This window comes from Triturus cristatus, chromosome 4_1, assembly GCF_964204655.1.
Source record: "Triturus cristatus chromosome 4_1, aTriCri1.1, whole genome shotgun sequence".
Lineage (NCBI taxonomy): Eukaryota > Metazoa > Chordata > Amphibia > Caudata > Salamandridae > Triturus > Triturus cristatus.
Genome location: NC_140585.1, coordinates 232,200,998 through 232,345,176, shown reverse-complemented (window position 1 = coordinate 232,345,176; position 144,179 = coordinate 232,200,998).

The window sequence follows — 144,179 nt, the reverse complement described above, 5'->3', positions numbered from 1 at the left end:
GTTTAGGAACTTTCAATTTTTTATAATTAATACGAGGAGATTTATTGTTCCATAAAAACTTTGACAATAATTTATCAACATCTTTATAAAACTTTAATGGAAATTGAGTAGGAACCATGGTAAGGGTATAAAAGATTTTGGGGGCTATAATCATTTAATAAAATCCATTCTACCCCACCATGAAAGGTGTAATGATGACCATTTAGATGTTTTGTCTTTAACCCCTTGAGTGCCCCGCCCTTTCCACGCCCTGTGCCGGGCGTTTCATTAGCGGGCGGGGCTCATGACGAGATAGTCTCGTCATGGGCACAGCGCAACCGCGGCCCATGACGAGACCATCTCGTCATGGGCACTCAAGAGGTTAATATAATTTAGGCTGAAATCACAATTTAAATTTATTGTTGATTTTGTGGATGAGAAGAATAAAATTCCGAGATATTTTAACTTATTCTTTTGCCAAATAATGTCATGCATGGGAAGCATATCAGGAGTGCAAAACACATTTAAGGGAAAAAATTCAGTTTTATTGGTATTTAAAGTGTATCCAGAGACTGTAGAATACTTTGTAATAATATCCATTAATAAGGGGAAAGACGATAAAGGGTCACTAACGTATAAAAGCACATCATCCGCATAAGCAAGGGTTTTAACAGTAACATCCTTAATAATGATTCCTTTAATATTATCACATTTTCTTATTAAGGTAAGGAAAGGTTCAATGGCAATTAAAAATAAGAGAGGAGAAAGAGGACAACCTTGTCTTGTACCTCTAAAAAGCGAAAATTGAGATGAAACTTGACCATTAATAAATAAACGAGCAGTAGGGGCAAAATATAGAGCTGAGATCATGCGAATAAAACTGTCTCCAAAATTAAATGAGGATAACGTATGAAATAAAAATTGCCAATGGAGTTTATCAAATGCCTTTTCAGCATCTAAGGCTAAAATTCCAGATGGCATCGATAAAGTAGGACTTCGTTCAATAATGTGTAGCAAAGTTCTCGTATTGTTCGCAGAATATCTATTCTTCATAAAACCAGACTGGTCAGGGTGTATAATAGAATCTAATATGTGGCCCTATCTAGTAGCAAGTATTTTGGCATATAATTTACAGTCTTGATTAATTAAGGATATAGGACGATAATTTGACACAAAAAACCTAAAAAGTTGATGTAAAAAAGGTAAAAGGTGTGTTTGAAATTCTTTGTAAAACTCTGCTGGAATCCCATCAGGACCTGGAGATTTGTTCTTTTTAAGAGATTTTATAGCTGATAAGATTTCATCTTTAGAAATAGGAACATCAAGTCCAGTTTTATCTGATTGAGAAATCTTGGGCAACTCACAGGAATTTAAAAAGGAATCGATTAAGGAAACATCCTGAAAGTCGGGTTTATTATATAATGTGGAATAGAAATTCAAAAATTCATTAACAATTTCATTGTGAGAGAGAGCAATTTTACCATTTGGACCATTAATTGAGTTGATTTGAGTTTTATCTTTTTTTATGCGCAGATAATTAGCTAATAGTCTTCCGGATCTATTAGCATTAAAGCTAAATCTAGCTGTGGCATTAGAGATTTGAATACCTGCTCTTTTACTAAGGATTGAATTAAATTCATAACGCAATTTTTGTAGTTTAAATTTATATTGAGGATTGTTGGATGTAATAAAAAGTCGTTCAAATTTCGCAATCTGTTTTTGTATATTTTTAACATTAGCATGAAAGGTTTTATTTTCGTGAGCCATAATGGATATTGTTACACCCCTAATATACGCTTTGAAAGCATCCCATCTGTTAATCATAGAAGTAGAGCCTTCAGGATTAAGTGTAAAATATTCTTGAATGGCAGTTAAAAGTTTAGGCTTGTTATACTCATTTAAAATTATACCAGTGTTCATTCGCCATCTAGATTGTTTAGTATAAGTTGATTCCAAATTCAAAACCAAAGAAATCATAGCATGATCTGAAATGTCAATGTTACCAATATTAGGAGCAGTTATTGAATTAATTAGTTGCCTGGAGACCAATAAACAAACAATTCTAGAGTGGGAGTTATGAGGGTTGGAGAAGAATGTAAAACATTTTTCTGTAGGAAAATGTAACCTCCAAATATCGACTAACTTAGTGGCTTGAATAAAAGATTTGAAAGCAAAATAAACTTTAGAAGGGTGAAACTTAGTAAGAGATAATCTATCTAATAAAGGGTCAAAGATAACATTAAAATCACCTCCAACAATTAAAGGGGCATTACCGACCTTTAGAACCTCTGTTGTAAGATTAGTCCAAAAAACTGGGTCATCTGCTGTAGGACCATAAACATTTAATAAAAATAGAAATGAGTCATGAACTTTAATTTTAACGAGTACATATCTACCATCCATATCAGAAGTTTGACAATGAAGTTTTTTTGCCAAGAAAATAGCTACACCATTTTTTTTACCGTTGGCCGGAGAAGATACAATAGCATCTACCCATTTCTTTTTCATATAATCTAAAATTTTATCATCTATATGAGTTTCTTGTATAAAACAAACATCAACTTTGCAACTACCTAAATAATCTAGAATTTTTGTACGCTTAACTGGATGGCACAAACCTTTAACATTTAATGAAACTACTTTAATATTATGTATATTAGCCATAAGAGAAGAAAGGAGAAAAGAGTTCAAGTAGAGGAAGATGTAAGAAGATCAAGAGAATGAGAAAAAGGTAGCTCCAGATAAGAAAAAAGGAAAGGAAAAATGAAAAAACAGAATACAGAAATTTGAAAGGTGGAACGCACACACGCTGTACAAGCATGACCGGAACCGCTGGAGCCCATTATTGTGAAATTTCAGTACTGTGTCAGAAAAAGGTATAACTGTCAAAAATTAAGTAGCAGAGTCATTGGTATCCATAGAATGCTGTGACTGATGATCCAAAAAATGCTTCAAGTCTTCTGGCCGCTGAAAAGATTTTGAAAAATTATCCTTCCAAATGTGCATCGTCGATGGATCAAAGAGACCATATTTGTAGCCTAGACTGCGTAGTTGAGGACGAAGAGCAGTAAATTCTTTGCGAATTGAGACAGTTTCTTTGGCAAAGTCTTGGTGAATATATATTCTATTCCCATTGTCCATCAAAGAAGGTATTTCTCTAGCTGCTTTTCTGATTAGAACCAGATGGTGGTGTCGCAGAACTTTAAAAATCATTTGTCGCGGTTTTGTGTGTTGAGGGTTCCTATGTGAGGGAATTCTATGAGCTTTTTCAATTTCAAACTTTTCTGAAAATTTAATTTGTAAAAGACCAGGTAATAAGCTCTCCAAATATAGTCTACAGTTATCTCCCTCAACATTTTCAGGTAAATTAAATATGCGTAAATTATGTTGTCTGTCACGATTTTCCAAGTCCAATAATGTTGAGCACATAGGTGAAATTTTTGCCACAAGCGGAATAAATGAGTCAATTTTGACCTTATTATCCTGTATTTTAATGGAATTATCCGATATTTTCATTGATAAGCTGGCCATGTCTTTACGCACATTTTTTACTTCAGATGCAATAGTGTCTGTATTGACACAAAGTGCCTGAATCTCCTCTAATATTAAAGAAAGTGAGGGTTCAGAAGACTCCACTACTTTGGATTTAGCAGGAGGAGAAACTTGCTGCCTCCTTTTATTAATAGAACCTTTAATTTCCATTTTAAAGTGAAAATAAAAGTCAGAATATAATTTGCAGAAGCAAAATAGCAAATGAAGAAATGAAAACTGTGGAACTATCCAGGAAATAACTGGTGCAGCAGCTAAAATGGGCAGGGGGAGTGGCTAGGCCCAAGCCAGGCCCTTTCCTGAAAGCTCACTCCGCCCCCTTGACAGAAAGTCTAGCTGTACCTGAAAGCTGTGCAGGGGGCAGGAACCAGGCAGTGAAAAAAGACACTTCCTCTGTGAAGAAACGTCCAAAACTGCTCCACAATGCAGGTAAAGCCTTTATAAATACAGCGACCCCCTATAGGGCAAATTTCTGACTGAAATCGGCGTTTGTATATAAAAAACGGGCTTAAAAACGCTCGAAGACCCTCACGCGGCGGCCATCTTGGATCGTGCGCTTGCACGTCTCCCAGCACCATGTACATTTTAAACATAGCATCAAGCATTTACGGGTGGCATGAGGGCAGCATGCTCTCTCTTAGGGTCTTAACTAAACATCTGTGGGATATCGTTGCTGTGGCTGCAATTCCGATCATCACATATACATCTCGTTATCGTATCACTCTTTGGATCGTATCAAAGCATGACTGTATCATTTAGGCAGTCGAATAGCAGGGACGCAACCTCTGATTTCAGCACGTATATAATAATAGTATTACTGTTCGAGTTCCCCCAGTCCCTCTTATCCAACATTCTGGACTCCCACCTCATTCTCCCATTCCTCGGGTTGTTGTACATTCTACTCACTTGGGGGCATATCAACAAGGCGGCGATAAAAATATATGGCCACTTTTGCGGCCGTTTTCAGACGAGAAGCGGCATGATCAGGTTTCATGTGGGCGTTCCAGCGCAGGGTGGGCGTTCCCTCGCAGGTACGCCTCGTAAAAGTGACGCAGTGAAATCTACAAGATTTCACTGAGTCACTTTTACGGCCATGCTGCATCAAAACCCTGCGCCTGCTTGAAGCAGGCGTAAGGATTGACGCAGCATGTTAGGCATAGGGCATGCGACGCGACTCCAGAAATGCGCCGCATTTCTGCCGGGGAGTGCGACACGCATCTGCCCGTCCATGCACCACGGCGCGCCACATTGCAAATGCGGCGCATCAGTGGTGGCGCACAGATGGTTTTGCGGGTCGCAAGTGTTGTGGCATATCCCAGCTGATTTGCAGAGATGCGCCAGACCTTGTAAATCTGCCCCTTGGATTTTGCTGCAAAGCGGCAACAAGGCATTATATGCATATGCGTTTGTGTTGCAATAGATCATATCAGTATGCCATTCCGAAATTGTCAAAAGACACACAATTCATGGAAAGAATGCAGAACAAATCAAAACATTCACCCCCAGTCAAGAGATCTGGGTTAAATCCATCATTCATTTGCTCACCAAGCCACCCCAGTTTAGACCTTGCCATATGCAAATCAGTCTTGACCCTGTACCTCATGGGAACAGTCAAGCCCAAACTGCTAAACCAGGTCCTCCCTGGACCAGTAACGAGCAACCTAGGACCAGTTTCGGGGTTTCTCCCCTCTTTAGCCAGGATAGCTTGAATCCAGTGGCACAGTGAGCAAGGGACCCACGTCTGGGCATAATCAGCGCACTTAGGGCGAGGAAGCAAAAAACACAATTGATTGACGGAATCAAGAACAAACGAAAACATTCAATCCTAGTCAAGAGATCTGGGTTAAATCCATCATTTTGTTTGCACACATGCCACCCCAGTTGAGACCTGGTCATATGCAAATCAGTTTTGACCATGTGCCTCATGGGAACAGTCCAGCCTGAACTGCTAAGCCAGGTCCTCCCGGTACCAGAAACAAGCATCCTAGGACCGGTTTCGGGGTTTCACTCCTCTTCAGCCAAATTATCTTGAATCTAGTGGCACAGGGAGACCGGATCCACGTTTGGCCATATTCGGCGCACTTAGGGCGAGGAAGCAAATGACACACAAAAGATGGATGAAATGCAGAACAAATCAAAACACTCCCCCACAGTCAAGAGATCTGGGTTAAATCCATCATTCTTTTGCTCACCATGCCAACCCAGTTTAGACCTGGCCATATGCAAATCAGTCTTGACCCTGTGCCTCATGGGAACAGTTGTGCCCGAACTGCTAAGCCAGGTCCTCCCTGGACTGGAAACAAACATCCTAGGACCAGTTTCAGGGTTTCACTCCTCTTCAGCCAGGATAGCTTGAATCCAGTGGCACAGTGGGCCCGGGACCCACATCTGGGCATACCCGGTGCACTTAGGGAGAGGAACCAAAAAATTCACAATTGATAGAGGGAATGCAGAACATTCACCACCAGTCATGAGATCTGGGTTAAATCCATCATACCTTTGCTCACCATGCAACCCCAGGTTAAACTTGGCCATATGCAAATCAGTCTTGACCCTGTGCCTCATGGGAACAGTCCAGCCCAAACTGCTAAGCCAGGTCCTCTCTGGACCAAAACCAAGCATCCTAGGACCGGTTTGGGTATTTCACCCCTCTTCAGCCAGAATAGCTTGAATCTACTGGCACAATGAGCCCGAGACCCATGTCTGGGCATACCCGGCGCACTTATGGTGAGGAAGCAAAAAACACAAAAAATTATGGATGGAAAGCAGAACAAATCAAAACATTCACCCCCAGTCAAGAGATCTGGGTTAAATCCATCATTCTTTAGATCACCATGACACCACAGTTTAGACCTCTCCATATGCAAATCAGTCTTGACCCTGTGCCTCATGGAACAGTCCAGCCCGAACTGCTAATCGAGGTCCTCACTGGACCAGAAACAAGCATCCTAAGACCGGTGTCCAGGTTTCACCCCTCTTCAGGCAGGATAGCTTGAATCTAGAGGCACAGTGAGTCCGGGACCCACGTCTGGGTATACCTGGCGCATTTAGGGGCGAGGAAGCAAGAGACACACAATTGATGGATGGAATGCAGAACAAATCAAAACATTCCCCCCCAGTCAAGACATCTGGGTTAAATCCATCATTCTCTTGCTCACCATGCCACCCCAGTTTGGACAAGCCATATGCAAATCAGTCTTGACCCTGTGCCTCATGGGAACAGTCCAGACCAACCTGCTGAGCCAGGTCCTCCCTGGACTGGAAACAAGCATCCTAGGACCGGTTCCAGTGTTTCACCCCTCTTCAGCCAGGATAGCTTGAATCCAGTGGCACAGGGAGCCCGGGACCCATGTCTGGGCAATCCCAGCGCACTTAGGGCGAGGAAGCAAAAGACACACAGTTGATGGACAGAATGCAGAACAAATCAAAACATTCAATCCCAGTCAATACATCCTGGTTAATTCCAGCATGTTTTTTGCTCACCATGCCACCCCAGTTTAGACCTGGCCTTATGCAAATCAGTCTTGACCCTGTGCCTCATGGGAAGACTCCAGCCCGAACTGCTAAGCCAGGTCCTCCCTGGAATGGAAACAAGCATCCTAGGACCGGTTTCGAGGTTTCACCCCTCTTCAGCCAGGATTGCTTGAAGCTAGTAGCACAGTGAGTCCGGGATCCACGTCTGGGTATACCCGGCACACTTAGGGGCAAAGAAGCAAGAGACACACAATTGATGGATGGAATGCAGAACAAATCAAAACATTCACCCCAGTCAACAGATCTGGGTTAAATCCATCATTATTTTGCTCACCATGCCACCCCTATTTAGACCTGGCCTTATGCATATCAATCTTGACCCTGTGCCTCATGGGAACAGTCCAGCCCGAACTGCTAAGCCAGGTCCTCCTTGGACCGGAAACGTGCATCCTAGGACCAGTTTCGGAGTTTCACCACTCTGTAGCTTGAATAGCTTGAATCCAGTGGCACAGTGAGCAAGGGACCCACGTCTGGGCATACCCGGCGCACATAGGATGAGGAAGCAAAAGACACACAATTGATGGACAGAACGCAGAACATATGAAAACATTCAATCCCAGTCAAGAGATTTGGGTTAAATCCATCATGTTTATTGCTCACCATGCCACCCCAGTTTAGACCTGGCCTTATGCAAATCAGTCTTGACCCTGTTCCTCATGGGAACACTCCAGCCCAAACTTCTAAGCCAGGTCCTCCCTGGACCGAAAACAAGTATCATAGGACCGGTTTCGGGGTTTCACACCTTTTCAGCCCGAGTTGCTTGGATCCAGTGACACAGTGAGCTCGGGCCTATGTCTGGGCATACCCGGCGAACTTAGGGCGAGGTAGCAACAGAAACACAATTGATGGAAGGAATGCAGAACAAATCAAAACATTCACCCCCAGTCAAGAGATCTGGGTTAAATCCATCATTCTTTTGCTCACCAGGCAACCCCAGGTTAGACCTGGCCATATGCAAATCAGTCTTGACACTGTGCCTCATGAGAACAGTCCACCCGAAACTGCTAAGCCAGGTCCTCCCTGGACCAAAAACAAGCATCCTAGGACCGGTTTAAGTGTTTCACCCCTCTTCAGCCAGAATAGCTTGAATCTACTGGCACAGTGAGCCCGAGACCCACGTCTGGGCATACCCGGCACACTCAGGGTGACAAAGCAAAAAACACAAAAATGATGTATGGAAAGCAGAACAAATCAAAACATTCACCCCCAGTCAAGAGATCTGGGTTAAAACCATCTTTCTTTTGCTCACCATGACACCACAGTTTAGACCTCACCATATGCAAAACAGTGTTGACCATGTGCCTCATGGGAACAGTTCAGCCCGAACTGCTAAGCCAGGTCCTCCATTGACCGGAAACAAGCATCCTAGGACTGGTTTTGGGGTTTCACCCCTCTTCAGCCAGACCAGCTTGAATCTACTGGCACAGTGAGCCCGGGACCCACGTCTGGGCATACCTGGCGCACTTAGGGCGAGGAAGCAAGAGACACACAATTGATGGATGGAATGATGAACAAATGAAAACATTCAACCCCAGTCAAGAGATCTGGGTTAAATCCATCATTCTTTTGCTCACCATGCCACCCCAGTTTAGACCTGGCCATATGCAAATCAGTCTTGACCCTGTGCCTCATGGGAACAGTCCAGCCAAAACTGCTAAGCCAGGTCCTCCCTGGATGAAAAACAAGCATCCTAGGACCGGTTTCAGTGTTTCACCCCTCTTCAGCCAGGATAGTTTGAATCCAGTGGCTCAGTGTGCCCAGGACCCTCGTCTGGGCATACCTGGCGCACTTAGGGCGAGGAAGCAAAAGACACACAATTTATGGATGGAATGCAGAACAAATCAATAGATTCACCCCCAGTCAAGAGATCTGGGTTAAATCCATCATTTTCTTGCTCACCATGCCACCCCAGTTTAGACCTGGCCATATGCAAATCAGTCTTGACCCGGTGTCTCATGGGAACAGTTCAGTCTGAACTGCTAAGCCAGGTCCTCCCTGGACCTCAAACAAGCATCCTAGGACCAGTTTCGGGATTTTACCCCTCTTCAGCCAGAATAGCTTGAACCTAGTGGTACAGTGAACCCAGGGCCAATGTCTGGGCATACCCGGTGCACTTAGGGAGAAGAAACAAAAGACACACAAATGATGGATGGAACGCAGAACAAATCAAAACATTCACCGCCAGTCAAGAGATCTGGGTTAAATACATCATTCTTTTGCTCACCATGCCACCCCAGTTTAGACCTGGCCATATGCAAATTAATCTTGACCCTGTGCATTATGGGAACTGTCCAGCCCAAACAGCAAAGCCAGGATCTCCCTGGCCTAGAAACAAGCTTCCTAGGACAAGTGTCAGGATTTCACCCCTCTTCAGCCAAGATAGCTTGAATCCAGTGGCACAGTGAGTCCGGGAACCGTGTCTAGGCATACCCGGCGCACTTAGGGAGAGGAAGCAAAAGACACACAATTGATGGACAGAATGCAGAACAAATCAAAACATTCACCCCCAGTCAAGAGATCTGGGTTAAATCCATCATTCTATTGCTCACCATGCCACCCCAGTTTAGACCTGGCCATATGCAAATCAGTCTTGACCCTGTGCCTCATGGGAACAGTCAAGCCCAAACTGCTAAGCCAGGTCCTCCCAAGACCGGAAACAAGCATCCTAGGACCGGTTTCAGGGTTTCACCCCTCTTCAGCCAGGATAGCTTGAATCCAGTGGCACAGTGTGCCTGGGACCCACGTCTGGGCATACCCGGCACACTTAGATTGAGGAAGAAAGATACACACCATTGATGGACGGAATGCAGAACAAATGAAAACATTCAACTCCAGTCAAGAGATCTGGGTTAAATCCATCATTCTTTTGATCACCATGCCACCCCAGTTTAGACCTTGCCAGATGCAAATAAGTCTTGACCCTGTGCCTTATGGGGAACAGTCCAGCCCAAACTGCTAAACAAGGTCTACCCTGGACCGGAAACGAGCATCCTAGGACCGGTTTCGGGGTTTCACTCCTTTTCAGCCAGAATACCTTGAATCTACTGCCACAGTGAGCCCGAGACCCACGTCTGGGCATACCCGCTGCACATAGGGCAAGGAAGCAAAAAAAACAAAAATGATGGATGGAAAGCAGAACAAATCAAAACATTAACCCCCAGTCAAGAGATCTGGGTTTAAACCATCATTCTTTTGCTCACCATGACACCACAGGTTTAGACCTGGACATATGCAAATCAATCTTGACCCTGTGCCTCATGGGAACAGTCCAGCCCAAACTGCTAAGCCAGGTCCTCCCTGGACCAGATACAAGCATACTAGGACAGGTTCCAGTGTTTCACCCCTCTTCAGCCAGGATAGCTTGAATCCAGTAGCACAGTGATCTCTGAACCCACGTCTGGGCAATCCCGGCACACTTAGGATGAGGAAGCACAAGACACACAATTGATGGACGGAATGCAGAACAAATCAAAACATTCACCTCCCTCAAAAGATCTGGGTTAAATCCATCTTTCCTTTGCTCACCATGCCACCCCAGTTGAGACCTGGCCATATGCAAATTAGGCTTGACCCTGTGCCTCGTGGGAACAGTCCAGCCCGAACTGCTAAGCCAGGTCCTCCCTGGACCGGAAACAAGCATCCTAAGACCGGTTTCAGGGTTTCACTTATCTTCAGCCAGAATAGCTTAAATCCAGTGGCACAGTGAGCCCAGGACCCACGTCTGGGGATACCCGGCGCACTGAGGGCAAGGAAGTAAAAGACACACAAATGATGGATGGAATGCAGAACAAATCAAAACACTCATCCCCAGTCAAGAGATCTGGGTTAAATCCATCATTCTTTTGCTCACCATGCAACACCAGTTTAAACCTGGCCATATGCAAATAAGTCTTGACCCTGTGCCTCATGGGAATAGTCCAGCCCAAACTGCTAAGCCAGGTCATCTCTGGACCGGAAAAGAGCATCCTAGGACCGGTTTTGGGGTTTCACGCCTTTTCAGCCAGAATAGCTTGAATCCAGTGGCACAGTGAGGTCGGGTCCACATGTGGCCATACCGGGCGCACTTAGGGCAAGGAGGCAAAAGAAACACAATTGATGGAAAGAATGCAGAATAAATTAAAACATTCACCCACAGTCAAGAGATCTGGGTTAAATCCATCATTGTTTTCCTCACCATGCCACCCCAGTTTAGACTTGGCCATATGCAAATCAGTCTTGACCCTATGCCTCATGGAAACAGTCCAGCTCGAATTTGTAAGACAGGTCCTCCCTGGACCATAAACTAGCATCCTAGAACCGATTGCGGGGTTTCACTCCTCTTCAGCCAGGATAGCTTGAATCCAGTGGCACAGTGAGCCCGGGACCCACGTCTGGGCATACCCGGCGCACTTAGGGCGAGGAAGCAAAAGACACACAAAGTATGGCTGAAATGCAGAACAAATCAAAACATTCACCCCCAGTCAAGAGATCTGGGTTAAATACGTCATTCTTTTGCTCACCATGCCACCCCAGGTTAGACCTGGCCATATGCAAATCAGTCTTGACCCGGTGTCTCATTGGAACAGTTCAGTCTGAACTGCTAAGCCAGGTCCTCCCTGGACCTCAAACAAGCATCCTAGGACCAGTTTCGGGATTTTACCCCTCTTCAGCCAGAATAGCTTGAACCTAGTGGTACAGTGAACCCAGGGCCAATGTCTGGGCATACCCGGTGCACTTAGGGAGAAGAAACAAAAGACACACAAATGATGGATGGAACGCAGAACAAATCAAAACATTCACCGCCAGTCAAGAGATCTGGGTTAAATACATCATTCTTTTGCTCACCATGCCACCCCAGGTTAGACCTGGCCATATGCAAATCAGTCTTGACCCGGTGTCTCATGGGAACAGTTCAGTCTGAACTGCTAAGCCAGGTCCTCCCTGGACCTCAAACAAGCATCCTAGGACCAGTTTCGGGATTTTACCCCTCTTCAGCCAGAATAGCTTGAACCTAGTGGTACAGTGAACCCAGGGCCAATGTCTGGGCATACCCGGTGCACTTAGGGAGAAGAAACAAAACACACACAAATGATGGATGGAACGCAGAACAAATCAAAACATTCACCGCCAGTCAAGAGATCTGGGTTAAATACATCATTCTTTTGCTCACCATGCCACCCCAGTTTAGACCTGGCCATATGCAAATCAGTCTTGATCCTGTGCCTTATGGGAACAGTCCAGCCCAAACTGCTAAGCAAGGTCCTCCCTGGACCGGAAACAAGCATCCTAGGACCGGTTTCGAGGTTTCATGCCTCTTTAGCCAGGAATCTAGTGGCACAGTGAGCCGGGGACCCACGTCTGGGTATACCGGGCACACTTAGGGCGAGGAAGAAAGAGACACACAATTGATGGATAGAATGCAGAACAAATCAAAACATTCACCCCCAGTCAAGAGATCTAGGTTAAATCCATCATTCTTTTGCTCACCATGCCACCCCAGCCTTGACCCTGTGCCTCATGGGAACAGTCCAGCCCAAACTGCTAAGCCAGGTCCTCCCTGGACCGGAAAAAAGCATCCTGGGAACCGGTTTCACGGTTTCACCCCTCTTCAGCCAGGATAACTTGAATCTATTGGCACAGTTAGCCCGGGACCCACGTCTGGGTATACCCGGCGCACTTAGGGCGAGGAAGCAAGAGACACACACAATTGATAGATGGAATGCAGAACAAATCAAAACATTCACCCCCAGTGAAGAGATCTGGGTTAAATTCATCATTTTCTTGCTCACCATGCCACCCCAGTTTAGACCTGGCCATATGCAAATCAATCTTGACCCTGTGCTTCATGGGAGCAGTCCAGCCCGAACTGCAAAGCCAGGACCTCCCTGGACTGGAAACAAGCATCCTAGGACCCGTTTCAGTATTTCACCCCTCTTCAGTCAAAATAGCTTGAATTCAGTGGCACAGTGAGCCTGGGTACCACGTCTGGGAATACTCAGCGCACTTAGGGCGAGGAAGCAAAAAACACACAATTGATGGACGGAATGCAGGACAAATCTAAATATTCACCCCCAGTCAAGAGTGCTGGGTTAAATCCATCATTCCTTTGCGCACCATGCCACCCCAGTTTAGACCTGGCCATATGCAAATCAGTCTTGACCCTGTGCCTCATGGGAACAGTCCAGCCCGAACTGCTAAGCCAGGTTAGTCCTGGCCATATGCAAATCAGTCTTGACCCTGTGCCTCATGTGAACAGTCCAGCCCGAGCTGCTAAGCCAGGTCCTCCCTGGACAGTTAACAAGCATCCTAGGAACGGTTTCACGGTTTCACCCGTCTCCAGCCAGGATAGCTTGAATCCAGTGGCACATTGAGCCCGGGACTCACGTCTGGGCATACCCGGCGCACTTAGGGAGATATAGCAAAAGATACACAATTGATGGATGGAATGCAAAACAAATCAAAACATTCACCCCCAGTCAAGAGATCTGGGTTAAATCCATCATTGTTTTGCTCACCATGCCACCCCAGGTTAGACCTGACCATATGCAAATCAGTCTTGACCATGTGCCTCACGGGAACAGTCCAGCCCGAAATGCTAAGCCAGGTCATCCCTGGACCGGAAACAAGCATCCTAAGACCAGTTTCGGGGTTTCACCCCGCTTCAGCCAGGATAGCTTGAATCTACATATACAGTGAGCCCGGGACCCACGTCTGGGCATACCTGGTGCACTTATGGTGAGGAAGCAAAAGACACAAAAAAAATGGCAGAAATGCAGAACAAATCAAAATATTCACCCCCAGTCAAGAGATCTGGATGAAATCCATCATTCTTTTGCTCACCATGCCACCCCAGTTTTGTCCTGGCCATATGCAAATCAGTCTTGACCCTGTGCTTCATGGGAACAGTCAAGCCCAAACTGCTAAGCCAGGTCCTCCCCTCTTCAGCCAAGATAGCTTGAATCCAGTGGCACATTGAGCCCGGGAACCACTTCTTAGTGCGAGGAAGCAAAAAACACACAAGTGATGGACGGAATCCAGAACAAATCAAAACATTCACCCCCAGTCAATAGTTCTGGGTTAAATCCATCATCCTTTTGCTCACCATGCCACCCCAGTTTAGACCTGGCCATATTCAAATCAGTCTTGACCCTGTGCCTCATGGGAACAGTCCAGCTGAAACTGCTAAGCCAGGTCCTGCTTGAACCAGAAACAAGCATCCTCCAACCAGTTTTGGGGTTTGACCCCTCTTCAGCCAGGATAGTTTGAATCCAGTGGCACAGTGAGACCAGGACCCACGTCTGGGCATGGACGGAATGCAGAACAAAGCAAAACATTCACGCCCAGTCAAGAGATCTGGGTGAAATACATAATTTTTTTGCTCACCATGCCACCCCAGCCTAGACCTGGCCATATGCAAATCAGTCTTGACCCTGTGCCTCATGGGAACGGTCCAGCCCGAACTGCTAAGCCAGGTTAGTCCTGGCCATATGCAAATCAGTCTTGACCCTGTGCCTCATGTGAACAGGCCAGCCCGAGCTGCTAAGCCAGGTCCTCCCTGGACCGTTAACAAATCAAAAGATTCACCCCCAGTCAAGAGATCTGGGCTAAATCCATCATTCTTTTGCTCACCATGCCACCCCAGTTTAAGTGGGCTGGACTGGGCTGGACTGCATCCCTCTAAAGATCTCTGTACTGGGGTGAATGTATGACATTGTTCTGCATTCTGTCCATCAATTTTTCTTTTTGCATTTGTCACACCGAGTGGGACTGGTATGCCCAGACGTGGGTCCAGTGCTGTCCATGCCACTGGGGTCAAGCTATCCTGGCTGACGAGGGCTAAAAGCCCAAATCCGGTCCTAGGATGCTTGTTTCCAGTCCAGGGAGTACGTGGTCTGGCAGTTCGGGCTGGACTTTTCCCATTGGGCGCAGGGTCAAGACTGATTTGCATATTGCTGGGTCCAAACTGGAATGGCATAGTAAGCAAAAAAACGATGGATTCAGGCCCAGATCTCTGTACTGGGGTGACTTTATGACATTGTTCTGCATTCTGTCCATCAATTGTTCTTTTTGTATTTTTCACCCCGAGTGGGACGGGTGTGCCCAGACGTGGGCCCGTGCTCTTCATGCCTCTGCTGTCAAGCTATCTTTGCTGATGAGGGTTGGATGCCCGAAACCGGTCCTAGGATGCTCGTTTCCAGGCCAGAGAGGACCTGGCTTGACAGTTCGGGCTGGACTGTTCCCATTGGGTGCAGGATCAAAACTGATTTGCATATGGCTGGGCCCAAACTGGAATGGCATGGCGAGCAAAAAATGACGGATTTAAGCCCAGATCTCTGTACTGGGTTGAATGTATGACATTGTTCTGCATTCTGTCCATGAATTGTTCTTTTTGCATTTTTCAGCGCAAGTGGGATGGGTATGCCCAGACATGGGTCCCGTGCTTGCCATGCCACTGGAGTCAAGCTATCCTGGCTGATGAGGTCTGAAAGCCCGAAGCCGGTCCTAGGATGCTTGTTTCCAGTGCAGGGCAGACCTGGCTTGGCAGTACTCATTGGGTGCAGAGTCAAGACTGATTTGCCTATGGCTGGGTCCAAACTGGAATGGCATGGTGAACAAAAAAACGATCGATTTAGGCCCATATCTTTCTACTGGGGTGAATGTATGACATCATTATGCATTCTGTCCATGAATTGTTCTTTTTGCATTTTTCACTGCAAGTGGGATGGGTATGCCCAGACATGGGTCCCATGCTTGCCATGCCACTGGAGTCAAGCTATCCTGGCTGATGAGGTCTGACAGCCCGAAGCCGTTCCTAGGATGCTTGTTTCCAGTCCAGGGCAGACCTGGCTTGGCAGTTCTCATTGGGCGCAGGGTCAAGACTGATTTGCCTATGGCTGGGTCCAAACTGGAAAGGCATGGTGAACAAAAAAACGATCGATTTAGGCCCATATCTTTCTACTGGGGTGAATGTATGACATAATTTTGCATTATGTCCATGAATTGTTCTTTTTGCATTTTTCACCGCAAGTGGGGTGGGTATGCCCAGACATGGGTCCCGTGCTTTCCATGCCACTGGAGTCAAGCTATCCTGGCTGATGAGGGCTGAAAGCCCGAAACCGGTCCTAGGATGCTTGTTTCCAGTCCAGAGAGGACCTGGCCTGGCAGTTCAGGCTGGACTGTTCCCATTAGGCGCTGGGTCAAGACTGATTTGCATATGGCTGGGCCCAAACTGGAATGGCATGATGAGCAAAAAAACGATGGAGTTAGGCCCATATCTCTGTACTGGGGTAAATGTATGACATTGTTCTGCATTCTGTCCATCAATTATTCTTTTTGCGTTTGTCACCCAGAGTGGGACTGGTATGCCCATATGTGGGTCCCGTTCTCTCCATGCCACTGGAGTCAAGCTATCCTGGCTGATAAGGGCTGAAAGCCTGAAACCGGTCCTAGGATGCTTGTTTCCAGTCCAGGGAGGACATGGCCTGGAAGTTTGGGCTGGACTGTTCCCATTGAGCGCAGGGTGAAGACTGATTTGCATATGTCTGGCTCCAAACTGGAATGGCATGGTGTGCAAAAAAACAATGGATTTAGGCCCAGATCTCTGTACTGGGGTGAATGTATTACATTGTTCTGCATTCTGACCATCAATTGTTCCTTTTGCATTTGTCACCCCTTGTGGGACTGGTATGCCCAGATGTGGGTCCCGTGCTCTCCATGCCATTGGAGTCACGCTATCCTGACTGATGAGGGCTTAAAGCCCGAAACAGGTCCTAGAATTCTTGTTTCCAGTCCAGGGAGGACCTGGCCTGGCAGTTCGGGCTGGACTGTTCCCATTGGGCGCAGGGTCAAGACTGATTTGCATATGGCTGGGTCCAAACTTGAATGGCATGGTGAGCAAGAAAACTATGGATTTAGGCCCAGATCTCTGTACTGGGTGAATGTATGATATTGTTCTGCATTCTGTCCATCAATTATTCTTTTTGCATTTGTCACCCCGAGTGGAACGGGTATGCCCAGACATGGATCCCATGGTCTCCATGCCACTATGGTCAAGCTATTCTGGCTGATGAGGGCTGAAAGCCTGAAACCGGTCCTAGGATGCTTGTTTCCAGTCCAGGGAGGACCTGGCCTGGCAGTTCGGGCTGGACGTTTCCCATTGGGGGCAGGGTCAAGACTGATTTGCATATGGCTGGGTCCAAACTGGAATGGCATGGTAAGCAAAAAAATGATGGATTCAGGCCCAGATCTCTGTACTGGGGTGAATTTATGACATTGTTCTGCATTCTGTCCATCAATTGTTCTTTTTGCATTTTTCACCTCGAGTGGGACGGGTATGCCCAGACGTGGGTCCCGTGCTCTCCAGGCCACTGCTGTCAAGCAGTCCTTGCTGATGAGGGTTGAAAGCCCGAAACTGGTACTAGGATGCTTGTTTCCAGTCCAGAGAGGACCTGGCTTGACAGTTCGGGCGGGACTGTTCCCATTGGGTGCAGGATCAAAACTGATTTGCATATGGTTGGGTCCAAACTGGAATGGCACGGAGAGCAAAAAAACTATGGATTTAAGCCCAGATCTCTGTACTGGGTTGAATGTATGACATTGTTCTGCATTCTGTCAATCAATTGTTCTTTTTGTATTTTTCACCTCGAGTGGGACGGGTATGCCCAGACGTGGGTCCCGTGCTCTCCAGGCCACTGCTGTCAAGCTATCCTTGCTGATGAGGGTTGAAAGCCCGAAACTGGTTCTAGGATTCTTGTCTCCAGTCCAGAGAGGACCTGGCCTGGCAGTTCAGGCTGGACTGTTCCCATTAGGCGCTGGGTCAAGACTGATTTGCATATGGCTGGGCCCAAACTGGAATGGTATGATGAGCAAAAAAACGATGGAGTTAGGCCCATATCTCTGTACTGGGGTAAATGTATGACATTGTTCTGCATTCTGTCCATCAATTGTTCTTTTTGCGTTTGTCACCCCGAGTGGGACTGGTTTGCCCAGACGTGGGTCCCGTGCTCTCCATGCCACTGTTGTCAAGCTATCCTGGCTGATGAGGTCTGAAAGCCTGAAACCGGTCCAAGGATACTTGTTTCCAGTCCAGGGAGGACATGGCCTGGAAGTTCGGGCTGGACTGTTCCCATTGGGCGCAGGGTGAATACTGATTTGCATATGGCTGGGTCCAAGTTGGAATGGCATGGTGAGCAAAAAAACGATGGATTTAGGCCCAGATCTCTGTACTGGGGTGAATGTATTACATTGTTCTGCATTCTGTCCATCAATTGTTCTTTTTGCATTTGTCACCCCTAGTGGGACTGGTATGCCCGGACTTGGGTCCCGTGCTCTCCATGCCACTGGAGTCACGCTATCCTGGCTGATGAGGGCGTAAAGCCTGAAACCGGTCCTAGGATGCTTGTTTCCAGTCCAGGTAGATCCTGGCCTGGCATTTCGGGCTGGACTGTTCTCATTGGGCACAGGGTCAAGACTGATTTGCATATGGCTGAGTACAAACTGGAATGGCACGGTGAGCAAACAAACAATGGATTTAGGCCCAGATCTCTGTACTAGGGTGAATGTATGACATTGTTCTGCATTCTGTCCATCAATTGTTCTTTTTGCATTCCGAAATCGTCGGCACCGGGCCTCTCATGGGCCTCTCATCCAGCGCATTGCAACCCTCCTCTTTTCCAACAATAGGTCCATTGCCCTCAATTGTCTATGCCGTTTAGATATGTCACGGTCTAAGCCGAAAAGGGCCCACCATCTCCTGGAACTCCCTTGCCACCTTCAGCCAGAATTAATGTATTTCAGGACAGAACCAGGCAAGGTGACCGAATCTGGAACCTTCAGCACGGCACACATTTGTCATCGCTTCGCAAGCCATATTTAAATAGGCGTACAGGGGTGTAATATACTCTATTAAGGTATTTAAAGTGCACTAGTTGATGTCTACCGTTCTGCGACATGCTTTTAGTGAGTGAGGAGCAATACTCCCATTGCTTATCTGTTATTATCGTGCCTAGGCCGTCCTGCCATTCCTGTCGCCCCTTTGTGTTTGGTGGGGCAGTCTTATGTCGTAGTAGTTTATATAGTGTAGAGATCCCGGGGCCGGGGGAGGGTGCCTTGAGTAAATATGTCAGAGGGGTCATTTCGGTTGATTCAGTTCTAGTTGCTCTCACCAGTGCACGCACCGACTGATGCACCCTGTGACAGTTATACCTAGGTATCAGCTTTGCCCCAGGTGACAAGTCTTGTATCACTTACCAGGTGAAAAGTGTCTCATTTATGAAAAGGTCTCCCATATTGTGCATTTTCAATTTATGCAGTGACTGTATTATTGCTCTACCTGCAGCAAAGGGGGAGGATGTAGCCTTGCGGCTAGAGTGGTCAACCTCAAATCTGGGGAACCGGGTTCGAGTCTCAGCAGCAACGCTAAACATCCTGTGATTCTGGGAAAATCGCTTAATCTCTCTGTACCTAACAAAAATGAATGTGTCCTTCTGCAAAACGAAACTGGTTCTCATGTAAAGCGCTCTGATACCCGATGTCTCTGGTCTAGTTGGCACTAGATAAAACTCCCCCCCCAAAAAAGGGGGGAACCATGTATAGAATTCTATAGGCATTTTCAGCGAGTATAGTAGTGGGATCTGCATTGCATCTGCAGCCTTCTCAAGGAGGTAACTCATGGTGCCTTTAGGGTCAATTGTGTGGAATCTGTGTCTAACTGTACTAAGCAGGGACATAGTTCTACTCCAAGAAACTAAAATTGTGTATGATGAAGGTCTTTTAATGAAGAAAGGTTGGGTTTGTGATATCACTTCTTCTGAAGCATGCAGCAAGAAAAGCAGGGTTCCTAGCCTAATATCGAAGAAATTGAAACTGACTGTAGTCGCCTCTAAACACAACACCAATGGCAGATGATTACTTACTAGACTAAATAATGGTTTTCATGATATCTATATTATGAATATATACAACCCCATTGTAGACAATCCTCTATTTTTGCAGACCCTCAATAAAAAATTTGCAGACATCCCATGATGCTCAAAATCTATTGTGGGTGGGGACTTTAATCTCCCTATGGATCCCTTTCTAGATCGCTACTCGGCTTTTGAGTTTACACCAGTTACACCGGTAGTACCAGTCACCAATACTATCTCCTCCTAGGGTCTAGCAATCTACAAGTCTTCAAAATACACTGAAGTTACACTGAAGAAACACGGTAGACACCAAAATTGACCAACAAAGAGTCTAAGTCAAGCCTCAATAGAGTTAAAGCCGATCCACCGAACCCAGATTCTCCTACTAAAGGAAAGCGTGACATCAACACAACAATGGATACCATATTAAGTAAACTAGCGGAGGTCCACAATCTTGCAAAATCCACAAAAGAAGAGATCTCTGCTATCAGGCCGGACATTAGGGACACCAACGTTAGACTATCTTAAACAGAGAACAGAATCAGCATGCTACAGGATACGGAAACCAAAATGAATAAATCCCTCAAAAGCCTAACTATCTCAATGAACTCTCTAACAAAGTGCCTATCAGGGCTAGAGGACAGAAACAGGAGAGGGAACTTAAGAATTTTTGGTATCCCTGTAGGGTAGGAAGACGCATCTGGATCTTGCATCACTTGCATCACTTGCATCCCTTTCCTAGAAGATTGGTTTGCTCAAGCCACTAACCTGTCCTTCAGTAAACCCCTAGAGTTTGACAGGGCCCATCACGTTCCAACTAGGATCATGACAAACCTCAAAACACCAAGACCAATTGTTTGTAAACCTCTCCGTTACCAGCACGTTGAACAGATCCTTGCCTTCATGCGCAAAAACAACCACATCCTTTGGAAGAACAACAACATTTTTATCTCTCAAGATTACAGCAAAGAAACTGTGTACACTAGAAAAGGTTTCCTGCGACTTCGCCCAAAATTGAGAGCTTTGAACTACCAGTTTGCATTTGAAGGTCCAGCAAAGTTTTGTGTTCTGATTCAAGGCACTCCACACTTCTTCACAGACCACTTACAGCTGAAAAGATTCCTTGACGGTTCAGAAGATCATTTTATGGATACAACAACCCCGGGCCTTCTACCACAACACATTGATCTGCCATTGCCTTAATAATGCCATTGCCATTGCCTCAATGTTCTTAAATCTCCATTGTTTCAAATGTTTTGCATAGTGCCAATATTTTCTCCCGGTCTCTTTCGCAGATGCATGGCCTTTACATGGAGTTGATACATTAATGTCATAGGACATGCGCCTATACTCTCTATCCTCAAATGTAGGTTGTCTGATGAGATGTGCTCTCCTGTTCGTCACTTGTCCTCATTTACGTCTCTTTAAGCTAGCAAATGTGTTAGTGCGTTACTGAATCTGGTCTGCTTCCCAGGTCCTAACTGTAGGTCCTTAGGTAATTTGTTAGGGTCAGCAAGTTGGGTAGGGTCAGGGTTTTGGATCTTCTGTTTCTTATTTCATTTTTCTATAGTTGTTTTATTTACTCAAGTGCCTTGCCGCTGTTCTCTAGTGACGATTTTTGGAGTCACTCTAACGTCATGTGTTGCAGTAATAACCTTGCATATGTTGGTGTTACCTCATTATGTGGTGGGCTACATGTACGTGACATGTTTCTGTACTCTACTGCCTTGTCTCTATATTCAAGCACCATGTTTTTGATCTCAATGGCAAAGTTTTTACTTGCATGTCAAATATGCTGCAGTGCTATCCATGTACACGCAGGTGACTCTTCTACGAACGGTAAGCTTCATTTGTAAGACATGTATACAGTGCCTGTCAACTCAACACAAATGTGCCCACTAACTTTATTGCGAGTACAAAGTGATGTTACAACCTCCGCTCAAACAGGGTGTAAACCGTACAAAGCCAACTACAGAGTCAGAGATTTACTGTCAATGTCCATAACGTATTTGATATTTTGATATTTGAGGGGTTATTTGTAGAGCGCGACGTTCGCTCCGGAGGGAGCATCTTGGCGCTGAAGATCCTGACTAATCAATCCTGAGGTTGAAGGGGGGTTTAGATGGCCGCTTTGGCGTAATCATCGGAGAGGTTGAAGATCCAGGTCTTTAAGAGCTTTCTGAAGGATTTTTCAAGCGTCTGATGTCGGAGAGTTTTGGGCAAGCTGTTCCATGCTTTAGTGGCCAGAGAGCTTAGGGTTTTGCCGCCCTTAGTCTTTAGGTTATATTTGGCAGGGAGGATGAGATTGTCAAGAGACGAGCGGAGGGAACGGCTGGGGGTGTAGTGGGGAAAGCGTCTGGAGAGGTACTTAGGGCCGGTTTTGTTGAAGGCACGGAAGGCAATGATCAGTATTTTGAAGAGAATTCTCTTATGGAGAGGTAGCCAGTGTAGCGAACGGAGGGCAGCAGAGATAGAGGATCTGCGAGGTAGCCTGAGTACCAATCGTGCGGCGGAGTGAAGCACACTTTGAAGTTTTGATAGCGTGTTCTTTTTTGCCCCTGCAAGAAGGCTGTTGCAATAGTCTAGGCGGGAAATTATAAGCGCTACTGTCACAGTTTTCCTGGCATCGGTACTTATGATGTCGCAAAATTCTCCAGGTAATATGGCGCATATAACCCATAACAGTCTCAAGATTGTCTCACTGAATGTTAAAGGTTTAAACCACCCTATTAAAAGGAGAAAGATCCTTGATCATCTTCATAAACAAAAAGGTGATGTTTTCCTTCTACAGGAGACGAAGATTGACTCAAAACAATTTAACTCACTTAGAAATGGGCTCTACAGCTATGTTGCGGATGCGGATGCGCTGGGTAAGAAAAACGGTGTCCTAACTTTGGTAGCTAAAAAATCTAACATAGACATAGTGACAAGCACATCTGATACTGAAGGGAGGTGGATCAGAACGAAACTGGCAAAAGACAATACGGAATTTTACATTACTAATATTTATGCTATGCTCCCAATAAGATGACACGGAATTCTGAGAAGATCTAGCAAGCAAATTGATACAATCCCAGACACTGCCATGCACATATTAGCAGGGGACTTTAACCTACCCATGGATCCGGCTTTAGATAGGGATTCACGTTGTCCTTTCCTCACCAACAATTCTCACAAAGCCCTTATAAATCTTTGCACATGTTTCAATTTGATAGACTTCTGGAGGCTTCAAAATCCTACTGGAAGGGAGTATACCTTCTACTCATCCATACATAACTCCTATTCACGCATTGACTACCTACTTATTTCAGGTAACGCCACTGCTAAGATTGAACAAACCTCGATCAAACCAAGGGTAATCTCAGACCACTCATGCATTAGACTGTCTATAACTGACCCGAAGCCTTTTAAGAAACAATCTCTTTGGAGACTTAACAATGAAGTTTTAGAAAAAGAATCACATAGACAACCCATTGAAAGAGCGATACAGAACTACCTAGTGTCTAATAAGAAGGATGACACCTCAGACCTCACAAGATGGGAGGCATTAAAAAGCACCATAAGAGGAGAGTGCATTAAAATTAGATCTGCCATGAATAGGGACTCCAATAACAACCTTGAAAAGATAGAAAAAGAGATTGTTATACTAGGAAATATTGAAAAAGAAATACGAGTATAATAAAATAGTAAGTGACAGGGCAGGGATTTGGTTAAACAAACAAAAAAGCATTAGGCTTTGTGAATCCAACAAGGCAGCGAAGAGCTTAGCATTATACTTAAAATTCAAACTGCAGAAGAACACGATTAAGAACCTAATAGACCAAAAAGGTTTAGCCCACTCTGACCCTAATAAAAACGCAGAACCAGGATTTGCACAGTACAAAAGTACAGGACTATCTCAATAAATGTTTTCTACCCTCCCTCTCAGAGCAAGAAAAAACTGAAATTAACAGCCCAATTTCCGCTATAGAAACACAAGACACGATTAAGACACTTAAAGTTGGGAAGGCCCCAGGCCCTGATGGGTTTAATGCTAAATTTTACAAGTGGTTCTCTGCGGCACTGATTCTCCCACTTCTAAACTTGTTTAATGAATTTAGTGACTCTGGTCAGATTCCAGGGACACCAGTAGAAGCTATCATAGCAGTTATTCCCAAAGAAGGGAAGGACCCATCACTCCCTAAAAACTATAGACCGATATGTTTAATTAATTTAGACTGCAAAATCTATGCAATGATCCTTGCTAAGTGCCTCCAAAAATGTTTACCGAAACTCAACCACCCTTCACAAGATATTTTTTTTAAACAGACTTTCTAGTGATAATACTCGTATTCTAGTACATGTCCTTGAGAAAGCCAAACTTACTGACTCACTAACAGTTGCTATCACTTTGGATGCCAAAAAGGCTTTTGACAAAGTAGATTGGACCTACTTGAAAGCAACACTTGATAAATTTAATTTAGGTGAGTATTTTACACGTATGGTTATGGCTCTTTATTCAAACCCCTTGGCCAGAGTCAGAGCGGGAGGATGCCTCTCATCTTCCTTTAAGTTAGAACAGGGAACAAGGCAAGGCTGCCCTCTCTCCCCATCCCTATTCCTTCTTGCAAATTAACCCTTCCTCTATCAGCGTAGGAACAATAAACAGATCACAGGGATACGTTTCAACAACTGCACGGTCAAAATAACTGCTTACGCGGACGAGGTGTTAGTTGTTTCCGAGAATGCAGAAGCTGCTATCCCTGCTCTTATGTCGTCAATAGATGAATTTGCTGCAGTATCAGGCTATAAATTGAATAAGGACAAGACTGAAGTTAAAATCCTGAATAACCGAGGCGGGAAAGAAATTATTGGCATCTCGGGCAACCTAACTGCTTCGAATATCTTGGCTTACACGTCACGAGGGATTTGATCACCACCCTTCAGGCCAATGAAAATGCTCTCTTCAAGAAAATCTCTGGTCACCTAAATTTTTATCTTGGTGGGGAAGAGCTGAGACATTAAAAATGATGATTACTCCTCTTGTTAACTATCTGGCCCGCATGCTACCAATGACGCTCTCAAATGATTTCCTGAACAGGATCTATTAGCTTTTTAACATGTTCCTTTGGCAAGGTAAGAGACCCAGAATATCTATGAAAAAACTTCAGTTGCCCAAAGATAAAGGTGGTCTGGGCCTTCCAAACTTTAGGAACTATCAAGCTGCATTTCTTTGTAAACAGGGATCTAACTGGCTACTCCCCCAGGCGGACGACACCCCTGTCTGGTTGGACATAGAACGATCAATCATCAACGATATGCCTCTGCCTGCTCTCCTAACTATGGATATATCTTCCATCCCCCATTCAAAATATATTTCGCTTAACACTAAAAGAGCCCTTTTACGTCTAGAGCACTCCTCTGTACTAAAAACAAACAAATCAAACTGAACCTCTCTCTGGCACTACACAAACCTGAAGGTTGATGGAGAGATGCCCTATTGGAACACTGGCCCTAAAGCGGGATAAATCTAGTCCAAGATCTTTTTACAGGGACCCTCCCCCTACCTTTCTCCGAGCTTCAGTCTCGACAATGACTAGATCCAATAGATTTTTTTATAAATTCCTAAAACTAAAATCACTCCTCACGTTGAGCTCTAATAAGCCTTCCGATCCTTCGATTCTGTCAAACATGCTTCAGCTACTAAAGTCAGGTCAGACCAAATCTAAAGTTTACAAACTCCTATCCCCTAAGCCCCCCAAATCTCACAGGAAATGTGAAATAAAATGGGAATCTGAAACTAACTCTAGCAACATACCATTCAACTGAGAGAAGATCCATATCACACCCTTCTCGAATAAAATCTCCCCAATATTATTGCAAAACAAGCTTATGTTAATAAATAGGACATATTGGACCCCTGAGAGGATCTTCAAACTTAATCTCAGCGAATGCCCTACATGCTGGAATTGTAAATCTCAGGTTGGGAATCTTGCCCACATGCTCTTCCAATGCCCTATTTTACAAACATATTGGGATAAGATCTACGAATGTATAAACAATACTTTCAACATTGTCCCCCCTATGGAATTTTCCTATATTCTTCTAGGTGCTCTTGTTGCAGGGATTCTGCTCATGCACAGGACTATGCGCAGGAAACCAGGACCTCAGTGAATTGCGGTGTACCAAAAACTCACCTCAGTACCCAGAACCCCTATCCGACTAGCATCAGTGTCTCATTCATTCTCCGTATCATCTCGAAGCTACCAATGATTAGACAACCCAGAACAAGCGACTTAGAGTACTCTCAGGAATGGTGGGAATTAGAAATACCTGTTCGTTATTATTCTCATATCAGTCCACAACAAAAGTAATCAGAGACACAGTAAAGTTTAAAATGTTTATTTTTAACTACGTGCTCTAAGATGCAGTACTTTGGCTAACATAAGCAGACAGATGATTAAAAATAAAACCATCAGCATTGTGACAATACCATAGAAAATGAAGGGAGAAATCATATTACAAATGATAGTGGAACACAACCACCCTCCCTTCACTAGTAAGCTAGTATTATTCAACTAATAAACAGTCACTAGGTTTGAATGGGGAACCCCATACCGTAAATATCAGCTTAGGTGAATCACATCACAGGATCAGCTTTGCTCTGTGTCTGGAAAAGGTCTTCTCCAAAGTGTCTGAATCATGCATGCAAACTGCAATATTAAAGGCACTCGAGTTTCAAATATTTGCAGCTGTGTGCGTGTTATGGCTAGAGCGTGGGCTGACCAACATAAATTCAAAAACATACATTGCAATTTGGCCCTGATGGCTTCTGCACACAGAGTCCAGACCAAGGTCGTGGTGCACGTCTAGAGATGTGAACAACAGACCGTTCTCATGTGAAGGAAAAGCAAGCAAGCACTTTTCTTATAATAACAGCTACCTGCAGTGTTGTGTGCAAAAGCAGCAAAAGTGGCAAGATGGAGTTTTAAATCTAAGACGCTTATGCTAACATAACAATGTGTGTACCTGGAACTCCATCTCCACTACACCCTCCCATGATCGGACCACGAACAAATAGGGATACAAATCAGGAACGCAGAGTTCAAGTTCGACAGAGACAGAACCAAGTGCATGTATTGTTCATCCATATAATTGGTAGTGAAAGTTCGAAAAACCAGCTTGAAAAATGACAAATAGAAGAAACAAATATGTAACATCTCGCAAAGGCCCGCCAGAGCCTCGATGGGGAGTAAAAAAAAAATGGAACAAACTCAAAAATTTGTAGTTTGACTAATGGAAGATGGACAACTTCCAAGTTAATCCATCAACGTGTAAGCACAATAAGTAGCGACAGCCTCCAGGAGGAAGTCATTATAATGTTCTGTAAAAGAGTCCGCCATCCAGTCTAACAAAGCAAATGAACAGACATGTTCCTCGATAACTGGAGCCTCTAGCACGATCAGAGGACAACTTGCGTGTTCTTCAAGATAACTTCTCGCCAAGAAGTCATACGTTGCGGTATAGATATCCCAATTCCCTAGCACTCCATGTGCCGCTCAGCAGGCCATTTTCCCGATACCAGAACAGTCCGACTCATGAGCCACTAAGGGACTCATCAGTCGAACATAATCCGGGGCAGGAGACACCGAGTTCGACAGGCAGAGATCCAGAGCCCATTCGAATGGACAATCAAGGCAATAAAAAACAGGTTGCCCGCAAGTAAAGTAGGAAAACCGGAAGGACAATCCATAGGCTTCGCTTAAAGTGGCCAGTGGTAATGTTCCATAATATTCAAGCATCCGGTTACGAAGTTGGAGCAGCCGGGGCAGGCTGTCGTGTGACACACATTGTGCAGCCATTGCGCAGCAAGCAGACCAACAGGAGCACACCAGCCGTGAGGGCGAGAATCAATGGGAGCCCGCCGAAGATGCTGGAAAAAATAGAATGAAAAAATGCCGGTATCACACCAAAGATTGTCTGAAAGGAGGTCACGAGGCCGGAGCCTACAACTTTGAAAAAATGCGCCAAGGCAGTTGTTGACGAGGCATTGAATATAGTATGAATCAGACCACCAAAATGAAGGGGGAGATCAGTATTTAAAAGCGCATGCACCTCGGTGCGGGTGTTAGCTACGTGAAGGATGAATGTTTCACGGGAGGAAGGCAGTGCGACTTCTTTTGAGACAATAGTGCCCTTATTCTGCTCATCTTGTTGAACTCTGCTTTCAGGGTTGGGATGGAAGGCCAGATGGATACATCCAGTCTCCCATGCGGGGGTGGTAAAAGGACATTTTTACAGCAGACAACTCGTTGCGAGACAGTTACAATGTAGGGAATTCCCACTAGCATCCCGCAGCAAGCCTCATTATTCAAAAGCAAATAACTACCGTTAGCTAATAATGTAAAAGTGGGAGTTATTGCTGGCACAGTATTCCCATTTAGAACGCAAGCCAAATTTGGTGCCTGAACGTTGCATGCACCATGCAATTGGATGTGCCTACAGACTACTGAGTGATCACGTGTGGAAGTGCATTCTTCACCTTTCAAATAAACTTCTCTACCCTCTCTCATGCATCTGTACGTAAATGGGAGTGACCAAACTTCATGCAGGAAAGCAGTACCCAGTGGTTCATATCTGACTAGGGCATAATGTTTTATACATGAACTGAACTTAAACAAAGGAAATGGCAAGGTGATTAAACCATGGATAAGCCACCTGAGAGGATCTTTAAACTTAATCTCAGCGAAAGCCCCACATGCTGGAATTGTAAATCTCAGGTTGGTAATCTTGCCCACATGCTCTTCCAATGCCCTATCTTACAAACATATTGGGATAAGATCTACGAATGTATAAACAATACTTTCAACATTGTCAACATTGTCCTCCCTAGGGAATTTTCCTATATTCTTCTAGGTGCTCTTGTTGCAGGGATTCTGCTCATGCACAGAACTATGTGCAGGAAACCAGGACCTCAGTGAATTGCGGTGTACCAAAAACTCACCTCGGTACCCAGAACCCCTATCCAACTAGCATCAGTGTCTCATTCGTTCTCCGCATCATCTCGAAGCTACCAATGATTAGACAACCCAGAACAAGCGACTTAGAGTACTCTGAGGAATGGTGGGAATTAGAAATACCTGTTCGTTATTATTCTCATATCAGTCCACAACAAAAGTAATCAGAGACACAGTAAAGTTTAAAATGCTTATTTTTAACTACGTGCTCTAAGATGCAGTACTTTGGCTAACATAAGCAGACAGATGATTAAAAATAAAACCATCAGCATTGTTACAATACCATAGCTGAGTTCAATTCGGCCACAGAGAAAGGTAAAGGTTCCAACTTTTCAATATACAGTAATGAGTATGTTTCATCTTTCATGGACATGAACTGTTGTTTTGCAGTCAGATTAAATGGCAGGAATAAAGATGATGTATTCATATAGTCCCAGGGAACTTTCCCAGCCTTCAATGTTTGCAAAGTGCATGCAAACTGCATTATAGAACGCAATTGATTTTGACCATGGTATAAAACAGACATATCATCCTGTACGATATCCACAACAGATGAAATAATATTATCTAATGTGTAAATTCTGGAAGAAAGGGTGTTAATGCTATTATCGATGACAGCTAGCACTTTTTCCAAATTTCCTTGATCAATAGCTCTTAATCTGGAAGCAGCTTCAATTTGCGATAACTTCCAAACTTCGATATAAACAGCATACACCCATCTTTTGGACCTGCCACCCACAGGACCCTTAACAAAATCATTCAAATCTACTTTGTCATGTAATTTTGATAAATGAAGTTTAACAGATGCCAAGGTGGAATGTTGTAGCCAGTTCTGACATAACTTCCCCACAGAATAGGTAGTAACCGAATGGGAAGATTCAAGCGGGGGTCCACTCTAACCTGTGAATATCCAGGGCATAGACCCAGAAAACGATGTTGACAGGAATCTGAGCTCTTCTGCCATATCAGCCATCCTTCAGGATCTAATTTAGAAATGTTGAAGGACGAATTAGTAATATATGACTGCAATGCATCAAGGGACAGATACGTGTGATTATTTAATTGTGGATAAACACCCAGATCAGGAATAGAGGGGGAATCAATCTTTTTAGAAGTAGCCAATCCGAAGCAGGTGGTTTGAAAAATGGAAGAATTCAAAAATAACATGTGGTTTGGGATAAGGTAAGCACGATGCAGAGCCTCTGTTCCTTGTACCTGCCATGTTTTAAAACCCCAAACAGATTTAAGATCAATGGTATCTTTCCACAGCTCATAGCCCCCAATAGCCAATTCATCCATAAATGACTTGGCATACAATAATTTAGTGTTGGTCAGTCTATCTTTGGAAGCTGACTCCGCCGTCACTTTAAAATAAAAGGCTTCAGGTTCAGAAACGCTGAAATCAGTAAAATATGTAAATTTGTTCACTAGAGTTTTGGAGCTGCCTTCAGTGGGTGTTGGACAATGTTCCCATTGCGTACAATTAACAACATTTCTAAATGTATTTGCTTTATGTAGGAAATGATTGCCATAGTGTTGGTAGCAAAACAACCCATAATTAGCTGTGTCTAAATACAAATCTTCAGCATCAAAAGCAGCACAATATTTCAAATCTGAAAAGAGTGCCCTTAATGGCCTGGACGTCCCAATCATCAGAGCGGATGTTTTGTTTCACAACATCCCCCATAGATACACGAAGTACATTGGGGACATTAATCAGCTCTGTGCGACCATGAATTTGAAATTTAAATGCATCCCACACAATCCCATCCAACACTGGCCAGGCAGTAATATTCACAAAAGTCTGGTCCCTTTTCATGATATGCGATGAGGAGTGGGGGGCCAAAGTGCCATCAATTAATCTAATTGCAGATCTTTCGGTGAGATAGTGTCCATTTACAAGACGAAAAAATACCACCACAAACCCAATGGACATAAACAAAAAAATACTTATGAGCAACAGCCAAATGTAAGTCCAGGGGGGAATTAAAAAATTTCTTTTAAACCAAGCAGCAAAAATAGAAACTCTTGATGGGGGATTGGAGGTCATAGAGTTAGTGTCAAATGAAAAACGTGACTGGTCAACTGCAGTTGATTGTAAACCAGGCGACAACATATCTGTGGGATAAGTATACTCAGTATCTTCAGGTGGACCACCACCCGGTGGTGGCAACAAAGGATTAGTTACTGTATGCATCTCGATGGCAATGTCAGGCCTGGTGGTAGACGCCGGAGCCAAAACAGAATTTCTCAGCATCGCCGGACAAGAGACCACTGGAGTCATACTAAGAAGAATCGGCCACTCGCTGTAGTTTGACATTGTCAATGGAGATGTACCTGTTATCCTTGTGACCAGGAAGTGGAGGTAAAATGACTGTTCTTGTACCCTGCACGGCAAGCACTGGTACTGGTGCACGATAAGAGGGGCCGAACTCCTTCTTGTTCTCCACCTTCTCGCGGACCAGGTCACCAACTCGAGGTAGCCAGCCGACTACCGGAATCTGAAGCGCAGCATCAGTTGTGGAGGGCAAGTGTTCCTTTGCAAGACTGTCTCTGGTCTCTTGTAGATTCTATAACACAGCACAGTGATCATCTACGTCAAAGGGTGCGGCCGACGCCGCCATGTCTAGACCATCAAGGTCCGGAACAAACATCTTTATGCCAAAGAGCATTTCGTATGGGGTCCGTCCACCCAGAGCCCTTCTAGGGAGATTATTAAGTGCACGTTGAACGTTATACAGATGGGCTAACCAGTTCCTGCCAGTGCCTAAAACCCTAGCTGTCAGGGATTGCTTTAAGTCACGGTTCATTCGTTCCAGAAGACTATTGCCCTCAGGCCGGTATGGAGACGAAATTTTGACTTGGACCCCCAATGATCTCATGGCTTCTTTGTACGCCTTAGAGGCGAACGCAGGACCTTGGTCAGAATGAAGGGTACCACATGCGAAAATTCCCACAAAGACACGCAAATCCCTGATGACAGTTCGAGCATCAGCACTCCTTTGCGACCACACCCACAGAAAACGTGTGCACAAATCCACTGCAACTAAGATGTACTTATACGCAGTATCAGAGGAGAAAGGACCACAGTGATCCAAATAAACACACCCAAGTGGTTTATTAGATATGTACAACTGTGTTTGTGGTGGGCGCGCAGCAGTCGAAGGTTTAATCTGCTGGCATATGTCACAATTAAGAACATAAGCACGAGTCTATTTATATAACCCGCGCCACCAGCAACGTTGTTGTAAGAGAGTAACAGTCGCTGAAACGCCGGCATGCTCAGAAGCCATGCCTTTGTCAGCTGCTGTTATCAAGGAAAGTCTGCAGTCCGCGTAGGGTATCAATCTGTCACCAACGTCATTAATTTTCACATAAGGGACTTTATCAGGACTTAAATGATAAGAGTACTTAGAAGGGAAACCTCTCGGGTAATTACTTCCCTTTTCGGTTGCACCAAAAGCTACCAAGATGTCATCATCAATCTTACTTTTGGATCTTGTAACTGCTGCTACTAGATATGTTGCCACTGCTGTTTTCGCCGCTTCGTCAGCTAAGCTGTTGCTGACAGCATGGACACCAACTCGCTGGTGCCCAAGAGTATGAATTACATTCACGAGAGACAGATTCTGTTTAAATTCTGCTACTCAAACCCAAAGCATTTTATGCTTGATTGTGCTACCCTTGGAATCACGATATTCATTCTGCGACCAAAAGAATAAATTAACACAGTAAAATGAGTCACTCACTAAAAGAGTTGTAACTCGTGGATCAGCAAAATCCAGTGCAAGCACAAGAGCACGTAGCTCTGCCAACTGTGCGGTACAATCACCCAATGACTGCGTATGCACGACATCAGACTTGAATTCACCATTCACGAAAGTACCAGCCACAATTGCGCAGGCGGCTGATTAAGCATGCCTTGTTCCCGTTGCCGGTTGCACCGAACCGTCAGTGTAAATGACACAATGGTAATCCTCAAGCGGGCGCAAAGACAGAGGAGCTGGATGAACGAATTCATACTGCAAATACTCCTGAGTCTGCAATGAGGCATCAAAGATGTAGGTGACATCCGGTGATGTCAAGGAAGTGGCCCATTGTATCCAACGTGGATGCAAAACTTTAGAATTAGGTACACTGGCTTTCGTTACTGCCTCTAGAGCATGATACGGTGTGACAACCAACATGGGTTTCCCCTGCGACAGTGCTCTCTCTTTAAGAATTGCCATCTGCACCACAGTCAAAACTTTTTGGACAGTGGAAAAGCGCATTTCAGCCGAAGTGTACAGGTGTGATTTGTAAGCAATGGTGACTGTGTCGCCCTCATTGAACATTAAGTACGTGAAACCCACTGCGCCAGGCACAATTCTTATCACCAGGTTAGTGGTTATCACGCGTCAGTAAGAATTTTCGAAGCAAGAAGACCAGCCTGCAAAGATTGCAAGATAGCTGAATGCTGTGGCAGTCAGCTCGATTTGGAAAAATGTGGTTGTACCAAGGCATATAGCGGCATGATACGCTGGGCATAATCGGGAATGTAAGTATGCACGAAATTTAGAAAACCCAGCAAAGATTGTAGTTTTTTCAGTGTTGTCGGAGCACGCAAACAGGCGCACTTCTCCAGGAAGTGAGGGGCTAAACCTCGACCTTCATTGTTGAGTTCATAGCCCAAAAACAACACCGTATACTCTGCAATGTGTGACTTTGCAAAGTTGAATTTGTAACCGAAGTCTGCAAACATGACAATGATGCGGTCAACGCGACACAGATGCGGCCATAATTCGTCGTCTGTGAGATAGATATCATCAACATACGAATATGCATCAGGGTCAATGCTCTCTAACAGAGAGACTACACATGCAGCAAAGACGCCAGGACTGTTTTTATAGCCCATGGCTAATCTCTTAAATCGTTTTTGTTTGCCTCCAGAAGTAAAGGCTACTACTATTAGAGGACAGATTATGGCTGAAAAAGCCATTGGATATGTCAAGTGTGGTCTTAAACCTTTTTCTCACAAGACAATCAACGAGGGCAGAACTGTGGGTATTTTGTACAGCACAAGTCCGACAATGAGAGTTCAAATGCCGGTAATCCAAAACTAGGCGGTACGACCCATCAGGTTTAGTTACAGTGAATGGAGGATTGTTCATGGGTGACACACTGGTTTCAATAACACCTTGATATTACAATTGTTCAAGGATTTCTGCGACGTGAGATCGAGTTTGGCGGTGCATGGGATATTGGGGTTGCGGCTGGGGCATAGACCGTAAAGGAATCCCGTGGCCTGGTGACAATTTATCCCACCCAACCTGAGTACGGTACAAAGCCGGAGCAAGCACCTGAGCCCACTCTTCTGCAAAGTTCTGAGCCTGATCCTTTGACACTGTGTGCGTGAAGGATGGGAGGATGACCTCCTCCCCTCTAGGAGCGGCAAAAACGAAAGCTGGGTGCCAGTCCGCCTCTGCTAATAGAATATCATATTTAGAGGTCAGATTTTCCCAAAAAATCCCTTTTATGGTACGTTGTATGTCACCTTCTATTAAAAGGACTATGTCATATAGTCTGTCAGGGGAGCCACTCTAGTATCCGCATTTTCTACAGTAATGAACGTGTCAGTTGCTGTCACCTCCAGATATGGACGCAGTGCTTGCCGTACTACTGTAACCTCCGCTGCGCTGTCGAGCAGCGTTAGTGCCCATGTCAGGTTCCGTAGCTGCGTTCTCACTATCTGTGGCATACCTCGCCCTTAGCGCAGCAACTTTCTTCTTCTGAAATGGGGACGTTGATGTGCAAACTTGTCCTGCTTGTCTTTACCGTCAGGCTGACGGGGTTGCTCACGTCCTTGTTGGGCACCCCGACCTTTGCCACGTTCTCCGCCACCGGACTGTGAGACTGATGTTTCCTGTGAAGAACGAGGAGAACGTTGTTCAGTAACCTGAAATCTATCAGTTGACCTAATTCTAGTGCGATCGCGCAAATCATATGTGCGCTCACTAGTCGCCTGTACAGGCGACGCGGGACGAGACCCCTGTTTCTGTTGCTGCTTTCCTTGTTTCTTAGATCTCCAACTTTGTTTAGCAAAAGCTGGACGATTGTCTTTGAAAGAAGAACCCATCTTAGTTTGCTGTTGCACATCTGCGGATTGAATAGAAGGCTTAGGGCCATATGTAGGTAGCCTAATACCGGTCGGTAACGGCCGATTTTCGGTAAATATACCGTTACCGACCGGTATTTAGGCTTTTGCTATGTAGGGGGAACATTTCAGGATTCGGTAATTGACCGAATCGGTAAAATTACCGAATCGGTAATTTTACCGATTCGGTAAATACCGAATCCTGAAATGAGATGTAGGTGACACTCAAATGAGTGATGTGTAGGGAAAATAATTCGGTATTTAGCACCAAATATATGTTGGTGCTAAATACCGAATTCATTGCAAAAAGCAATATTTTGCTGGACTAACAGTGCCATGTGGCAGACATACATGCCCTTAGGGCATGTATGTGCGCCACATGTGCACACATGCAGGAATCAGGGGTGCAACAGGGTGTCAATGTGACACCCTGCCACCCTTGAATGTGCTCCCCCCATTACCGAATCGGTATTTACCGATTCGGTAATGAGGCATACCTTCCCATTGATTCAATCAATGGGAAGGTATGCCTCATTACCGAATCGGTAAATACCGATTCGGTAATTACCGAATTTCTCCGATTCGGTAATATTTACCGAATGATTACCTACATACGAGTTACCACTTCTTAAATACCGAATCGGTAAAGTTCGGTATTTAAGAAGTGGTAACTTGTATGCTACCTACATATGGCCCTTAATCCCTAAAATACTGCGGCCTATGGTTCTATACGCCTCCGCAATAATTTTAGGCAACTCTCTGGGTTTATCGACGTCGTCTATGAGGGCTAGACCATTCGCCACTTGAAAGCAAACTGCATCTCCCTTGAGGTTACCAAGGATAAGAGTGGCGACCGCGTCGAACACACCGACAAGCCTCATTCCCAACTCGACCGCCGCCTCATACCGTGTTGATCCTGAACACGTTTGATCACGGAAGGCAGTACGGCCATAGACGGGGTGCCGAAGCACTTCGAGTAGACCGCTGCAAAAACCTTACCCCAGTTCTTACAATCGGCCACTTCTGGAACTAAGTCTTTCTGCAAGCTAATGGTGAGTATCCTGTGTTTCTCCACAGGAGTAGAGTGTGTAAATACTGCTTCCAGCAAGCCAATAAGGCAAATTGTCCTTATTCTGTGAGCGCTTGCCCATTACCGAATTAACTATGACGGGACTAATAACAATCCCGGCCGGGCCAGCTGGTTGCCCCGCAACAACAGGTGCCCCTACCTGCACATTGCGTGAAACATATTGCACCAAAGCCCTATGTACTGTAATCAGGGTTGTATGGAGTTGACGTAACTCATTCACCGTGGCATGTAAATAACGAGGATGAGGTGTACATCCGGCCAGAACCGGCCAAGTGGCCCCTGGAATGGCCCAAACGTACCGGTGTAACCGTGTGGAGGAGGGCACCAATAAACCAAATACGATGCTGCCAAGCCGAAATAGGAATCTCCTGCGTCCTATATGACGTATAATTCGCTGGGACCTGCATAGGAGTATAGGAGTGAAACGTAATATTGTCCGCATTCACCGGCGGCATGGTAACCCAAGAGTAAAACAACTCATAGGGATAGGATGCATCGGCACTCACCACAAAGATAACAGCCATTCCATCGTCAGGCACCCCGAACTGCGTCAAATGACGCCGGAGAGGTGCGCGGCTATGCACCGCAATAGCGACTGCAGCCGTAAGGACACAGAGAAGAAAAACAATCTATTATAACAGTAGCACAAAAAGGGGTTAAAAAATAAAAAACGTTTTAATTGTGAAGCTTGACCGACCCTATATAGAAACCATCAAGTAGGTTAAAACCGTCACTCCCGCTATCCGGAAACAAGAGTGAGGGTGTCGTGGACTAATATAAGCACTACTAAGGCGTTTCAAATCATAAGATCAAACGTTAGGCGCGCCATGTTGCAGGGATTCTGCTCATGCACAGAACTATGCGCAGGAAACCAGGACCTCAGTGAATTGCGGTGTACCAAAAACTCACCTCATTACCCTGAACCCCTATCCGACTAGCATTAGTGTCTCATTCGTTCTCTGTATCATCTCGAAGCAACCAATGATTAGACAACCCAGAACAAGCGACTTAGAGTACTCTCAGGAATGGTGGGAATTAGAAATACCTGTTTGTTTTTATTCTAATATCAGTCCACAACAAAATTAATCAGAGACACAGTAAAGTTTAAAATGTTTATTTTTAACTACGTGCTCAAAAATGCAGTACTTTTGCTAACATAAGCAGACAGATGATTAAAAATAAAACCATCAGCATTGTTACAATAACATTGAAAATGAAGGGAGAAATCATATTACAAATGATAGTGGAATACAACCACCCTCCCTTCACTAGTAAGCTAGTATTATTAAACTAATAGAAGGTCTCTAGGTTTGAATGAAGAACCCCATACCGTAAATATCAGCTTAGGTGAATCACATCACAGGATCAGCTTTGCTCTGTGTCTGGAAAAGGTCTTCTCCAAAGTGTCTGAATCATGCATGCAAACTGCAATATTAAAGGCACTCGAGTTTCAGATATTTGCAGCTGTGTGCGTGTTATGGCTAGAGCGTGGGCCGATCAACATGAATTCAAAAACATACATTGTTATTTGGCCCTGACGGCTTCTGCACACAGTGTCCAGACCAAGGTCGTGGTGCACGTCTAGGGATGTGAACAACAGACCGTTCTCATGTGAAGGAAAAGCAAGCAAGCACTTTCCTTTTAATAACAGCTACCTGCAGTGTCGTGTGCAAAAGCAGCAAAAGTGGCAAGACGGCGTTTTAAATCTAAGATGCTTCTGCTAACATAGCAATGTGTGTACCTGGAACTCCATCTCCACTACACTCTGGACCCTAAAATTAAATGACCGATGCTTATTAGATCCCATGCTTACTTTAGCCTGTAAAATTGTTTTGAATAAGTGGAAAAATTCCAAAGAAATCTCCTTTAGGATGTGGCAAGAATGGTTATCCTTCCTCAGAGGAGCTGACAACGTGGCACTTCACACCTCTCCCTGGCGCATGTCACACAGGAAGCTTTGGAAATCCCTTGACGCCTTTTCCTTCTCATATGACCAACCGTGAAAATTGTCTCACACTTTCCACAAGGCAATGCATACCGAACGCCATATCAACTGTAAGTCTTCTGTAATGTATTCTATAATGTATTCTATTTTTACTTCTGTGTAACTGTACTCACACAACACCTCTGTACTGTATCGCATTTTACAGTATTATTTGGCTGTAACTGTGCTTATTTGACCACCTGTTTTTCACTACAGCTTCACCGCGACTCCTACGACTCTTGAGTAATCTGTTGTTTGTTTATTTCTATTTCCTTTGCATTTCTTATTGTTTATTTCATTATCATTATGTTTTCTTATATCATTATCATGGTGTTTATTTACTTATTTGCTCATTTTTTGAAAATGTAATAAAAATGACTTGAATTAAAAAAAAGAATTCCTAGGGCACACACACAAATAGTTAGGGGTCCATTACGATGGTGGGTGGACTTTGTTCGCCCGCCACCATAACGGTACACAGGACCGCAATTAGGATGCCAACGCCACGGTGGTGGTGGCATCCCGCATATATTGCATTGCGGCGGGTGGTGCTGTAAGCAGCACCCGCCACAATGCAATATATGCAGGTTGTGCATTGGCATGCCACCTTGTGTATGCCAATGTTGGGGGTACCATGGGTACCCCACAAGTGCAACCCCCCACCCCCTGGGGCCTGCCACGGTCCCCCAAAGGGAACTCCGCATGCCTTTCCATGGCGGAGTCTCCGCCATGGAAAGGCCCTGAAAATGGCACATCCTAATATGCAGGCACCGCCACCACATTGAAGGCCTTTTCCATCCGGCCGTGAATCCAACTGACGGAAAAGTGGCGGACAGTCTTTCCGTCCATCGCGGTGCCCCTCGCCATGCTAATATGGCGGGGTGAAGATGGGGGATTTGGTGGGTGGATCGCCACTGCCGGCCTGGGGGTGGCCACCGCCAGCCCGGCGGTGGTGATCCGCCCGCTATGGTAATAGGCCCCTAAGACTTTGCGCCTCACACCATCTCTTGGATGTGTGGAGATTACCCTATCCTAAAGGTAACAATTTTACTTTCTTCAACTCCCCTCATTCCAGTTTCTCATGCATTGATCATCTACTTGTAGACAACTTACTCTTCAAAGAAACTACTAATGTTAGGATCCTGCTTATCCTTATCTTGGAACATGCTGCAATATCCATTTCTATCAGATTTGTGTCTGACATAAAAACTGGCAATGTCTGGCATTTAAATACGAAAGTCCTAGAGAATCAACAGGATATTGAAGATCTTCAGCTTGAAATAGGCCACTTCTTTAAAGAAAATGAGCAGTCTGTTGAGCCCCCGGTAATTCTGTGGGATGCATTTAAGTGTGTCATCAAGGGGTATATTATAAAACTGATGGCTGCCATAAATGGTGAAATTAAGAGAATATTACATAAATTCAAGGCCAAAATGAAAATAAAGGAGAGGCATTTAGAAACTGTAATGATAAATTCTTACTAGATGAGATTAAAAATTTCAAATATACTTATAATACCATTATCAGTAAAAGGGCATATCTCAGTGTTCACGCACAAAAATCTAGGCAACTCATGCTTAGTAACAAAGCTGGGAAAATACTCACCACCACTATTAAATTAAAAAACTACAACAACCAAATATCTCACATCATGGTCCATGATGGCTCACAAAAATTAAAAACTGAAGAGATACTTGCGGTCTTCAAGGATTTCTACAGTAAACTCTATTCTACAGAGGCACTATGCAATCAAACTAAATGAATGCTTAGACTTTCTGAATTGACTTTTCATGATCTTAGTCTCTGACTCGAATAGAACAAATTTGACTAGGCCATTTCATACAGAGGAAATTGGCTTTCTCATTGTCTTCTATAAAGTTTTTCCCCTCAACCATTAACCACCACAAAAACACATTAGATCACTTTGTGCGCCAGGGCATAGTGTCAGGATCAGCATCAGAGGCCACAATAATGGTCACTCCTAAAGAGGGAAAGGATCATTTTGACCCTAAAAATTTCTGTCCCACCTGACTTTTTAAATATGAAAGCAAAAATGTGTGAAAAGATTTTAGATAATAGATTAGAGAGTTATATACTCAAATTGATTCACAATTCCTAAACTTGCTTTGTTAAGGGTCATCTTGCCAGGGATAATATCCGCACATTTTGCCACATAATAGAAAAGTCCCGCTTATCTTCACTGCGATCACAGTGGATGCCAAAAAGGCTTTGATAAAGTATCATGGCCTTTTCTCCATGCAGACTTGGAATCCCATAATCTTGGGGACTCATTCATTAAAATGGTTATGGCTTTATATTTCAACTCCAAAGCAAACATCAGGATAAATGGTTCTGCCTCCTCATACATTTACCTACACCTACACAGGACAGGGATGCACCCTATCCTCTCTGCTTTTCTTACTCCCTATTGACTCCTTGCTTCAATTACACAATGCTGCCCCGGGGATCAGTGGTTTCCAATTCCATGAGTTATAAAGCCGGTGCCTATGCCAATGATATTCTCATCTCCTCAGAAGGTATCGAAACCGCAATTCCAAGCATTACCAACATCATTGACTCATTCTCTGAGGTCTCTGGCTGTACTTTAAATAGAGATAAGACTACGGTCTTTCCGTTAAATCCGTTATGCTTCTCCTCGTACCTAGGTGACTCAGGTCTTAAATGGCAACATAAATAGCTCAAATACCTAGGTTTCTGGTTCTATAGAGAACTAACTGAGACAGCGTAATATAATCAGTGACACACTATAGTCAAAGTTAGGGATCTGCTTTCTTCATGGTCCCTGAAGTTTATCTCTTGGTGGGGCAGGCTCCAAACCCTTAAGCTGATGATCACTCCTTAAGGGGACTATGTGTCCTCCATACCCCACTAAAACTTTCAACTTCTTTCTTCCACAAATTTTATAAAATTACTTAGAAGTTCCTTTGGAGTGATAAGAGAGAAAATGATCTCTTATAAATCATTGAGGAAAAGTCCTCACGGAGTGTGTAGTTTCCCAAATTAGAACCCTTACCAGTCTGCCTTCCTGGTGTCCTAGGGGCTTTTTGGTTACTTACAGAAACTCACCAAGATAACTGGAGATAGAACGTATTATATGCTTGCCCTTCCATATATGCTCTATTGTTTCAATGTCGAAATTCACTATGCCTCATTCCCAACAAATCTTTACAGATTCCGTTAATTCTTTAAAGTTTCTTGACAAAAGGCTGTCGGAGCCAATTCATAATTCTAGATGGACCTCTTTGTGGCATAACCCTGAAATTAAAACTGAATTTGATGGTCAGGTTGCAAAATCATGGGCCACCAGGGGTATTACGCTGATCACACACCTATAAGACACCAATGATGACCCGCTTCTCTTTCGACCTTAGCGGATAGGTTTGGCCTTTCCAATATTGACTTTTATAGTTTCCTTAAAATAAAGGTGAAGCTTTTAAAACGTACTCTCACCAAACAATCATCCCTACCGCTAAGTCTAGCAAGATGGCAGCAATCAGGGCTTATTGCCTCTAAAATCTATAAATTCTTATTGGAACCATTCACGGCACAAGCATTGAAACGATACACCAAATGAAGCAAACATTTCAATACTGAGGTCTTTAAACATATTACTGATGAGCAATGACGAAATATTGGTAAACTTGCATTAAGTTAACAAAATCACCACCCTTATACAATCCAAAGTTTTAAAAATTTACCTACTACATTGGACCCCAGCCAGACTTCATAAACTAACCTTACAAGAGATAGACAAGCATCCTAGTTCACCCAAACACATGTTCTTTGAATGTCCACTTCTGGATCCATATTGGCACTCAATACAGGTTAGAGCACAGCTTTCCAAACTTTTCATGTTGGTGACACACTTTTTGGAGATGCATCATTTTGGGACACAGTAAGGCAGTGTAGCGAGCGAGCGAGCCAGAACCACTTAAGGGGAGTCCGGGGGGTGGGGGGTTCTCCCCCTGGAAGAACATTTTGAAATGATGCCTTTTCAAGCAAATTTGAGACCATGAGGTTGAACATAGGCCCCTGCAGCGAATGCCTTCGTCCACTGAGCCACCAGACTCAGACTCGGCATTCTCATTCTCATTCTCACTCACTCACTCACTCACTCACTCACTCACTCACTCACTCACTCACTCACTCACTCACTCACTCACTCTCCCTCTCTCTCCCTCTCCCTCTCCCTCTCTCTCCCTCTGTCTCTCTCCCTCTGTCTCTGTCTCCCTCTCTCGCTGTCTTCCTCTCTCGCTGTCTCCCTCCCTCCCTTGCTGTCTCCCTCCCTCTCTCGCTGTCTCCCTCCCTATCTCGCTGTCTCCCTCTCTCGCTGTCTCTCTCTCTCGCTGTCTCCCTCTATCGCTGTCTCCGTCTCTCGCTGCCTCCCTCTCTCTCTTGCTGTCTCCCTCCCTCTCTCACTGTCTCCCTCCCTCTCTCGCTGTCTCTCTCTCTCTCGCTGTCTTCCTCCCACTCTCACTGTCTCCCTCCCTCTGTCTCCCTCTCTCTCTCTTTCTCTCTCTCTCTCTATCCCTCTCTCCCTCTGTCTCTCTCTCTCTCCCTCTGTCTCTCTGTCTCTCTCTCCCTCTGTCTGTCTCCCTTTCTCTGTCTCCCTCCCTCGCTGTCTCCCTCTCTCGCTGTCTCCCTTTCTCGCTGTCTCTCTCTCTCGCTGTCTCTCTCCCTCTCTTGCTATCTCCCTCTCTCGCTGTCTCTCTCTCTCCCTCTTTCTCTCTCTCCCTCTGTTTGTCTCCCTCTCTCTCTGTGTCTCCCTCTATCTCTGTCTCCCTCTCTCTCTGTCTCCCTCTCTCGCTGTCTCCCTCTCTCTCTCTGTCTCCCTCTCTCTCTCTGTCTCCCTCTCTCGTTGTCTCCCCCTCTCGCTGTCTCCTCCTCTCGCTGTCTCCCTCTGTCTCCCTCCCTCCCTCTCTCGCTGTCTCCCTCTCTCGCTGTCTTCCTCTCTCACTGTCTCCCTCCCTCCCTCGGTCTCCCTCTGTCTGTCTCCCTCCCTCTCTCGCTGTCTCCCTCTCTTGCTGTCTCCCTCTCTCGCTGTCTCCCTCCCTCCTTCTGTCTCCCTCTCTCTCTCTATCTCCCTCTCTCTCTCTGTCTCCCTCTCTGTCTCCCTCTCTCTGTCTCCCTCTATCACCCTCTGTCTATCACCCCCTGTCTATCACCCTCAGTCACCTAACCCCAGCTTACCGGGCACACACACAGCCGCTCCTGAGTACTTCGCAGGTCTTTAAAAGACCATTTACTGGGAGACCTTATGCAATAGATGAGGCATAGTGAGAACAAGGCTTTCAAAGGAAGGCCTCTTAATTAGCAGCAGTTATGGGCTAAGTGCCCCTTAATACCAGTGTCATCCCGCGACACACCCACCATTTGCAGGCAACACAGTACTGTGTCGGGAAACACAGTTTGGAAAGCTCTGGGGTAGACTATCAGATATATTTGACGTTCCCATAACCCTAAGCTTTCCTATGATAACTTTAGGTCCCTGCCCCTCAGAGTACACTATGAATCATCTCTACGCCAATGACATGGCCCTCTAAGATTTGCTTCTTGCTATTGCTGTGAAAATTATTCTTTCAGAATCATTTAATTATCTCTGTCACCATACTTGGTGGGCAAGGTTTTCATACCTCAGAGAGGCACACTCTATGCAATCTCAATCGCAGTTCAGTGCAGTGTGGCACTCTCTATATTTTAATTGAGAAGTACATTAATGTTGAATGACTTACCCTCACTAACGGCCTAGGATCTGGTGAGGCCCAGAGACATTTTCTTGCATAGCTCACTTTTTAACCCCCCCTCCAATTCTCCTCTCCCCTGCCTCATGTTTATAATTCTCCTCTAGATGCTTTCATTATAATGTAAGCGATACTTTATGAGAAAACTCATATTCCATAACTTACATCCCACAGTGTGGGAACCACTTGGTATGCATAACCCACTTTTTGTCTGATCCCACCTACTCCTCTATGGTGTTTGATCTCTTTCATAAATTTCTTCTATATGCGTGTATTCCAATGTACCGTTACAATTGTGTGAGGAGGATCTCCTGTAATACCCACATGGAATTGTATAGAGCCTACTTGGAATGATTGTACTACAGAATACCTTGTACTTGTATCGCATGTCATCTGAATGTATGTTTATACACTTAATAAAATACTTTGAACAATAAAGCCAGGCCCCTGACAAAAGTGCTGTGAGGGCCCTCAGAGAGAGCATTCTCCATATGGCTATGCTCATATGAGAAGGGACGAGGTAGCACATAGCTGACTGGGACAGGAGAACATTTGCAACTCCAGGAACAGGATTCTACTGGGAAGCATTGGAAGGTACAAAATCAGGGACATAACTATCAGTGGTGCAGCTGGTGCAGTGGCACCAGGGTTCAAGAACGAGGGAGGCCCACTTTGCTTGTGTAGACTGCATCTATTTTACTTGTTGGCCGCTCAGATCTGTGTTCAATAGAGTTCAATAAAAACTTTATTCGTTCTTTTACAACTATAGAAGTATACAAATAGACAACATACCATTCATGAAAAATATGTAGATAAAATTAATAAAATAACATCCTACCCTATAGTTCATCCTGACACAAATACAGTCCAGTAGGTTCAACAAACTGCACGTCCAAGTTGTAAACTGTGTAGAAGGTAATATCTCTATACTCAAAACACATTATTTCGACCATTAGTCCTCAAAACATTTTAAAATTATTTTTAAAAGCTTCGTAAAGGCACCATTCATTTTTAATATCATAAAGGTAATATCTCTATATTCAAATCAAATTATTTCAGCCAATAATCCTCAAAACATTTTAAAATTCTTTTTAAAAGCTTCTTAAAGGCACAATGCATTTTTAATCTTATAAATTCATATATTCCTCTCCACAATACTTTTACCCGTTCCTGGCTCGTTCGCCAGGTAAACTTATAAAAGTAGGCAGCTCACGACTCATTACATTTAAGGTACTCTTTAACTTTTAGTAGATATTTTCCCATGGCACAAGCTATATCTAAATTAATCATTTCCACTATAAGGTACACTGCTTGCGCCCTATTTTAATATCATATTTTTTTAAAATTGGACATAAAAACTCTTTTCGGATTTCTAAAACCTTCTGGCAATCCAGTAATATATGTATAATATCACATGTTGTTCCTAAAGTGCAGGTACATTTTCCCTTACTGTTTATCATAGATCTTTTTACCCCTTTATTTGCATAGCATGAATTTACCCCGATTCTTAACCTTAAAACTTCTCGCCTTAACGGGCAGCTAGGTAGCCTGTCAATATAAGGAAAGTGCAGTTCATTTTGCCACGATAAGGTCATATAGAGAACTGAACTTTTCCTCAAGAGGTAATCTTGGTCCTGTACTTGAGAGCTTTCTTTTCCCAGGATCCTAAGCTCCCTCTTATCAATCTTGAGTTGGAGGGACTGGGGGCACAGTGTAAGCTTTATCATACAACACGCCTTATTGATAGTGGCTCTGATCTCTTTTGCCCACTTTAGCTCACTGTTTACAATCTCGTTTCTGCACCATTGTGAGATTTTATGATCTTCCCCCGATCCCAAGCGCTGCCAGAAACGCAATAGGGCCATGCAACCTGTTATACCCCATGAGGTGATTCCCAATTCTAATCTCACTGCCTGTACCATTGACAATTTAGGCAGCGAGAATAGATTTTTCAGAGCATTTCCCTCCTCCACGTCCCACCCATTTTTGCCACTCAAATAAAGTACCTCTGCGCCATACATAAATTGGGGTGGTACCATTGCTAAGTATGCATTCAGGACTGGTCTATCGGACATTTTGCCATACACGCTATTAAATCTTTTTAGTCCCTTCACTGAAGCCGATGCCCTTAGTTTTAGTACGTCAAGATGGGTATGTCATTGCAGGCTTCTCTCGAACCACATTCCCAGGTATCTATATTCTTTTATCTTTTCCAACTTCTCGGTACCAAGAAACAAAGAGAACCCTGTTTTTCTTCTACCAAAACATAAGATCTTTGTCTTATCCATGTTAACAACAGGTTTTTTCACATGGCAGTATTCATTAAACTTGTTTAATTTTCTTTGTAAACCAATCTCCGTCTGGTCCATAATTACCAGGTCATCGGCGTAAAGTAAACATGAAATATGTTTCCCATCTTGCATCAGGCTTGCCCTCTTGCATTACCAAGAGTTCAGGGCAAGTCAGCAATAAATAGGGAAAAAAGTAGAGGGGCCAGTACGCACCCCTTCCTCTGCCCATTGCCAATCTGGATTTTTTTAGATAAACTCCCCTCTACATCTAGGATTATCTGGGCCCAATATTCAGTAAGCAGTGCTTGAATCCGGCCCACTATATCCCCTGGGATGTTATACCCTATCAAAGTCTCCCACAACTGCTCCCTGTCCACCAGATCAAATGCTGCGTGGAAGTCCACGAAGCAGCAGAACAGACTCCCCCTCTGCTCCATTGCCTTCTGTGCAGTGGACCTGAGAGCAAAGTTGTGGTCAACCGTTGAGTGTACCTCTTTAAACCCTCCCTGTTCTGGGGGCGCAATCTGATTTTCTTCCACCCACTCCTTAAGTAATCCCAAGATTACTTTGGCAAAAACCTTTTCACCTATGTCTAGAAGGTTTATTAATCTGTAATTTTTTGAGGCATTTACATCTCCTTTTTATGGATTGGCCGAACGATGGCTCCTCTCCAGTTATTTGGCACAATCCCAGTATTAAGGATCCCCTGGAACATATTCGCAAAGAACTCAGACCACCACTCCGGCTTAGTTTTTATAATTGCTGCCGGCAGATTATCTGGGCCAGCTGCTCTGGTTAGTTTTAAACTAGATATTATTTTCCTAATGTGGCTGGAGGTAAAGTGTTCCTTTATCTCTTCCCTCACACCTGGCCATGCTATTATTCTCGCTTTATCTAACATTGGCCATTACCCATAGATTTCCCCCGATACTCCACCCATTTATCTTCGGGGACCGAACACTGCAGAGACCCTAATACTTTACCGGAGCTTTCTTGTATCAACTTCCAGAAACCTTTCACATTTTTGGCTTTGATTACCGCTATCACACCTGCCCAGCAACTGTCTTTATAAGTTCTTTTTTTATTCATAATGATTGTTTTATATTTTATCCTTAGTTTCTGGAGGGTAGATAACAATTCCTCGTTATACCTTTTGCCTAATACAAGCTTTTACTTTGCGGCATTCCTCATCGAACCATGGTCTGTTATTAGTATGGGGCTATTATTACTGGCTGCCCCAGGTTTACCACATTTATTTTTTACCCTTAGGCATTCTACCAATTGACTTATTGTGTTTTCATACCAGGCATTATCGTCCTCAAATGGAGATTTTGCTAGTGAAAGAGTCTGCTGAACAACACTTAATTTTGTAATATGCTCTACTGAAATACGGGTTGTAAGCCGCTTTGGGTAGTCCACATGTACTTGAAAAGCCGTTTCTCTCTGATTACCCCTTTTTACATATAATTTTGTCATCAGAGGGTAGTGGTCACTACCTTCCACTCTTACTACTTCGAAATTCTTAATTAGTTCAAATCTCCAAGCATGTGTAAACACGTAGTCTATCGGACAAGGTTGCTGACCTATCGTAAATGTGCGCTTGGCCGGCCGGTCAGCTTCCATTCTACCATTTACACGTAGCAAGCCCATGGAACCCAGCAATTGTCCAAGAGCCTAATCTTGGGAAGAAATGTCTCCTCTAAGGAACATCGCAGTTTCTATATTGTAGGCGCTTAGCAAATCTTTACACCAAGGATCTATTCTTCGGGGGTCTAATCTGTGGTTAAAGTCCCCCAACAACAGAAACACATTCTTCGGGTAGGTATCGCATATAGTCGCCATATCAATTTACCAGGTCCTCCTTGTAATCATCTTCCTTACCCTTCGGAATATACACATTAACAATACATATACCTTCATAGCGTGGATCAACATTCAGTGTCAGCACTCTACTATCTAGTGCCCATTTCCATTTTAATTCATAGTGTTCAATTTTCCTGGCAATTTTTGTGGATACCAACGTCATATCTTCCTTTCAGGTGATGGGCAAACCCTTCAGTAAATAAGGTTTCGTCGCTCAGCCAAGTCTCCTGCAGACACACAATGTCATTGCTCTATTATCATTAAAACTTTCTTGAGACGCTATTCTTTTATACCCATTTATATTCCAAGATAGTATGGACAGGCTGTGCGACGACCCTTGCTCCTAGTCAATTTCACTCATGCACCCATCTTCCTCATACTCCGAGTATGCTAGGGCTCTATATCTATTCCCGGCTAACAGGTCTACCTCATCTCTCCCTATTTCTTTAGGAGCTATAGTAATTTCAAGTTCTTCTTTATTACCCCAGCAGCAATTAATCATTCTTATTTGCAGTACTCCCAGCCCGGCATGATTCCTAAGAAATGACTTCTCCCTGCTTATCAGTAAGCATTTCCTCCCTTTTTATTAATCTTATTCCCTCCTTTAGCAGCTCATATTCTGCGTTTTCCAGTGCTGCTTTTACTAATGCTGAATAAAGGAGAACCTTAGAATTTGTTGTTTACCATGAACCCTACTTCTCTAAGGTCCTCTGAACTAACATAACGTAGGCTTGCACATTTTGATAATGAAAAAAGGAGTTGAGAGGGGTTTAGGGGGTTTCGTTTTCTAGCTTTTTTCCCACCTTTTCCCTGCTCCGTTAGCTCCAGAAAAAGCCACAGGTCCTGATATCGTTCTAGCTCTACTCCTGGTGGGCCCCCCTCTATAGCATCCACCCTACTTCTGCTATATTCCTCTTCAATGGCTCCCTTACTAAGGCCCCTACTACTATTGAGGTTACTAGGTCCTGCATGTATACATGTATAATCTTTCCCAACCCTCTTGCCTCATCACCCCATTCTTCCCCCAAGGTTTTCCTAGAGTTATCTTTAGAACTCCTGGAGAGTCGTTTACCTTTTGTCCGCCTTCTCTGCTGTTCAGGACTACTGGCAGTTATTCCTTTTTCTGGGATGCTTAGCTTTTTAGGTTCTGGGGGCACTTTCCTACCTATAATCACATGTTCTTTCACTACTCCCTTCGCACTGCCCTGCCGCCTTAGGATGTGGCCTTTGCTTGGGAGGTTCCCCCCCTTTCTTAACCGCGGAATGAACTGCTTGTAATTCCTCCTTTACCCACGTCTTTTTACGATCATCGGGCGTCGAGATATATATATGCTTGGCTCCTCCTTCTGTGGTTAGATATCCCTTACCACATCTTCCTCGCCACCAACATCCATTTCCTGGGGGTCTCCTGGCCTGAGTAAAGTGGGCATTAGACCTTTAGTTTGTTTCAGTTCCCCAATCATAGTTTTGAACTGTACACTTTGTGTTTTTAAGATTTCATTGTTAAGGACTGAAACCTCTAATAAACCTTGCAAGGTTTTTTGAAGAATCAACATAACCTCCAGCATCGAGGCACTAGAGGTTCAAGTAACCTCCAAACTGTGCAAAGACGGTCCCATTAAGTCAGTTCCAATAGCAAAAGAATTTTCCGATCTTTCTTTCTCATTGAGATGGTCTCTCATGTAGTTATCGTCCCCTTTACTCTGTGTCTTGCTTAATGGGGCTTCTTCTTCCTCCTCCTCCTCTGCCTCAATTTCGTGGTCAATTGAGAGCCGGAATAACCTTGGTGAAGAGGATAATCGTGCATCAAGGGAGATCCCTGAGATGTTAAAATGTATTTGATTAGGGGAGTACAAGCTCGGAGCTGCCAAATCAGCGGGAGTTGGATGAATTTCAACAACACTCAGCTCCTTTTCAGACATATCCTTCCCATTAAAGTGTTTCCCTAAAAAGTCCTTGATCGACTTAGAGACTGATGATCCTCCTTTTACACTCCCTGTTTTTAAAGTCTGTAGGGTCAAGTTCAGTGATTGGGTGTTTCTCTGTGCTGGTTTTTTCCTTCCAGAAGATGCTCCTATACCTTCATTCCCCTTTACTTTCTTCATTTCAGCCATATCCTCCGCCACAAGATCTTTTTTAGGGCCTTTCGAGTTTTTGATTTCCCTAAAGCCATTGCTTTTTTCTTCTATCTTCTTTTCTCTGCCACAGCCACCCACTGCCCTAAGGTTCCTTTCTTCAAATACAGAGAACACCAAATGTCCTTGTTTGCCAAATTTCCTTATACCCCTTGCTACTCTTTGTAGCTAGCACCAACAACTCGTCTTGGGTCTGCGGCTATTTTACTTCCTCTTTCATATACACTTTGCCTAATCTCTATAACTCGGGATCCTTATTTCCACTAACCTATGTTCCTTGGCCATACGCTCTCTCCACCACCACTGCGCCGCTGCTCCTCTGCCGTACTCCCGCTGCTACAAATCCACTGTTGTGCACCTGCTTTGCCAGTATTGTATCGGTAGCTCCCAGGGCATCAACTTGTGAAAACACAGGCATTGACCCAGCTAAAGCCTGCTGACAAACTGCTCTCCTGCCGATTTGCTGGCAGGGCCTTGTTTAAGAGTATCCAGACAGGGGCCAAGCAAAACAGGAAATACCAGTTTTCTACCGTTGGGCCCCAAGGGCCATTCTCAGTGCTCACAGTTCCCCAAACCGTGGTCCGCACTGCTCAGGCACTACGTTCACTTATTAAATGACTTTCGAGCACTCGCAGTTTGCTGCTCGATTTTCCCATGTATTCCGCTTCACCGTTCGTGCTCGTGCTCGTCCGTTCGTCGTGCTCGTCGTCCGTCCATCGCGTTGCCCGTAATCCATCTGCATAATGGGAGGTGCAGCGTGGTGAGCGTAGTGATCGTCTCTGACCAAGAACAGAGGTCATCTACCAAGAACAGAGGTCATCGGAACAGGTGATGACCAAGCTCTGTGGCACTTGTGATGCTGGCATTCAGGACTCTTCTTTTTCGGTGAACCAGAAAAAAAAAAAGATCAGTGTTTTTCCTCATATCCGCCCTGCACCAACCTCTCTGTTTTTCTCACTGGGGAGAAACTGGAAGGGCAGGTAGAAAAGAAACAGACCAGCCGCAGATAGCCAGGGAGATGAGCAGTGGTTCAATTTGTAGATTACTTCTGATTACTTCTTAGAGGCTGTATTTCAATGGTGGTCTGGCTGTTTGTCAGGAGTTGTGATGCTTTATAAATGAGTGACTACAGCATCAGCCATCCAATGACAGAGCAGTTCAGAATCAAGACACTTTAGAGGAGGTGCTGAGAAGACAGTGTATGTGGAGAAGACAATGGTTCCTATGTCGCCAGAATGGTCCTAGAAAAAGATGCAGGAATTTGCACCCGGTATTTAGAACAAAAGCTATGAATTTAGGGATATGCAATTAATGCTGGAAGGAGCAATAAAGTATATACACAGGGACAAGAATTTAATCAAAAGAACTTGGTAATTTATTTTAAGCAAAAATAGTACGGCACATGTGATGCTTGCTGCTCGCCACTCACCACTCCCAAGCTCAATTGCTATATTTATATTTTCCTCTAAAAGCTAGAAGAACTTAAAAGTTAACCAGTAGCGGAAAGTTGAAATAAACACATCTAGGGAAGACAAAGTGATTTGCCATTATGAACTAAGGTGAGTGCTTCTGTTCTTGTTCTAGAAACATAGACACTAAGGGGGTGATTAGGATGGCGGCCGGCCTTAAGTCCGCCAGCCACCCTAGCGGAAACGGGACTGCCCGCCAGCCATGCGGCAGTTCCGCTACCCAAATCATGATGCACCGCAACCGCGGCGGTTGCATCAGGCATTCTCAACATTGTGGAGGGTGCTGATGGCTGCAGCACCCGCTGCAATGGTGAAATGCCATGTTGTGCATCGCCATGCACAATGTGGCAGGCCCCGCGTGGTGCCTATCACCTTGTGCAGGACAATGTAGGGGGGTACCATGGGCACCCACCAAGTGCAGCCCCCTAACCCCCCACCGATGTGAATGTCCGTCAGCCCTATTCCGCCATGGAAAGGTCTTGATTTCCCCACATCCTAATATGGATGGCTGTGCCCGCTAGGCACCGCCAACATATTGGGGCTCAAATCCGCCCGGCGGGCAATCTGAACTATTGCCAACTGGTGGACAAGCGGCTGGCACACTTTGCGTCCGCCGCGATACTCCGCCATTATAATATGGCAGTGGGTAAATCGGGATGTGATGGCGGGCTGATCGCCATCCTAATCAATCCCTTACTTGGCATTAAATTAAATTTTGTTTTCTGTACATACATTCACTCCTGAGGTGCAAAGTCTCTTCCATTTTTCGAGGGGGTGCCAGGGCTCATTAAAACAATGTTATAAATGTGCTTACATTTACAGCAGTCCATTTGGGGGGGGGGGGCACTTGTGCTGGAGAAAGGTGCCTTGACCTGAGCTACATAGTAGAAACTGCAGAGACATTTTTGGTGATCTGTTGTTCATGAACTCGAATCTCAACTAGGCTATAGTTTCAGCTTTTTGAGGTTGGTAAATTATACAGTAATTCCTTTGAGACTGTAGAAATGCAGAACAAAGCACTATGTAAAAACATGTTACTATAAGAGATGCCTTGAGGTGTAGAGAGTTAGTAGAGAGTTCTGAAGAGCAAAGGAGAGTGAAATAAGTATCCAGTGAAAGAGATTAACAATGAAAATATAAGACCCCAAACCTGAGAAACCTGAATCACCCCCAGGTGTGAATATATAAATAGAGAGGAAATAAATAATCTTTGAGGAGCACAAATGTGTGCATGGGAGGAAGAGGATGGGGTAAGAGCTATGGTAATTGTATTAATTTGCACAGAGAAAAAAACATTCAGACGTATGAAAGAGTACAAGATCAAAAGGTGAAAGAGAGCACTGAAGAGAAAGTATAAAAGGAGCCTGATAAACCCAGAGAGCCACATAAAGAGTGGATGAGACCCTCAAGAGCGAACAAGGCCCCCTTGAGAATGAGGGAGAAAGGCAGATAAGCCACAAGAGAAAGCATATTAATTGTGAGGTTTGTAAGGATCCCTGAAAAACAACAAGTTTACTTTCTATTGAATATCACCAACATACTTTGTGCAGAGAAGATTAAAGAGACCAGAAATGGTAGATTGTGTTGAGTAGACGTGTGTCAGGGGATAGATAAAGAGAGAGAGGGGGAGAGAGGAGCAAAGAGAGAAAGTTAATGTTAGACATGTCATTGATGTCATTGATATCTTTCAGCACAGCCTACCAGTAGTGTCTGAGTTTGGGACAGTGCCAGAGGAGCTGAGTCAGTGTGTCTGGGTGGTCCGCAGTTGCGCTAACAGCCATTAGGACTATTGGGTTTCCATTTTGCCTTTATGGCTGGGGTGTAGTACAATAGTGTGTTATCTTAAGCATTGGTTCATTTTCCGAGGTACAGAAGGAGGTGAACATTTTGTGGAGGATGTCAGTCCATTTCTTTAGGATGAAGTGAAGGTCCAGCTCAGCTGCAGCTGTGGGCCAAGAATAGTTGCACAATTCCCATATTTGTAATCATGTACCCAGACCACCTTCTCCAGTATTCCCTGCAGAAAAGGCCAGTGCACTCAATCAAATGCCTTGCCTCTGTCAATTGACAAGAGAAGTGCTGGGACTCACTCTACAGTGAATGTGTGTCTGTCTGCCAGTCTCTCAGACACCCTGGAAGAGAAAGCTGCACAGTATGGAAGGTTATGTTTGTGGCTTGTTGGCTTTGTCTTTATCGATTTAGAGAAATCTGTGGAAGACATCTTGGATTGTTTCTTCAGGACAGCAGGTTGGAGAAAGAGGTAGATCAATAAGTCAGGAGTTGGTGAAACTAGTGAGTTTTGAGTAGCAGCATCACATGTTAATAGGTTGGGTTTTGGCAGATCCTTGAGTTGTTCTCTGAGCAGTAGCAGGTTGGATGGATATGTGCCGCTCTTTAGGAAGTCTTTTAAAGTATTTTAAAGTGAGTTATTAGGAACACATTGTGTGGTTGGAACACAGCTCATTTGTTGTGGTTATTTTTTCAATTGTGTCCTTGATCGATAGTGGTGCTTATCTGTAAATTACTTTGCGAGGTGGTGGCGTGGAGGTTGAAAAAGAAGCAAGAGCAAGGTGTTAGCATCCAGGAAACACAACAATGGACTGTTTAAATACATCTGATCTAACCAAATACTGTGGTCAAAAATAGTAACAGACAGCTGCATGTGTTCAAAACGTTAGCACTGCCTGGCCTCTACAATTTATTATCAGCATGTGGACACCAATAAATTAGCAAAATTAAAAGGCAGCAGGGAGAGATTCCAAGACCAGGTTTACTAATGTCACAGCTGATGGAAAATGCTGATAAACGAACTCTTTAAGCCACTGTGCTGACCTAAATGATGCACCTCATCTTTTTGACTTTTCCCTATGTTGGATTAAGCCTGGAGTTTTTGGGGAGTTGTGTCAATGTGGATGTCTCTGGACATGAGGTATTGACCTGGTGGGATCTTTTGTTTCTTGTTGCATTAGGGTCCACAGCAACATTGCTCTCACTGTACAGAATACAACTAGAATGCTGTATAAGTGGTAAGGGGTGATTGAACAAGTTGATTATACATGGTCCAAAAAAAGTGCTTGTGGTGGGGCAGAGGTAAGGAAGTGTCCCCCCTCCAGCAAAATCCTCTCCTCCATCATTGGCCTTTTTGTATGTGTGAGATTGTGTGTGAATGTGTGTGTGTGTATATAGGTGGAGAAAGAGAGATTCAAACATTTTAATCAAAACAAACCTGATTTGCTTCAAAAGGTAGTTAGACAATTTAATGTGTGTGGCAAGGTGCAGTATCTGTTTTTTCTGTGTCTTCTCCTGATTCATTGAGCAGCTGTGGTGGTGGGCACTAGGAGAGCCAGGTCAAATTGCACTGGGGAACTGGCACCATCTAACCTCTCTAGAGACACTAGTGAAGACTCTGGAGTAAATAAATACAACCTTTGTGTCTAGGGGTTCCGGGAGAGTATGTAGACGAAGAAGGGCAATGAAAGCTCAAGACGCGAGATCCAGGCTCAATGTCATTTATAGTCTACATTATAGCTGTGAATCCGGTAGGCTCTTCACCCATGGACCAGGCCTGTACAGAATTGATGGCGAGCATAGTGATAGATGAAAAAGCACTGTATCAGGTGCCTAGAATAATCCACAGAAGTCGACGATGGTCCCACTGCCTCACCGCCTCAACCGCCACCCGATAATGTAATCAAGGTAACGTCTCAAGCGGGGTGGAAAGGGGAAGTGGAAGAGAAAGAGAGACAGCCTCTGTCTTGAGAAGTTGTTATCTTCTTCACTCCTGGGTCATAGGGAGCTCACCAGCGCTGCACCTAAAAAAGGACACAAGTATAATGCACAACTTAGACTATCAAGTATATTATGTTTAGTCAGAATGTTCTTTACCCTTTTTGACTAAGGCTTCTCTCTTGTTGAATATTAATGCCTTTCTTTTAAACAGTTTCTGCATAGGAAGACAATCACATACTGACATTAGTTTCACGCATTGTAAATACCATGTTCCCCAATGCACCTTAATATTATCCTTGTTACCTGTTCACTGTTTAATATTTAAACTTGGAATTGCTTCTACTGAAGTCTTCTCTTGTTTACCATTTGGGAGTTCTCTTTTGATGAGTTTTCTAACCTCGCTATAAGTAAACTAAGTCTAAGAGGTCTATTTACAACCTTCACTGTCGAATGTTCTGGGTAATTTGATATCTTGACTAATTAGTGAAGTTCTCTTAGCAATTAAGATATCGGAGTTTACCGTTGCTTGCCAGTCCAAACAAATTCTTCGTCTACCTTATGAACAGAAATTCAACCTTGCGAAGAACGGAGAGTCCCACGTTGCGCATGCGTATCTCCACCAGCAAAATTGAAAACACCTTAGACGTCTTTGAAACGAGCACTATAATAGACCGACATTTTCCTGAAGAACCAGACATGAGAGGAGACGCTACTTCTCTCAGGAACGGCTACAGTTGAAGTGCGCAATTCTTCTTTGAAACGCGCACTTAGTTTTCTCTACCGATCTCGTGCCCAGAAACACTAGACCGGCAACCTGATTTTTGCCATGTCTTTACTGATGAGCCATTTTCCACACTAGAGTTCTTTAGTATCGCCATACATTGTTTCGAGATAAGTTTTGAGACCAAATACCTTTTTTTCCAACGCGGGTATCTGGACTTTTCTTTTAATCGATTGTTTTCCCTCACGCTGAATCTCACATTATGAGTAGCTGCCACTGAGGTCTTGACACACTGGAAGCGCTAATCGAGGGACACAGAGAGAAAGTATGTTGAAAAGAAGTCACAAGGACAAGGTCAGCTGGAAAGATGATAAGGAAGAGAGGTTGTGGTATAAACGAGGAAGAGAGAAAAGAAAGGTAGGGAATGGAGAGGATGAAAAAATGGATTAAGGAAATACAAAGGAGATAGCATAAAAGAAGAGCAGAGAAAGGGAGAGAAATACTTCACAGGAAAAAGGAAAAGCATAATGAAAATGTATTGATGGGATGGGAGAGACAAAATAGAAGATAAAAGTGACAGAGAATAGCAAGAAAAAGGCTGGGAGGAGAATGGCAAAAAGATAGGATGTTCTAAAATTATGGAAAGGAAGAGCTAGGAAGCAAGGAAGAGGAAGGAGCTGTGAAAGAGAAGGACCAGTGGATGTACTTTTGGCAAAACCGAACGATGAGTGGGCCTAATGTTGCATATCCTGACAGGAGTCGGCATCAGGAAACCCAACCTAAAATAGGACAAACTTCCACGAAAGACTGATGGCAGGGACCCTGTAGTGGATAGACCACCACCTATGATAGATTGCCAGCAGACTATGGTCATCTATTAACTCCACCATCCAGGGTTACTTATACCAGTTGTATTGGTAACAGTGGCATAACAATAGCCCCCTCAGCCCCTGCAAAACAGCGGGTCCCTGGCCTGAGAGCTCCTGACTGGCTTGGAGCGTGAGGAGCACCCTCCATGTACATTGCAAGATGCAGATTTCCCAGCTAAAAAAATCAGAACCTAACTGACAGCCGTCTTCCAGTGGCTCTCACACCATCAGCTTAAATGCAATGCAGGAAAAATGAAGTTTCTGTTTTATGGAGTATAGGCCCTGAAACTTGGCAGTCTTTCTGACCTGCGAACAGTCCCCAACCCCAGAGGGCAATGCAATTCTGTGAAGAATTTAGACTTCAAATTTGATGACTATCTCTCCCTTCCACTTCTGGTAAATGCTATTGTAGGGACTAGCTTTGGACTCTTGTGCGTCCTAAGAAAGTTTATGCACTTTCTATCTTTCACTGCCTGGAACAGGTGGTACAGGATCACATATCATCAAGGCTTGATTATGATAATGCCTTGTATTTAGGCCTTCCGAATTATCGCATTAACAAACTACAGGTGGTCCAGAATGCAGCTGCCCGCACTCTCTTGGGACTGCTTTTGAGATCCTTTGTGGCCCCTCATTTGCTGGCTTTGCACTGGAAGAGACTTCTACTTAAGACCCTTTTTAGATTCCTAAGAGCCTTAACTGGACTGGTGCCGAATATGTTAGAGCAAAGATTAGTTTCTTTGCTCCTGCTAGATGTCTTTGCTCTGCCAATAATTTTTTGTCTAGGATTCCCAGAATCCGACGATCTAGGATCTAGAACCTTTCTATTCTAGGGCCATCCGCCTAGAATAAACTGCCTCCTGAAGTTTATACCATCTTGGTTACCTCCATGTTCAGAAAGAAAGAAAGATATGGCTTTTTAGTCTAGCTTAAATATGCTTGGGTCCCTGGTGCAGTGATTACAGAAGTGCAGAGTGCCAAAACACTCTCCGGAGTAACAATGGAAGTCAAATCAGACATTCTACCTTGTAAGCAAGGGTGTAGCTCAGTCATTTAGATTAAGGGGGTGTGAATCACACATTTTCCAATTAAAAAACAGTATGCCAAAGGGTGGAGGAATGGACAAGGTTCGGGATACACTGTTCCCGTGAGGAACAGATTCAATACTGATTTGCACTAGGCGGGCCTCTAAGTTAAAACCTTTTAGTCAAACCAGGTCGAGAAAAACCAACAAAGTCATAGGAGACCCGACTTAGGATCCCCAGACCAAACTCTCAAGCCAAACATTCATTAATTTGGGGGATGGCACACCCCAAACATCCCCCCCAAGCTATGTCCCTGCCTGTATGATTAGACAGAGAATAATCTTGCTGTGCATTTTCAAATGAACGAAACAAGCAATACACACATATTTGACACCAACACCCCCCGCCCCTCTGTTGATGTCTTGTAGAAGGACCTGTATAGATGGGGCAGGTTGGAGATATCCTAGTTGGGGTATTTCATCGAGGTGAACTTTGTACCAAGTCCACAATACTTCACAAGCTCCAGACCATCCAGAACACCGCAGACAGGCTGGTCCCAGACATTCCCTGGCATCACCACATCACCCAACACCTCCGTGAACTCTACTGGCTCTCCATCAAAAAATGAATAACCTTCAAGCTCCTCACTCACGTGTGGTAAATAATTTAATTACCGGGACTTAATTTGATGCGGAAAATCTATAATAATAGCTCAGTAAAATAAGAGGCAGAATCCGTGGTATTAGAGGTTCGGAACGGGCTTTATTCCAAAATCAATTCGAATTGAGGACTCCATATTCCATCACCACGAAGGTTCAGGAAGTGAAGGACCCCACTTTATTGACAAGTAATCATTTATATACAATAGGCATTACAGTGAAACAGATGCCGGAGGCGTAACAGTTGATAACAAAGATAAGAACATACATGCGTAACTAAAGTGGGTGTAACTAAAGAACGTCATCAGGTATGATGTCATAAATGGGTGGTTCCATGAAAGAATTTCGCAATGTCAGCAGAAATACTTGGCAGAGATGCGCGCGCAGCAGCATGACGTGTGATTGACGTGTAACTAGGGGATGAAGGGGACTTGACATTTAGCTCTACATGTGGAGACAGAAGTCTGGGGTTATGTCAACCTAATCCCAAATCATATCTAATATCCTATGTTTAAAGAACTGTGTTATCCAGAAAGAAAGGTCTCTTAGGATAGAATCTTATTCTATACTGACTATACTGTCCGTTAGTGCGTGTACAAGCGTCTAAGTGTCTACACTAGATGCGAGGGCAGAAATCTTCCATAGTAATAGGGCTATTAATTACTTGCATGAAGACAGAGAAGCCGGGCCCTTTGCTCGGTAGCTGGGAGAATGCTTACTTAAACTACTAGACAGGAATGTATTGGATAGGGAGCGGAGCAAAGCAGATAATCTTGAAGGTGAAATACAGTTTTTGGCAGGCAACAGGCTGGAGTCAGGCACCGTTAGCCGCGCAGGGAGTAGGACAAAGTTCATGGGTACAGATGCGAGCTCAGACTGGAGCTTTCAGAGGCAGAAGGCAGAAAAAACTTGATGGCAGAATCAGGGCCTACTCGTCTGAACTGTAAAATGGGATAAGTGAACCATATAAAGCCGGTGGCCTTTCATACTTAGGAATAGAATATCCGGCCCATTCATGGCGGATCTGAAAGAGGACATGTTGACGGTGGACGCACATGTGTTTGCGTCTTCATAACTGGAACTGGAGGAAACATACATGTACTTATGGTTTATACATGAAACCGTTGGGGTCCAAGATAGGGGACATAACTGACCCTAAAAATCCATATTTCCACATTCCCTCCTTGTCCCCTACTTGCCCTTAAGAGATATCAATCTTCATCAATCCGTTGATCTGTTCATATAGCATCATTTGTTCTTCTTTCTTTTTCCGGAATCTTGAATGAAAACTTGGATGTGGGATACACGAGGTGGCACACAGACCACAAATCGCTGGTCCACATTGTAGGCATAAACAGCAACTGAATAGTATGAGAAAGCCAATACCTAGGAAGGATAGGACCCTCCATCCAAAGGTAGATAATACACTCCAAAACCAACTGGACCAAGTCCAGGTGCCTGGATTCTGGTGTATCTGGCTTACAATCTTATGAAGGCGAGTTATGGCTTTATATACAGATGGCGAATTTTCTGGTATGAAAATGCAACAGCTTGATCCGATGACCCTACAAGCTCCGCCCCTATCGGCCAGGATGACGTCAAGGACAAGACGATTTTGAAGCACAACAATCCGCATAGCAGACTGCTCTTCTGTTAAATTGCCTAAGGCGGAAATAGTTTCGTTCACTACTGCTTCAAGGGTTCTGGTTAATCTACGTATCAGCTTACTATTGGTAACTGTACCTATATAGGGAAAGAGACCTTTATTGAAATCTGTGTATTTTTCCCATGCTGTCTCAGTGTAATCGACTATTGGGAGATCTCTCCGTTCTCTATTGTGTACTAAATGAGTATTTCTATGATAATCAGGAGGAGCTAGGAAAACAGGTGGCAAAAGGAATCCAATGTAGCAGGTACCATCCCAATCTAGAGGCAAACGTATATATGCAGTCTGACCACATACAAAGTAGGAATGGCGAGAAGCTCTAAATGTAGACTTGCCTTGATCACTGAATTCTATTACAGTGGTGCATTTACTGTGGCCCATGTGTATAGAGCCATTCTTTCTTATACATAATTCACCTTTAACTGGAAAATACTGACATAGCGGGCAAAATTGGTGCAGGTTCGGATTCGACATTCAGGATCATGAGATTAAGCGTGAAATTACCTAATCCATATACTTCATTTTCTAGATCAGTTCCTGTTCTTTTGGGAAGTCCCTTCTTGTCAGGGTAGCAGACGTTAAGTAAAACTAAGTGCAGGTTTCCCCATACCCAGTTGTCTTGATAAACTGCGGAATTCGAATCTTGGGAATTAATTAGACTAAACCATGCTCAACAGGAGCCATTGTGTGTGAACGGGTATGGGAAGAGAGGCAGAATTCCTTTATAGTTCTGATAGGGAGGGAATCGGCCACATATCCAACAATTTGTAGCATTGCTAACCTGATGGGAATGATGTAACATACTAATAAAAGTGTTGTTGCGCAGCGCAAATCTATATGACAACTCATGCGGGGGAAGTTCACTAAAAGAATGTTCAGCAGTAACATTATGAACATGTTTAGAAATAGGATAATATATGTGTAACAATATACTTGCAGCTATTATTAAAAGACATAAGAAAAACGAAATTAATAACGTCACTGTGCAATGACTACGCAGTGATTTATAGTACGCATGTTGTTTCATTCGCTTCCTTCGGTGTCTTTCTCTATTCAGGTCTAGGGGATTCATGTCAGGGACAAATTCGACCGATTCACCTTGGAGAGGACTTAAACAATCAAATTGTCTGACTTGGTAGACCTTAATTTTAGTCTGTATTGTTCTTTGTCATTCAGTTCAACCAAAGGAAGCTTTGAGTCAATCGGTGAAGACACGCAAGGTGTGTCATTTACATCGGAAGGTAGTCCATGAAATTTCTTGATATGACTTGAATGTATCCAGCCTTTTCGACCTTCGATCTTCACGGCTGTCCTCGTTGTTAACAGTACGAGTTGAGGCGATCTCCACCTAGGATCCAGCTGGGACTTCCGGTCAAAATTCCTCACTAACACCAAATCCCCTGGAATTACGTCATGGGGTTTCACCTCGGTGTTGTCGGGAAAGGCTGCAGCTACCTGTGAACGACAAGATTGTAGTGCAGACATCAAGGAAGCCAAGTAATCTGTCAGCATGTTACAGTCAACATCAGTTATTTTTCGTGGTATAGGCGTCCCCCACATATTTGGTGATCTACCAAAGACCACCTCATAAGGGGATAGCCCTGTTCGAGAGTGCGCTACCATTCTCATGTAAAAGAGTGCAACTGGTAAGGCTACTACCCAGTCGACACCTTTCTCTCTACATATTTTGGACAATCTAATTTTCAGAGTTTGATTATGTCGTTCCACGAGACCTGCTGCCTCGGGGTGTCGGACACAGTGAAATCTCCACTGATAGCCTAACAAAAGTGAAACGTGTTTCATTAGTTCGGAGGAGAACGGCTGGCCGTTATCTGAGTAGACAACACGTGGTAAACCGTATCGTGGGAAGAATTCTCGAACCAACTGTTTGGCAGTAGTCGGGGCAGTGTAATCTGAAACCGGGTATGCCTCTGTCCAACGGGAAAGAGCACAGACAACTACGAGAACATATTTGAATCCTCGACATCGTTCCATCTGGATATAATCCATCTGGAGGACTTCAAAAGAGTGATCAGGAGGCTGAAATCCACCCTGTTCTACGGGAATGCTTTTACCTGGGTTAAACTGACAACAGATCATACAGGTACGGACTTTTTGTTTAGCTGCTGCTCGTAAATGTTTGTTGAACCAAATGTGTTGAATGCTGTCTAGCATAGCTTTTTCTCCTAGGTGCGCTGGACTATGTACAGTGTTAATGATAACTTGGACCATTGAATCAGGAAGGAACCACACAGATTTTTCCTTCGTCATCCATCCTTGATCCGTTTGGGTCCCTCCTAATTCAGTCCATTTCTTTATTTCATCTGGTGTAGCATGTGTCTGTATGTCAATTACGTCAAGAGCGGGATCCTTAACCGTCATGCAATGTGTTGGTGTCGGAACTATTGTCTTTGTCATGTCAGACGTGTGGGTTTGAGCAGTCTGTTTAGCTGTTCTGTCAGCTAAATCATTGCCTTGGGAAATGATATCAGTAACTTTCGTATGAGCTTTACATTTCATAATTGATATTGCAGTGGGTAGATGTATTGCATCTAGTAAGGCATGAATAAGGGGTCCGTGCTGAATGTGGGTACCGTGAGAAGTTAAATAACCTCTCTCTCGCCACAGCACGCCGAAGTCATGTACAACTCCGAATGCATAACGTGAATCAGTATATATGTTGACTTTTTTATTCGTAGCTTGAATACAGGCTTGTGTCAGAGCGACGAGCTCTGCTACTTGAGCGGACAAGGTATTTATGCGATTTGTTTCAATAACTTCAGTATCTGTTGTGACTGCATACGCGGCCACTAACTCTCCTGTACTTGTTCTCATACATGACCCATCTACATACAACGTCAGGTCTGGATCTGACAATGGGACGTCTGTCAAGTCTTGTCTAGGTTTCGTCGTGATAGTGATAACTTCAATACAATCATGTGCAAGTGGGTCTGTTCCGTTTACTGGTAACAGTGTGGCAGGATTCAATGTACTACAACGTCTGATTTCTATATGTGGCTGAAACAATGTTAATTCGTAACCAGTGAGTCGTGCTATAGTCAAGTGTTGTGTCTGTGTGCGGTTCAAGAGAACCTCTACTGCATGGGGTACTTGTACTGTCAATTGGTGTCCTAACACTATGGCATCGCTTTGTCTAATTGCTAAAGCTGTTGCTGCCACTGATTTCAGGCACGCAGGCAGAGCCTGAGCTACGGGATCTAATGTACTAGAAAAATAAGCACACGGTTTGTGTGATCCTGCTTGTTCCTGAGTGAGTACTGACAAAGCAGTACCTTCGCGTTCTGTAACAAAGAGTGTAAAATGTTTATAGTAACATGGTGTTGCTAAAACGGGTGCTTGACATAAAGCTTTCTTTAGGCTTTCAAAAGCTTGTGTATGTTCCTGTGTCCAAGGGAGGACAGTCGATGTGGCTGCCTCCTGTGTTGTCAACTGAATGAGTGGTTTTGCTAGAAATGCATACTGAGGGATCCACTGCCTACAATATGAAGTGAGGCCTATAAAAGCCCGCACCTCCTTTTGTGTCTTGGGTATTGGCATGTTAGCAATTAACTGGATGCGATCTGGTGTAAGCTGCCTTCCCTCCTTGGACAGCGAGTGACCAAGGTAAACAACTCGCTGGACACAGAATTGCAGCTTAGAAGGGGACACCTTGTGCCCCTTTTCGGCCAAAAAATGTAAAACCGTCAGTGAGGCTTTTTCACATTCAGGTTCGCTTCTAGCGGTGATCAGCAGATCATCGACATATTGAAGCAGGGCAGTGTTGACTGGCATGTGTATACTGTCAAGTTCTCGTTTCAGTGCTTGGCTATAGATGCTGGGGCTTTCTGTGAATCCTTGGGGTGCGCGTGTGAATTTAAAGCTTCGTCCATTTAAACTAAATCCGAACAAGTATTGGCTTTCCGGATCTATTGGGACGCTGAAAAAGGCATTCTTGAGATCAATTACAGTAAAGAATGTTGCTTCGGAATCAATAGCTGTCAATAATGAAGAAATGTCTGGAACTACGGGGTATTGTGGTACAATACATTTATTTAATTCGCGCAGATCAATGACCAATCGATATACTGGCGGGGCCTTTGGATCAGTTCGTTTAAGAATCGGAATTATCGGTGAATTACATACATTGTCGCATTCGTGGTAGTACCACTCCTGCCTTTAGTGTGACTCGATATGGTGTAATGTTCATGCAACCAACATCTGTAGGGCCTTGTGCCCATAAATGTGTGGGTAAAGTCTGCAGTCGGTGATCCATGTCTCGGGACACATAGTGCCCTTTGAAATCACGTAAAAACAATCTTACTCCTTCCGGAGAACAACATATTATAGCTCCTAGAGCTTTCAAAGTTTTTATACCTAACAAGTTTTCTGGGCATGATTTAGTAAGCAATAAATCTGTAGTTCGTGTCAAAGGACCAATCGTAAGGGGAAGAGGCTGTGATACTTCGTTAACGATAGGTTTTCCTGAAAAGCCAAGGGAAATATTCTGTGAGCCTGAGAGGGGTGCCCCTGGAACTTCACTACGTTTTATTGTTGTTCGGCTTGCCCCTGTATCAAGTAAAAATGTTCTATCTTGGCCTAATAGTTCACTGTGTACATAAGGTCCTTCTTGATCTACAGGGACCTCAATAAGGGGTAAGCCAACTTCCCTCTCTAGGCTGTTTCATGAGTATCGTTGATAATCAGGATAGTCATACTGTGCGGTCTGGTACATCTGTCGTGTCGTTGTTTGTGTGGCAGCAATAGGCTGCGATGGTGGAGCCGGCAGAGACTGTTGTGGAGCTGGCATGGACTGTGCATGCTGCGGGGCTCCTTGTTGGTTCTGATCCTGTCTAGGTGGCCGTGGTCTTTCTTTTGTATTACCTATGGCGATATTATGTTTTAAAACTGGACAATCGTGTACATAATGACCTGGCTGTTTACAATAGTTGCATGTCCCTTTTACAGGACCTGTTGAAACACTGGACTGTGTCATACCCTTTTTATGACCGTCAGCTGGAACTGTCTGGGAAACTAGCATTTTCATTTTCGTGTCTTTCATGCGTCTTTGTTCATGTTCTTGTTCCTCTCTAATTCTATTGTGATGGTACTGTAGCATTTGTAACATTTGTGACGGAGTGTTACCTTGCCAGGTACTCTCGAATTTCAATACTCTATTCTTAACTTGGGGCAAGGAATTTTCAACTAACTTTGTCACAAACAGATGTGGATACGACTCGCTACTTGCTTTTATTCCACTATTTATACCAAAACATTTTTCGAATCGGGCGTAGAAATCACTAGTGTCCTCGTCTGGTTTTTGTTTACAGGCTGAGATTGCACCCCAGTCTTCCTTTTTCGTAGTTAATAAACGTGGCAGTACCTGTACTAGTAAACCTGGTAGTGTTTTGGTCTTCTCCCCAAGCCCTGCACCTGGACCTCGAGCTTTTTCTTCGTTTTCTAATGCTGTCCAATCTATCTTTTGGTCTCCCACCTCCCAATCCTTTTCCTTGAGTTTTTCGTAAATGCCCGCAGGCATTAATACCTTTAATATTTTCATAATGTCGGGATAGGTATACTCTCCCATGAGCAACATGTCTTTAATTTCTCGGTGGAAACCCGCTGGGTCTTTGTCATGACTGGGTACCACCTTCTTCATTTCCAATAGTTCTATTTTAGATATGGGTGTGTATACAAACACACGTTTAAACTGATTGTCCTCACCTTTTATCGGGTGCACTTCGCGTAAGGGATTCTGTCTATCCATATAGTACGTCGTTCTTTCCTTGATGGGCAGTGAAACATGTTCGGGACATACAAAAAGAATGTACTGCTTTCTGGATTCTAGTATTTTTCTCTAATTAGCTCAGTACCTGAACCTCTCCATTTATTCGTGAGTAATTTAGTCAATATATCAGGTAAGGGACCAGGGTCGGAGTGTTGGCTTTTTATATAATATAAGGAGTTGTTGAATCATATAGATACCAGCTAAACGCTGTTCATCTGGGGCGAGGTTCAAAAACGTGTGTGCTAATGTATCATCACTATATTTTCCGGGACTGTCAACCCAATGAACGGCTGACCTGGCTAATTCTTGTTCGTCCATAGAATCGAGTATATGATAACCCCTTCGTTCTCGGAGTAGGTTGTCAGCGGCTTGGAACGAATGTTCGGGGGACCTTATATTTATTATAGGAGTTTGGAAATTTCTGCTATTATCTGGACGTACCGGACGTATCGGATCAGTGAAGCATCTAGTATTATTGCAAGATCTTCCTCTACCTACATAGGCCATGGTTTCTAACTGTCCTGTGGGCAGTTCTAATTCTTCCTCGTCTTCGGTTTGTTCAGGTTCGTCTACTGCTAATCTTTCTTCGTGTATTCGTTCTATTTCTTTGCGGATCTTTCGGCACATAGCTACTATACATGATCGTTTATCATGTCTCCCCTCTGATATATTCTGACTCCATGTGGTAAGAATTTGCATTTCTTTCGGATTTACCCCTGGTTGGTCTTGATTTCTGATCACACAATTTATGAGGAAACGTAACAGTTCCCCCTGTATTTCCACTTTTTGGTACTCCATGGCTCTGTTAATACTCTCAGAATCTCGCCCTGACTGGACAAAGTGATATATATTTTCTAAGTGTGTAGTCATTCCTGGTAGCTTCCCTAAATATATAGCAGCTCGTCGGATACGTAATGATGCTAGCATCATTTCGTCCCCTTTTCCGGGCACAGGGTCATATCTACAATCTATTAGAAGTTCCTTGAGCGTGTTGGGAGTTACTAGTTTGGGCGTACGTTGGTGGGCTAATTCTTGAAAGGAAAGTTTATTTACTCTGGGTGGCGTGGAAAAAATGTTTGATGTACCTCCGGTAGCCCCACCTGGGGTGCTGGATGTGAAAGGATTCGTCGAACGTGATATAGCAACTATAGGTGTGGATACAGATGTCGAAGCAGATGTGCTTGCCTGAACTTGTGTCGGAGTTTGCTGTTGCGTAGGTACAGACGGAAGAGGGTCTTGGCGTTGAACCCCCTCTGCAGGCGGTCTATGTGGCGCAGCATTAGCATACTCGGGAGCTGCGTCGTCTAAATAGGAGGAAAGAAAAACATCTTCTGCGGTTCTGGGATGCCCTTTGGGATGTACCTTTATCGGAAACAATGGGGGTGGCAAGTCTTTTGGTATCTCCGGAGTAGCCTTAGGTAATCCTTCGGCCAGGAGAGGATACATACCATTCATAAGGGCATTTCGTTGTCTGTCTACTTGTTCTGATTTTACTCGAGTACCTTCTTCAATTAATATATTTTCTCGAACTTTATTTAAATTCTCCTTACTCTTCTCTTCCTGTCTACGTGCTTTTTCTGTACGTCTATACGATTCTTTACGCCATAATTCAATGGCGTCTTTCTGTGATTGTCTAGCTTTCTTTTTCCATAATTCTTCCTCTACTTTCACGATGCAATCTGCATCCCAGGTCCCAGCTGCGGGCCACCTCTGACTTTCTGGTAATTCCTTGGTGTAGTCTACCCATAAATCAAGAAATAATATGGCGTCTAGGCCATGTTTATGATACATAAAGTACCCTGGAGTGTCCCTAGGAGGAATGGGAACAGCTTCTTCGAGTACCCCTTTTCTAGTTTTGATCTGTCTTAATTTCGAAAAGAGCGGCATTTTGAGAACTGATCTGATCTGATACCTAATTTTGAACACGTTTAATACAACGAAACACAATAATGAACAGTCATTCACACCACAATATGCAGAACGTATTTAAAACATTTAACATTTAACATTTAATGAACAACAATGATGGCCGTTCACTAAGCATAATACTCGATACTAACTAGATAATTCTGACTTCATATACTAGACATACTTGATATACTGATAAACAGTACAGATACACTGCTGAAACAGTGCAGACCGGATTTGTGTACCCAAACCCGTCTTGACCGGCACAACCTATGTGCACGTCAGAACGCCTCCCCGACAATGGTACTCACCGGGTAGCTCGGAACGGAAAGCCTCGGAACTGAACTGAACTGGACTCGGACCGGACTGGACTCGACTCGATACTTCGGAACTTCGGAACTTCGGAACTGGTGGGCCTCTGTATACCTCGGATCTTGCTCTCTCAGCTAGGCTCTGGTCGGGATACTTCGCACTTCTCACCGCCTCGTCTGGGTGTTGATCGCAGCCTCAGTTACCCCCGCTCGGCAGGAGGGAGATACAGGAAATCCTGTGGGTACGCGTTGTTGTCTGTCCAGCTGTGACAGGAGACCGGGCCTGCAACGCACCTCCGGCGCGTGAGATGAGAAAGTGTCCCTGTTCGGGCGCCATATATGTGGTAAATAATTTAATTACCGGGACTTAATTTGATGCGGAAAATCTATAATAATAGCTCAGTAAAATAAGAGGCAGAATCCGTGGTATTAGAGGTTCGGAACGGGCTTTATTCCAAAATCAATTCGAATTGAGGACTCCATATTCCATCACCACGAAGGTTCAGGAAGTGAAGGACCCCACTTTATTGACAAGTAATCATTTATATACAATAGGCATTACAGTGAAACAGATGCCGGAGGCGTAACAGTTGATAACAAAGATAAGAACATACATGCGTAACTAAAGTGGGTGTAACTAAAGAACGTCATCAGGTATGATGTCATAAATGGGTGGTTCCATGAAAGAATTTCGCAATGTCAGCAGAAATACTTGGCAGAGATGCGCGCGCAGCAGCATGACGTGTGATTGACGTGTAACTAGGGGATGAAGGGGACTTGACATTTAGCTCTACATGTGGAGACAGAAGTCTGGGGTTATGTCAACCTAATCCCAAATCATATCTAATATCCTATGTTTAAAGAACTGTGTTATCCAGAAAGAAAGGTCTCTTAGGATAGAATCTTATTCTATACTGACTATACTGTCCGTTAGTGCGTGTACAAGCGTCTAAGTGTCTACACTAGATGCGAGGGCAGAAATCTTCCATAGTAATAGGGCTATTAATTACTTGCATGAAGACAGAGAAGCCGGGCCCTTTGCTCGGTAGCTGGGAGAATGTTTACTTAAACTACTAGACAGGAATGTATTGGATAGGGAGCGGAGCAAAGCAGATAATCTTGAAGGTGAAATACAGTTTTTGGCAGGCAACAGGCTGGAGTCAGGCACCGTTAGCCGCGCAGGGAGTAGGACAAAGTTCATGGGTACAGATGCGAGCTCAGACTGGAGCTTTCAGAGGCAGAAGGCAGAAAAAACTTGATGGCAGAATTAGGGCCTACTCGTCTGAACTGTAAAATGGGATAAGTGAACCATATAAAGCCGGTGGCCTTTCATACTTAGGAATAGAATATCCGGCCCATTCATGGCGGATCTGAAAGAGGACATGTTGACGGTGGACGCACATGTGTTTGCGTCTTCATAACTGGAACTGGAGGAAACATACATGTACTTATGGTTTATACATGAAACCGTTGGGGTCCAAGATAGGGGACATAACTGACCCTAAAAATCCATATTTCCACACACGTCTACAAGGCCCTCCACAACATCGGAACCGGCATATCTAAAGGACCGCCTCCTCTTCCACGCACCCAAGAGACACTTTCGATCAGCTGACCTCTCTCTGGCCACTATCCCACACATCTACAAGACCAGAACGGGAGGAAAGTCCTTCTCCTACCTCGCAGCCAAAGCCTGGAACGACTTCCCCCTTCACCTCTGGCTAACCCCCACCCTGCCCCAGTTCAGGAAGGACCTCAAGACCTGGCTCTTCGGATGACTCCAGCAATCAAAGGAGCTGCCCCCCCCCCCCCCCCCCCCCAGCACCTTGAGACCCTTGCAGGTGAGTAGTTGCGCTATGCAATCCCCTGAGCTATACAAACCCCTGATTGATTGATTGATTGATACTCCAGGCACACCCACATAGGTGCATACCATCTCTACCAAAAGAGATCCAAAACAAAATTCTCACCTTTGTTTGAGGTAATAAATCCCCAAGTGTCCCAACGTATGCTGTTCAGGAAACCAGTGGATGGGGGTGTGGGGCTTCCTAACATTACAGGTTACACACTGGCTGCACATCCATTACGAACGCTGGACTGCCACACAATATTCAGCACCACAGTCGAACAGCATTGCGCTGCTATACCCTTGGCTCATATAATGTGGCTGCCACATAAACACAGGCTCAAACAAAACACTCTACTCCACTCCATTCTATAGTTTTGGCCTATTGGGAAACAGAGTCTCGATCCTGTAGCATGATCTCTTTACCAACACCCATGACCCCTACACTTATGACTAGGCCTTGGTGGTGAACTCCACTCCATTCGTGGAGTTTGTGGAGTTTTCTGCACTGCATGGAGCTAGCGGAGTTCTGAAAAGCTTTTTCTTCGCTTACCCTCACCAACATTTGGTTGCCATGTGCAATCGAGAAAAGCCCAACGCTAGACCACCTCCCAGCAAGATTTCCCAACATGGGCGGTTACGGATGGTCGCGAACGCTCGCGTTGAGAAACCTTCAATTTGCGTTGAGGAAGCTGCTGCTTCAGTAGAACATCTACTCTAGAAGCAGAAATAAGCAGCCCCCTCTTATGCTGTGCATGGTGCTGCTCGCACTGATTTTCCAGTGCGAGACAAACACCAAGAGCTATAAATCAGCACAAACAGCACGACCTTACGACTCCATCGCTTGCGGAACTTCGCGTAGGTTGGCGGTGTCGCAGATCTCAGCAAACTCCGCCCAGGCCTACTTATAACCCAAACTTCCCATCTGGCTGATTAGATATCGTCTTCTCACACTGGAATGAAGGTTATTTATTATGCCTAGGGAATTTTCCCAAAGAAGGGCTATTAATCAACAGACAGGCCTTTATAGTTCAGCTCCTCCTCCAACCATATGATGAATACGCATTTACCCAACTCCTACATTGAATGAGGAATAGCGAGGTTGACCGGTAACAGAGAAGTGTTTGATTGAACACCTATTACACATTAAAACAAAAAAATCTCTCTCATATACTATCATAAAACAATCACAAACCGAACAGCTCCCCCGTATATGTCTGCCTAGAGTCGACACACCCCCCCCCCCCGTTAAAAAGCAGTAAACGGTAGAACTGATCTCTGTTGGAGGGGATGTAGGGAAGCAGGTGACATGTTAGACATGTGGTGGTCCTGGTCGAAGGGCCACATCTACTGGGAGGAGGTAATTCAGATGGTGGAGGCAACCCCAGGAGTGAAATTCCAGATGGACCCTCTTAATATTTTGCTGAGGGCCCCGGCTGAGAACCCCAATAGGCAAAAGCACAATTCCCCTATTAGCAGCCCTCTTAACTCTGGCCCAATTCTAGAAACAAGCCCTAAGACCCACTGCATGTCCGGTGGGTGAAAGTATAACACATTTACACAAATAAAAATTTGACAGCATTATTGCATGCCACACCACACACATTCTAAAAAACATGGGACACCCTCCAAACTTTTATGAAAACAGGGAGGCGATATAGAGGGGGCTCCACATGCAGAGCATCGACCTCCAACACCCGGGGAGGGATGGAATTTCCTCAACATCTGGACTTGACTCCTCAGGCCAGGTTGTGTGAACTGTGGCCATGCTCCAATTAATCTGATGTATGTATAATTCAAAAAAGTGCCTTTTCAGCCAGCACAAAGAATGGACCCTAGAGCTTCTACTTGGTGCCAACAACCATGATATCAATCTTGTGAGTCCTTAATATAAGTCAATAGAGGCCCATCCAGTCCATGATATTGTCCATTTCAGACAATTGTGGCAGGGTGTAACATGTAACTGAAATGGAACTGAAATGCTTTACCATAATCTTGTCATTGGTATACATGTAAAAGTAGAGATTGTAGGGCCTAAAAAGCGAAGCTAAGGGCTCGACCTACAGGATGACCAGGCCTACAGACAGAATATAACCCTAAAGATTGCTACTGGTAATGAGGAGACAGAGACAGGTCATAAAACGATGAGGGTAAAGAAAAAGGATGGCTAAGAGAAGAGTGGTGAGGAAAGAGGTGGGTGATGTTTGCAGGTGCTGCTGAGGTCTCCAACTTTGATTGCTTTTTCAAGTTGTTATCTCGAAGTAAATGTACAGCAGTAGGCACTTTACACACCTTTAAAAAGGTGCACCTGCCCATGTCAGCAACGTTGCTGCTCCATCTGTTCTTTTGTCCTTGTGGCGAATCAACCCTCATCAGTGTCCATGCCTCAAAGAGACTGCACAGCCTCTTTGTTGTGAGCATCTGGATTATTGGTCCTTCTTCCTGCCCCTCGTGTTGAGATGGCGCTCTGTTGTCCTTATGAAACAATGAGAAACTTAAAGCGCTCTCTTGAAGCAGTAATGAAAGTTGTGGTAGAAACTGAAATAATCTCACAAATTTCAAACAGAAGATGTTAGGCCTGCACATTGCATACATCAAACACAGCACACATATGCAATATAGCTAGCCTTCATTCTGCTAATAACATTTTCACTTTGAAGGGCTGCAAATTAGCATCCAACAGAACACATGGGACGGAATGCCTGAGACTAACCCAAGCCAGCAGAGATGCCATGTATATACCATGTATCCCCATCACATGCCTGCCTTACCCATCCATGATCATCAGAACCCCTTGCCCATCCTTAAGGCATTTCCATAATTTGAACATGTTTGACTGAGGGTATCTAACACCATTCTCCATCTTTGCATAACGACAGACCTGTTCTCCATTACCAGGATCTTGCAGATGCAATATACTATAACTCACTGCTCCCCTCTTATACTTGCTTATACTCCAAAGTGCTCAGAAGCCAACGTTGGGTGATTACACCCCAAAAAAGAAAAGAAAATTCAAATAAGAAAGTGTATTTAGTTTATAGATATCACAGCACGCGACAACACTGGCTGCCTTCACTCGACAGTGCTCAGTATAGGGCACCTTCCCAATTATGCTTGGATGTTGTTTATTCAAACAAATCATTCAGAGACGATGCCCTCAAGCAAACAACACATTGTCAAAGTCATTTAGTTAGCAGCATGCTGTCCACCAACAACACTCCCTCCTACCACACCTACGTACATGTTACAACATCTCAAAAACGGTTGGCTTACACATGCCACACATTCTGAATCGTACAAAAATAAGGATTCTATGTTATACTTTAACCATCATTAGCAAAAGTGCTGCACGCATTTACGCACTAGTGAAAAACGTAAGGGTTACACTTCTTACCTACCCCCATATTTAGTGCAGGTGCTAAATACTTTTATGCACTGAAAAACGTGCAAAAGTAAGAGTTACACGTCTTACCTAGCATCGTCTTTAGTGGAAGTGCTAATTGCGTTTACACACCGGTGAAAAACTTACAAAACCTACAAAAGTAAGGGTTATACATTTTACTTTGTCGTCAGCACAAGTGCTGAATGTTTTTTCACACCATCTAAAAAGCACTTTGTTCCAAAAAGGGGAATGGTTGACTCACAGCCCTGATTAATGCAAAAACAACAATTGATGAACAGAATGCAGAACAATGTCATACATTCACCCCAGTACAGAGACCTGGGCCTAATTGTGTGTCTTTCACAGCTCTGATGATCATTTGTGTCAGTGGCGTAGCAAAACTTGAGGGGCCCCCCTGCAAAGGACATGGAGAGGGCCCCCCAGCGGCGCGGCGCGGCCCACCATCTACTAATTTGCCCTACCACCCAGAAATCTAGCATATTTTGATTTGAAACCTCCAACATTTAAATGAAATGCCTCTATATTGTCTTTCTCTAAGTTCTAATGAGAAAGTGGGAAACACTCAACATACAAGTTTATGCCATTTGTAACAATACTGTCAGAAGCAGATTATTTAACTGAGGCAGCAATCGAAACAATGCCAAGGAGCGATCCTATTTTCTCAGGAACTGCCTATGGCTGAAGAACAAAGAACAACTATGATGGGTCTGAAATAGAATTGACAATACCTTGAAACTTTGAAAGACAAACCCAAACCTGCAATTCCATAAAAACTTGACTGACAATATACATGAGAAGTACACAAGCTATAACTCAGTATCCTGCGAAAGAGAAATAGACTGGTGAATTATCTGCATGCCACACACTAGCGACTGTCAAGGGTTGTGCATGATAATAACGTGAACTGAGGAAGCAATTTCAATCATAATGTCTTTATTAGTAAACGCTGCAAAACAGGCAGGCAAACAAGGCTGAGGAAGAAAACTGTTTGGATGCTTCAGAACATTGATGATGATGTTTGTCTGTGTTAACTTATCATTTCTGTAGTGTAAACAATGCTAAATACAAGATTTAAGGTACACGTATTACAGACAAGTGCAAGCAACACCATAAATAACACTGCATGTAGAATAAAAACATACCATATCAGCAAGTACCTAATGACAATCTATACAAACTTTAGTTGGTAAAGCAAAAGAAAAAGTGCAAATGCTTTCAAAGTGCAAAATAAAGCAATCCCGAGTCCAGCAATATAAAAAAATCATGCATGTTTTGTAAAACAATCCAACTTTCTTCTTGCATCAAGGTGAAAATACTTTCAAAGTGCATGGTAAAAACAAGTCCAGCAGCTTCCCTCACAAGGACTGACCTGAACCACCAGACTGGGCCTTAATTCATAACAAACAGAGGCCTCAGACCTCAGTATGTCAACACTGGCGGTATTTACAAATTACTAAGAGTATAGACACGCCTACTAAATTACAGATTCACCATTGCCTCCAAATGGCTCTATCGTCACGTGTGACCCCGCCAGCCAGGCCTGGATTTTAAGCCAACAGCGCCTTGCATTCTGGGAGTTGTGCTGTGACCATCTAAGTAAGGGGTTAAACATTCCAGCATTCAAAGTGTTGTTGGATAAAAGCTACAAATGGACACGACATGGTGCCAATGCCACTTGGTAGCTATGTTTTATACAAGCACAAGGGGATGTTTAATTTCCTCAACACAAGCTGCAGAAGTCTGGCGTCCAATAGCAAACACGTTGTGCGAAGAACCCAGAAACGTGCTGTGTTTAGCCCCGGTGTATGGACCTGAGGTGTCATTCTCTAAGAGACCCAGTGGTAAAAGCCCACAGTTGTCTCTAATGCATGTTAGTGCCAGGCAGTGGTCGAAGTGGGGGAAAATGGTAGGGGAACTGTGGGAGGAGAATCAGAGGGCGGGAATAACTAATGGATTGGGTCAGTGGGTGGAGGGAGAGGTGTGGCAGAAAGAGCAAAACATCCCAATTTTTAGTATTCGTTTCCCATTTCACTAACCGGTTACAGCTTATTACATTATTTAATTTAACCAATAGATACACATGTTTATTTAAGGTTAAATATGTGTTATTCACATTAAAATACATTCACAAAGTTGGATACGTTTCCAATCACTGAATGTCCCAAATATCATTAAAAGTGGAATCGCAAGCCATTTGTCTCCCAGCCATGGAGTTTCTGTCATCAGCACTTCTCCTCCCTTTTTCCACAAGAGCAGTTCAAACATGAATGGCAAAATATCCTAGTTTGCAAATGTTTTCCACATAACCATGGCTTTGCCATATTTGACACATAATACATCATCTGCTGCATATTCTGATGATTTTAACTAATACATTGTTTATAGCTCAAACACATCAAAAGTTACTAAAAAATGTGACTTGTGCTGCTGTGAGTGGAGGGCCCTTTGCAAAGGTTGACTGGTCACCTTTCTCATTGCTGCAGTTGTATGTTCCACTAGTACTAATAAGGAAACATCTTTGCAGAGACTGTTAGCATGTGTAAAAATTTCAAAATAATAAAGTATCAGAAAATTTACAGCACCACTAATACCAGTGTAGGGTGTCAGAGCACTTTACATCACACATATTACACAGAGACAATCATACATATGTGTGTAAATCACTGTGTAGGAAAGACAAAGGACTACAAAGTGTAGGAGTCACATGACAACCATACTAGTAGGCAGCACAGTTTAATAGTGATTGGTCTGCAGAAACACAAACTCAGAACTAAAAACATAATACCATGGTTGGGGGTTCTCTTTAATAATCAGAATTGATTTCTACCCAAATTAACCCTTTTTTGCAACATTAAAATAATCGAAGACTGGGGAAAAAAACATAACGCTCTAATTTATAACTTGCAGTTTGCATGCAGCTCTTACATGACAGTTAATAGCCCACTGTTCTATGTTAGGATTTTAACGTATTAACTGCAAGTAACAATAGGGTCTCTGTGACAAAAGCAGTAAACCACCGACCTATTCACATTATGTGCACTTTGTGATCTGCATGGCACATGTTCTTAACAGCATGCATATTACACCTCTGCCATACCTTTTCATGAGTTATACCTTCCACTGGACAAAACACCATCTCTCTCTACTAAGAACATTAATCACTGGCGTTATCAAGACATTTTTATTGTTGCCCAAAAATGTTGGAGGCCAGGAAGGAGGCAGCGAGTGCTTTTAAAACCATATTATACTTACAAACACAATGCCTTCACCTGAAGTTAGCGCCCGGTGCGGTCGCACTGCCCTAGAGCCACCCTGCTCAAGGGTCCTGTGACCTCAGTGACAGAGTCACTGCCACTCTATGGTGTGCTGCTTCATAGGTCTGTCCCCAAGACTGGAGGTGAAGTTCATGGATAGTGGTGGACAGGCCTTCAAGGTTCATCCACACTTGCCAGTGCTAGGGTCCACTTGCTGGTGCTAAGAAACAAGGGCTTTTAAGATCTTGCGGCACCGTCTAAGGTGTAGCACAGGAATGTGCTCCCTCAGGAGAGTGGTCTGGGAGCCTGGTCATTAAGGCTGAACCTGGTTCACCAGTTCCACTTCAGCAGCTCTGACCATAGCGCCACATCCTCTCCCCCACTGAACACCATACTTCCCCACTTAGAGAAACTTGCACTGCACTGACCCGCTATAAACAACTGGATGTGACTCAATTCTAATTACGCACTAGACAAGAGCAATATGCTGCCTAAAAAAACATTAACAACATCCTAGAAAAAGCAAACTCTCCTAAGGAATGCAAGATTAAGTAATGCATGTGAAATGTAAGCAGGAACAACATGGTTACTTTTTTTCCTTTTACACTCATTATTCTGAAATTAATGAGGCCATGACTACAGGGCCCGGAAGGAACCCGCTTCAATGCCCATTGCTTATATCCTTTCAAAACATAGGTAGTATGGTTTAAAAGACCACATTCATAAACACTCGCAGTCGCTGTACACATTTTGTTTTCCAATTCACCCATCAAACAGGTAGTTCAGTACGTCCAGGCAAGGTGCACTTTCCCACCCAGGGAAATCAATGTTGTTCAAAGAGAGAGGAGAAAACAAAAGTATCACTTCACTGGCAAACACTGTAAAGTGGAGCTAATGTGTTTAGGTGTAAATAAATCAATCTGGCCACCTTGCAACCACTCTGTCTTGCTTTAATTAGTTATTTATTTTTCACATTTGGAATGTTTTATTTCTCTCCGCCCCAAGGCTACACTTGTGTCTGAAAAAGACAACGTTTCCAGTAAAAATGTTTTTCTTTTTTGGATCGAGTTCACAGGGGAGCAAATAAACGAAAGGAGGAAAGTGAGGGTAATACCCGTTTCTTGAAGTCTCGGTTTTCACTAACTGAGGAGCGAGACAAAAAGAGAGGGAAGACTCGGAGGCTTAGAGGCCGTCACCGTGGCGTGCCCGCACAGTTTAATTTATGGCGACTTGGGGAGGCCGTGCACGCAGGAGCACCATTACATTTGCGAAGACTGAAGAGGCTTGCTTGCAGGCGCAGCCGTCTCCCTCCGCTGAGAGTGAGGGGGCCCCTGGAGCGTGGGGCCCCCCACACCGCAGGGGCTGCGGGGGCCTGTGTTACGCCCCTGATTTGTGTGACGCAATCTTTACGCAGGACTGTAGTCTTAAATGAATGTATTGATGTTTTCTAGAAAAGATATCTCTGTTGCAAAAAATAGTTAAGGTACATAATGTTTGTTTCATGTTGAAACCCCCGAACTTTGTATTCATTCTGTTTGTTTTAATGCATTGAGTTTCTTTGACTTCCCATCAATAGGCTTAGCATAGGAAGTCCCATTTGGAGGGGCACCACCAAGTACCTTCCTTATTGTGCTCACCATGGCACCTCAGTTCAGACCGAGACATATGCAAATCAGTCTTGACCCTGCTTCTATTTAGGGCGAAACTGGTTATAGGTTGCTTGTGTTCTTTTCCAGGGAGGACCTGGCCTGGCAGTTCAGGCTGGACTATTTCCAATGAAGCAGGTCAAGACTGATATGCATATAACTGGGTCGAAACTGAGGTGAGATGATGGGCACAATAACTGATGCAGCACAATTTTCTATACCTTGCGACTCTGATGCAATCGTTAAGCATATTGCACCACTGGTTTATGGACCTTTGGTTATCCGCTGAATGAGTATTCTATGAACTTACATCAGTACCACAATTTCAAATTAAAAAGTAACTTATTTGGCTCCACAAGAATAACTGAACTGAAGAGAGAGGATGGTTTCCAAACCATGAAGGTTTATTAGCAAATTAATCAAAGTTAGAGGCTTTATTAATTGAGTAATGCTGCACAAGCAAATGATGGATGGAATGCTGAACAAATCAAACATTCACCCCCAGTCAAGAGATATGGGTTGAATCTAGTATAGTTCAGGATGGATTGTTCCCACGGGGAGCAGGGTCAAGACTCATTTGCATATGGCTGGGTCCAAACTGGAATGGCATGGTGAGCAAAAGACACAGTGGATTTAGGCCAGATCTTCATACTGGGGGCATAGGTTTGACATTGCTCAGCATTCCATCCATCCAATGTTCTTTTTTGCAGTAGTTAGCCTAAGTGGGACAGGTAAGCACAGACGTGGGTCCCGTGCTCTACATGCCAGTGATGTCAAGCTAGCCTGGCTTATATGGGGTGGTACCCCATAACAGGACCCAGGATTCTTGTTTCCCCGTCCAGGGAGGAGCTGGCCTGGCAGTTTGGACTGGACTGTTCCCATGGGGAGCAGGGTCAAGACTGATTTGAAAATGGCTGGGTCCAAACTGGAATGACATGGTGAGCAAACAAATGATGGATTTAGGCCCAAACCTCTGTACTGTGGGTGAATGTTTGACATTGTTCAGCATTTTGTTCATCCATTCTTCTTTTTGCATTTAATAATTTAGTAAATTAATTTATCAGGTAAGCATGTAATTCAATGTTGGTCATCAATCCACCCATATATATCAGATACATGACAATGCAAATTATTATCAGGTAGAAACTGTCCTCCCAGAACAGCGAGAGAGAAGTGTAGAAGAGAACTGTTAGCTTAAAACTCTATGGGGCAGATTTACAATGCCCTTGCGACATTTCTATGACACCGTTGCGTCACTTCTGTGACGCAGCGGCGTCGTAAACCATGCGCCACCATGCGACAGATTTACAACGTGACGCATCTCACGATGCGTCACGTTGTAAAGCCCAGCGCAACATTATACCTGCGTCAGGTATAATGTATGCAGTGAGGGCGTTCTGTCGCAAGGACGCCCCGTAAAAGTGACACAGTGAAATCTACAAGATTTCACTGAGTCACTTTTACGTCCCGCTGTGTCAAAACCTTACGTCTGCTTGTAGCACGTGTAAGGAGTGACGCAGCACTATGGGTATGGGCCGCCCCTGAGCAGTGCTGGAGTTGAGTCGCGCTTGCGACACGACTCCAGCACTGCGTCACCTATGCGCTGACAGATGCATCACGCATCTGTCTCTCCTTGCGCCACGGTGCGCCGCATGCGGCGCATCCATGGTGGCGCAAGGGGTCCCTAACGTCACGCAAAATACCTGGCGCATCCCTGCTGATCTGCAGGGATGCACCAGGTATTGTAAATCTGCCCCTAAATATTTGTAGTAAACAGTTTCGATTTTTGTCTGTTTTACTTTATTTTGATTCAAGCCTTCTGTTGGTACTTGTTATGCACCGGTTGCTGGCAACCAACCCAAGCAATATCAATCAGGTACGAATCAATAAGGACACACAGTAAGGAGCAACACACACATAGCTGAAACAGTGTAACCTTTAAAAGAACAATAGCACAATCAAGTATATTGGTAATGCTGGCTAAGCAGTAGCAGGACAGTTACATGTAGATGTGTAGTGCAATGCTAGCATAACAAGAGCAAAACAGTCATATCAATTGCAATGCAGTAAATCAAAGCCCGATAATAGTTCTGTAAATCAAGATAAAGCAGGAGAACCTGGCCCTCCAACCCTGGATGACTTAGCTTTAGCAGTTAGCACCGGAAAGCCTGCTCCGGCCTCCCTCTCTCTCTTTCTCTCCCTGAGATTGGTGCAATAGGGGCCGCGGCTGTGGGCGTCGGCAAATCTACATGATTCAGTCTGTGAGCTTCTCCGAGATCTCTGCATCACACCATTTATACACTAAAAGCTAGCTTACACAACAGAGTGTTCCTTTCCTGTACCAGTTACTCTAATTATGTTTATATCATTGTTTTGGTTAAACCAGGATCCTCCTGACTCCTACCAGCTGCATCTTGCACCTTTCTATCATTGGAACCAACCAATCATCCCCCAGGCATTCACAGTACTCCCAGGCATGTTTGCGTCAGCATGACCTCTACTGTATGTCTCCCTCGATCCACTTGCCTTGCTTGGCCTGGTACAGTAAACACAGCACCCTGGCATCACATATAGTTCTGTTTATTAGGAATAGCATAAATAGGCATCACAAGATCATCTGCTATCGCACTGTGGTACACTGGTTTTCTGCATGTATTTAACACTGCCTAAACTAGTTAACCCTTTAACGTCACAATGTCTACTGCACACTATTCCCTATATCCTGCAGAATACTGCTGATGATTAAAACACATTCTCTGAAGGAGCCTCAAGTGTGGTTTGGTGCTACTAAAAGGTAGACATGGCTATCTGGAGAAACAGTATCTGCCTAAAAGGGAATTAGTTATTTACAGTAGTAGGAGAATTTGTCCTATATGGCAACTTGGCTTGATATATTTGGTGGTGTGTAGCAAAAAAAGACTGTGCAGGCCCGATCACCATTTAATCCCAGCCGCCCCCTGATTTACATCTGTGAAAAAAATCTGATACAGAGATTTTCATTTTTGATTTGTGTTTTTGGATCATTAGAGAACTAATTTAACTTGGGTAGACATTGCTGATCTGGGCCAAATTTTTCTGGGCAACATTTTTAAAAATGGCAGATGTGTTGCAGTGAAGATGCAATATTTCAGGAACCATGAGACCTACAAACTTCATTTTGAAGTCAGAACATAGGTTTTGGGGGTCAAGTAGTCTCAAAGAGACAGAGAATAACTCCAAGGAGCAACCCTTTAGCCATTTTTCAAAATAGCGGCTATAATAGAGGAAGAAGAGACATATTTGGAAATTAAACAAATAATAATGGTTTGTAAACCTTTTATGTTTACACCAAACAATGTTTCTGATCTGAATAAGAAAAAAAATAATGTTGGTCACTCCTGTTTTAGACACATTTTCATAGTTCACTGTATTTATTTGTTTTGGCAATCGCTCGTGGTACATTTGCAGAATGTTGAACATTTGAGAAGAGGATATCGACAGGGACATCTTTTTGTAGCACAGGTTTTGCAAGTACACGTATGTGTTAGTTCTGTGGGTAGAGGTTATAAAAAGTTCATCTTCCCAGCCCAAATCACACAGATCTTTCTGTACACATGCATGATCCAAAACATTTACCCATCTTCTGATTAAGTGGAACGCTCTTTTAATGATGTCGGTGGAACGTCACTTAGCAGGACTGATCTCTTGAACTCAATGTACCGAAGATTGTCAAATGTGTTACAGTCAGAACTTGTTTTCCACACATGCGCAAGGTATTATTTTTGCATCTTTAAAGGCACATTCTTCTTCTGTCTCAGTAAATCCTTTTAGAAACTTCACAGGTTCAGCAGTTAAAGCTACAAGCGTTGTTCCAAATTTGCTCAAAGTGTCATCGTCCATAAGAATATGTGCCTTGATAAAAAACACTGGGCATGCAGTTTGTGTGTGCATACAAATCTGCTGCAAATACATTCACCTCAATGTTTAGATCAGCTACTCGGTTGAAAACTTCATCTTGAAAGAAACTAGCTGCAGATAAAAACATGTTTGCCGTTGAGAATCACATACTCTGTACTTTTTTCTTTCCTCAATCCCTATGACCCTTGTTTTGGCTAAACCACAGATAAAACATTGACAGCTAGTTTTAATGAAAAATGCTTGAGTGTGAAGGCGCTACTCATCATAAATGCGGAGCTGGAGCACGATCCCTGCTGCACTTCTCCATTCCAGAAGCAGGAAAAGGAAGGTCTTTCTTCCTCCTTGTGGAACAGAACTCCAACCAATCCTTGAGCTGATCTCATGCTGTGAAAGCAGCTCCAAGATTGGTGGGAGAAGGCTCTCCCAGCAGTCATTTTAAGGCTGGGAGCCTGTGCCAGCAATCCTCAGGCTGTTTTACAACCTTTGGATTGCATGGTCTACAGTTCGCATGTCGGCCTGGCCAATTCGACATGCGCACTGTATACCAGAGCTAACATCCTGCATTTGCAGGATTCAGCCCCCCCTCACAACTCACACTGGAGACAGCGTGAGCCGTTGCAGTGGCAAAATAAATAAAATGGCATTGGAAAGCCATTTTATTTATTTGTGTTTTCCTGCTGCGCCCGCATCAGGTGGGGCAACGCTCCTCCACTCCTGAGGGGTAGCCACCCCTGCACATTGAAGATCTTTTGCTTCCTGATCAGTTGTTGGAGGTCGACGAGGTATAGCCATCGATCTTCTAAGTGGTTGGGCATTGGGTTTGAGTCTCGTCGTTTTCTCATAAGACCCAGGGGGATATTCACAAGAACGTGTGATAACTACTGCAAGAGTAGCGTAACGCAACTTCCAATATCGCAGCCCATCGTGGGAAAATACCCACGTGTCAACGTGGAATTCACCACAAGGCGGTACCATGTGAAAGTCCGCTGACACCGCGGACAATGTCTGTGATACAACCACCACCACGAAGATAAAAACACAAACCACAACACCCAAAAACACGTGATGAGGAAATCAGCGATAAGCAGCGCCAGGCCTGCAAAATACACCTGGCAGGACGGAAAAATCACAATAAAAGCAGAAAAAACACCCACACCCAAACTGACCTACACCCAAGTACCATGGAGGCAGCCGGAACAGGCGCAGAGGACGAGCGCAACCCCACAACCACCCCGGACGACCAGCCCGGGACATCGGGGACAGGGAAGGGCAAGGACAAGAAGCCAAGGAAGATGAAGTTCAGTCTGCAGGCGAACAGGATCATAGTCACGGAGGTGATGGAACACCACCAACAACTCTTCGTCAACTCCAACGTGTCATTGGGCACCAAAACTGGAATATGGCAGGACATTGTCGACAAGGTGAATGCCATCGGGGAGCACAAGCGGACAATGGATGAGGTCAAGAGGTGATGGAATGACATCAAGCGGAAGACCAAGGAGAAACTCTCCGCCAACCAGAAGGCAGCAATGCAGACCGGAGGTGGGGGCCCAGTGCCACAGCTCGTGCTGGATGACATGGAGGAGCTGGTGTCGACAGTCATCAGTGTGGATACTGTGGCTGAAGTCGGGGGATCGGACACTGCTCGACAAGACACAACACAACCGCAACAGGGTGAGTGACCACCAGGTACTGGGGGGATGGGTGGAGATGGCCACAATGGCACACATGCACAATCAAGCAGGCCACAATGACCCTGGCACCTCGCCCAGACCCACAAACTGTCACAATGTACAATGCCATGGTGTCAGAATGTCAACCTGTACCATGCGGCTACATACATTTGGACACATTGTAATACACCATCTCCCCTTCACATCGCAAGGGCATGGTCAACACCTCCTGCAGAGCAGTCCTAGCTACTCTTCACTGATGATGAGGAGGACAACACCAGCATCGACGCACAAGCCCTCCTAGACATCATTGACCTCATCCGCGACTCACCTCCAGCTACATCGAGGAGACCCCACCCACCACCCAAACTACCCAGCAGGAGGCACCCACAGGCCCGGCACCCTCCCAAGCCCCCCAGGAACAACAAATGGCCTTCAAACACCGTGTGCTGGAGGGCCAGCGGAAGACGGCTGAGCAGGTGAGGGTGGGGTTGGAACTCATGGCTGCCAAATTGGACGCCATCCTTGGGTGTCTATGTCTGCCTCATGATGCGGAGAGTAGAACAGCTGTTTGCTCAGAGTAGCTCTAGCGACACCAGCATTTGCAGGATTCAGCCCCCCCTCACAACTCACACTGGAGACAGCGTGAGCCGTTGCAGTGGCAAAATAAATAAAATGGCATTGGAAAGCCATTTTATTTATTTGTGTTTTCCTGCTGCGCCCGCATCAGGTGGGGCAACGCTCCTCCACTCCTGAGGGGTAGCCACCCCTGCACATTGAAGATCTTTTGCTTCCTGATCAGTTGTTGGAGGTCGACGAGGCATAGCCATCGATCTTCTAAGTGGTTGGGCATTGGGTTTGAGTCTCGTCGTTTTCTCATAAGACCCAGGGGGATATTCACAAGAACGTGTGATAACTACTGCAAGAGTAGCGTAACGCAACTTCCAATATCGCAGCCCATCGTGGGAAAATACCCACGTGTCAACGTGGAATTCACCACACGGCGGTACCATGTGAAAGTCCGCTGACACCGCGGACAATGTCTGTGATACAACCACCACCACGAAGATAAAAACACAAACCACAACACCCAAAAACACGTGATGAGGAAATCAGCGATAAGCAGCGCCAGGCCTGCAAAATACACCTGGCAGGACGGAAAAATCACAATAAAAGCAGAAAAAACACCCACACCCAAACTGACCTACACCCAAGTACCATGGAGGCAGCCGGAACAGGCGCAGAGGACGAGCGCAACCCCACAACCACCCCGGACGACCAGCCCGGGACATCGGGGACAGGGAAGGGCAAGGACAAGAAGCCAAGGAAGATGAAGTTCAGTCTGCAGGCGAACAGGATCATAGTCACGGAGGTGATGGAACACCACCAACAACTCTTCGTCAACTCCAACGTGTCATTGGGCACCAAAACTGGAATATGGCAGGACATTGTCGACAAGGTGAATGCCATCGGAGAGCACAAGCGGACAATGGATGAGGTCAAGAGGTGATGGAATGACATCAAGCGGAAGACCAAGGAGAAACTCTCCGCCAACCAGAAGGCAGCAATGCAGACCGGAGGTGGGGGCCCAGTGCCACAGCTCGTGCTGGATGACATGGAGGAGCTGGTGTCGACAGTCATCAGTGTGGATACTGTGGCTGAAGTCGGGGGATCGGACACTGCTCGACAAGACACAACACAACCGCAACAGGGTGAGTGACCACCAGGTACTGGGGGGACGGGTGGAGATGGCCACAATGGCACACATGCACAATCAAGCAGGCCACAATGACCCTGGCACCTCGCCCAGACCCACAAACTGTCACAATGTACAATGCCATGGTGTCAGAATGTCAACCTGTACCATGCGGCTACATACATTTGGACACATTGTAATACACCATCTCCCCTTCACATCGCAAGGGCATGGTCAACACCTCCTGCAGAGCAGTCCTAGCTACTCTTCACTGATGATGAGGAGGACAACACCAGCATCGACGCACAAGCCCTCCTAGACATCATTGACCTCATCCACGACTCACCTCCAGCTACATCGAGGAGACCCCACCCACCACCCAAACTACCCAGCAGGAGGCACCCACAGGCCCGGCACCCTCCCAAGCCCCCCAGGAACAACAAATGGCCTTCAAACACCGTGTGCTGGAGGGCCAGCGGAAGACGGCTGAGCAGGTGAGGGTGGGGTTGGAACTCATGGCTGCCAAATTGGACGCCATCCTTGGGTGTCTATGTCTGCCTCATGATGCGGAGAGTAGAACAGCTGTTCGCTCAGAGTAGCTCTAGCGACACCAGCCATGAGCTGGCACACATGCGGAGGTTCATGGAGCACATGGTGCGTATGGAGGCGGAAAGGATGGCAGCCACCGGTGCACATCATTGGAATGTAGCTTCGATCTATCATGCCCTGCAGACCTCCATCATGGCATTGCCGCCACAAGGCGTGGCGCTAATGAATGCTGCTGCCCCCACACCATCCACATCCCTGCCCCCTGGTGTGTCAGTGCCTCACAGTGCAGCAGACGTATCCACCCAGGCCCCTGATGTGTCAGTGGCACACAGTGCCATACCCGGGACTGCAACACCCACAGGACACACATCTGGGGACGAGGATGTGGATGGGTTTGTGATCAGGAGGCACTAGCATTCATTTCCGCCACCTGGCCTGTTTCTGCTTAGTGCCGCACATGGCCTCATGACCTTCCACTGACCCCTGATACACTCCGATGCACTCACCTTGGACAGCGACATGGACTGCCACATCCTGTTCGACGACCAATGACACGGCGGACAGACTGTGAACTGTACCCTTCCTCTTTCGCAGTACATGTTATCCCCGGAGGGACTCTGGCTGGCCCTCCACGGGCCCATATTGTGTAGTGTGCTAGGCATTGCCTGTACCGCTCCAGCTGCATAACTGCACTGGATGTGCAAATAAACATCCAGTGACGCACTGCTGTGTCATGTCTTAAATCATTCAGGTATGGATATGTGGATGAATGTGGGGACAGTGCCTTCCCTTGCGTCAATGATGTTCATCCTGTGGGATGCGAGTCAGAGGGTGCGACATTGCATTTTGTGAACCTGGTCCCGTGAGCACTACAACAGGGACGCACACATCAGTCACTTCCTTGTCTGGACTGGACCCCGCCCGAGCCCACGAGTCATTGTGGTCCGGCGTATGGCAGGCCAGACCACTCCGATGACGCACCGACTGGGGGCCATCATTGCTACCCATCGGAGGCGTACTCGCTGGTGGTGTGCAGGTCACTGATCTAGTCGTCAGCATGTCACAGCCACTCCCTGAGGGCAGGTTTGCACACATACCACACCCATCCGGCACAGGCGTCACTGGTCATGGGACTCCGCCAACATAAGGGGCCGATGACGTCACATTCCCCTCTTCCGGTGGTGACTGGATGACGGCCGCTCCACGCTTCTCATTCATAAAGGACCCATGAGTTGTTGCGCACAGGGTTGGTGGCATCTGAGGCCTGGCGCATGACACGGGCCTACTGCCACGTGGCGCTGACTGGGCTTGCACAGGGTGAGGGGCACCCGAGGCCTTGCGGCCAGCACGGGCCTGCCACCACGTGGCTCTGACTGGGGTTGTACAGAGTTAGTGGCACTCGGAGCATTGTGGCCAGCACAGGCAGCCCGCCACGGGACAGTGACTTTGGGTGCACTGAGTGAGTGGCACCTTAAACTGCTGAGCGGGTGTGCAGCCTGCGATGATGCCCCAACCGGCTTTCCGGACAGCTCAGGTTTTGTGTGCCCTGCTGGACCGCAGTGTAGGCCAGAGCCAGCGGGGGCGTACCGCCACGTGGTGTCGTTTCCGGGATCCCAGAGTTAGTGGCACCCATTGGGTTGAGCGGGTGTGCAGCCTGCGATGTTGCCGGGTACACTGGTATGTCCTCTGCCATGGAGTAATCAAGACCCAGCACCAACCATGAGACCTGTTGGCCTCAGGAGCGTGGCTGCATGGTGTGGAGGGTGCCATGTCCGCGGGCTCCGGGCTTGTGGCTTGCAGCGGCACATGGTGGGACGGTGGCAGAAGGTGAGCAGTGATGCCTGGGTGTGCATGGGCGGGCATGCTCCGATGGGTGGCGGGAGGGGTTGGGATGCCTCTGCCTGGGTGTGCATGGGCGGGCAGGCGATGTTGTCTTGTGCAGGTGTGTGTACTATGCCAGTCATGTATCTGGACTCTATTTCAGCTGGTGGCTCTTACTCAGAGGTGTGACCTGGTGAACTGCGATACATACCTGCAAGTGGTTGGAGACCAACTGGTGTCAGCAGGTGAGCAGTGTGGCCTGGGTGCCCAGGGGCGGCACTGTCTCTCTCTCTCCTTCTCTTCTGCTCTCTCTCTCTCTCCCCCTCTCTTCTTCTATCTCTCCCCCTCTCTTTTTCTCTCTCTCCCCTCTCTTCTTCTCTCTCCCCCTCTCTTCTTATCTCTCTCTCTTCCTCTCTCATTTTCTCTCTATCTCTTTCTCTCCATCTCTTCTTCTTCTCTCTCTCTCCCCCCTCTCTTCTTCTCTCTCTCCCCCTTTCTTCTTCTCTCTCTCCCTCTCTTCTTCTCTCTCTCTCTCCCTCTCTCTCCCCTTCGCTCTCTCTCTGTCCTTTGATGTGCAGAGGACACACCTTCTCATCATGATTTTTGTCTTGCAGGCTGGGACCTACGGATTGTCCCGAGGGGAGCGGACGTGTCTTCATTTAATTTCACTGTTCATTTTACTAGAGTTTCATTTGTTGCTTCGAAAGTGAATGTGTGCTGCTCTTTTCTGTGTCGACACATGCATGTCACCAGTTGTGATTGTGCGACGTCAGACGGATTATTTTGGGCATGTTCAGGTGTAGCTGATGTGGCATGTCTTTGGTCGGGGGGGTGCCAGGGACGGGTGGTCCTGGGGGTGGTGTTGGTGGGTGTTGTGGCCCTCTTGGGTGTCCGGACCGCATGATGGGTGGCTCCATGGCTTCTGTTTCCCTTGCGGTGTGGCCCTGGGCTGGTCTCCCTTTTGTGGTGCAGGCTGCTGTCCGTCTTTACACCAGGTCAGAGCAGGTGTAGATTTCCTGGTGCTAACGTGCCTTATCACCTGTTTTGTGTTTTTATCGCTGATGTGGCTGGTCGTTGAGAATGTTGTGGTGTGCTGTTGTCGCGGCTTTTGGCACGGGAACGCACACTCTGCATCCCATTAGCGATAGTTGTGCGGGTCCTCTGTGGCGATGTTTTTTGCGGCTGCTATCGCGGGTAAACTGGTGCTGTGGGCTGTTAACACTAGCTTGTGAATGGGGCGATGGATTTATCGCAACTTTGGCAGCGATAAAGGGCCGTTGACTCAGCGATAGTTTCTTGTGAATATGCCCCTCAGATTCTTGTGCGTGTTTCTGCTATTTTTTTAACAAGTTGTTTCCACGCTTTTTTTGATTATATGCAGCTTGTAGCACTCATTGTTACAATAATAAAATTCTTGTTCCTCTTGACCCCTCAGTTTCAATCTTTTGTGAACTTTGTCTTGCCGCATTTCTGCAGCAACTCGAACTCTCTTCTGTCCAGCTGCAGTTGATGTTAGCTTTTCTTTTGGATTAATTTGGCATATGACACATTTTTCTTTGTTGAAGGAATCCTCAGATTTTTTAATTAGCAGCACTCTGTCAGGAGGTAAAGATCCTCTGCTACCACCTGTTTTGCTCATATTTACTAATTTGAATCAACGGAAAACCTGAAACAAAAATAATATTAAAATAAATTACCAAGATCATGGCTAAAACACATCATTATGGAGCCGCTATTTTGGAAAATGGTGGAAGGGTTGCTCTGAGCAATTATTTTCTGTCTCTATAAGACTACTTGACCCCCTAAACCTATATTTTAACAGCAAATGAAGCATATCGGTGCTCATGGTTCCTGAAATATATCATCATCACTGCAACACAACCTCCATTTTAAAAAATGTGGTCCAGAAAATTTCGGCCCGGATCAGCAATGTCTACCCCAGCTAAATTACTTCTCTAAAGATCCCAAAACACAAATCCAAAATGAAAATCTCTAGACAACATTTTTTTACAGAGGTATATCAAGGGGCCAGAACTAATAGGAACATGGGCAATTATAGTGTTCCAAAAAAATGGTTCATATGAGACTGAAGTGGGTAGCTCATTATAGCACTGTTTTGAATTATTCAGAGCAGGACTAAACAATTGCACTGTGTGTATAAGGGTAGGAATAAATACAAAGATTTTGGTACAGTAAAGTCCTCTACATGGTAATAGAGGTGCTCCCCTGGCTTGATTGCCCCAGCTGTACTAATGTCTGGATCCCGAATGCTGCTTTTTGTTGTCATAGTCAAACACAGATCTTGAGTGTGACATAGGCCTGTATCACATATTGGGATCTTGTTGGACGGGGAGGCACACCCAAAGCACTATCCTCATAGTGGTGGAAGGCTACTGCCTTCACCAGGAGTTAATCAGCAGGAGTGTTGTGGTGGCAGCATACAGTTTAGTGATCAGTAGGAGTCCTTTTTAACCGATGTCACTGGAGTGAGGCCACCAGGCTCACTCACTTTTAAAGTTCTACTGTTGTGTGCTTAACCAACCCTTTGCCTACACCAGATTGGTGTGAAGTGCAGAGGTGGTGTATCTGCGCTGAGAATATGTATGCCTGGGAAGGGTACAATATAGGGTTAATACAGACTGAGCAGTAAATAAAATGGAAAATATAATAAACCATTTATTACAATCATTACTTCACATTTATCGCCAAAAAAAGTGACATAGTGCAACAGTGCATTCTCTTGTGTTGATAAGGTGTAAAGGGCATAGGTAAAAACAGTTACGTCGAAATGAGCAATAGAATATAAAAAATATATATATCATCTTGTGTGTCAAAAATTAGTATAGCTGCAATGGATATTAGCCAACTATAACATGAATAGTTGAGCAGTCCAAATTTCTAGTTGATGTTTGATGTTGATGTTTCGCCCACGTAGTTAACTTGATCAGGGCCACTATTGGGAAAGTGTTGAAAGACAGAAAAGCAACCTGAAAATATAATGCAGAACCAGTAACCCTTGCAAAGGGACTTGAAACACCAAAGGTTACGATTGGAAAGGTCTGCTTACCTATAAGCGGGGTCCTTATAAACTATGACCAGGGAGCGACTGGGTCCAGTTCAATAAGAAAACAATGTACAGTAGAAGAGACAATTCCCTGGAGACAAAAATCAAATGAGTGGGCTGGAAAGTAAATGCGCCACAAGATATCATGGACAGAGTCAATGTTAAACAGTACCAGAGTGAACTACCTTCTTCCCCTGACTGAACCGTTATGGTTCAGTGATTTAATTGAACTTAGGGTACCTTACAACCTCGGGGTCAGGAACTAAAAGTCTCTTATCATATTGAGAGTCAATAATGTTTGTTTCCTTTAATTTTTTTATTGGAAGTATTTTCTGTGAAATAGAAGTGGATCCATGTCATGAACAGAGAGTTAAGGTCAACAGCAAGACTAAGTAAACAGACCTAAGAATGCCCATCAATGTCAGATCACACCAGAAAGAACAGGATATAGGACAAACCAAACAGCAACTGAAAATAAAGAGAGGGAATATAGGAACAGTCGTCCTGTAAGAGAGAGCCCCCTGGCTAACTCCTTCTCAAGTAGGAAGCAGTGTCGGCTCTGACATTGAAGAGCAGAAGGTAGAGTTGGAGCTTGAAAAGACTAAATCTACTTTTGCACTGGAAGAACTGAGTGCACTCAGCACATGGGGCTGCCTAGGTGCACACCAATGAGCACATCAGATCAATAACTCAACAAGGAGCCAATCAAAATAATGAGGTGGGAGCACACTGCCTGGCATACCAGCACGCAATGTGCCCAAGACACCCTTGTTTTGAGGGCCACTAACATAATAAATCCCTCTGAAAATATGACTTCACCCTTCAAAAACTCATCAACCACAAAATTATAACTCCATTCAGTCTTTCCAACCATCTCATATGATTTTAAACCATCAAATGTCTCCTGCATTATACACCAAATTTGTTTTGACTCGAGCTTAATTTTAAGTCTAGGATGTATCTTTGAATATGTAAATGTCTCCTCCGGTTCACTCTGCAACTCAATATCTCCCATTTAGTCAGAAATTCTACAATTTTGTTTTCTCTTCTCTCATTAAATTCTCTGATAAAATTCAATTCAACATCACTTAACTTACACACATTCTTGCCAGTACTGTTAGTTGTGCTGATAGGCTTAATACCTCTCAGATGATCTGCAACAGAACTTATATCTATATCACTGATTTCAAGTATAAGTCTTGATCATGAAGAATCACCATTAAAATGCTACAAGTTAACGCTTATGAAAACCACAATTGATTGTAGCCCACTCTCTCTGCAACAGAAAAAGTAGATAGTTCAGACAAAACAATTTGTGAAATTCATAATCGCTTAATGATAATTTGTCAAATTAGCATTATAATTTTAATTGTATTCAATAATGGTAGCATTATCATCAAACCTCTTTTATCTACTATTATTGGTATCAATATATGATTCAATTGTAGATTTAGGTGAAACATGTCCGAATGAAGAATTGATGCTAAGTAGAATACATAGTAAATTTATCTATTAGAAGATTATAGAAAATATATTTAATGGTAAGCAACAACTCTTCATAATTTTGACCATAGCTTCTCTAGAATAATATAATAAAAATTATAAACTATTAAACATCAAAATCCACAGTCATCAAATGTCAAAAGGTTGTCAGTAATAAGAAACTAAGACAAGGTAAAAAAACAATCTTCTTGGATAAAGGAAATCAGAAGGAATCATAACTTTACCTAAGGGAATAATACATGCACTTTTGAAACATTTAAATATTTCAAAATTGTTTTCTTCAGCACTCCATTAAACATTATTCAGAACGTGTTTTCTTTAATCTCCAATCTCATTTAACATTATATTTACAGTGGCTCTTCAATAATGAACCAATAATCTTTCCAGCCATGTCTCTTTGTTCTGGCTGGATCTTTACCAGATAACCACTCAAGTGCTGCATGGTTCTTGTATGGTGCTCATACTCTTGGTAATCTTCTGACCCCTTGATGCTTTGACTCTTTGTCCCTCATGTCTGCTTCTATCTGCACTGTTTCCTGGTGAATTTCTACTTCACCAGCTTCAAATTGGTGTCTTTTTTTGGCACTCCCTTCCTCCCACCCATGTTCTCAGGCAAACCATCTTGAGGTTAAATTTCATCTTTGGACCCACTTCTGACAGCTGATGCATCTTTATCTTTACTTGCCAGTTGATCTGTTTAGTCTTCAAATGGAACAGTATGATGTGCTGGGGTGGCGTTCATCTTTTCTACACTTTGTATCTCTTGTGTTTCTTGTGCTTTTTGTGTTTCTTCCCACTCTGGGTCCACATAGCGAACTCAAGTTTGACACTGAATTTGGTTGGTGTCACCACTTCGTCTGCAGCATTCAATCTCTTCGCATGAGATACGTGGATCCATTGTAGCAAATACCGTATTATTCGTCACAAGGATGATGTGGTGGGGTCCATGACACTTCGCATCAAGGCCTTTCTTGCTCACATGTTTCATTGCCAAAACTCAATCTCTTAGATTTAAAATTTGGCAGGGCCCTTCCCTTGTTGTATACAGTTTTACCGGGTGAGAGATAGCATATACCACATCAGCAAAACCTTTGCATTATTCAAACACAAGATCATCTGAAATGCTTATAAGTGCAACAGAAATAAAACTAGTAATTTGCACCAATCTTCCCATTAAAGTGTCATGAGGGGAGAGTCTAGTCACTTTCTTGAGGGGTGCTTCTCAGGCTTATCTACGCCAGTGTTAGAGTTGTTGAGTAACATATTTTGGACAGCTTTGATTTGAGAGTACCATTGACTCTCTCAACCACTCCATTGCTTCTGAAAAACTATGCACAATATCTTCATTAACTTACTTTTAAAGTGAGATCCCTGTTCTGACTCTATAGAAGTTGGCAAACCGAATCTAGGAATCAACTTCATTAACATGAACTTATACATATAGATATGCTTAGCTATAGTCAGACTATTGCTTCCCCTAGATGGATATGCTTCCACTGACCTAGGAAAAAGACACACAATCACCAGAATATAATGCAATGCCATTTTTATACCGTCTTCCTGTAGCATAGTAAATAGACCCTCATGCGGTCAATCCCATATTTTGCTGCTCATAGGTAACCCAGTGTTGACAACATTCTTCAGCTCTGAAACAAGGATTAAATCAACATTTTTTGAAAGGTATTAGACATGCCATTATGCTCAAAATGAGATTGATTGTGTATGTATCTCACCATTTGGTATAAAATATGGTATTTTTAGCACCAGTTTGTCATAAGCTGCTTTGTATAGAATTTTTATATCTTTAACACAACCTGCTGAAACCCTCATTTTGTTTTCATTGGCTGGCACACCATGTTGTGCAGCTTTTAGTTATTCCAAAGTTTGCACAGTTGTGCCCAAGAAACAACTCACTCTGAAGTACATTTTTATCTGATTCTAGTGTGCTGGGCATAGCAGCACATTATTTTACAACTCCATCAACATATTGGTTGCCAAGAGTAACCATGTCATCTCCACTCTTATGTGCTGCACATTATACAACTGCAATGAATTTTGAAAATGATCATGCACACAATATATCATGAACTCTTGCAAGACTTCTGATTGGGGTGCAAGAGGATGTCAAGAAACCCATTAATGCCAGAGCTGGCCTACATAATGGACCACCCCAAAACCATATTAGCTATCTGTGTGTAAATTATAACACTCAATCCATTGGCTATCTATGTGTAAATTATAGCACTCAATCCATTGGCTATGGAGCATGCTCTTGAAATGGCTATCAATTCAGCCACTTTTGCGGAAGTTACATTAATCAACTATGTATCTAATTGTGCAACCAGCATATACTGCTCTCAAACTTCCTTGATGATTTCTCAGACAAGAGCTATCTACAAGCAAAATCAAATCTGCCAATTCGAATGGTACAGCTTAAATGTAAAGGTGGGTGTAGTGCTCTGCTCCGCCCACGGAGTGTACGTAGTGCTGCCTGCTTCGTGGTCCACGAAGTAGGCGTAGCAGGCAGCACTACGCACACGGCGCGGTGGAGCAGGGCTGCCCGCCACCCGCCTCCCGCCCGCCCTCATTTTAAAATAATTTAAAGTATTTTAAAGTACAAAAATGCCTTACCTGAGGTGCGGCGTCCCGGGGCTCCCTCTTCCTGGTTCAACCGCAACTTCTTCCTCACAAATGCACATGCGCGGACGCCCGCGCATGCGCATTTCTCGCGAGAAACACTCAAATATCTCAGTGACTCCTCATTATAAGTCAGAAGTCTGTCTTCACTAATATTACAATTGATAATTTCTCTCAATTCAATCTTTAGTGTAATAACTTCAATTTTTCCAACTCTCTTTGTGCTGATACCACAATTGCACTAGTACTTACTTGGACAAAGCAATGCATTGCTCAGTTCTCTGACTCCTTTTTTTTATTTTTGTGGAGCCCAATCATCATTCTAAGGAGGTGGTCTTGAAGTCAACAAATCATGTATAAAGCTATTCTCTTCATTAGAATCACTGCAGAGGGATTCTGTTTAATCTTTCTCCTTCTCATTTTTAACCTAATTTTTGTTATTATATGTTATATTCTTTTTCTCAGTCTCTTTACCAATCACGGTAAACACACTGTGAAGTTCAAATGAAGGAGGATGGCCATACCACAAAAAGGAAGAAATGAAGATCCTTTATTAGGTTGAAGAAACTTTAGCTCCAGCCACCCAGGACAGGCCAATCCAACTGCCTTCACAGTTTCTACTTTGACCATATACATTCCAAATGGAACACACCATGAAATAGAGCCACAGGTGAACATTCATTTGGAGCAAACCATGTGGGAAACAATGTACAAAATAAGGCTACACTGAAGTTACAATACCACAAACTCTCCCCCTTAACAAACCAAACAAAGAGAACTATTTAACAAGAAAAAGCAATAACAAGGGGAAAAAATACAATAAGACATGAGTAATTCCCATCAGGCAAAGAAGAGACAAGCATGAATTAAACCTTCAATTCACAGCCATAATCATATTGAAATTCCAAATCCGCCCATCATCTATCTTGACAGCCCCCGAAATACTCTAGTTACTCTATGCGGTTTACTGAAATGAGAAACACTTTGAACTTTCCCAGGTAACTTAGGGGCCCATTAGGATGTCGGGCGGACCTGGGTCCGCCCGCCATCGCCGCGGTGTTGGGATTGGCCGCCAAACATGCGGCGGTCCCGCACCGCGAATTAGGATGTGACCGCCACCATGGAGGTCGCATTCTGCGGTTTAACATTGCAGCAGGTGCTGCTGACAGCAGCACCCGCCACGATGTTAAAATCACATGCCAGGCATTTCACTGCACCACATGGCAGGCACCACACGGTGCCTGCCACTTGGTGCAGCGAAATGTAGGGGGATACCATAGGTACCCCCCATGTGCGCCCCACCTCCCCCAGACACAAGGGGGGCTCGCAACAGGCCCCTAAACACAATCCCCGCCAGCCTCTCCATGGTGGTGTTGCCGCCATGGAAAGGCCTTTAAGACTCGCCATCCTAATATGGCTGGCAGTGCCTTCTTGACGATTGCCACTGGCAGAAAAGCAGCAGACGGACTTTCCATCCACCACAATACCCCCGCCATCATAATATGGTGGGGTAAATCTCATGAAGATGGCGTAACGATCGCCACCGCCGGCCCTCGTAATGAGCCCCTTAATCTTTACCAAATCGCCATCTTTAACGGAAAAAGGTTTAAGAGCTTTGTAAAGATGAAAACCTTCTTTTCTTTTCATCTGAAGTTGAGAGTCCCATAACTTACACACCTCATTCAACTACTCTGACCTTGAAGAATCCTTCCAATAAATCCCCACCTATGTAGGACTCACCATGGTGAAGGGTTTACATTTTTTGAATAGTGTAGAAAGAGGACAAAATCTATATTCTGCCACTATTTTTTTACTTACTGACTGAATCCAACTGTTACACAGTACTTTGCAATTTGCATGGTCTTCTCAGGTGTCCTGTTGAACCATGCCGTTGGTTTCTGGATGACATTATGTGTAATGCCTCTATCCACCAGAAACCTTTCTATCTCCTTCGAGGTTAACTGTACCCCGTTGTCAGATAGAATACATTTGGTATTATCTTCACTACCAAAAATTTCAGTCAAAAATTTGATGGTGCAAAGATATTGGTCTCATTAGTAATATTCACCTCTAGCCATCTAGTGAGCATGTCCATAACTACAAATAAATACTTAAAAGAATTTCCATCTTCAATAGGTCCAACAATGTCCTAAGCAATATCTTCCCAAACTTCCTTAGGGATTTCTGAACAAACCATGGGAGGAGTTCTCACTTTTTAAGTTCTTATTGCTCATCCTGCACTCACAACACTATCTCACCACCCTCTCAACAGTGATGTCCTTACCCAGCCACCTTTTTGCACATCAAAGGTTCTTCTTCGTCTTACACATTCTTTGATGACCGATATGGGCAAGATGTATTTAACGTTTCCTGACACTAAGGGGAGGGACCAGCCTCCAGAGAGCTTATCAAACACTTTTGCAAACCCAGTGAATCTTTCACCTACATTCCAGATGTCATTCCCACTGAAAACAGATTGATAAACATGTTTCAAAGCACCATCTTTCTCCAATCAAAGTAACCATTCGCTCTCTAATACTCAGCCTAAAGTAATATTGCAGACCTTGGTATCTTCCTCAATTTCCTTGTCAGGAGAGTGTACTGCCAACCTTGAAAGATAATCAGCTGCCTTGTTATCTATGCCAGGCATGAATTTGACCAAAAATGGAAAGTCCTGCAGTGCCAGGAGCCACTTACAAATGTGACATGAAATGCAATCTAGTCTTTTCCCACCAAAAACCTCCAGCAAAGGTTTATGATGAGTTTGTACCAGAAACCTGACATCCCACACAAACTGCCTAAACTCTTTAATCATCCAATAAACTGCAAGGGCCTCCTTTTCAATAGTGGAATAGCGTACCCCAGCACCCCGTAATGTCTTTGAGGTAAATTCAATGATGACTTATTCACCCTCTTGATTTTGCTTCAAAACAGCTCAAAGCATCTTTTCACTAGCATCTGCAACCACAGAACAAAGTAAGCCAGGAATAAAATTCTTCAAGCATTGTGCTAAAGACAGACAATATTTAAATTCTTCAAACTCTTTTTTACAGGCATCAGTCCACAAAAATTGAACACCTTTCTTTGGAAAAATCCTAATGGCAGAAGTGCACCAAGCAAAATTAGAGACAAACCTAGAATAAAGCTCAGCCATTCCAAGGAACACTTGCATTTCCTTTTTAAGTCGGATGTGGCAAGTCCAAAATACTTTTAAACAAATCCCGTTTAGGTTTTACCTCTTCCCCAGAAATGGCATGTCCTAAATATGTGATTTCATCTTGACAAAACTTACATATGCTAATTTTATGTGTTATGCTTTCAAGTAAAAACTTTTTTAAACTTCCCTGACCTTATCTACATGATCACGCAAGATTTCACTAAAAATCAACACATTGTCTTGAAAGAATTTCACCCCGTGGCTCTTTTCAATATTTTTGACATGAGCCTTTGAAACACCGATGCGGCAGAAAAGTGATCAAAGGGCACCCTGTTGAAGAGCAACACTCAAAAAGGTGTGATGAAAGTATAAAGATCTTTCAAATTCTCACTCAATCAGACCTGATGATAGGCAGAAGTGGATTCAAGACTGGTGAAAAACTTTGCATTGCCCATCAGAGTTACCATCTCCATGATTTTGGGAAAAGGAAACCTGTCCTCTACCACTTCCTTGTTCAGATGCCTAAGATCCACACATTACCTTATCGCACCAAAACTTCTAGTGACAACAACAACAGGTGCTACAAGCTGCGAGGCTTACACCGGTTCAATAAGGCCCTCTTGTTTAAGTTGATTCAACTCAATTTCAACCGCACCAGTAGACTTAAAGGGACATTCCTGACTTTGTGTGCAATGGGTTTTGCACCATCTTTCAAATGTATGCAACATTCAAATCGCTTTACACAACCCACACCATTAAGAAAACACCTGTGGAAACTCCTGCAGACACAATTCTATTATGGCATCAACCGTTCTGACTTGAACATGTGGTTTTGAATTTGGATCAAGATATATTCCTAGAAGTTTCTAGTGTGGTCAAACCAAAACTGTGTCATCTTTAACTCGAACATGAATTTTGAATTTTGTTGTTTCAAAATAACCTATTAGCTCAATAGGTTTACCACCATAGCTATATGGAGGGACCTCTGGATCGTGACCTTCGAAGTCACGGTCAGAAACCAGCAATAATCTTGTACCTGAATCCATCATCATCAAGACAAGAGGGTTACTCTTCCGACTGACCTGAAAGGGACTTTAGCATGTTTCTTGGGTTGGATTGGGCGAGCAGTGGACAGCCTCTCTCCCCTGTCTTGTCACCGTCGCCATAGGGATTCACCCTCGAAACCTTGGTTTTCTACTGATTTGAAGTTGCTCAAACAGCACTTCAAAAAGCTTGAACGCTGCTGGCGTACCGACTTTTGCTCAGCAGCCAAGAAGGCACTGAGAGATGCCCAGAAGATCTACTATCAGGCCATTCGTAAGGCTAAAAGTCTCTATTATACTAATCGGATTGAGTCCGCCAGCAACAACTCCAAAGAAATGTTCTCAATCGTCAAGAGTTTTATGGCCCCTGAAGCCATGGCCACTAAACTCCCAGTCTCTGCGTTTTGATGCGAAAAGCTATCTGATTTTTTTATAGCTAAGATGCAGACCATTCAGGCGACGTTTGCCTGTCAAAGTCTGCCTCCGGTTGTGGGTCCCACTCCGGTTGTCTCATTTTCAACTTTCTCCTCTGTGGATCTCTCCGAGTCCCTTAAATTATTGCAATCTATAAAGTCTGGGTCTCCTTCAGATCCGTACCCGGCTAGGCTTCTGGCCTCTATTGCCGAGTCAGTTAATTATGAGGTAAATACACTCATCAATCTGTCCCTCACTGAGGCTGTTGTTCCACGGGAATGGAAACAAGCAAAAATCATCCCGTTGTTAAAAAAGCCATCTCTTGATGCCGGGAACCCTGCCAATTATCGCCCCATTTCTTTACTCCCTTGTCTGGCTAAAATTTGTGAAAAGGTAGTCAACAAACAGCTTACTGGTTTTATTGAGAACTCTAGGCTACTCCATCCAGCTCAATCAGGATTTAGAGCTACTTACAGCACGGAGTCTGCCTTAGTTGAGGTCTCAGAAGCTATTCGTGAGTGTTTGGATTTGGGGGGGAGTGCAGCCCTTATATTGTTGGATCTGTCGGCTGCATTCGACACCGCTCCTCATGCTCTGCGGCTGTCTCGGCTAGCTGATATCGGTATTACGGGTCAGGCCTGGAAGTGGCTGGAATCTTTTCTCACACGGCGGTCATAACAGGTCTGGCTCCCGCCTTTCGTGTCTCCTTCTCAGCCTGTTACCACCGGAGTTCCTCAGGGGTCCTCGTTGAGCCCCCTGCTTTTTAATATATATGTTACTCCTTTGGTTCAACTGACAGAGGAATGTGGTGCCAAGGTTGTTGCGTATGCCGACGACACTCAGCTTCTGTTTACGTGGGGTAAATCTGAATTCTCTACCTCCAGAGTGCAGGGGTGTCTGACAGCCGTCTTCCATTGGCTGTCCGCCGCTCAATTGAAATGCAATGAGGATAAGACGGAAATCTTACTTTATGGTAAATTTCCTCCTCATTTTAGGGACTCTCTCTGGCCCTCTGCCTATCTATCACCCTCTTGTACGGGTCTTCCAGTTAAAAACTTGGGGGTCTGGTTTGACGAGCAGCTGTCTTTTCTGACCCAGATTAAAAAACTTACAGGCTGCTGCTTCGGTATACTTAGGTCTCTTAGGAAGTTTTTACCTTTGTTACCGAGACCAGCTAAGGAAACAGTGGTCCAGGCTCTGATCCTCTCTCGTCTCGACTATGCAAATGGATTATATATTGGTCTTCCTGACTATCTGCTCAAAAAATTGCAGGTGATTCAGAACGCGGCAGCCCGGCTGGTGTTAAACCTCCCTATCAGAAATTGTATAGCACATTTTCTGCGCTTGCTGCATTGGCTTCCAGTCAGGAAACGTGTCGAATTTAAGGCTCCTGTCCTTGCGCATCGCGCTCTATATGATGGAGGTCCTCTCTATCTTAAAAGGTGTTTCTCTTTCTACCTGCCTACCAGGCTTCTGAGATCGTCGTCTCAGCTTCTTGCGTCTATCCCATGCGTACGTCTTCAACGTATGGGGGGTAGATCTCTCGCTTTTAAGGCAGCCACGCTGTGGAATGCACTGCCTCTCTCTATGCGTGCTATTCAGGATCCTAATCACTTCAAGAAGCAGCTCAAAACACTCCTGTTTTAATCCCCTTTCTGCTTTACTGACCTCTTAGCTCGCGCCGGGACACTCCCAGGAGTAGCTGAGCGCGTTATAAAAGTACAATAACATAACATAACAGTCTTAGTGAGTGTCACAACATCAGAAGGGTGTTCCCAGTGCACTTTTAACACACAATTTATATAATCATTAATAATCTGAAGAGCAGTTTCAGAATCCGCTAAACACCTCATTCACTTTCTCTTTGACTGTGGTAGATTAACAACACTTGGAAAAGTGCCCCATTTCCCACACATTACACACAGAAGCCTTACAGCAGGACAGTCTTCAATTGGCCATGGGATTAGGATTGCTACACCTATAGCAAGCATTTTCAACTTTAGGCGCAATATCCTGCTGTTTTTTGTGAGAAGATATAATTACATGAACTGATAAAGTTCCTTCTTTAGATTTTTGCAGGTCACATAAACATTGCATAGAGTGTTCCACTTGTTTAGCAATGGTCAATACCTCCGCAAGACAAGGGTCATTTCTAGACCACAACTTTTCTCTTAGTGTATCACTTTTACATTCAATAATACATTGATTCTTATTCTCTCTTCAGTATTCTCAATGAAATTACAGAATGAAGCTAGTTTATGGAGGGAAGCCACAAAACCCTCTATGGATTCATCATCATTTTGTTTTCTTTAGTCAAAATAAAATTGTTGCGAAATGATGGAGACCTTGGGAAGGAAATTAATGCCCAGTTTCTTAATAACTGCTTCAAACTCATTCAAAGCATTTAAAGCATCACTCTCTTCCTCATTAGTGAAATCAGGCAAGTTCTTAAATATCTCCTGGCCCTCTGCACCAAAAAATTTGTTAACGTAGAGGTTTTCTTTTCCGGTGACAAAATAGGTCCACAAACCTTTAAATATTTTATAAACACTTTCTTCCATTTCGACCAGGGTAGAATTGGATCACCTGGTGATGTTAGAAAAGAGGGAGGAGGAGTGATATTTTACATTGAATTAATACAAAAACTAATCAAAAGGACGAAAACGACATTGAGTGAAAAGTGAATAGAGAGAGGAAATCAAGCAGTCAAGTAAATAAGGAGTGAAGTAGAAAAGAGAGAAAAAAAATGACACACAAAATAAAATGAATGGAATGAGATTCACATCACACAACAAATTACGCAGATATATGATAATGTGTCCACACTTTGCCTGTAGGGAAGTAAAAAAATGTAACTAGAGAGCAGAAGAGGCTATTTGTTGAAAGGGACTTCCCACGAATGCAAAGTGTAGTCTTGTTTCCATGTCAATGGTGCCAGGAAGAAAAAGACGTAGAAGTCCTGTTCCAATACTTTCTATTCCTTGCCAGAATTGGAATGACTTCCTGTTCAAGAATCCATACCTTCCTGTAAGAAAGTGGAGGAGATCCCACAAGCGGAGAAGTGAACGCAGAGAACGGAGAGCCAAGACACAAGGAAAGGTGAGATTTGCTGATTTTGTGGATGCAGGGATATGATTTTTAGGAGGCGCAAGGGCAGATTCTAAAGCTGGGAACACCTTGGGGTGAAGTGGGAGCATGTGCATGAAGTGTGCCCCTCTCAGAGCTCGGGATACATAAGCAGGTGGAGCAGGAATGTGTGCTTGCGGTGCACTGCTTGTGTGCTCGACATACAGACAGTTTCAAGTGCATGCGCGCGCAGTGCACAGTCTAAAGTAGAAAAAGCAGTGTAAAGGCCCCAAAAAGAACAGGAATCTCCGTAGAAATACACAGTTAGTGCATAGCAGAAAACCTTAAGTATTCAAAGTACAGAAGCAAATTCAGATGAAGCAAGATAAACAAACACCGTCCATCCGAGTAAAACTTGAGGTTAAAAGCAGGAGCAAATTCACAAATGTCCATAATTAACAGTACCTTGATACTCTCAAAATATACCTGAGAGTAGAGGGAATGATCCCAGAATTCCAATAAAATATGAAGAATTTGAAGAAAAAGTGTTGAAGTTTCTTCCAAGACTTGTAGGGTGATAAGTCACTTCTTGCCAATGTAAAGTCCAAATTAAGAAGGTAGGCCACACCATAAAAAGTAAGAAATGAAGATCCTTTTTTAGGTAGCAGATTGTCCAGGTTGCCAATCCAACTGCCTTCACAGTTTCCACTTTGGCCATAAACATACCAAATGGAACACACCATGAAAGAGATCCACCGGTGAATATTGGAACAAAACATGTGAGAAACAAAGTACAAAATAAGGTTGCAATGAAGTTACAATACCAAATACACCCACGCCTTCTACCATGTCTGCTCTGTATGCTTTCTTTTGTGTTCGCCTTCTACCATCTATGCAATGACTTACTGCTGTTCTAATCTGACCTTCAACATATGTGTATGCTCCTTAACATTTGTCACAAAATCCCACTCATTCAGTGCTTTGAACTGTGCAGGTCTAAGCTGTGGTTTTGCCTCATACATAGCAAATCTCAAATACTCAATATGTCTCCCTTGAAAGTACCATTGAAAGGAAATTGAAAACATTTATGCTCAGCAGTGATCTTCTGTCACTCGCACATCCATAGACAAATGTGGAGACTCAGGTTTATCAGCATAGAATGAGCTTTATTTTCCTCCAAACAGAAACTGCAGTCTTTTTCAAAGCTGAACCCATTTTCAATCAAGTTTATATGAACAATAACAATCAACTGGCCGCACAAGGAACTCTGCAGCGGGTGCTTTTAAATCGTCAATGCCCCTATCCAAGTCAGAGCCCATTGCAGCTGTACATGTTGCACTGCCTTATAGCCGGCTGTTAGAAATGGGATTTCTGGTTGGCTAGGACTTGTGCCAAAGCCATGCAGGAACCACCACTCTAGTCAGGGCTGGGGAGTTACACGCCGAAGATAACCCCTGCTCACCCCCTTGGTAGCTTGGCACGAGCAGTCAGGCTTATCCCGGAGGCAATGTGTAAAGCGTTTGCGCGCGCACCCAGCAACAACACCCAAGGCCCACCACAAAGGAAACTCCACAAAAGATAATATATAAAAATAGCCTTTGTATTATACCAAAACACATTAGATAAAAACACACACTTTACAATGTGCCAACAGGCACGGGCAGAATTTACAAGGGATTATATGTACAGGGGACAGGGCCACATGGACCACTGTCAGGAATTAGCACTTTGTAGAAATAGCACTTAGAACGTAGGAATAATACTGTAGTACAAAATAGCAAATGTAGCACACAACCAGTAACTACTGGTAACAGGTAAGTACCACCTACGCAACCCTAACCACCTTAGGAAAATGTTACGCAGGGGATCAGGACCTCACTAGCACCACCTGTACTAGGAGAAAAAAACGACCACCTAAGTATCACAATACCTGTAGGGGTCTAAACACATTACACATGATGCATCGCAACACATTCAGAGGTGTAGGGAAGGAAAACACATGATGCATAAAATACATTCAGCGGTGTAAAACAAGGCACATGACGCAGCAACACACATTCAGAGGTGCAGGAAAGGAAAACACAATTGCGCCAAACGGCGCCAGGTACCCTAGGTGAGGGCACAATACAGCAAACTGTCCCCAGGCCCACCTGGCCTATCAGGGGCTAAAACGCCCTTTGTCCCAGAGTCAGGGCGGGGCTGCGCAAGCCAACGTGTGGAGAGGCACAACCTAAACGGTGCAGCTGCCCACTAAGTGCTGGGCAGCTGTAGAAAGGAACTTGGCATCGGCGTGCCTCTGGAGCCCCCTCTGGGCTCTGGTATGCAAATATGCTCTGGGGCAATGTGGGAGCCTCGTGGGCTCTAACCACCAATGCGGCGTGGGAGCTTTCTAGGCTTTTTACAAATAATGCCTCCGGAGTTGGAGCTTGCAGGGCTCTGAACGTTGGAGCCTCGCAGGGCTCTAAACAAATATGGGGGCCAACGCCGGCCATGCTGGGGCCATTTACCCAGTACAGGAGGAAACACAATGAGGAGTGCTAGATGAAACTCAAGGATGGGACTTTGGTAAATGCCCCGTATCAATGAACTTCGCAACTTTCAGTACATTTCTTTCAATAGGCCCCAGGCCATCATGAAGGGGATGCAGCTGTGCCTTTAGTATCACGCTGAACCATAAGGAAGGCCTAAAAACCTGGTTATTCGACTAATGTCCCTCAGCAGCTGCACACCCCCCCAGCACCTGGATACCCTCACGGGTGATAAGCAGCACTATACAATTCCAATTTGATTGATTGGATTTCATAGTCAAGAACAAAACATTTAGGGGCATATGTACAAGCAAAATACAAAAAGACCGGAAACAAGCATCCTAAGACTAGCTTGACTCCAGTGGCATGGTTAGCACGGGACCCACGCCGGGCATACCCATCCCACTTGGAGCAACACATACAAAAAGAGCAATTGATGGACAGTATGCTGACCAATGTCAAACACTCACCCCCAGCCAGAGATCTGGTGTAAATCCATCGTTTTATTGCTCACCACGCCATTCCAGTTTCTACCCAGCCATAAGCAAAACAGTCTTGACCCTGCTTCTCATGGGAACAGTCCAGCCTGAACTGTCTGACAAGGTCCAGCCCGGACTGGAAAAAAGCATCCTAGGATTGGTTTCGGGGTATCACAGCTCATCAGCCAGGATAGCTTGACTCCAGTGGCATGGTGAGCACAGGACCCACGTCGGGCATACCCGTCCCACTTCCTGCCATTTGACTGTCTCACTGGTCCTTCACAGCAGGGCATAACATATGAGTGAACAGAACAGCTTTCTAAGTATCAAAGAGTGCCTCTAATAAAATTTCCGCTGGTAGTGAAGTAGGGGTACATAAGCTTGTGGGACTGGCAGTTTCTGGTGGTGTGTGTACCTCATGAAAAGGCGGGTGGCGCAGCAACAAATGTAAAAAGGTTTATGCACAAACTGTCAGTGTTCCACTTTTACGATAGGTCCAGGGATCCTGGTCCCAGATGGTATTGCCCTCGTATGGTTTTAATGGGTGGAGGAGGTTTGCTCGAGGCACTGGACCTATGGAGCCTCGTTTATGTAACAGTAGATGGAAAATTTGAGCATGTACTCCTCCTTAATTAATAAATGTTTTGAATATCACAAAAATACTTCCTTTAAGATTATTTGATTTTTGAAGAAAACAGTTGTCTTGAAAAAGTTTTGGTTACATCCTTGTTTTTCCAGAATGTTATTTTATACTGTACATGATGCAACAGCTCATACATGTTTCGCCCTAGGTGGTCAGTAGGACCAGGGCTTTCCCATGGCTGCAAGAGATGTAACACAACAGTATAAGTTAATGGAATTAAAAACGCCGGATGTGGGACACCACTAAGTGCACAGTGTGAGACGTTCGGGAGTGGCGACGACAAAACTTATTTAAGATGTTTGAAAGTGCAAATTCTAGAAAAACATCCAACAACTAATTATCAGGGTGGATGTGACAGAGAAAGTGCACAAAGGTGTTGTGAGGGGAGAGGTAATGCAGAGAAAAGGGAGAGTATAGGTTCAATTAAGGAAGTAGAAGGTGCGCTCCCAGTGCTGGCAAAGGAGCGATTACGATTTTTCAACAAATACAGCTTTAAAGGTTTCTGCGTGCAAACATACCGGTACTTGGTGCAAGTATTGCGTTACGCTGGTGATCACGCGAAGTTAATTTAGATGTAATATATTGGACAGCGGCAGGGTTGTGAAAGTTGTATGGTAGTCATAACTTTATAGGATTGCGCGTTGTCATTGGTATCTGACAGAGAGCTTAGTACTGTAGGTGAATTACAAGTAAAACATTACATAGTTTCACAGTATAGTTATAACTTCTTAATAAGTCAGTAGATCAAAAACAGTTTCCAGTAGCCTTATTTAGATAGTGCATCAGTCTTCAAACAAACATATTAAGGGGCAGATTTACAAGCCTCCTGCGCCACTTTTGCGTCAATTTTCCCATGTTAAAAATGACGCAAAAGTGGCGCATGGGGCTTGTAAATAGGCCCCTAAATGCTGAGATCTGGGAAGAGGGGAGACAAAGGGAAAAGGGCTATGAACAGAAAGAAGGGAAAAGGATCATTCAGTTTAATAGACTGCACAGGAGCTGGAACGGGATGATAAAAACAAAAACAAGAAGAAAGGAATGAAAGCGATTCGATTTTTTATCATCGTTGTTACTGAGCTAAGGTATGCATGATTCTTTGTGGGCCGACTTACACTTATGCCAAGTATCTGTCAATAAGTCAGTAATGTCCTAGTAATATCGAGTGCATTATCGCAATTGAGAGACAGGATGGGATTAAGTGGCCCCTTTAATTTAAGCAGCAGCAGAGTTTGCAGCTATGCACATATTTTCTATATGATAATATCTGTGCAAAAAGGGAACGAAGGAACAGTCCTTTCATAGACAGCATCTTATGTTGGACAATCATAAACCAAGGGATATGGTGCAGATGCCCTCAGAGAATTGGACCCATGGGGTGTAGTTTTTTCGAGAATTGAAGGAACAAGGGAGAAATCCTCCATGGCAGGCAAACGGGTCGGGCACTCAAGAAATAGAGGGATAGGGCACAGATGCCCTCAGTGGGTTGGAGATCGTCGGTAGTATGGCTCAAAATAACAAGCATTTGCAATGCAATAGGTCTCGCATTTGCGAGAGTTTAAGCTATTGGCATTGTAAATGGCAATTCCTTTCATTTATGTTTTAAAAACCAACACATAAACAAAAGGCATTGTCATTTACAATGCCAACAGCTCAAACTCTCGCAAATGCAAGACCTATTGCATTGCAAATGCTTGTTCTTTTTCTATGTGTGATTTGGAATGCTTTGGCACATAGAAAAAGGAAGTAAGAAGGAGAAATAAAGATATTTCTCCATGTTACACCTGAGTCCGGGAGGCATACTATTTTGACGCATACCCAGGTTTACTACTGCTTCTGAATCTTGGAATGTGCCAAAATCCATGTGTGGGTGCCTGGGAACGCCGACACTTCACACATGGAACGGTTCCCTGCCACAAGGTAATGCAAGGCGGCAAAATGCTCTGCCTTGTGTTACCTTGGATTTACTAAACCACGTAGAGCCGAGCAAGGAGGCTTTGTGTGGCTTAGTGTATCCCAGTTAAGGAGTTGCATTGCCTTGTGTCATCTTGCGTGATGTAAGGGCAGCACAAGCCTTTTGTAAATCTGGCCCTGGGTGCACAATGGAAGAGGCTTCTGGTTCACCCTTCTGGATGAAATGTTGATGAATGTAAATACAATAGCACTGCCTCCCTGGACATAACACGTACTTCATGGATAAAGCACTGAGTCTAAGGTTTAAGGCACAATCATTTATGGAGCTGAATTGGGAAACTACGATAAAATCATAACCTAATGTATTCATAATCATAAAAGCATTGGCATAGCCAATAGGTCTCGCTTTTGGGACCTTATAAGTATTTAGTTATGCAGCACAATATCCTTGGTGCAACAACAGCTGTTGCATGGCAAAACACTTATAAGTTCCCAAAGGCGAGACCTATTGGCTATGCAAATGCTTGTTGACGTTTTTATGGTACTGCAATATATAGGGATGTTATTTGTCACAGTTACAGTTTGGATTAGATCATTGATGACACTATTGTTCATAAAATCACTATGTCTCCAGTGACAACTTCTTGCTGCTCAGGTCGTGCCAAGGGGTTCCTTTTCCGGTGGTTCTGCTGTCCTGACCGAGCCAAAGTTCCTGCTGCAGTTGTCTCCTCCATTTGTGTGTGTGGTTGTGGTTGTGTGTGTGGTTTTGTGTGTGTGTGTGTGTGTGTGTGTGTGTGTGTGGGTGTGCGTGTGTGTGGTTGTGTGTGTGGTTGTGTGTGGTTGTGTGTGGTTGTGTGTGTGGTTGTGTGTGTGTGTGTGTGTGGTTGTGTGGTTGTGTGGTTGGTTGTGTTTGGTTGTGTGTGTGGTTGTGTGTGTGGTTGTGTGTGTGGTTGTGTGTGTGGTTGTGTGTGTGGTTGTGTGTGTGGTTGTGTGGGTGTGTGTGGTTTTGTGTGTGGTGTTGTGTGTGGTTGTGGGTGTGGTTGTGGGTGTGGTTGTGTGTATGGCTGTGTGTGTGGTTGTGGTTGGTTGTGTGTGTGTAGTTGTGTGTGTGGTTGTGTGTGTGGTTGTGTGTGTGGGGTTGTGTGTGGGGTTGTGTGTGGGGTTGTTGTGTGTGAGTGGATCTAGAAAGCTACATCTGATAAAGTGTATAGCGCCTTTTCTAGCGATAATCTAGCAAAACCATGAAAAACTGCTGCATTAGGCACCAGTAGATTTGGGATTTGTGGTTGCATTTTATGACATGCCTCTTCAAAGAACATTTATATCAAAGACAGAACCAGCCCCAAGCTGTGCGTCTACATTTATACTGGACTAACACTAATTCCGCACTATAATTTTGTAATTTTATTTTACAATGCTTGTAATAGGGTTCCCTAGTAGTGTGCTCAGTATAGTAGCCCGTAATCGTATTGATTGTTTTCGTTGGTGCCAATCTGTGATAATCCACACAAAGTTTGTCTATGGTTCGTTGTTTCCTCTATGCGCCTAGAAGTTCTTAAAATAATTCCTATGTGTACGAAGTTAGCTGCAGATCTATTTAATTTACTCAGAGCATAAAATACCCCAAACAGGATTTGTGAGGGCGGTGCACTACGGAAACAGCATCGAGTGACCCTGCCAAACGCCGTGCTGTGTGTGGCACGTAAACTGTTTTCTTTTGCAGGATAAAGATGGCTGGACCTTTGCTCTGCTCCGATCTTGACATTTGTGGAAATAACCAGGAAATAAAGAGCGAGGGTCCCTTGCATTTTGGACGGTGAAGCTGCACTTTTTGTTGAAAAGCAGATCTTGGTGCAATGCATCAGGTCATTAAAAGCAATAGCAGGTAAATTCGAAATCGCAGGACGTCAGGATTATAATTTCGTTGCATAATGCACCTGTCAGAAAATGCTCTTTAAAGCTGCGTTGATTTACCCTGCATATGTTTTGGCTACCAATGCATCTTGCAGCCCTTCGAGGTACATATATATTAGTGATTACTGAACTGTGTCACTTGCAAAGTACAGGTTGACTGCTGAATCTGGACAAATAACTACTTTCTGCGAGCCAGTAACTGCCTTTTCCCTGGGTATGCTGTCCAGAAGGCTGGTGCTACCGGAATGGATGTGCAGCGGTAATTTCTGACACGGAGCCTTAGCTCTGTACGTTTGCAGCCCTTTGAGCAAATCGAATATGCTCACAACCCTGAAACAAAACGTTAACAAGGATGCGGGGGAAAAATGCTACCGCCGGCCACATCTTGCAGTGCCCTATTGCATTGCAAAGGCTTGTTTTAACAGTGAAGCGTGATCAAAAGATCTGATTGTGTCTTGTGACAGAAATAAAACAAACGGCCAAAAGCAACAACACAGAAAATGTATTGACATGAAAACAAAGCAGAATGAACATGTCCCAGAAGGGATATTATTTATGTACTTTACTTTCACTATAATCGCGGCACCGGCGCTTTATTTTTAACACTAAAAGTAAAGCGCCAGTGCCGATTATAGCAAAAGCGCCTTTATGAAGTACAGTACCCGTGATGGAGACATATGGCGGCTGCGCGCGTTCACGCGCACATGCACGCAGGCTTTAGGCCAGCAGCTGCAGCACTTTGAAAATCCCCTTTACAAAAATTCGAGCAACAGCGCATGCGCTGTTCTAGGCTCAACCTAAAAACGGGGGGCCATATTAACAACGGCCAGCGTTAATTTTCGCTGGCCGCGCTTATCGATAATTATATTATCGGAGGCTATCTCTGGTATTTATCGCCCTGGTAGCACGTTATTAACAACGCGTTACTCCAGGGCGATAAAAATTCCAGAGATAGCGAGGTTATTGCCCTTTTGCAGGGAACATCGCTGGTTTTCCAGCGATGTTCCCTGCAAAAGGGCGATAACCTTGCTGATACAACCCACGGGGTCGTATCAGCATAATCCACCCCCTATGTTAGGGATGGCTAAGTCAGTATTTTAGCAGACGTTAGGTTTTGGCGAAAACGGCTGTTTTCGACAAAATCTAATGTGTGCTAAAATCATGTGGGCTGCCTTGTAAACACCCACTTTGCATCTCATTGGCGATGCAAAGTGAGGCATTGGGAAAAAGGGTGCTAACATGCGATTATGCATGTTAGTACCCTCTTGTAAATAGGGCGCTGGTTTTATCTCCGCTTTTTGGCTTTGTAAGCCAAAAAAGCAGAGATAAAGCCCTTGCAAATATGCCCCGGGATTCCTTAATGACTGGCAGGGTTGTAGCCAAGAATATCACTAGGAACGCTGGGGCATATTAGCAAGACCGGCGATAAAATTATCGCCGTTTTAGCGGCAGGAAACTGCCGCTAAAACGGCGATAATGGGCTTGCTAATATGCGTTATAGAATTCCAATAGAAGCCCAGGTTAGATGTCCTGCACATCTAACCTAGGCTTCTATTGGAATTCTATAACGCATATCACAACGGCGCGTTTTCATAAGGCCCGAATCCCTGATGGACTATTCCCTTAAAAGCATGATTTGTGTTATTTAGAGTGGCAGTGATAATAAATGAGCTTTCAGGTGGGGAATCCCACTCGTATTAAGTCGCTGGAATTTGGGCACCATCAAGGGTGTATCCATTACAAAAAGGGAGTTTAGGCAGGGTATTTTTTTTAAAGACCAATGCATGGGCCATATGGGGTGCACAATTAGTGATTGGTTTCCCTAATGGGGTAAGATTAAAAAGGAAGCAATAATTGCCTTTAGAAGTAACAGATTTTTTGACCAAAGGGGTGGAAGCAGTTATTGCCCTTAAGCAACAAATTCTGACCAGAAGCGGGTGAAAGAGGAGACTTTGGGGAGAAATTGGTTCTTCGGTCAAGAAGATCCAGGGAAGACGTAGGTAAGTATTATCCATAGAGGATAAAAACACTAAGCAGATACATTTAGAAATAGGAACTCAAAACATATTAATGATTTTGTGTTTCTGAGATGGTAGAGAGAACAACGACGAGCTAAAATTGTTGTTGTAACATTTTCAATGTGCTGATGAACAAAGAAACATCAGGAGTTTGTCCTCATTACACCATTCCAAGAGGCCATCCGCACGTGATATTTTCTTTGAGGTTGAAACACAGATCAACAGGGGGCATATTTTCGACGCCGATCCAAGATGTCGTGACCGCGCGGAGCTCTGGCGGACCGAGGAACCTTTTTATGATTCGTGACCACTTCCAGCGCTCGCCGTGGGACGAGATTTGAGGCATCTCTCCCTCACATTGTGTTGAGTCGCTGGAGCTGTTTTTATTTCTATGCTGCAGCGCTTTCAGTGCCATAATGTCTCTGAGGGATTTCTCCTCATGTTAAGGTGGCAGCCACCACCATTTTGAATGCTGAGAGGACTTTTTCTTCTCAGATGAGGCCGCCCTTCTCGGATTTACTATAATTAGGCATCCTTATTCAGAATGTTTTGAAGCCTTTTCTCATCACTTTAATTTTCTCTCTTCTTGTTCGCAGTTGGCATATTCATTTTAAAAACAACAAATTTTCTACGTTTTTGGAAATTTCTTCATTATAAGTCAGAGAGCTTAAATACCCTCATTATGTGAACATTACTCTCTGCTGTCTAAACCTATAGCAACTTTATTGGATAAGGAGGTGGACCCTGCGGTGTCCTGACACATTCCGGGGTGCTCTACTCTTTTAGAGTTGAAGTCTTCTCCTTCTAACAGTGTGCATGTTTTTGCTGTACTTCTTTTGAAGGTTCAAATTACACACTGTTTACAAAACCTACCTTTTTTTTATAGGGAGACTAAGAAACCTTAAACTCTCTACTTCCTCCAAACATACTGCACACACAGACTCTGACTCCACTCACAGCGAAATAGAGGACATTTCTCCTCAGAAATCTGACCATACACCTGGCACCATCTAGGTATAATTGTTAAGGAAATTCGTGCTTTGAAACCCTTCATGGACGAAACCAATAAAACTCTGCAACATCTTGATGAAAAGTGGTCTTCATTAGAATCACGTGTACTCGTTGCGGAACAAAGAACAGAATCTCTTTAATCCTCTTGCTCGCGCATTTCATGTCTAGAATCTGAAATATCTCTCCTCAAAAAGCACACTGAAGATTTAGAAAATCAAAATCGTAGGAATAACCTCAGAATTTATGGTCTCCCTGAAAATATAGAGGGTTCCAATCTGACCGTCTATTTTCAGACATTTTTGCCTAAGCTTCTGGACATACTTGCTACTTCTCCACTTAACATGCAAAGGAATCATAGACTTGGTCCCAAAATATCTACAAAACCACGTGGAGTCATCATGTTCTTCCTGCAATAAACTGACCTCCTACAAGTCCTGTCTGCTGTCAAGTCCCAAAAACACATTTTTTGGGAAGGTCAGCGACTATTTTTCTCTCAGGATGTGGATAAAGTTACAGCAGATTATCTGAAAAAACTCTTTGATCTCCATCCTCAGTTGCGATCTATCAATGCCAGATATAGACCAATCCATCCCTGCCTTTTCAAAGTCACCTATAAGGAAAAGATCACCACTTTTGAGGAACCAGCTGCTTTGCAGGAATTTGTTAGGTCAATATGGAGCTGATGTCATGGATACTTCAAAATCTACTTGATTTAATATTTTGTTTCAACCTGTTTGGCTGTTTTCCTGTCTTTGTAACCCCTTGAATGTTGTTTCGCTTGTGTTTAATTTTGTAATGCTCAAACTTTAAATCTTTTTGTCTATTCTCTTTCTTATCCCTCTCTTTTAGGGTAATATCTTATTCATAATGTCTTCTTTCCTCCTTATACAGGTGTACTTTTCCCGCTATCCCTTTCGCATATGATCTCCCATATATGTTGACATCCTTATCCATCCATGGTTCCCTCCTTTATGCTTTCTTTCACAAAACAAATGCCCCATTTCTTTAACTTTTCTTTATTATATCTATCTTATTCTAACTTTATCCTTGCACTTGTAATCATATTTGTTTGTTCACGCTCTTATCATTAAGTTACATTTCGGGTTACTACCTGGAATATTAAAGAACTAAGCAACCCTATTAAAAAGCAACAGGTGCTATCTCATCTAGATAAATTAAAAACTGATATTGCTTTGCTTTAAGAAGCCCATATTTCTGAAGATGAAGCCTCCAAGCTGAAGAAATGTTGGGTGTGTCATGTGTTTAACTCTCCAGCTTTAGGTAAGTAAAATGAGGTTTTGATTTTATGTCATAAAAAATTACATGTCTCTCTTCTTCAGCAGGAACCTGATACTGAAGGTCGTTGGGTTATTGTTAAGGTTCTTATAGATAAGATTCCTTTAGTTATTTTTAATGTATATGGCCCTATTTAGGTTGATAAAGTTTTCTGGACTAATGTTTCTGAGAAATTGCGTTTATATGATGATGAATGTATTATATTTGGTAGTGACTTAAACCAAATTCATGATCCCATATTAGAAAGACATTCATCAGTTATGTTTGTTCCCTATAAAATGCATTCACAATTTACATCCACAATACGACGCAAATTGTTAGTTGATATTTGGCGACTTTGCCACCCTGATCCTCGAGAGTATCGTTTTTATTCATCCTCACATCACTTACAATCTCGTATTGATGAACTTTTCCTAAGTAAATCTTTGGTCCAACATGCCATTCAATCTGAAATTGGATCAATTTTAATTTTAGATCACGCTCCCTTTTTCTCCCTATCCAGGAAGATGGGGCTTTAATAATTCCCGACTTCTTGATCCTAATTTCTGCCAACAATTCAATTCTTTTGCCTCCGAATTTTTTACCATTAACTCAACCCCAGAATCTCCTTTTGTTATGATATGGGATTCCTTTAAACAACCGTTGGGGTTTTATTATACATTTTGTATTACAAAAGAAAGAGTCCCAATCCACTCAATTACTTAATAAAATTAAACAGTTAGACTATACTTACTGTCAATCTAATAGTGAGACTTCCTTGAAAAATCTTATAGATGCTAAACTTACTTTTAATAGATTATCTACAGATGCTGCCTCCTCTTAGCTATTGAAAAGTAGCTCTCGCTATAATGGGGGTAAAAAAAATGGGGAAATTGCTGGCTAACTATTTAAAAGTAAGAAAGGAAAGAACTAGAATAGAATATTTACAGGGCCCTACAGGTACTCCTATTTTTAAAGATATTTATATTTTAAATTAATTTGTTTCATTTTATAAGAATTTATATTCGCCTTAAACTCTACCAGAACAGTCTGATCTTTCTACTTATTTTCAATCCATTGCTTCTCCTCCTTCTCAACACATTGATTTTGATCCGTTGGGAATAGATATTTCTTTAGCGGACATTTCCCATGCAGTCTCAGTGGAAAGTGCCTGAGCCAGATGGCTTTACTATTGAGTTTTATGATCAAGACCACTGACTCATTGTCAGTGAAATTGCTCTCCCACCCTAGCAGCTTCACCATTAAATGAGGCCTCTCCTGAGCTCCTGCACTCCCATAGTGTGTGGTGTTGGAGGCCCTCCTCCACTGGCAGGTTATACCTGCACCTCATCCCTGGTGGTCCAGTGGACCTCTGACTCCTTTCTCTCGCTCTGCTTTCTGCCCCCTCATCCTCTCCTTTCTGCTCTGTTTTGCACCCTTTAGCTTTCTCACCCTTTCACTCTTTGTAGCATTTTTCCTCAGCTTTCTGCTCCGTTTCACCCTTTATTCCTTTCACTCTTTTACCATTTAAATCTTTCTCTTTTCTTTTTTCACCTTTCCACTCTTTAAATTTTTCCTCTTTTTCTGCTTGCATCCCCGTTTTTCCCGCCGCTGCTGCCCCCGCGGGGTCCCCCTCATCGCAACCAGCCCGAGCCAGTTTCTATCCTCGCTCCCAGCTTTCCAGCCTTCCCCGACCCGACTGGCACTCCAAAGGCAAGCCCATCTGCGTCTGTCTGCGACCACGATCAACTCCAGGAACCCTGGACCTCCGCACCGCCAACGATACAAACCTGCGGCACTCCACGCACTCACCCGGGTGGCAACAACAACTGTAAGCTAGCATCACCAACCGACACCCACGGACCCTTCAGCTGTCACCACTGCCGGCACACCTGCAGCACCGCCAGGAACATGGACCCAGCCCAATACGCCTGCAAGAACACAAGTGAACTGAAGATTCTGCAATGCATCCTCCTCAACGTCCGATCACTCCACATACTCTCCACTGAAATCTTGGACCTCCTCGACAGCACCACCCTGGACGTAGCGTTCTGCACCAAAACCTGGACAAACACCACCTCAGGACTGAACATCACCATTCCCCAAGGATACAAGATCTTCCAGAAGGACCACCGCACCTGCCCAGGAGGAGGAATCGCCATTGTCCACAAATCCACCCTCTGGCTGAGCACGCTTCTCGACCAGCCCACAGACCTGATGAAATACCTACACTTCAAGATACAGGCCAGCCCTACCACCACTCTCCAAGCAACCCTCATCTACCGACCCCCTGGACCCTACGGACCTTTCACCAACTCCATCACGGACATCATCTCCCCGCAAGCAATCGCATCCACCAACTACACCCTAATGAGAGACCTCAACTTCCACCTCGACAACCAACGAGACCCCAACACCACATCCCTCCTGGACAACCTCCACAACATTGGACTCCGCCAGATCGTGACCGAACCAACGCACTAAGCAGGACACACCCTCGACCCCTCTTCACAACCTGAAACTCCATCACTTTCAGCCACACTACCGAACTCCCATGGACAGACCATCGATGCATCCACTTCACCTTCAGATCATCCACAGACACCAGCATCTGCTCCCACGAAGAAACTGGACCAAAATCACCAATGACCAGCTCACCTCCTCACTCGGCAACTCCACCCCAACCACTGCGGAAGACTACGACCCAAACACCAAAGCCCAAACCCTGCACAGATGGATCTCCTACAGCGCCAACACCAAGAAGAACAAAAACACATACGCCAAGAAAGCCAGCTGGTTTACTGCCAAACTTCGAGAGTCCAGACGCATATGCCGCCGCCTTGAAAAGGCCGGGAGGAACTCCAAATCCACAGAAGCCCACAACGACTTCAGAGCCACCACCAACGCCCACCACCAACTCATCAGAAATACGAGAAAAATAGTAACCAAAGACAGAATCTCCACACACGCGCACAACAGCAAGGAACTCTTCAGCATCATCAAGGAGTTTGCCCAATCCACCAGCGAGTCTACTGACATTCCTCCCTCACAAGAACTCTGCAACAAACTCAGCACCTTCTCCCACCACAAAATCAAGAACATCTACAAAACTACAAAACATCCAGAACGCCGCCACAAGACTGGTCCTCAACCTGCCAAGACACTGTCACATCTCCCAGCTACTGCGCACACTCCACTGGCTCCCCATTGAGGCTATAATCACCTTCATAATTCTCATCCACGCACACAAAGCCCTCCACAACACCAGACCAGAATACCTGAACAGCTAACTCAAATATCACACACCCGAAAGGACGCTACAATCAGCCCAGCTCTCCTACGCCGTGGTCCCTCGCACCAGAAAGACCAGATAGGGAGGCCGCTCCTTCTCTTTCCTTGTGGCCAGAGCCTGGAACGCCCTACCGCTCCATCTCAGACAGACAACATCACTCCCCATCTTTACGAGAAACCTCAAAACTTAGCTTTTCAACAGACCCCCTCCTTGATGGATTGGAACCTGCACCCCCCCTCCCCTGCGCCATGAGACCCTTACGGGTGAGTAGTCTTGCTTAACAAACACATGATTGATATTGATTTATTATGCAAAACTCCTCTTACCTAATCTTTTACTTTTAATTAAATCTTTCTCTGATAATGGTTCATTTCAGGGCACGTTCCAGGAAGCCTTGATCTTAATTCCAAAGGAAGATAAAAATCTCTCTCTTTCTAAGAATTATCGTCCCATTTGCCTAGTTAATACTGACTATGAGATCTTTGCAAAGATTTTGGCTCTTCGTATTGATCCTGTTGTACCTGATCTAAATGGCCCTGAACAATCCAGCTTCGTTAAAGGGAAGACTAGCCTCTGACTATTCTTTTGTCTTTTCAATGTCCTAAGCAAAGCCGCTTCCTTAGATTACCCTATTGCCGCTATCGCTTTGGACGCAGAAAAAGCCTTCGATAGGATTGGCTGGGATTTTAGGTTCCATGCATTAAAATAGGCTAGCTCTCCTCCTATGTTGATTAGTTTCTTTGCTATACTCAGGCACAAAGCTTCAATATTTGTCAATGGTAAAACCTCAGATTACTTCCCATTGCTTAAAGGGGTACGACAAGTAGCTTTCAATGTACCATCTTAATACCGACAAATATGAAGTCTTACCTTTAAATGTTTTATGTCAAAAACATTTCTTTGCCCACTCCAGTTTTTCATGGCAACCATCGCAAATACACAATTTGTGCTTGTGGTTCGTCCTGCTAATTCCTGAAACACTCAAATTACATTTTGATAGTATCACCCCAAAATTTTATGACACTATTACACGTTGGCACCCCCTTTATCTCTCTTGGTGGGGCCGATTGGACTCGATTCAAATGATGCTTTCTCCTCTTTTATTATATATTATCTCCATGATTCCGGTACACAATCCTCGGTAATACTTTAAGAAAATTGATTCTACCTTAACAAAATTTCTATGAAAAGGTAAACCCCCTCGTATAGCTTTGTCTTCTTTAAAAAAGGATAGATTTAGTGGAGGTCTTTGGTTTCCTGATTTCAAAACTTATCAATCCGCTTTCTCCTTAAAACAAGCTGCTCATTGGCTCTGTTTAGAACTCCCTAGATATCCTCCACTGTGGCTAAAAATAGAGAAATGTCTTATTGCCCCTCTTGATTTTCAGGAAGTCCTTGCTTTTACTAGTAATACTTCATCTTTGCGTTCTCCTGTTGTTTCTCACACCTGTAAACTCTTGGTTCCTCTCTTACCATCATCACATCCCGCAACTAACTCCCATCAACAACAACCCATTTGGCATAATAAATCTCTAAGAATCCATATTCGCTCTATATATTGGAAAACTTGGCATTCTAAGGGCTTACGTTGGATATCTCAACTTCTACTTGATGATCAACCCCTTTCTTTTACAGATCTCAAAACTAAATTGTTCTTACCAGCATCCTCTAGATTGCAATATAAACTCCTATGTCCCTCCTCAATCAATATCTTCTTACTTTACCAAGTACTTCTAACCTTCCTGCAAATTGCAAAAACCTATCTTCAATATTGGACACTTATCCCTCTGCATCCACTATATACAAATCTTTACAACTGCCCCTAGACAGACTCAAATCTAGGATTGAATTGGCTTGGGAAAAAGATTTATCACAAAGTTGGCCAATCACTACGTGGCACAAATTATTTTCTGAGCTTCACAAAACATCTAGAGCTGTAAATATCACACAAACCCTTTACTTCATTTATCAACGGGTGCTATTTTCTCCAGTGATTCTAGGATCTTTGTCACTAGATTTGTCCTCTACTTGTTGGTCCTGCCCTTGTCCTTCTGTCGACTTAAAACACATGTTATTTGAGTGCCCCCCTCTCCACCAGTTTTGGCAGTTGGTTTGGTCCGAAATTAGGAAAATGTTCAAAGTTAAAGTCCCTTTTTCTTTAATAAATATATTCCTAGATACTCTATCACCACAATGGCATCAGTCACCACTGAGTTTTAACCTTTTAGATGTATTGTTAGCTATTGCTTTTCATTTAATAACCTCAAATTGGAAGCAAGCAGATAAAGTCACTTTCAGATCTTGGTGGAACGCTGTGTGTTTTCTTCACCGACAAGACACTAATTATGTTTCCCCTATATCTCTAGCAACTAAAAGAGATCTTTTATGGCTTCCATTAACAACATATTTATCTTTATCTGCCTCTTCTATTGTTAAAGTTACGAATTTATCAGATGATGTACAGAAGCCACCTTAATTTCCCCCTTTGCCTCCCTATTTCTAGACAATTAGAAGATTTTTACACCCCTATGTATTTTATTTTAGGAAATTTGTTGAGCGCACAAATACCCGAGGGTGTCTCGGCGCTGAGTGTCCACTATACTTGTCCATGAGTAGTTATTGTTTGGACAGCCAAGTCTTTATCTGTTTGCGGAAAGAAAGAAGGGAAGTACAGGTTTTGATGTGGCGTGGAAGACTGTTCCATAGTTTGGTAGTGGTCACTATAAAGGACCTGTCGCCCCAGGAGACCGTCTTAGTCCTTGGGACCTGCATGAGACCGGCAGTAGAAGATCGGAGGGATCTGACAGGATTGTAGGGGCAGAGTGCATCCTTTAAAAAGGCAGGGCCTTGAGAGTGAATTGCCTTATACGCAATGCAAAGTGCTTTGAATTTGGTTCTTTTCTTCACTGGCAACCAATGAAGCTGTTCAATAGTGCCAGAGATGGAAGTATACTTGGGGGTGGCCGTGATCAGTCTGGCCGCAGCATTCTGCACCAACTGTAGCTTTTTTAAAACTCCTTCCTGAGCATTGACTAAAAGCGCGTTACAATAGTCTATGCGAGATATAACTAGAGCACTGACCAGGGTTCTGGCCATGCTCATGGGGAGATAGGGTAGGAGTTTTTTGATCATTTTCATGGTGTAAAATGAGGATGATACTACCGCATTAACATGGTGCATAAGAGTGAGTTTAGTGTCCAGTAAAACTCCCAGATTTCTTGCCTTGGTCACTGGGGAAGGGGGTGGTCCCAGGGTGGCAGGCAACCAGGTAGGTGACCAGGCTGGGGAAAGATTGCCAAACACCATCACCTCCGTTTTGTCGGAGTTAAGCTTCAAGCAATTTGTGGACATCCAGTCACTTATTGCTAGCATTCCCTGATTAAAATTGGAAGCCACTTCATCTCCATTTTTGTTAATGGCTAAGACAATCTGGGTGTCATCAGCGTAGGATGTCACCGTCAGGTGATAGATTTTTATGACCCTCGCCAAGTCCGACACATAGATGTTAAATAGTGTCGGACTTAGCGAGGATCCCTGGGGGACTTCACAGGGGAGAGTAAAGGGAGGTGAATTGAAATTGCCGAAGGCGACTGATTGTACTCGATCAGTGAGAAAAGAGGAGATAAGATCCTTAGCACCATCTGTGATCCCTGCCGCTGTGACACGGTCGATCAGGATAGAGTGATCGACCGTGTCAAAAGCTGCCGACAGGTCCAACAAAATGAGCACTGCTGATCCTCCACCATCAAGTGTCATCCTGATTTCATCCGTAGCCTTAATAAGCGTGGTTTCCGGTCCGTGTCCCTTCCGGAAACCAAATTGTGAATTATCCAGACAGTTGTTCTGGTCTATGAAATCTGAGATTTGGATGTTCATAATCTTTTCCACAATTTTGGCGGGGAGAGGGAGGCAGGCTATAGGGCGATAATTAGCGACTATAGAAGGGTCTAAGGAACTCTTCTTGATGAGAGATTTGATAGTCGCTTTCTTCCAGATGGAAGGAAAGATATTGGATGAAAACATGGCATCAAAATTTCTGTAAGTTTTGGACCTATGATATCTGGAAAATTTTTGAGAATGGAAGGGGGGCATGGATCTTCCGGTGAGCCAGAGTTCGTGGTACAGATAAGATGAGATACCAGTTCCGACGGAACCTGAGTAAATTCCTGGAAGGAGCGAAGGAGGGCTAAGTGAGGCGGGTTGGAACGTACCCGGGCAAGGGACTTATGATCATTAGGGGTGGGAGACGGATGTCCAGTAATGGTTGTGTAAGCCTTGAATTGAGTAAAGATATCAGTCACTTTCTTTTGAAAGTGATTCGCCAAGGAGTCACAGAGCTCTTGCGTAGCTATGATGGGAGTGGTTGTCGCTTGACCGGAGAGACGTGTTACTACCTGAAACAGTTGTTTAGTAGAGTCATGTGCAAAATTGATTTGGGTACTATAAAATTTGCTTTTTTCCGTGATAAGTTGCTTGTAGTTAAGCATCATGACTTTGTAGCAGGATTTTTGATCTAGGTCGTAATCTTGTCCCCATCTACGTTCCTGTTGTCTACATTTTTGCTTTTCTTGTCTGAGAGCGTCATTGTACCAGGGTGCAGATTTAGAAGCCCTGTTAGTAGATTGTTTCTTTAAAGGAACTGTCATATTAACTGTATTTTGTCTCCAGTTGGTGTAATTGTTAGCTCCTAATTCAGGATCAGTCACAGTGGGTGGCAGAGAAGTTAATAATGACGACTGAGAAGCAGAAATGTCAATGCTTTTCCACGCTCAAAATTGATTAATGGGTGGGGGATTTTTGGCCAGGGGGGGAGTAGATTTTAGAAGAAAATCAAAGAGAATGGCCGAGTGATCAGTCCAAGTGAGGGGGGAAACATCCTTCATCGTGAGTGATGTATTGCTAGAGAAAAGACCGTCCAGAAGGTGGCCCGCAGTATGCGTGGGACCGGTAACTAATTGTGGGAGTCCTATTGCATCCAATTCGGATAGAAGAGCTGCGGTGTCAGGATTGTCCAGCAACTCGAGGTGAAAGTTAAAATCGCCCAGAATGGTGTACTGGTTTTCACCTGCCAATAGTTCTAATAGAATGGGTAGATTAGCGAGAAATGGACTGCGAGGTCCTGGGGGACGGTAAATAAGTGTGCCTTTAAAAGGGGGGGCATGAGGAATGGAAATTGTAAAAGAAATGGCTTCACAGCTTGTGATGGGGACGGCCTCCATTCGCACTATTAGATTGCTACGGTATATAATGGCTAGTCCACCTCCTTTTTTAGGATGTGGTCTGTCTAATCTAATATTCGAGAATCCTTCGGGGGTTGCAGTAACTAAGTCAGGTCCACAAGAGAGATCACCCCAAGTTTTAGTAATGAAAAGGAGATCCAGATTGCGGTCCTCAATGAAGTTTGAAATTTCATATTTGTGCTTGGGCAGGGAACGTGCGTTTATTAGTGCTGCCACACATGGTTTAGGCAATATCTTATTCCTGCAGATGGTACTTGTTGGTAGGCGACGGTAATTATTAGTGACAAAAGAGCAACTAGGACAAGTATAAGGAAGGGAGTATGGCTGATTGGCAAGTTCAAGGCGCTGGCAATGATGAGGTGAGATATTTAATGAGTGAAGAAAGTTGGAATCATACGTTATAGTTATCTCTGGGCCAATATTGAAGAAACTGGCAGGGGGGGTGGCCCTAGGCTCGGTCCAGGCGCGGACGGGCGCAGACGGGCTTGCCTTAAGCGCGCCTTCGGCGCGCTGACGGCGCGTGCTCGCTGCGCTCGTCCGCTACGCGGCTGGGAAGTGCACATGTTATATCGGGAGGGGAGGTGGGGGGCGTGGCCAGATGCAGTGGGCGTCGCCTGGTCTGCCGAAATGGCGGCAAGTTTGAACTCAAATCGGCTGCGCGGGGATGCCCTGATCGTGGAAGGTAATGGGAGCGCAGAGAGGGGGTTTACAAATCTGACAGAGTATCACAACAATAATTTGTTTAAAAAGTTAAAAAGCGAGTAAGTGCAAAGTGCAAGCGTTCTCCCGGCTGTGCCTCAGGAGTTCTAATGTCCACTGTCAAATTCGCGCTAGCAGTCAGCGCTCTTACATAACATCGGCGGGGGGTGTGGCCAGATGCAGTGGGCGTCGCCTGGTGTGCCGAAATGGCGGCAAGTTTGAAGCCCGCAGCAGCGCTCAAATCGGCTGCGTGGGGATGCCCTGATCGTGGAAGGTAATGGGAGCGCAGAGAGGGGGTTTACAAATCTGACAGAGTATCACAACAATAATTTGTTTAAAAAGTTAAAAAGCGAGTAAGTGCAAAGTGCAAGCGTGCTCCCGGCTGTGCCTCAGGAGTTCTAATGTCCACTGTCTAATTCGCGCTAGCAGTCAGCGCTCTTACATAACATCGGCGGGGGGCGTGGCCAGATGCAGTGGGCGTCGCCTGGTCTGCCGAAATGGCGGCAAGTTTGAAGCCCGCAGCAGCGCTCAAATCGGCTGCGCGGGGATGCCCTGATCGTGGAAGGTAATGGGAGCGCAGAGAGGGCGTTTACAAATCTGACAGAGTATCACAACAATAATTTGTTTAAAAAGTTAAAAAGCGAGTAAGTGCAAAGTGCAAGCGTGCTCCCGGCTGTGCCTCAGGAGTTCTAATGTCCACTGTCCTATGTTTATACCACTTTATTCAATCTTAGTTATTGTTATGCTTACAATGTTAAATTATGTATTTCTTATAGGCCTGGGCGTTAAATTCCGTTCCGCTCACGGAATTTGCGGAATTTTGGTAATTTCGCGTTCCGCAAAGAACGCGGAATTGCCCAAAATTCTCCGTTCCGATGCTTCGGGGAATTTTTTGTTATTCGCGTTCTCAAAATGCGTGTTCGCAAGATATTTCCCCCCCGAGCACGCAAACAGCGTTCGCGAACAGGAAAAAAGCATCGTGAACAAGCAATTCCGCTTGTTCACAGAATTTCTGCATGCTCGCGGAGATTTTTTACCGTTTCACAGAGCTTTGCGGAGCGCGACTACGCAAATTCCGCCCACCCCTAATTTCTTATGTCTTTTACTCATAATTGTTATAAATTAATTGCATATTGCTCCCCTTCCCTTGCCCTCCCCCTTGTTTATATTGTATATATTTCTTTTTGTATACAGCCTGATAGTTATATCCTCATATATTCTCGCTTTCCTTACATTTTTATGTTAAATAGTATTTGGTCTATTCATTTTATTGCTGTTCTTTTTCTTGTTATTCTTTAATAAACTCAAACTTTAAAAAAAAAAAATAAAAAAAAGCACAGAGCAACATCTAGGAAATCTGGTTTTCTTTCTTCCAAACCCAATTATACTTTCTCAATATGGCAGCTCGGAAAACATTCATGGTGGAGCCACGCTTTGGTATTCCCATCAGCATGTCAGAACTCTGATCATGGGAGCCATTTATGACATATGACGGGCTCTTAGGGAATCATACTCAAAACACAACATTTTAACAAGTTTTATATTGTGACCGTGACACACGTTGCCACCGTGTGATCTCTCAGAAAATAGTCATGGTAATGTAGAGTACATTTGATGTTCCATTACTTCACACCACTAGCAATATGGTACTCAATCATTCTTTCCTGGCACTGCCTTTTCATTAATTTGAGGTGTGAGGCCTGCTGCTGCAGCTGTACAAGTCATGAGTCCGACACACTAGTTGCTTCTTCTAAAAACTGAGCTGCGGCTGCGCAGTATGGCGGGGCAGGGAAAAGTGGGGACACAGTCTACATTGGTCCAACGCAGGAGAGCTGAGACACCTGATTTGACAATTCAACACCAAGGAGGGACGGTCTAAATTTAATTTGCAAGAGTTGAGGGGTCATTGGTAATGCCCTAGCGCTGCGCTACTATGATTGATGGACTTCCCACCAGGCGAGGCATCAAATTTAAGGTAGTTTATGCACAAGAGAGAACAGCGACTAGCTAGAAATAACATACTTAAAGTGCAGATAAACTAATAAACTTCAGGGGTTTGTTGTCATTATGCAGTTCTAAAGTGAGTGGCGACCACCGTATGAGTTGGCAGGTTTTACATAGACCTGGCTCTGAGAAATAAGTGCTGGTGCTAAGCACGGGAAACCTCCGGCACAAATTAAACACTGCTTTTGCCTAATAAAACAGTACCCTCCACAGAACCTTCCCTGACATGGGTGACTAATGTCTATCATCTGCAGCTGTTAACAAGGTTCAGGTTTAATCTTTTTGTACAACTGATTAGTTTCCCCGAGGGCTGGTATGCTCTGGGGCATTGAGCCCATGTTAGTGTGATATTTCGTCCACACAAACTCCTGATCATTTTGTTCTGTTTTGTTCCTATTTTACCTGGACAGGAAAATGCTTTTTATTATCCCTTCTTAATAAACTAACATTTACAAAAGTGAGGCCTGCTTTGTTACACCTTATGTCGCTCAGGGATGTTCACACCTGTGTATGTGTAGATAGTTTTTTGGGCTGTGTAATTAAGCTACTGGAGGCATGGTCTTAATTTTGTACAGGGTTGTGTTGGTTAGCTGTGAACAAATGCCTTTTTTGTACCATTTAAAGTGCTTGAAACCCCTTTCATGATGTACTTTGTACAGCAATGAATGCTAGTTTGGTGTATTAGGGAGATGGACAATCTGTTATGGTACTACGGAAATATATTGGAAATATGTTTTTTGTCATTTTTTAGACTCCTTTTCATTTTATGACTTAAGCTGTTTGTAATGAACTTTATAGTGGTTTTTGTGGGGTCCAGACACTTTAATGTGTGTTAACTGATGTTTTAAGGAATACACATTTTACATGATGTTTTTATGGATTATGTGAATCTTTAATACTTTACTTGCAGAGGCTCAAATGTTCAAAAACTGGGGGATAACAATAACTCCTTACATAAAACCAAGATACCCGGAATTATTAATTCCTGTAGCAACAGAGGGAGCACAGGCTTCTGTAATCAGGCACAGAACATCGGTACTTAGAGGTGCAGTGGGGATAAGTGGAGCAAGAAATATGCAACATCTCAGTATTATTAGAAGTACAGAAGATGGGGCATCATCTCCAACAGGACTAAGTGATCTAAGATGGACCGCCAGAACAATAAACAACCATGCAAATTGACAAACAGGATCACACTTAAGATTGATTGAGGATAATCACTTAAGAATATGCTCATGGAAGGTTAATGGTCTGGCCTCCAAAATGACTGATCCAGACTTTGTCAGCTGTATAAAGTCGTTTGACATTTTGGCACTGCAAGAAACATGGCAAGCAAACCCCCCGCACCTTCACGGATTCTTGCGTTTTTTTACTGGTGCAACAAGGAGGGCGAAATATGGTCATCTTCAAGGTGGTCTAGCAACCTATGTTTCAGTCACAAGTGCCCATGTGGTCAAAGAAGTTGGACCAACTTCCTCCGGTTCAATGGCAGTAAACTTCTACATCTCGCAATCAGAAACAGGCACGGGGGGAACTAACCTCACCTTGATCAATGCCTATGTCCATCCAAAAGGGAAATCAAAGGCAGCTAAAGAACTATGTAAGTTTGTGGTGGAGTGCATACGGGAAACACCATCAACAGATCCTATTATGACCGGGGACTTTAACCTCAATCTTATGGGAATCCCGTCAGATGATGAGAACCTAATTCTAAATTCAGCCTGGGACATACCACTCCAAGGGAAGTCGCAAATATTGAAACAGACCAAACTAGACAAGCAGATATTACAGGATCTCGAACTCTTTAATATTAGAGCATTAAAAGGAAGATTTACTGGAGACAACCCCCCAGCTAATACTTTTCATTCAACTAGAATCAATACAACACTGGATTATACCTTTATTTAATTATCCTTATTTCAACAAATGATCACATTTCGTATAGGGGAAAAAGCAGACAGTGATCTTTGCCCCCAAGAAATTGCTCTCAATATCATCAAGCCTAAATTTGAGTTATCCTCGGTGTCTAAAGAGTCAGATCATACAATCAACTATTAAAGGATTAAATACTCAGCAGCAACCGATGGAAGCACTCTAGAAAATGCCAGACAGCTTTTCCACACTGGAACCGCCTCTAGCAAAATTGAGAAACAGGAGCATTTTACTTCAACTATGGCAACCTACTCTACAAGACCTAAGCAACAGGTGCAACTGGGCCGCAGTAGCATGAACATTTTTACACGAGAACATAAAGAGAAGATCAAGTGTTTAAAAAAAATCAATCTATCATACGATGAGACAACTACGGTATAATCCTATGGATATTGTAAAACATGACCTGTTACGGAAATCGAAGGCATTGCTGAAAAAAATAAAATGGGAAGCCAACAGATCTGTGTAGGAAAACATGTGGGCAAAACTATATGCGGATTCCAAACGGAGTGATGGTGCAAGATTTTGGAAAACCATTAACCATTTTTTGAGACCTATGCATGAGGGAGTTTTCTCTAATATCACAGAAGAAGTTGGGCAAGCCACCTTAGAAGTCATTTTAATCAGGATAAAGATTTTATTTGGAGACAGAAACAGTTAATGTGATAAGAAATTCTGTCAACAAAAAATCACTGACACTGCATAGGAACACAGGTAATCAAGAAGGTCTCGCACCAACCGCAAATGAAGGAGTGTCAAGTTTACAAAAAAATATCAGGCGCCAAATTAAAAAGGGAAGAAAAGAGGGGGTACCAGGCCCAAACAGAATTCCGTCCATCCTTTATAAACAAGAGGAAAAAGAATGGGCTGCAGCGCTCGAGCCATTATTCTTGGGAATAAGGCACTTATATATATTGCCCAGCTCTTGGAAGGGCTCAATCATCTCTCCCATTTTTAAATCTGGCCATGCTAATAGAAAAGGCTGAAACAACTAAAATGCCGATTCACTTTTGTTTTATAGATTATGAGGCTGCCTTCGACCACATAAACCGGAACATGTTATGGTCCAAATTAAAGAGCTGGGGGATACCAAGACCACTGTTAGACCTGCTGATCAACCTGCATACGGAGACGTGGATCCAGATAAAGTTGGGAGACGGTTCCCTCCTGTCAAGACGTATAGCAACCAACAAGGGTCTAAAACAGGGCTGTGTTTTAGCTCTCACACTCAACCTGTTTTTAGGGGACCTAATCCCGATCCTCAATAGCTGTAACTCCCATGCACCAAAATTAGGAAGGCTATTATTACCGTGTCTTGTCTATGCGGACGATATAGTCCTAATCAGCCATACAAAAGTTAGGCTACAACATATTGTGAATGCAACACAGGGATAATCGGATGCAAATGAACTGACAATAAACCTGGAGAAAACACAGACAATGACAATCAGTAAGAAAAGGAATATGTCATACACCTGGTTTTGGAATAATACTCGTATTGAGGATACGTCAGTATATAAATATCTAGGTGTAAAAATTGATAACAGTGGCCAGTTTATTGTACAGAAAATTAGCATTAGAGGTAAAGGCGTTGCCTCAGCAATCGCTCTAAAAGCATTAAACAGTAAATTTACTGGCCCGTCTCTCCTGCCTCTGACACAAGTAGTACGAGCTAAACTGCTGCCAACAATAACTTACGGGAGCGAAGTACTGAGAGGTAGAGATGCCAAGATTCTGGACAACACAGTCACAGCTGCGTATAGGATTATTTTTAGCCTGCCCAAACAAACCTCACTGGCTCAAATTAAGCTAGAGTTTGGCGTCCAGAAACAGCTCCTGCCGTATATAACTGTTTGGGACAAAATGCAAAAAACCAAACAAGGAACCTTAAATGACTATTTATGGAAGGAACAAGAACAACACCCAGCCTCACCAGCCGCGAAGTATCTAAAAAAGAGCCTGTCGATTCTTGGCTTACCTCAGCTTTGGGACACCCCCACAAGCCATACTACGCCTAAAAGATTGGTCAGGAAAACAATTAAACATCTCTCATGGGTTGAAGATAAGGCATCACTCGCAAAAAGGTCACACGGCTTGATGATCCTGAACTCGTATTCCACACAGGCACCGCAGAGCTACCTCGATGTGGGCCATTCAAAAACAACCAAAATTACATTTTAAAAGTACAGGATGGGTTTGTTACCCTGTATCTGGCACCTCCCACACTGGTTAAAGGATAAGGCGGGCTCCCTCTGTCGCTTATGTGGTACGGTGCCTGAGGATATGCCGCATTTGCTGTGTTCCTGTGACAAATTGTTGGAAGAACGAAAGCATCTGCTAAAATTCAATTTTAACCAACGTGGAATTCATTCACGAAGACAGGCAGTTCTTGCCTGCTTCGTACCCCATGATCCTCAGCTGAGCTGTAGTCTTGTGAGGTTCATGAAGGCAATGGAAAAGAAAATGCCAAGACTTGACTCTTAATTGTCTTTTAGATATTCTTCGCATCCCACGATCCTCAGCTGAACTGTGGTCTTGTGAAGCACATGAAGGCAGTGGACAAGAAAATGTTAAGACTTGTTTCTTAATTGTCTTTTAGATAATTTTCGTACTCCACGATCCTCAGCTGAACTGTAACCTTGTGAAGTTCATGAAGGTAGAGGAAAATAAATTGCCAAGACTTGATTCTTAATTGTCTTTTAGATAAATTTACAATATAATCTATATCTATTTACGGTCGTTTAAAATTTGAAATCTTATGATTTCAATTTGAAAGGAAAAATTGTGAGTGGTGACATATTGTTCTTTTGTATATAGATGTAATTTAAAGTTTGTAGTGACATATTGTTTTTTTAACTATGCAAATAAAACTATTACACTATTACACTCTGATCGACCTCTATGCCTGAATAAATATCTGAGCAACCACACAGCTGAGGCGATGCTGTCAGGTCTCTCTTCCACCGTCAGCGCCTGTACTCCTGCCCTGCTTAGTCTCAGCTGTAAAGTCGGTAGGTTGGGGTAGAAATTGGTGGCTGAGAGGGGAACGGCTTCACTGTTGGCATTACACTGGCCCTGGCAGCACCACAACTGCCAAATTCAGCAAGTGCCTGTAACTATGGGCACTAATTTAGGCCTCAGCAAGCTTGTTGGCTAGACCAGTTATAGCAATTGCCACTCACTTTAAAGCTGCCACCCCTCCAGGCACAGGACGCCTTGGTGAGCAGGCTGCTTCGGTATGCTCCTTGGACAAGAAGGAGGGGCAGGAGGATAATGTATTTAAGACACAAAACTGGAACAGCATGGAATTTTCCAAATAGGGGCTCAACAAATGCATTATACCTTGTTTGTGTGCTATTAGTAACGTTGTTGGATGGTGGTGTGCGCTGTACTTCGCACACTGAAATAATGAAACCATTGTCTGCTGTGACACTAACTATTGGTACTGGTTCGTTTGAGGTCTTTTTTCACAGATGTCTATCTGCAAAAGGGTAAGTGCAACGGCCTACTCAGGAGGCCACTGCATCATGTAACACCCATTGTCCATGCCAGAGCTGCCAATGACAGTACCAACACAAACACTAACCACCGCTCTCCTACAAGTGTGACAATTCAGACTATTCCAGTCACATAAAGATATAAGAATGGTGTCAGCAACCAGTGATATTCATTTTTAAACTGTATTGAATGATTAAACAACTGTTGTGCTCATCTCAAAATTAGACAACAGAGCTACCATGTGGCAAACTGTCATGAGAGCAGGCACTGAGAATTAAGTACTAGTGCCGAACATCGGAAACCAATGGCTCAAATTAAGCACTGCCCAGAGAGGAATATGCCTGGCCCTGTAGCTCAGGACAGGCATTCTGAAAGGCTCTGTTCATGCTTACATAGGGCAACAGACCCCCAATCAATCAGTCAATCAGGAAATTTGTAGAGCGCACTACTCACCCGCGAGGGTCTCAAGGCGCTGGGGGGGGGGTGCTGCTACTGTTCGAATAGCCAGGTCTTGAGTAGCCTCCTGAAGGTTAATAGGTCTTGGGTCTGCCGTAGGAGGGTGGGGAGGGTGTTCCAGGTCTTGGCGGCAAGGTAGGAGAAGGATCTGCCACTGGAGGTCGCTCTTCGGGTGCGGGGGATGGTAGCAACGCAAGGTCGGCAGAGCGGAGCTGGCGGTTCGGGGTGTAGAAGGTGAGGCGTCTGTTGAGGTATAATGGTCCGGTTTCGTGGAGTGCCTTGTGTGAGTGGGTGAGGAGATTGAAGGTGATCCTCTTGTTGACGGGCAGACAGTGCAGGTCTCTCAGGTGGGGTGTGATGTGGCTGTGTCGAGGGATGTCGAGGATCAGGCGGGCAGAGGCGTTCTGTATGCGTTGCAGTCGTTTCAGCAGTTTGGCCGGGGCTCCCACGTAGAGGGCATTTCCGTAGTCCAGCCTGCTGCTGACGAGGGCCTGGGTGACCATTCTTCTTGTGTCGGTGGGGATCCACATGTAGATCTTGCGGACCATGCGGAGAGTGTTGAAGCAGGAGGATGATAAGGCGTGGACTTGCTTGGTCATGGAGAGTGTTGAGTCGAGGATGAACCCCAGGTTGCATGCGTGGTCGGTGGGTGTCAGTGCTGCTCCCAGGGGGGGTCAGCCACCAGGAGTCATCCCAGGCTGAGAGGGTGGAGCCGAGGATGGGGACCTCCGTGTTGTCGGTAGACGTTAAGGTAGTTGTATTGTGGTATTTGCACTAAACGCTGCTCTGCCTGGCGCTAGCTGATGACGCTCGCTTCTCCACACATTTTTTACTTCTTTTGATTGTCACTTTGCTATGTGTGCACTGAATTTGTTTTAGCAGCAAACTTGAAAATACTTTAAGAAAACCAGCATCTCGCACGCAAATTACCTCAGCCCTTCGCTTGTCACCGCCCCAGCCCTTCCGATTGCTCCCCGGTCCACCACGGGTCCTAATTCCGATTGAGTGGAGGGAGTCTACTTCCGGTTTTAAGGGTTGGCGGTCTAGTTCCCTCCTCTCCCCACCACATAAAGGCTAATGCAGAGCGGAGCGCGCAGCGGACGCGTGCAGCGGGTGCGCCGGCGGCACGCTGGCGGCCCGTCTGCGCCCGTCCACGCCGGACCGGGCACAGGGTCCAGGATCTCTGGGTCACACCCTCCAGTCCCCTTACCATACTCCAGGGAAAAACTGCTTCACATTAGGGAATCCTCCAACGTTATCTGCATCCACCCCATCTCCCTGGAGACACTTAAAGAGAACTGCCCTCACTGTTTATACAAACTTCCCCCTATGCCAAGCAGCCTGCCATCCACAAGGAAGCAACTCAACATGGCTCTGTTGAACTGCAGATCTCTGCCAAAACATGCTGTAGAAATCTCCATATTGTTACATGACACATGAATAGATGTTCTGTTCCTCACAGAGAACTGGCTGTCACCTAACTCAGACCCTGATGTGGTTCAAGCACTCCCCCCGGGCTACCTGATCCAACGTTTAGACAGAGCAGGCAGCAAGGGTGGAGGGATCGCTATTGTCTACAAAGACCAGTTAGTCTGCCGCATTCTAGATAGCCACCTGTCAGATTGCGAAAATGCCCGTTTCTCTATTCAATTCACCCCCTCAATCACTTTTTCTGGCATCCTTCTATATCACCCACCAGGAGCACATGGACAATTCTGCTGCTCAATACGCGCATCTGTTCTAAACTTAGCAAGCACATCACCCAACTTTAATCTTCTCGGGGATTTTAATCTGCTCTTTGACGAGCCTTCGGACAAAGTGTCTGCTGACCTTACCCAGGATCTTGCAGCCTAACAGATGCATCGTAAGAACCACCTCGCCACTCATTTGAAGGTCCATCTTCTCAACCCTATTTTCTCAAACATAGCAGAATTAGAAGGAATGGAGCCCATCCCCCTCCCCTGGTCAGACCACTTCCTAATCCCTTTTTTATGGCATCCTGCTTCCACGCGCACTCATCTACTGTCATCCCGCACCTTAGCTCGCCACTGGCCCAAGCTTAGCATTGAGGATTGGACCTGTGAACTGGAACGGACCTTACCTACCCACGACCCCGATCCCGCAACTGCCAATAGAAAGCTCTGCGCATGGATCGAAAACTCACTAAATGTAGTACTCCCTCGTAAAAACAGTCTACAAAAAGTCGGACCCAATAAATCCCCCTGGTTCACCCCCGACCTCCGCAAACTGAAACAGCAATGTAAAAAATTTGAACGAGCTTGGAGGAAAGACTTCTCAAGTGAGAAAAAATGAGCCTATAGAGCATCCATTACGTCCTACAAAGCAGCACTTAGAGCAACACAAGCCACCTACTACGAGGAAAAAATTCAATCATCCTCCAACTCCCCCAAAGAAATATTCCGGATCGCTAAAAAACTCTTACGAACTCCCAACCCCCCCCTGTCCCCACCCGACCGGCCGTCATTGTGAAGGTCTGGCAGGCTTCTTCTCCACCAAAATTAAAAACATCCTTAATCTCCTTCCACCTCTTAAAACTGATCAAATCCCCGAGCTCCCCGAATTGGAACCTCAGAATAATACCATTCACCTAGAAGCATATGCCCCTCTCTCTGAGGAACTCCTCCCCCACCTCTTAGACTCAATAAAAAGTGGTTCCCCGAGCGACCCTGCCCCTTTCAATATTTTGAAACTAGCAATACCCACAATTATCACTCCCATTGCCAATTTAATCAATGCTTCCCTAGCCTCAGGTATAGTACCTCGGGACTGGAAAAACGCCATGGTGAGGGCAGTTCTAAAAAAAACCCACCTGGATCCCACAGAATTGGGCAACTATCGCCCCATTTCCCTACTCCCTGGTATCAGCAAGGTCGCAGAAAAATAAGTCAACCACGCACTTTCCGCGCACCTTGAAACCTTTAAACTGCTCCACTCCTCCCAGACCGGCTTTCGCCCCGGCCAGGGCACTGAAACTGCACTAATAGCGGTGGTGGAGGAATCACAAAAGATTCTCGATGCAGGAGGATCCTCAGCCATCATCCTCCTAGACCTAAGTGCAGCCTTTGACACGGTGAACCACCGTATTTTGATACACCGTCTCAAAAATGTGGGAGTGAAAGGCAAAGCCCTGTCTTGGTTGTCATCATTCCTGGAAGAAAGATTCTTCCAGGTATTTGAAGGTAACACCCGGTCCCAACCAGTACCTCTCCAATGCGGGGTACCTCAGGGCTCCTCCTTGAGCCCCACTCTTTTTAATGTGTACATGTCCCCACTAGCACAGATAGTTGCCCCTTTTGGAATCCAACTGGTCACCTACGCAGATGATACCCAGCTCATTGTGGCCTTGAACCAGGATGAGCAGTCGCCTACAAACCTCTGCTCTTGTCTTAAAGAAGTCACCAGCTGGATGAGCTCCTCCCACCTCAAGCTTAACGGTGATAAGACCGAGCTCATGCTGCTGGGCAATCAAGCAAGCTTCAACCCCAACAATTCGTTGCCACCGTGCATGGGGCCCGCACCACTACCCAAACAGGAAATAAAGAGCCTGGGCATATGGCTCGACCATGACCTCACCTTTAGAACTCAAGCAAGAAAAACGGCTGCCACCTGCCATGGTATGTTCCGTACCATACGGAAAGTACTCCCTCTTCTGCCTTCCCACTCCAGAAAGCTTTTGGTTCAAGCGCTCATCCTCTCTAGGTTGGACTATGGCAATGCCCTTTATCTGGGCACGCCTAGTTCAGTCATCTCCAAACTACAGGTTGTCCAAAACTCGGCAGCCAGGCTACTCACAGGCGCTAATAACCGCTGCTCAGCCAAGCCTGCCCTGAAGACACTCAACTGGCTCCCGATACAAGAGAGAATACACTTTAAAGCCCTCTGCATCACACACAAAAACCTTCATAACAAAGGCCCCCCTATCATCAAAAACCTAATCAAACCCTACAAAGCCACCAGAAGTCTCCGCTCAGACCAACTTCATCTAGCGGAAGTTCCCAGAGTCAGGAAGGCCCGGTCAGGAAGTTGCCTTCTTTCCTACAACGCCTCTAGACTCTGGAACACCCTCCCTCTCTCCATCCGCAAGGAAGCCAATCATCTGTCATTCCGCAAACAACTGAAGACCTGGCTATTTCCATAACTCCGCCTTCTCCTCGACACCCATCCGCAGCTCTGGGATGCCTCCGGGTAGCCATGCGCTATATCAGAATATTTTCATTCATTCATTCATTGTTGGAGTTCAGCTTCAGACAGCTGTTCTTCATCCATTTGGCGACGGCTTTCATTCCTTCGTGAAGGTTGGCTTTGGCGGTGAGGGGGTCCTTGGTGAGGGAGAGGATCAGCTGTGTGTCATCGGCGTAGGAGATGATGTTGAGGTCGTGCAGTCTGGTGACGTGGGCGAGCGGGGCCATGTAGATGTTGAACAATGTCGGGCTGAGAGATGATCCTTGGGGTACGCTGCAGATGATCTTGGAGGCTTTGGAAAGGAAAGAGAGGAGGCGGACGCTCTGGGTTCTGCCCGAGAGGAAGGAGGTGGTCCATTCCAGAGCCTTGTCTCGGATCCCTGCGTTGTAGAGGCATGTGCGTAGGGTGCGGTGGCAGACCCTGTCGAAGGCAGCTGATAGGTCCAGGAGGATGAGGGCTGCGGTTTCGCCGTTGTCCAGCAGGGCCCTAATGTCATCGGTGGCGGCGATGAGGGCAGTTTCGGTGCTGTGGTTGCTGCGGAACCCGGACTGGGACGGCTCCAGGATGTTGTTCTCCTCGAGGTAGCAGGTCAGCTGTTTGTTGGCGGTTTTCTCGATGACCTTCGCCGGGAAGGGGAGCAGGGAGATGGTCCGGAAGTCCTTGAACCTCGGGTCTGCCTTGGGTTTCTTGAGCAAGGCGTTGATTTCGGTGTGCTTCCAGCTCTCCGGGAAGGTTGCGGTATCGAAGGAGATGTTGATCGCCTTGCAGAGATGGGGTGCGATGGTGGCGCTGGCTCTGTTGAAGATGTGGTGTGGCCACGGGTCAACGGGGAGCCGGAGAGGATGATGTTCATGAATTTGATGGTGTCGTCATCGTTGATGTTAGTCCAGGTGAGCAGGGGGTAGCTGTGGGTGGTGGCCGCGGGGTCTGAGGTGTCGTTGTCTGTTGGGGTGGTCTGGTTGTCGAAGCTGTCATGGATGTCTGCGATCTTGCGATGGAATAAGGTTGCAAGGGAGTTGCACAGGTCTTGCGATGGTGGGATGTCGTTAGTGTTGGAGCTGGGGTTGGAGAGTTCCTTCACGATGTTGAAGAGCTCTTTGCTGTTGTGTGCGTTGTTGTCGAGGCAGTCCATGAAGGAGGTCCTTTTGGCGGATCTGATGAGGTGATGGTGTTGGCGCATGGCGTTCTTGTGGGCTGCGTGGTTCTCTGGTGTCTGTTCGTGGTGCTATTTCTTCTCTAGTTTTCGGCAAGTTTGTTTGGAGGTCTGGGGGTCTGCGGAGAACCAGCAGGCATTCTTGTTGGTGCGTCTGTTGGAGGGTTTCTTAATCAGGGCGAGAGTGTTGGCACAGTCGTCGATCCAACGCCTGAGGTTGCTGGCGGGGGCGTCGGGGTCGGTGGGGTCAGCGGGTGGGCTTCGGGCGAGGGCGGTATTTAGCTGGTCTTCGGTGATTTTGCTCCAGCTTCAGTGGGGGATCTGTTGGGTGCGGTGGTGCATACTGGGTTTCCGGAAGGTGAAGTGGATGCAGTGATGGTCGGTCCAGTGTAGTTCGGTGGTGTGGATGAAGGAGACGTGGGAGCTTGCGGAGAAGATGGGGTCAAGCGTGTGGCCGGCAGAGTGGGTGGGTATTGTGATGAGTCCGAGGTTGGCGAGGTTGTTGATCAGGGTGGTGGAGTTGGTGTCGTCGTTGTTCTCAAGGTGGAAGTTTAGATCTCTGAGGAGGATGTAGTCCGTGGAGGCGAGGGCGTGCGTGCTGACGAAGTCGGCGATGGAGTTGCTGAACTAAGGCCAGGGTCCGGGGGGTCTGTACATCAGAGTTCCTCTGAGGGTGGTGTTGGGATCAGTGTGGATCTGGAAGTGCAGGTGTTCGGCGGTGCTTAGGGTGTCGTTGGAGTTGGTCGAGACCTTGAGGGTGGACTTGTGGATGATGGCGATTCCACCTCCTACTCCGTTGGTGCGGTCTCTGCGGGTGATCTTGTAGCCGTCCGGGATGGCTATGGCGATGTCGGGTGCTGAGGAGTCGTTCATCTAGGTCTCTGTCAGGAAGGGGAAGTCTGTGGAGGATGTGTCGAGCAGGTCCCAGAGTTCGACAGCGTGTTTGCGTGTGGAGCAGGTGTTCAATAGTATGCATCTGAGGTGGGTGCGACCTGTCCTGGTGGGCGGGTTGGCGGCTCGGAGACTGGTGAAGCTGCAGCTCCGGCAGGAGAAGGGTCCTTTGGTGCGCTTTGGGGCGGCCCGAAAGCAGGTGTGTAGTCGATCGGTGTTGTGTGCATGGAGAGTGCTGGCATCGAAGTGGCGGTGGTCGTCGTGGCGGTTACAGGGACCAGGGGGTCTGGCTGGGCGCAGTCCATGTGCGGGCGGGCGCAGACAGGCTTGCCTTAGGCGCACCAGCAGCGTGACCGCACAGCGGCCGCCATGATAAGGGGAGGTGGGAAGGAGGAGCAGCAGGGAGGCGGGAGCGGGGCGGCGAATAGGCAAGCAGGGGGACGGGGACGCAGGGGACGCAGTGGCAGGAAAAACGGGAGCGGAGAGGGCAGAGAAAATGGAAAAAGGGCACAGGGGGCACAGAAATGAAGGGCACACAGCAGCGGGCACAGAGAGAGCAAAGGGCAACAACGGGGGACAGGTTAAAATACACAACAGTGGCAGAGAGAGGAAGAGGGCAACAACGGGGCACAGGTTCTAAATTACACAATAATGTGGCACAGAGAGGAAAGAGGGCAGCTGGAAGACACAGCAGGGCACCGGCCTGGCCACTAGCCTTAGAACCAGCCCCCAAATTAAAAACTGTCCCCCACCTGTCCATTCCCTGTATTGCTTGTCCAGTCCTGCTGACCAGTACAAGGCGGATTTGGGTGGGGGATCTCCTCCCAAGACAATCTGTTGAAAAATTAGGCATTCTACAACACATTTGTCATTATATGTGCAATTGAATGAGCTTTTAAAGCATAGTAAATGACGACCTTAAAGTGCACCATCATACAACAATCTTTGGGCCTTTCAATGATTCCCTCCTTATCACCCTCCGACAGTGCCTCTCATCCCTCCAGAGCCGCTCTCTCACATGTATTTTATTTGTTTTATAGCATCTCTCATACCAGTTTTGGGTGCTGTGGCACTTATTATCACACATACACAATGAATAGTATGTAACATTTTCAATACACTGATTTACGCACATAAGACAAAAGAGACTGCAGGGTGTAGGGTACACATGTCCTCTATACTGGTAGGCATCCAATGAGTACTTGATCTGGAGTAGCGCAAATGCAGTATTCAAAATGTGACTCAGTGGGTAGGGTTGGTTTTACTAATAAGCATTTATTTCCACCAAAACCAACCCTTTTTAGCAACATTAGGATAATGAAAGACTAGGAAAAAACATACCTTTCTAAACTGTGCAACCCAGTTTGCATGAAGCATGATGGCAGTTCATAGCTCCTTGTGCTAGACTGCATTTGAAATGTATGACCTGTACTGTACCAAAAGGATCTCTGTGACTAAAGCAGCAACCCACTGAGCTATGCACATAAAATACAGTTCTATGATCTGCATGGTGCACTTTCTTTGCAGCAGCCCTAATAACCCTCTGCAGTACCTTAGATGAGTCAAAACTGACACTAGTCCCGCCTTCTCTGACAAGTAGCTCACCTGTGTGCAACCCATCTTATTAAATTAGAAGCTTCTGCTTGGCTGAATTAGTATGCATATATCAAAATTGAGATTATATATTTGAGTTGATAATGTGTGTATTTTCAGAACTGATAAACTAATATTTGAAACAAAATGGCAGAATTTCCAAACTACATGTAAAGCTGATAATAGAGTGATAAATCGTGTGGCATTGCAGCGATGGCTGTTAAGTATTCCCCACAAAGAAGCATTCCATATGGATAAAGCCTTCATTACTTTACTGCTGGCAACCATGCCTGATGCACTAAAATGATCGCTGGTAGTTACCTTGCATACAGTGGCCACTAATGTAATCTTCTCTGATGTGGACACTATATGCCACTGATAATATTAGCAGCTCTCAATGCGTTTCTTTAAACATATGTAGCTCTCAGGACAGAAAGGATTGGAGAACCCTGCAATAGACAAAACTCTCTATAACAGGAAGATTTTTTACCAGAGTTATCTTGACAGTTGTATTGATGTCTGAAAACTGCTGTGTATACAAGGAACTCTGCAGTGCCAGCTTTTAAAACCATATCAGACGCTGTAAACAAAAGTTAGTGCTGGGTGATTATGTTGGCCTGCTGATTTTGTTACTGGAGGATGATATTGCAACACTGCTTTCAAAACTGCCCACCCCCCCCACCCTCCTAGCCTCCGGGGAAGCACTTGGGGGCTTATTTAAGAGAGCCCTGAGTCACTTTTGCACCATGTACAGTGGTACATACATGATGCAGGGCACTCAAAGCCAGCCTGCATGGCTTTGAGTGGCCTCATTGATCATGAGTAAGGCAACCCAGCGCAAATCACTGCATCGCCTTCCTCTGCGCCTGATAGGCATTCCATGGCGAATGGGGTGGGTTTTCCCACGCAACACCCATGAAATTTGATGCTGCCCCAGATTTACAAACTCAAGTAACTATAGGAAGGTGGCAAATCCATACGCCTCCCGAGGTGAGGTGTAATGAGAAATATGATTATTTCGCCTTGTTTTTTCCTCTTTCTATGCTGCATTCTGTAGCTCAATTAAAAAGAAGATAAAGCCACTTATGATTTTTTTTTGTGCAGAAAGGTCCCCCTTCCTGAACAAAAACAATCCTGCCTGCAATGAAGGCACACTTACACCATGGTGCAAGGGTCCCTACTTTGGTGCTAGGCAGCCAAAACAGCGCCAGCGCAGGGCGAAAGGACAGGAATCTAAGCAATAGGGTGCATTCCTACCCTTTTACTTTGGTGTAGGGCAGCGCAGCAAGGTGCCCTATGCCAAAGTCCCATAAATGAGCCCCCTGATGCCAGGTCATGCCAATATGGCTTTGACAACCATCATTAGACATCAAAATACCCACATTAAACATGTAAATGACCAAAACCCTACGGCAATCACACTACATCATATGTTGGCACACAAAAGACATGAAAAGTTGCATCAAAATACCTCGACACTTAAATTCTTTGACCAAAACTCTGCCTTCCCATTTGTCCTGCTAGACTTCACTAAATGTTTTATAACCTGTGTAAGGTAACTTGGAGATCTGTAGCACCTTGGGACCACTGAACCAAGTCTCCGCAACACAAACATATTCAGGCCAAACTTTAGAAGTCAAAGATAAGATTTCTTTAGAATTATTTCGCAAAGAAAAGTCAAGTCGTAGGCATGACACAGCATTTTAGAAGAAGGTTTCATTAGTTACATGAAACGAATTTGCACAATATATGCCAAAATCTATTCAGTAGCCTGAAAACTATGCCAACAAATGCAATGCAAACAGTGTGCCTCCGAGATTCACCCTTATCCACTATTCCACCCATGAGTAAGTGCACACAAGTTCTACAAACCTGCTCCTTTCTCTGCATTACTGATTGCCAAAACAAACAACCTCAGACATGTCCATTCTTCGACAGATTAGAGGGCGAGGCCACCTCGGAAAGGTGGGCTGTGCACATTCTTTGCATCAAGCCGTTGCTACAGACACCATTGTTTATTGTGTACAAAGGTTCCCTTCAGTCCTGCCAGCACCAACCACTGCACAGTGGATATTGCTGAGTCATTCACACTCTGCAGTAATGGAAAGGAAATGGAAACAAGCATTTGCAATGCAAATTGGTCTCGCATTTGCCAGAGTTTGGACTATTGGAGGTGTAAATGACAATGTATTTTACTGAGTTTCTGGCATGCTGGTCTGGGTTGGATTGTGTGGTCTGGAAGACACCCTGATATCTTGCAAAGAACCATTTTGGGAAGCAGCAGAAATAAATAATCTGTAAAAGAAATACTGCATTATATGCCGATGGCCAAGGGTGTTCTTGGGTAGGTTGAAATGAAAGACATGGAGGGCGTGGATATATTTGCGGAGGAGCAGGTGAGTGGATTGTAGGAATTAGTGGGCAGGGGGGACCAGTGGGGCAGGAGGTTATTTGAAAGGGGCAGGGCATGATGTGAAGTCAGATGATATGGATATAGTGAGAAGGGACTAGTAGGTAGTACAGGGAAGGTGTATTAGTTATGGAGTTGTTACCTTTAAAAAATCCTCTCTCTAAGTAAACATCAGGTTCTTTGTTTATAGAATGAGTTGCAATTTGTGAGAAAACAGCCTGATATCTCACCTTTGTGTTTAAAAAAATAGCAAACAGTGACAAGATATACACATAATACATTTCAAGACACCTTTATAGCTCATCCATCTTCTGAGCTCCAGCACGTTATTTTGGGAGTGCCGCAGGGCTCCCACCCTATCGCCCACTCCCCTAATTCAAGCACCTATATGCGGAAACACCATTAAGTGCATTGCACATTCTGCATCTAAGCATAACGCTGCCCACGGCCTACTCTTTGTTTATTTTACGTCGCTCTTATCCAATACTGTGCCCCGTTCTGTTGCACAGTAACCATGTGTTTTTCGAAAGCTACGCTCCTTAACTTTTCTGCTTATTCCAGACATTTCAGCCAATACAGAACGTATGACCACTAAGACAAGCATTTGCAATGCAATAGGTCGCGCATTCGCAGGAGTTTGAGCTATTGGCTTTGTAAATGACAATGCCTTTTATTTATGTGTTTTGAAAACATGCAAGGGGCGTGTAAACATGCATTTTGTTCTTATTGTCCTTGCTTAGGAGAAGCAAGGCTGTTAGTAAAAGAGCCGCAGTTACTGCCAGCTTTGCTTCTCGTAAGCAATGACTTTAAGTGGAAAGTATGTGTTTACGCATTGCTTTCAGGTTTTCTAAACACATAAATAAAAGGCATTGTCATTTACAATGCCATTAGCTCAAAGTACCGCAAATGCGAGACCTATTGCATTGCAAATGCCTATTGAGCATATTCACTGTAGAGGCCTTTGGAAAGGGAGGGGAGGTGTGGGCTAAGTATGCGGCTCCGGGTTTGTATTGTGCACAGTTCATAAAGCAGTTTATAAAGCCGTACTAGAGTACAATTGCTTGTAAGTGTGGAAATTAATCAAGAAGGGCAAAAAGAAATGTGAAGAAGCAGATTAAATGTGGGTAGCAATAGTGTGTGGGCGTATGTTTATTGAGGGATAGCGGCTTAAAACTGCTACAGCGTTTATTTATTGCTATACGACCTTTTGATCAGCAGTAGAAAATGTCAAAGGAGGGCCAACACGGGGGGGGGGGAGGTAAAAAGAAAGTAAAGGGCGAATAGATTTATGCGGCAAGGCGCTGCCAGATGGTGCTAAAGATAAGATTTAGAAAACAGTGTTTGAAGCAGCCGAAAAGGACTGGAGGGCATGTGTTGAAGCCGACTGTTTATAACTTGCGTTGGTGTGTGACTAGCAGCAATTGAGTGGAGGGAGGAGGGGCTGGGCCGAGAAGAGAAAGTGTGTGCGGAAAGGGATACAAAAATTGTGGGGGGGAGTAAAACCCTAAAATTATACAGAGATGTAAGGGGAAACAAGTAAACTGTTAAACTACAGATAGACATGCAGACAGAAGCGCACACGGGTGAGCCGACACCTACACACAAACAACAAACCAGACAAACTGACAAACAGACTCTGTCCCACATATATACAACACCCGCACGTCCGGGACACCAGGGCAAATGTTCAAAGACGAGGAGGGAGGGGAAGAAAGGGTAGGGGGGAGAATGGGTAGGTGGAAGAAGGGGGGAGGGGGGCTCGGCACCTCAGAGCACTGGGCCGGTAACATTTTGCCGCTGAGTACTTATTAGGAGCCAGCCCTCCACCAGAGCACTACGGAGCTCAGAGTGCACGGGGTGACATTCAGCTCCCAGCCTTAAGAGAAGAGCTGTACACCTTTGCTGCTGAGCACCCAGGGGCGGGGAACAGTTCAGAGCTAAACGCTGTGCACCAGCCCCTAACCACGGGCTGTGAACAGCCAGGCACTGGGCCCCGGTCCCAAAACAGCTCAGCTCCA